The sequence below is a fragment of the Prunus persica genome, chromosome G2, assembly GCF_000346465.2.
Source record: "Prunus persica cultivar Lovell chromosome G2, Prunus_persica_NCBIv2, whole genome shotgun sequence".
Classification (NCBI taxonomy): Eukaryota; Viridiplantae; Streptophyta; class Magnoliopsida; order Rosales; family Rosaceae; genus Prunus; species Prunus persica.
This window is the reverse complement of record NC_034010.1, coordinates 15,367,163-15,489,058: the sequence shown is the minus strand read 5'-3', so window position 1 is coordinate 15,489,058 and position 121,896 is coordinate 15,367,163. Positions and strand designations below refer to the sequence as shown.

At 35.5% G+C, this 121,896-nt stretch overlaps 7 protein-coding genes, 1 long non-coding RNA gene and 1 pseudogene across 19 annotated transcripts; all 9 read left to right on the top strand.

Annotated features, from left to right (window-relative positions):
* Nucleotides 2,490-9,292, top strand: LOC18787657 (nuclear pore complex protein NUP96). Of its 2 annotated transcripts, none has more exons than XM_007220221.2 (6): nucleotides 2,490-2,707; nucleotides 3,335-5,939; nucleotides 7,106-7,229; nucleotides 7,578-7,726; nucleotides 8,464-8,561; nucleotides 8,751-9,292. In XM_007220221.2, exons 2-6 carry the CDS (start codon nucleotides 3,378-3,380, stop codon nucleotides 8,944-8,946), a joined length of 3,129 nt encoding a protein of 1,042 aa, XP_007220283.1. In that variant the 5' UTR covers nucleotides 2,490-2,707; nucleotides 3,335-3,377; the 3' UTR covers nucleotides 8,947-9,292. The 2 variants fall into 2 exon arrangements, with proteins under 2 accessions (XP_007220283.1, XP_020412584.1); XM_020556995.1 differs by having other exon boundaries at nucleotides 2,490-2,742; nucleotides 8,751-9,120.
* LOC18784795 lies at nucleotides 16,355-32,031 on the top strand. Of its 8 annotated transcripts, none has more exons than XM_007218759.2 (20): nucleotides 16,361-16,952; nucleotides 17,524-17,710; nucleotides 18,657-18,732; nucleotides 18,820-18,900; nucleotides 19,012-19,071; nucleotides 19,188-19,292; nucleotides 22,004-22,114; nucleotides 22,673-22,714; nucleotides 24,794-24,907; nucleotides 25,038-25,180; nucleotides 25,816-25,934; nucleotides 26,014-26,120; nucleotides 26,204-26,246; nucleotides 26,368-26,459; nucleotides 27,690-27,738; nucleotides 28,789-28,859; nucleotides 29,792-29,911; nucleotides 30,442-30,527; nucleotides 30,929-30,969; nucleotides 31,731-32,031. In XM_007218759.2, the coding sequence occupies exons 2-20, from the start codon at nucleotides 17,634-17,636 to the stop codon at nucleotides 31,739-31,741; spliced, it is 1,548 nt and encodes a 515-aa protein (XP_007218821.2). In that variant the 5' UTR covers nucleotides 16,361-16,952; nucleotides 17,524-17,633; the 3' UTR covers nucleotides 31,742-32,031. The 8 variants fall into 8 exon arrangements, 7 of the variants coding, with proteins under 7 accessions (XP_007218821.2, XP_020413313.1, XP_020413310.1 ...); XM_020557724.1 differs by having other exon boundaries at nucleotides 16,366-16,952; nucleotides 24,797-24,907; nucleotides 30,929-30,974; XM_020557721.1 differs by having other exon boundaries at nucleotides 16,366-16,952; nucleotides 30,929-30,974.
* On the top strand, nucleotides 34,423-36,323 carry LOC18785567 (RING-H2 finger protein ATL52). The gene has a single exon (XM_020558628.1). The coding sequence runs from the start codon at nucleotides 34,946-34,948 to the stop codon at nucleotides 36,065-36,067; it is 1,122 nt and encodes a 373-aa protein (XP_020414217.1). The 5' UTR covers nucleotides 34,423-34,945; the 3' UTR covers nucleotides 36,068-36,323.
* Nucleotides 39,991-40,792, top strand: LOC109947020. 2 transcript variants are annotated; one of them, XR_002270030.1, is made up of 2 exons: nucleotides 39,991-40,119; nucleotides 40,229-40,792. It is a non-coding gene; the product is annotated as an uncharacterized LOC109947020 (long non-coding RNA). The 2 variants fall into 2 exon arrangements; XR_002270031.1 differs by having other exon boundaries at nucleotides 39,999-40,119; nucleotides 40,232-40,792.
* Nucleotides 49,601-53,664, top strand: LOC18785570 (non-specific phospholipase C3). 2 transcript variants are annotated; one of them, XM_020558030.1, is made up of 5 exons: nucleotides 49,601-49,743; nucleotides 49,853-50,458; nucleotides 51,623-52,032; nucleotides 52,196-52,366; nucleotides 52,932-53,664. In XM_020558030.1, the coding sequence occupies exons 1-5, from the start codon at nucleotides 49,646-49,648 to the stop codon at nucleotides 53,264-53,266; spliced, it is 1,620 nt and encodes a 539-aa protein (XP_020413619.1). In that variant the 5' UTR covers nucleotides 49,601-49,645; the 3' UTR covers nucleotides 53,267-53,664. The 2 variants fall into 2 exon arrangements, with proteins under 2 accessions (XP_020413619.1, XP_007219017.1); XM_007218955.2 differs by having other exon boundaries at nucleotides 49,605-50,458.
* On the top strand, nucleotides 58,493-62,374 carry LOC18786551 (non-specific phospholipase C3). The gene is made up of 4 exons (XM_007218958.2): nucleotides 58,493-59,225; nucleotides 61,013-61,422; nucleotides 61,600-61,770; nucleotides 61,908-62,374. The coding sequence occupies exons 1-4, from the start codon at nucleotides 58,597-58,599 to the stop codon at nucleotides 62,240-62,242; spliced, it is 1,545 nt and encodes a 514-aa protein (XP_007219020.1). The 5' UTR covers nucleotides 58,493-58,596; the 3' UTR covers nucleotides 62,243-62,374.
* Nucleotides 82,980-85,324, top strand: LOC18787386 (tyrosine-sulfated glycopeptide receptor 1). 2 transcript variants are annotated; one of them, XM_020556511.1, is made up of 2 exons: nucleotides 83,070-83,217; nucleotides 83,334-85,324. In XM_020556511.1, the coding sequence occupies exons 1-2, from the start codon at nucleotides 83,170-83,172 to the stop codon at nucleotides 85,218-85,220; spliced, it is 1,935 nt and encodes a 644-aa protein (XP_020412100.1). In that variant the 5' UTR covers nucleotides 83,070-83,169; the 3' UTR covers nucleotides 85,221-85,324. The 2 variants fall into 2 exon arrangements, with proteins under 2 accessions (XP_020412099.1, XP_020412100.1); XM_020556510.1 differs by having other exon boundaries at nucleotides 82,980-85,324.
* On the top strand, nucleotides 95,984-98,276 carry LOC18787686 (annotated as a pseudogene).
* LOC18786613 (tyrosine-sulfated glycopeptide receptor 1) lies at nucleotides 113,707-116,090 on the top strand. Its single transcript, XM_020556442.1, has one exon. It carries the CDS (start codon nucleotides 113,736-113,738, stop codon nucleotides 115,962-115,964), a length of 2,229 nt encoding a protein of 742 aa, XP_020412031.1. The 5' UTR covers nucleotides 113,707-113,735; the 3' UTR covers nucleotides 115,965-116,090.

Below are 121,896 nucleotides of genomic sequence, written 5' to 3'. Positions count from 1 at the left end.
GGTTGTGTCTGACTATTGCATACTGATCTGGGGTATAGTCTTTGGCTTCTTACATGACGGTCTTGTAACAACATTGTCAGTCGAGTGTACACTATCTTGACCAAATAAGACAACCTCAAAAGCATAAGGCAAACGTCGAGTAGATGTGTCAACTTTTGGACGATCTTTTGTTTTAATCTTCACCTAGGGTTGTGTAAGCATGGTAGATGCGGGATTCATAATCTCTTGTAACTTCATACTAACATGTCTCTTTGTCCCAGAACTACAACTTTGAAACCACTTCACAAATAATTCTAACTGTGGATTTTCTGGAGGATTGTTCAATGTAGCAGTAGGTCGAGGCTCTAAAAAATACAATCAAGTGGAATAGGCTGTCCGTTTGAACTCTTGCATCTCATGTGCACATGGCAATCCGTGTGTGTGTTTTATTATGCAACCACATTATATAGGATCAACCCTAACATGAGGACGTCTCCAGAGGCAACATAATCCAAAAGTGAAGTAGAGTCTCTCCAAAACAAGTTAGCAAGCCTATTCTCCTCATCTACACTGAACTTACAAAAAAAAATCAAGATCCACTGACGCTTTCGCTTCAAGTAGGCGAGTTTATCTTCAGTGTCGCTGTCTAACAATATTCCCCTATGTGATGCATCCAACTTCTTCTTTAAGGATCAAAGTCCTCAGCTCATGCATTGATGGAGGCTTAAATCCTACACCATATGCGGCAATCCCTTCCACCATATGTAGCCAAAATGGATCATTTAAAATATTAAATGGGAGTGCTCTAGAGAAGAAAAAACAACCAATCTTTCGACAAACTTCCTTTCTTTCTTCTTGTTTGTATGCTGAATTTAATGTATTTTGCCGAGCTTCTAAAGTGACAAATCTATTCGTTGGTTCTTTTGATTTAGGTTATGCTCTAAGAGCCTCATCAACTGCAACATTTCTAGTGTGCCATCCCCAATCTCTCTAAGCATTTCATTTTTCTTTCTTTTTTCAAGTTGAAAATTTTTCAAAGTTGCGGCACACTTTTTTTTTCATATGCTCAGGAACTTTCTTAATGGTTGCATACTATGATGAATTTGACCCAAATGATGCTTAAGTCTAGAAATTTCTCCACCGCATCTTTGATCACAAAATGTGCATCTCAAGTTTTTCCCCCCTCTATTTCTTTTGCATACTTCCACGCAAGATCTTTTCGATTCATAGCTATAAAACAACATCATTAATATTTCTAAGATATAAGTATGATGCATGTACGTCAAATTTCTATTATATCACATAAATAAATAAAATAACTAATATATTGAAAAAAAAAATTATACAGAACCTCAAATTACAGTTGCGAAGAATTAGAGAGAAAAATAAAATGGCTTACTTGCAATCGAAAGATGAAGAGAATTTTTGAAATTAATGGAGATTATCTGGTAAGGGTAGACATTAGGGTTGTACTATATATATATACTAGCTCCTTGGCACATGCTCATGCATGTGCCAATTGGTTTTTTTTAGTATTAAGAAAAGAGAACATGGGTAGTTATTATCTGATTTTGTTTTTATTTTTTAATTTTTTAATATAAAAATGTGAATTTACCATATTATCCTTATTTAATTAATAATTTCAATTCTTAATGTTTGAATTAACCAAGGACTTTTTTTGGTATTTTGAATGTTTTACCATTTTTTAAAAAAAAATTAAAATGTTTCACTATTCTTTTGTCTTTGCTTTATATATATAGATAATTCCATGCATTAATATATTAATTTGAAAAAGAAAAAAAAAAGATAAGTAGAATAAAGCTACAGCCGGCTGGATTTAGAAAAGGCAATGAAGATATTAATTCTCCTTGTGTTATAAAATGAACTGGTATATGTGCGAATATTGAGCTGCACGTAAAGTAGATGAGACACAGTATTTAACGAGATTCGGCTATGCCTACATCCCCGGAGAGCAGCAGCAGTAACTTTTCCACTATGTAAAATAATAGGGCTACAACTTTGTGTTTACAATATGTATGGCTCACTCAATTTTCTCTCTTGGAGAATTTCTCTCTTGCTCTCTTTCCTCTCAACTCACTCACCCTCATTCTTCCTTCTCTTCCTCTTCTATATGTGTAAACTTCTCTTGATGAAGGTATCTATTTATAGGCCTAAGACATTGATTGTTCACCTCACAATATAATTGGTAGACAACATCATTAATATTCTTCAATCAATTGGGTAGTGGTTTGGTTTGGTGGGTGTGTGGTTAGGTTTAATGGATGTTAGTTGGCTATGTGGGCTTCACCTATTCTTCTTTACTTATTCTTCTTTACAACACCTTGCCTTAAGTTTATTACAATAAAGGTAAGAAAAAAAAAAAAAAAAAACAGAAACTCGCCTATTTTTAAAATCAAAACACTCCAAGTGAAACGACGTCGTTTCATTTAGAATTTTTTTTTTAAAACACTACAATCGAAACGACGTCGTTTCATTACATTAAACCTAAAAAGAAAACACGCGAGTTGTCTTCCTCGCAGAGTTGCAGCCAATTTGCGTACTCGCAAAATTTCTTCAGGTTCAGAAGTGTCCAGATCTGGCACTCCTCGCTCCGCCTGGCCACGCCTTGCGACACCTCCTTACACCTTCCCCGCGCTAAACGTGCAACTCGTGAAACAGCCGACCACCTCTGGAGATTTCCTGCCGCCTCGCTCCGACGCGCCCGAAGGCATGCCTTTAAAAACACTGATTTCATTTGTACAAGTAATTTGCTCATGCATTGCATTATTCTTTCTGTTGGGTAATACGTTGTATTTATTATTGCTTGAATCATGCTTTAGCTGTTTTTTAATTTTAAAATTTAAATTTTCCCATCAGTGAAAGGACTATTCTTCCATAATTCTCAATTTATCTGTATTAACGACCCATGTATTTTTCTCACTTTTGCCTCAGGGTTTGACACCTTTTTTTTACCAGTTCTTAGTAACTATGGGCAGCTGTCCAGCACCATTTGTGAGCCTGATGTTTCTCTTTTGTTATTTTATTCTTTCGTTTCTCAGGAGTTTCATAGAGTTGGGTTCAGTTTAAATCATTTGAATCTTCTTTTGGGCAAGCTGGTCACAGGTTTATGGTTTCTTAGGAAATGGCTGTTCGTACCTGAAATCCAAAGTAGTTTTCTTAAATGAGTTTATGTTGTATTTGATTTTTGGAATATTTTTGACGATTTTATACTGCAAGTATTGTGTAGCTTGACGTTTTTAGAGTATTTCGATGGATGCTGTGCTATTGAAAGCACTATTTTTTGTTTATTTATAATGATTATGATTAAACTTTGTCTTTTATTTCACATTTTTAGGAACGTTTTCTGAACTTTATGATACAAGAAGTGAACCTATAGAATGGGCATTGATTCTGGAACTTGTAATGCACTAATTGTGTGCCAACACAAAAAAAGAAGGATATCTTCGAACACTGGCATTTCGTTGTGTGAGACATTTAGTCCTCTTGAAGGTTCCTTACCCTATTTACCAACTTTAGAAGAAGCTGATTACTACACGCAGCCCTCTTTGAAGGAATTGGCTGCTCGAGAATATACAGATCCTGGTTTTTCTAGTCGAGTTTTGGACTTTACAGTTGGAAGATTCGGTTATGGATCCATCAAATATCTTGGGAAGACTGACATTAGGAGATTGGAATTAGATAAAATTGTGAAGTTCCGCAGACATGAGGTTATTGTATATGAAGATGAAACTGCCAAACCTTTGGTTGGACAAGGCCTTAACAAGCCTGCTGAAGTAACTTTAGTGCTACAAACAAGACCATCAAATATGGATAAGAGACAGAAAGATAATAGTGTGAAAAAATTGAGGCAGATTGTGGAGGGACAAGGAGCTCAGTTTATTTCGTTTAATCCAGAAAACGGGGAATGGAAATTTTTTGTTCACCATTTCAGCAGATTTGGATTGAGTGAAGATGATGAAGAAGACATCATGATGGAAGATGCTGCTGCAGCTCAAGATCTTGTGGAAATGAACCATGGTGAGATTTCTGATGCTGATGAAGAAACCCAAATGGATCCCACTGGAATTGTGCTTTCGCATTCTCTTCCTGCTCATCTTGGGCTTGACCCTGTAAAGATGAAGGAAATGAGAATGTTGATGTTTCCTGATGGGGAAGAGGAAGCTGAGGAGTTGAATCAAGTACCTGCACATTATAATCCATCCTTTGGTAGAGAATACATAAGACCTCCTTTACAAAATACGTCTCAGAGGATGAGTGATAGATCTACTCCACCACCTGTTCGAAAAACCCCATTGGCATTGCTCGAGTATAAGCATGGTAGTTTTGACTCAAACTCTCCTGGGGCCATTCTAATGGCCCAAGAAAATAAGGTCATACCTACAAAGATACTAAAAGAAGGTTTTAAGCTTGATCTCAAGCATGAAACACCAGTGACTAAAAGACATTGTCGCAACATAGTTGATGCAGGTCTGTTGATGGGTAGGTCATTTCGAGTAGGATGGGGTCCAAATGGAACCCTAGTCCATGCTGGAACACCTGTAGGGAGTACTGGTTCTCAAATGATGTTATCATCCACAATCAATTTAGAGAAGGTTGCTATTGACAATGTTGTTAGGGATGAAAATAACAAAGTTAGAGAGGAACTTATTGACACGGCTATTGATTCTCCACTAGATTTTCACATGGGATTACTTCATCAGACAGAAGAGATTGAAGTTGGATCCTTCAACCTAAGGCTGCAGAAGGTTGTCTCTAATCGCTTGATGCTTTCAGAGATTTGCAGGAGCTATGTAGATATTATTGAGAAGCAGCTGGAAGTTCCTAGGCTATCTTCCTCTGCTCGTTTGGGTTTGACACACCAAATAATGATTTGGGAACTGATAAAAGTTCTTTTTTCTGATAGGGAAAATGGTGGGAAAATGAAATCTTTGGGTGCTGATAATGAGGAAGAAATGGTGCAGGATGTGAAGGAAGCTTCTCAAGAAGTCGACGTGGAAGCATTACCTCTTATTCGGAGGGCAGAGTTTAGTTATTGGTTGCAAGAGAATGTATGCCATCGAGTACAAGAAAGAATGAGCTCCTTGAATGAGTCCAGTTATCTGGAATACATATTATTACTTCTGAGTGGGCGCCAATTGGATGCTGCTGTGGAACTGGCTGCTTCTCGGGGAGATGTGAGATTGGCATGTTTGTTAAGTCAGGCTGGAGGGTCCATAGTCAATCGTTCTGACATGGCTCAACAGCTTGATCGTTGGAGGAGCAATGGGCTGGATTTCAGTTTCATTGAGAAAGACAGGATAAGGCTTTATGAGTTGCTTGCTGGTAATATCGACGATGCTTTTCATGATGTTAAAGTTGATTGGAAGAGGTTTCTAGGGTTATTGATGTGGTATCAATTAGCACCTAGCACCTCATTGCCCACTGTTTTTCGCACTTATCGACATCTTCTTGACGAGGGTAAGGCTCCATACCCTGTTCCGATTTACATTGATGAAGGACTGGTAGAAGAGTCTGAGAATTTTAATGCGGTAAAACGTTATGACCTATCATATTATCTTATGCTGCTTCATGCCAGTGAAGAAAGTGAAGTTGGCTTTCTAAAGAGCATGCTCAGTGCCTTTTCATCAACACATGATCCGCTTGATTACCATATGATCTGGCATCAGCGTGCAGTGTTGGAAGCAGTTGGGGCTATCAGCTCTAAAGATCTTCATGTTCTTGACATGGGATTTGTTTCCCAGCTGTTGTGTTTTGGGAAATGTCATTGGGCCATCTATGTGGTCCTTCACATGCCCCATTGTGAAGATTTTCCATATGTCCATGCTAATCTTATTCGGGAAATCTTGTTCCAATATTGTGAATCCTGGAGTTCTCAAGAATCACAACGCCAAGCCATTGAGAACTTGGGTATTCCTAAGGCATGGCTTCATGAGGCTATGGTATGTCATATTTTTTTCATCTTTCTGATTCAATTTATGCCAAACTCGATTGTGGCTCCCTCTATCATCTTATCATACTTAGAACGTAAATCTTGTTTATAAAAAATGATGAGCTTGGTAGCTTGTTGGCAATGGTTGACTCTATGTTCAGTTTGAAACCCTTATCCGAGTTTAAAATGGTTTGTTATTACAATTACTCTTACTTTAAAACTCCTTTAAGTTTTCAGTCTTTTCATCTTATTTTGAAATTTTATAAGGGTCCATTTGGATGGAAGGATTTTAAATGAGATATTTGGATATGACTTGTCAATGCAAATTGCTTTATTGGATTTTCAAATATTAATATCTTATGCTTATAAAATCCTTACATAAATTTGATTATTTTATAAAATTGAGGGATTTCAAATATCATTTTTTCCCTGTCTTGAATAATCAAATTTATATTTGGATTTAACTAATGATCCAAACGAAAAACTCAAATTTAAATCCCTCATTTAAAGTCTTCCATCCAAATAGACCCTAAATTTGCGAACCAAAGATTATGAAACAAGATTTTGAAATCCTATGCTTCATATTTTTCTTTTCTATTTCCGGGGAGTTGGGAGTCTTTCATTGAGAAAAAATCTGTTGGCTGCCAGTCTGCTGCCTATGACTTTTATTTTCTTCAGGTTCACAAGTCATGTAACATGGTAAGACAAAACATCGGTGAATTGTTCAGGGATATTGTTTATCTAAACCTCCCTTTTCAACTTGTATGCACTAGGTGAAACTTAATATATCATGCGATAACAAATGTTCTGAATTGCTGATAGAGGCAATTGGATGTCTGCCCATTCTCATCACCAATTCTAACATACAAATCATGGAATGTTCTGAATTGCTGATATAGGCAATAAGATTATCATTGTCATAGATACAACCCATACGAGGCTAGAACTTATCAATTTCCAGTTTTCGAATCCCAGGATTTGGGGTTCCCTGTGATGATTCTCATCAAAAGATCGCAGTTTAAGCTTCCTAGCTAAAAATTTGATGTCTGATGTTCTCGATTAATTTATCTGTGGCTGCTTATACGAAAGTCTTGGAAATGGAATTGGAATTCTGTCTTCCAACTTATGGAGCATATTATTCTGTTGGTGAATGACTAATATTTTCCTGGATTGCAGGCTGTTTATTTCAATTACTATGGGGATCTTGCAAAGGCCCTTGAACACTTTCTTCAATGTGCAAATTGGCAGAAAGCACACACTATTTTCGTAACTTCTGTTGCCCACAAATTATTCTTGTCTGGTATGGATTAATAATTTCTATGTTCCATTTAGTGTCATTATGTATTTTCTTAAGTTTCTGGACATACTTTGATGGAATCACAATGAGGAATCTGTTATAGAAAAATATACTTTTCATTCCGTTTCTAAGTGTATGCATATAGCTTGAACAGTTTATAATCGTTAGCATTCAACATGATAATTGAGTATCATTGGACCCAGTGAATCTATAAGCAGGTAGTTGATTTGTTTAGGGAAAATGTACCTTTAACTGACTTGATTTACAAAGTTAATATTTTAACTAATCACGCACTCGATCTGGACCACAGTTGCTTCAGTTGATATTAATGTATAATTTTTTTTCATGCAGCCGAACACTCAGAGATATGGAGGCTTGCAACTTCCATGGAGGACTACAAATCAGAAATTGAAAATTGGGACCTGGGAGCTGGGATTTATATTTCATTCTATCTAATTAGAAGTTCATTGCAGGAAGCGGACAATACCATGAACGAACTGGTATGGCAGATTATTCTATATGATATGGCTGTTATTTTAAATATTGGGTAGATCTGCATCAATAGGCAACCTGCAATATATTAACTAGCAATTGCATTGTTTTAAACACCAAAGCTTGGTTTGCTCTATTGCTAGGTTTCCGTTTCTCATAATTTAAGGCTTAAGCTGGAACACATTGTGCCTAACAGTTTTACTTAAGTTTGACTGATTGGCTTGGCTTAGGCTGTCTAAATGTGGCTCAGAGTCAGATAATAAAGTAATTGAATATACAACATCTGTCCAAAATGAAAATATATAGCATCTGTGCATGGTATGCCTGCTTTGATAGAGTGGGTCTTTACTAGTAATATTTGGCCAGATGCTGATGCACTTCTTGCTCTTCCGATTGTACTTATCTTGGTAGCAGGAGGCTAACAAGATGAGCATGAATGAAGATAAGGAAATAGCTTAAAGCCCTATTACTAAATTGATATATAGCCCCATTTTTTGCTACTGTACTAAAAAGAACTTGATTGTTATTGCTAAATCTTTGTGTAATTTACTCCATGCTACAAGATCTTTTTCATGTCGGAAAGGATTTGAACAAGTGATGATATTTTTATCCTGTGAAATACAATGGAAAATGACAAACTCAAACCAGACCCAACTTGATGCCATATTCTCAAATATAAATTGTGATTGTCATTTGGTCTTTCTTTTTCGAATGAGTGCTGAGCACTCTGTAATGTTTACTGCAGGATTCTCTTGAAAGCAAAAATTCTGCATGTAGAGAGTTTCTTGGTCAGTTAAAGCGATCTTTGGCTGTTTGGGGTGTCCTGCTACCCGTTGACGTGAGGTATGCTCAACAAGCCTTGACTCGGATGTTTGGTTTTATTCAGACACTTTTAACTTATGTTTGTTAGTGATATGATACATTTAACTTTTGTTTTTATAATTGTTGAGACCTCTCCACATGACGCCTATTTATTTTAAGGTGGTATAGCTCTACGGTTATGAAATTTATGTATTTACCAATGTGTTACAGGGTAGTTTATTCAAAGATGGCAGATGAGATATGCAATTTGCTTTTATCTGATATTGGAGATTGCCCAACACGAGATGTTCAATTAAGTTGTTTTGACACCGTTTTTCGTGCTCCCATTCCTGAAGACCTTCGCGCAAGTCATTTGCAAGATGCAGTGTCTCTCTTTACATGCTTTCTTTCAGAGGTTGCTACATAGGTTTTCCCCTTTTTGCAAGGCAGTTTGTTCCAGTTGAAATTATAAAATTATCGCAAGTTCCTAATTTTGCTTCAACAGCTGTCTCTACTGAGTTGTGCTGTTCTGGAGATGCATAGTTCATGTATGTAATTTTACAGAAAAGCTAGAACTGATGCTGACCAGTGGTTTCGAACCCCAAAAAAAAAAAAAATGCTGGGCAGGGGGCCTTGCAGGGTGTAACCTGCTCGTGTGATTGCACAGGGTTCTTTTATTTTATGGTTCTTTTCAGGCCTGGGAGCGGGTCGGTTCAGAACGGTAGATGGCTCTTCTTGTTAAATAACCCGCACACTAGATCTTGTTCTTTAATATAACCAACGGCAATAGACTAAACTAGCAAATATTGGAAAACTTAGAAACACACAAGAACTATATTGGTTCTGCAAAATTTTTGCTTACGTCCAGTTGTGATTTCTTTAAGTAGAGAAATCACCGCGCATTTGATTAATAATAGAGATTACATAACTTTTGCAACTCTAGAGTTTGATTACATGTCCCAAGGCTGATTGAATTCCTAATTCTAAGTGGATTATGAAATTACACTTATTCAAATCTAAATTGAATAAGGAGAATTGAAATTCTTTCCTAATCCCTCTAGGACAAGAATCGGTATACTTCTAATTTTCCTATAACAATTTTAAATCAACTAGAACATGTTTGACGAGCCAAAATCCTAACACTTCTGTTAACCAAACCAAAGACTTTGATAGACCATTTTCTCTTCTGTTAACTAAACCAAAGACTCCGGTAGGCTTCGGATTGGTTAACCTAATATTTGGTTTGGATTAGTTTGTACATCGGTAGTACTGTAATAAAAACATACTAATAAAAATACAATTTATAATACTTTCCATTACATAAGTTCTTGAACAAATACACCAAATTATCCTTGTAAAATATAAAAATTCAATAGTCTAATTCATTCAAGTATGAAATTAAATAACTTGGGCTCGTTTGGGAGTGCTTTTGGAGCGGCGAAAAGCGCTTCTAAATGAGTGAAAGCGTTTCTGTCTTTTAAAAATGGTGTTTGGCAAAAGTTGCAAAAGTGCTTTGGGTGATATCGAAAAGCACTTGGAGTGGTTTTGGAAGAAGCACTTGAGAGGTGCTTCTTAAAACCATTGTAGGACAAAAACACGGTGTCTTGCTTAGATGCATCTTCTGGATGCTGTAAAAAAAATCCTCATATTCGTCATTGTTCGGTAAACACGCTTTAGCCTAAACCAAAAAAAAAAAAAAATCAGAATCAAAATCAAAATTAATACCTCATTTGATGATTCCCTCGAAATGTATGAAGCATCTATTCCAAAATTTCAAACCCAATTTGCAAATCTGCATAAATTCAAAAGTACAAAAAGAGGCTTTGAAATTCCTTAGGATAGGAATTCAAATACATAAATAAATAAATAAGCAATTCAAATGGCTCATTACTTTACAATGGAAAGGCTAATGAGGGCAATAATTCCTGAGCTATCACTCAGGCCACCGCGAAAGCGAAAATTTCACCATATGAGGACGAAATAGAATTTAATAATCAATTAACTAATTTATATGAAGTTCTGTCATGAAACAATAAACTAAAATAAAATTTCACCATGTATACAAGCTTATATGCAAAATTAAAGACTAATTGGATTCTAAAGTACAGAACATATTGAAACCTTGTTATTTACTCACATCAAGAAACAGCAAGGCTACTTTAAGCTGTCCAATCAATATGCAAAACTAGTTGACATTGACAACAGCCAAGTTAAAAGCACCCTTCTAAAAGTTGTCCAACGTCGAGTAGATGTGTCACCGAACTAAAGGCTGCTTTTTAAGTTGTCCAATCCAAGTTGCCAAGATTCAAGAAATAGTTCCGAGAAGAAAGAAGAAAGGCTTCATTTGCTCCAAGCCCCACTAGAGCATAAGGAACTTCATATCAGAAGAGGAATCAGCATCACAAGAAAGAAGAAGAAACCCCAAAAAGTCACTCTGACTCACGGATCACAAAGATGGGCACCAAGCAATCTCTTGATTAGGGTTGAATATGGTTAGTAGGGTGTACTTATTAAAATTATATTTGTTTCACAATTCCATATATCCTTTTTGATCATTTTATATTAGGGTAAATCAGTAATTCAATAAATACTTTTGTAGTAGGGTGTACTAAATGAATTTTAGGGTTCATTTAGCAGCACTTTTCCGTCAATAGAGTCTAGCCAAATGAAAAACGAGTTTAAATGGTCTCTATCTTCTTGTAATTTAAACTATCGTTTGCATTAAAAATGACATTCGAACTTGGTATTTTTTCCAATGTTCTATAATCACGGTCTCTCATCTTTAATGCATAAAAAAGTGTGGCATTAAAATGTGAAAAAAATAACAAATATGTCTAGATTTGGTAGATACGGTTGAACTTGTGACTTGTAATATCTTCCAATCTTCCAATATTTGAACTTAGGACAACCTTCGTGAGCTGCCTCTCCTCTTTCCCCAATCACTCTAATGTTTGCTAATTTGCTGAAGCAGCTAAACCTTAGAGCACCTACACTCCAAAGGGCAAGGGTAAGGCAAAGGCAAGACAATGTTTGTCACTACTCACATGAATAGTGGCAGCCTTGTCTTTTTTATTTCCACCCTAAAGGGCAATGGCAAATACAATTACTATTCACTTTAATTGATTTTCTATTTTTTATACTTAAACTATTAATTTTGATAATATTTTCGGTTGCCACATGTCACTATTTATTATAAAATTCTCATATCAAATTTCAGATTAAATTTTAGGATTAAATTTTTGAATTAGATTTTCAATTGCCATGTGTCCATATTTATTATAAAATTCACATCTCACTCATCATACAATCGAAATACCTACTCACTCATCATACAATCCAAATACCTACTCACTCATCATACAATTGAAATACTCCCGGTCCTCATAGTTTTACACAATCGAGAACAAGGACGACTCAATCATTGGGGGAGGCGGTTCCACCGGATCAGGACGTGGGGGAGTATTTTCCTTCAGACGACGTAATAGTGCAATTATTTTCGACACGGAACGCACCACTGGAACCAACTACAAGCATTGTTCACTTGAGGAGCCATGTGTAATGGTTTTCCTCTTTTTTGTTTTGCCTTGAATAATCTATTAAAAAAAATGAAATTAAAAATGCAAGAAATATGTAATTAAAAAATTGACATTAAATTGAACAAAACGGCAATTTTTTTTTTTGTTTTTTACCTCGTCGCCAAGATTTTGATTGCTTCGAACGTTTGTCCATGATCCTCCAGCTTCGATGGAAGAGACTATTCGTATTTTTGCACAAATGGAATATTGTAGTAGAAAATTTGGTGTGGAAAGTGAAAAATATTGGAAGGAGATGATTTTGTATAAAGATTTGGTGTGGAGAGTGAATAATATTGGTAGGTATGTATAGAAAAAAATTCAAGAATTTCTTGATATTTTTTACAATTTTTTTCGATTTTTTTAAGCCAAAAATTGGATAGTCGTTGGATTGGATAAGATTTTTGGATTGGAAGCTCCAAGAAAAGCCACGTGACTTATAGCCGTTGGTTTATGGTAGCTATGGGTCAGCACTGACGTCAACGGCTAATGTTAGCAGCCTTCAGGTAACAGCTCACTCGATCCTTGCTCGTGGACTTGCCTGGGCTGGTGGGTCCCATCGCTTGCCCGGGTTAGAACTTGCACACTAGAGGGGGGTTTGGGGCGGGGGCTGCCTTTTGTCTTAGCCAAACCCATGCATTGGAGGTGCCCTTAACCAAATAAATATGAGAAAAATATATTACTCTTCCAATTTCGAGATATCCAATACTCTCTCTTAGAGCGATTCCAGCAACAACACTCAGCCCTAGCAGGACAGGGCCAGAGTCCAAAAAGCAGCTTCCAGTGGGCTTGTGAAGCCCAGGCAGGCCATGGGTCCCCAAGACTGGGCCAGCTTGCAGGCAAAACCAGCCCGAGGCTGAGCCCGAAGGCTTCTGAAGTCAGCTCAGTAATTCAAATTTTTTCTGCCAAGTGGCGCGTTCTGGTGCGCCGATGCTTTTTTTTTTTTTTTTCAAATCCAACAGCTGGGCTTTTTTTGGGCAAAAAAATGTGAAAAAAATTTAAAATTTTTTAAAAAATTTTAAATTTTTTTTTCTATAAATACCTACCATTTTTCTTCACTTTCAACACAAAATCCTCATATAATTTTTTCTCCTTCTATTATTTTTTATTTTTTATACAAAATTTTCAACACATTCCATACATCAAACAAAATATAATTAAAAGAAAAAACCACAACCAAAGCATAACTAAAAATAAAACATAAACAAAGCATAAATAAAAATATTCTCCAAGTTAATTGTGTAGGTTTAAAAAAAAAAAAAACAAAAGTGAATTGTATTTGCCCCTTGCCATGGCAATGGGTGGAAACACACATTACTTTTGGCAAGGGCAGCCACTATTCACATGAATAGTGTCCGCCCTTTGCCATGGCAACTAGGTGGAATCGCTCTCATTTGAGGGCCTAAAGGAACTATAAGATTATATTGGAAAAAGGGTTTTCTCTCTCTCCCTTTCGAAATGAGAGCTACTGTACCTGGTGGCTGCTAGGTTCTACGTCTTTCCTATGTGGTTCTTCACAAGATCTGGTCTTCTCTTGTGTTTTTCACAAGATCTAATCTTAGTTTTTTAACTAGGGACAACCCAAGGTGCAGAATCAATCTTTGATCCTCCAAGGTGGGAAACTCAAGGTTTCAGAAATAGGAGCAATTTCAAATGGAGGAAGTTCAAACAAGTTTTGACAAAATTCTTACGTTGACAGCAAAGGAAGCCGATCCATTGGTGATTGAAGAAGAATATAATGGTGTAGCTCAAGATATCCTAGAGAGAAGTTTAGTGGCAAAGATTTACTCACCAAAACCAATTCACAAGAAGTCTTTTAAGAATAGGATGTTGGAGATTTGGGACCTAGTTGGTGAAGTAAACATTAAAGAACTCCTAGGTAACCACTTCTTATTTACTTTTGGACGTACAGAGGATAAAGAAAGTATTTTAAAGTTTGCCCCTTGAAAATTTGATAAAAAACTTGTTTTGTTAGAGGAGCCAGATGGTACTGTGGCACCCTCTAAGACGAATTTAAAATTTGTTGATTTCTGGGTTCAAATTCGGAATGTTCCCCTCTTAAAAATGACTGAGAAGCTTGCTAGGTCAATTAGAGATAGAATTGGCAAATGCATAGATACATCTCGAAGTGAAGGGGGTGAGCTGGTGGGAGGATTTATGAGGATTAGAGTTCAAATAGATACTACTAAACCTCTATGGAGAGGACTGAGGATAACCTTCCCTAGGGGTAGTACTGATCTAGTTGCATTTGTCTATGAAAAATTACCCAAATTATGCTTTGGATGTGGAAAAATTGGGCATATATTCCAGGATTGCAATTATGTGCCAGAGCAACAGAAAAGGGCTACATATCAGCCATATGGAAGATTCCTTACCCTAAGAGGCTATGGTCATGCCCAATCCTCAAATAGCCAGTCTTATGATTCCATTTCAGAAGAGGAGGAAGAAAATAGAGGAAATAAAAGAAATTCTGATGCCGGAAAGCAGAAAAATGTCCCAAGAGAGTTTTCAGATGCTGTTAGCTCTCCAACAAAGAAAAAACAGACGAGTAGTCTTGAAGTCAGTAACAAGATTCAAGCTGTTTCTTCACAATTATAGTCAATGAATGCAAGAAAGTTACAAGTGAAAGAATCATCCAGAGAAGGGTCCAAAGGAAAAAAAAAAAAAAAGGACGCTCGACTTCAAACTCATTGAGTTCCCAACGAATTTCCAGAGGGTCAGAACAAAGGGACGGAAATTGGAAAAACAAGGAGGAAAATGGAAACATTGTTGAGTTTCATGAGAAATATTTGGGACTACCAACTATGATTGGTAGGAAAAAGAAGGATTGTTTTAATGGAATAAAAGAAAGATTGAGAAAGAAGCTTAATGGCTGGAAAGAGAAATTGCTTTCAAAAGCAGGAAAGGCTATCCTTATCAAAGCGGTGGCTCAGAATATTCCAAATTATGCTATGGGAGTCTTTAAACTTCCTATAACATTTTGCGCAGATTTGAATTCAATGATCTCTAAATTTTGGTGGAAGAATTCAGAGTATTGCAAAGGTATTAGCTAAGTAAAGTGGGAGCATCTGTGTTTTGCAAAGGATGAAGGTGGAATGGGGTTTAGAGATCTGGAGGTTTTTAACAAAGTGCTTGTGGTTGAGCAATGTTGGAGACTTCTTACCAATGAATAGTTCAGGATTCACAAGGTGTTAAAAGCTCGATATTTTCCAAACTGTAATTTCTTGGCAGTTGGTAAAGGAAGAGCTTCTTCATATGTTTGGAGGTCTTTGATTTGGGGCCGTGAATTGCTCTTGAGTGGGTTAAGGAAGAGGATTGGAGATGGGCAAGATACTCTAGTCTATGGAGATGCTTGGAATCCTAGACCTAATTCTTTCTACTCTTGAGTGGGATGAAATTTGCTCGGGATGCTGGCTTTTCTTCTATACTAATTGAGTCTGATTCACAAGGAGTGGTAAATGATGTAAAGAAAGATGAGGAAGAGTCGTGGGTATCAGATGGGCATCTCATTAATGATATTAAAAGGAGTTTGCAACAATTTGATGATGTTATTGTTTCTTTTAGTCCAAGGGGGTGCAATCAAGTAGCTCATTTTCTAGCTAGGCATGCACTTAATTGTAATACTATAGTAACTTGGATTGAAGAGGTTCCCTCTGTCTGGAGCCAATTGTACAAAATGATATTGTTGTATCCTCTTAATTGTTATCAACGAATTTCTCTTTCGCAAAAAAAAGAAGAATATATTGGAAAATTGCTTTCTTATTCATTTGTCTAAATTACAAGTTCAAAGCATTGAGGTTTCGCCCAATAAATTGAAGTTGAAATTTACAAGTCTTAAACTTCATGGTCATCACAATCCCTAGTGTAGCAGCAACCAAAAAAATTGTGTCGATTGCTGGTTATAGAATTATGCAAAAGGAAATAAAGAAAAGTACTTATGCAAAATAAAATCTCACAAAAACAAAAGAGTAAAATAACAACGTTTTAAGAGTGACCATGAAATTGTTATGAGAGGAATTATTATTTAAAATATCTGAAAACTTGTGTTGTGTGCTTATTTGACTATGTTTCGTTTGCATGTCTTTTGAGAGAAGCTAACTTCATGGTTGATTGATGCTCCAGCTGCCCCAGGACTTCGGCTTAATCACCGCCATGTTTAGATTTGCTCTCTTTCAACGAATCGTGCTCGTACTTATCAATGAGTTGTCTTTAGATGTTTTTCGTCGTAATTATTTATTTATTATGTGAATGGGGGCCAAGATTAAATGCAAGTGACTAGTTGATAAATACACTCTCGTCTTCGTCCGCCATTTGGTGATGTTAACATTTGCTGTCCATCTCATAAACATCACCATAGAACAACCTGGAAGCCAGTCTAGTCGCCAAAGAATCCCACTTCCAAACGGCACCGTTTAAGTCTCAAATCTTCTTCTTTATCTATAAATATAAAAAAAAATATAAAAAAAAATTCCATTCAAATTCCAATTTTTCAATCAGCCAATGACCCATAAGTCCCATTTTTCACATTTGACTATGACACTCACAAAACTCAAAACCTTCATCCACAGTGATTAGCTTGGCTTAATCCAATCTTTCCATTATTGTTGCTGCGATGATTAATAATGGTACGTGGAAAAAACTTCGACGACTCTAATGCCCATTGACTTGGGGATGAAGAACAAGCAAAGCACACACCTTTCAGCTTTCAAACACATCTCTCTCTCTTTCTACTCTTACTAATACTGTTAGGCAGGCAGAGTATTAGATCTGTGCCCTGCAAGTACATAGAATTCAACTGGGTCTTGTAGCTTGCTTCTTTTTATAGCTTCCTCGGGTATCTCTGCCTCTGCAAAACGAACAGGTACACAATTTTTTTACGTGTTTTAATCGTAATCTTTGTTTCATTATTGTTCTGGTACACGCCCAGTTTTACTTTTTATGGTAGCTTTCTGTTTGTGGGAAGTCTTTTTCACATTGCTAGGCAGGTAGTGTTGTTGCTGAAGTTATTACTTTACATGTTTTGTTGGTGGATTAAATTTTTTGGGGTTTGAGAATTTTGGTTAAAGAGTTGAGATTTAGGTTCGACAGTGATTGTGGCTCACTGGGTTTCAGTCATTTTTCCTTTTTCAGAGGGGGCTCTGGTTTTTCAGAATTGTAAAATGTGGATAGAAAACCATCTTTTAATGGAAAAAGCAATTGAAATTAAGACAAAGTTTGGTTTTTTAATGGATTATTGATTTTTGTTTGAATGTTATGTTTACTAGTTGAGGCTCCAGTTGATGGTATTTGTATTTCTATATTTGGGTAGTGGGTTTTGCCTATTAAATGCAATAGTGGCCTAATTTTGCCTATTAAATGCAATAGTGGCCTAATTTTCATTGTTTTGATATTTCTTTACGTCTGATGATTTCTTTATAACTTATTAATTGTAGGGAGCTTCTTGAATCAGAGTAAAATGCAAGATTTAGTTAGTAATAATGGGAACAATCAATTATCACGCTATCGGAGGTTGTCTTGAAGCGAAGCTTGAACTGCCAATGAGATGTCTTCGAGTAAGAGGGCATCTCAACAGTTGAAGGATGGTAGGATGCAGAATCAAAGCAATGATGTCTTGAACAGGTCATACCCACAACCAACTTATTATAAAGAGTGTTTATTCACCAGTGTTTTGTTTCCAGGTTGATTGATTCAACATTTCCCTCCTACTGATAGTTGATTGATGTAAAAATTTTGTGCACTTGTTAATAAATTTCAAGCAAGCATAGACCTAGAGTGCAAATGAGGTTGGGTAACCTATGGGGTTTATTTCTCAATGATGCTAACCCTTACAGTTAGAGTTTAGTGCCTCTTAAAATGATGGACATGGAAGTTTGTTTCTGTGTGACATTGCTTGTGCAAAAAGGTTTTTGTAACTATACTTAGCGGAAATCTTTTGAGATTTACCAACTACCAAGTTACCTTAAAATTTCAAAAATTGAGCTTGAGTCGTGTTTTGTATGGGTCATGTTTTGGGAGGAGGTATGGCTTCTGGATTTGGCTATTGGTTGATGTGATTAATAAATTTTTTAGACAATGAAGATATTAATAAAGAAAAAGAAGAAAAGATTAAGAAGAATGATACTTTCTTTTTGTCAGTTGAAAAGGTTGAGAGTAAGAAACCTTGGAGTCACAATAAAGCCTTTCAAAACTAGAAGTCTTATCTGGAAGATGTTTAATGAATCTCATTATAAAACTTTTTTTTATTTGGTGTGGAAAAGCTAAAGAGAATGAGAAGAAAACTAGCGGAGTACTATTTCAAGGAAACTTCAAAATAGAACTCATTTATAACTTAATTGGTGCACCGTGCACAAAAGCTCATAATTTTCCTTCTTATAAAATTTAGATATTCAACCAAAAAATGAAATTTAGATAAATTTATATTGAAGTTTTCGTTTTGGTATTAATCGTTTCCTTCATTGATTTACTTGTACTACTGATCCTCATCTATATGGAAATATACAAGTTAAGTGGTCTGTTTTATCTTCATGTTCTTAAGTATCTTTGTTTTCCCCCATCCATTTTGTAGGCGTAGCTCTGAAGCACAGCTTGCTCCAAAGAATTTAAAAGATGATAGTGTTCATTTTAAAGATCGAGAATCTATGGTACTGGTACTTCATTAGTTTATACATAAAATGTATGTTAACAAGCAGGAACTTTATTTGATATTTTACACTATGTATGTTAACAAGCAGGAACTTTATTCTCGAGCCAGAGCACAGGAAGAGGAGATCCAATTTCTCCGTGGGCAAATTACTGTTGCTTGTGTGAAGGTATAGCAATTCTTAACTTGCCATTTGTCACATGCATTTGCATTATCCTTATAGTTGGTTCAATTTTGGATATGTAAATGCTTGAGAATTAAGTGGTCTTCATTGTATCAGGAATTGCGCCTGCTAAATGAGAAATATGCATTGGAGAGGAAATTTGCTGACTTACGGATGGTTTGTCCATCGCTTGAGAATCAATATGGTTTTTTCTTGGAATGCACTGATTCCTTTAAAAAAAAAAAGAAATTGGAAGATGCTAAAGTATAAAATAATATTATGTTGATTGATAGGTGATTGATGAGAAGCAGAATGAAGCCACTACTTCTGCGTTAAATGAATTGGCACGCAGAAAAGGCGATCTTGAGGAAAATCTAAAATTAACTCATGATTTGAAGGTACACTAATATTTAAAGATGGTGCTAGCTTTAGAATATTATGGTAGTTTGTAGCTGGGAGGCCTATTCTTTGTTGTCTGTTGAAAATAATAGCAATAACCTGGTGCCCAAGTATCTTATATTTTATTGATTTATTGCATTGCATGAAGACAATGGAAAAATGGTTTTATATAAAAGAATTTATCACAGTTTTCTCTATTTCATGACAATAAACACCTTTTGACTGGTTTTCTCTTAAGAATTCTATGACATTATGTAATGAAAGTAATTCTTTTAGCTATAGGCTGAAGAAAAGGAAAGCTAGTGATATTAATGGTTTTGCAAAAAATCTAAAATGGTTGATGAGAAATTAAGCTCATTAATAGATCTGTTGTGTTTGTCAGACAATTCCTCCTCTTTTAAATATGGTTGAAGGTTGAGTTTGAGTTGAGCTCCAGGATCCAATCTGGTGGTTCCTTGGTGTGATTTACCTAGTAAGATAGTGAAAAAATTGGAGAATATTGTGCATAATCTATCTGGTGGCCAAGATTAAGTGCCATTTTAATTTATTGTACATGATCTATCTGTTTGAGGTATAGTGTTTTATTGGTTTACAGAATCTACTTAGAAAAGCATAAACTCTTGAGCTTTAACCATATGGGCAGGGAAATTTTGTTCTTTATTGAAATTTCTTAGTTGGTTTTGTGTTTGATGCCATGTAAGATTTCACCACGTGTTTATAAGCTCAGAAGAATTGATGTAGCACATAATTAGTTCAGGGTAAAGTTTCCAATGTTTTCAAAAAGGAAAAAAATGTTTCAATATCAGCTGACACTAATTTCCTGCTAGTCAGGAAATTTTTTATTATGTTTACACTATTTCTATCCTTTGCAAAGGTTTGCAAGTCATACTTCTAACAGAAAAAAAATAAAAATAAAAAACAGATGTACCTAATGAGCGTACATCCCTATTCTAAAATTAATCCATGTAACTATTTTCAATTAGATGATAAGGGTTCTCATAAAAAATTACTCTACCTGATTAAGAATAATTTGTTGGTACTCTACCCTGTGACGCACAGATACTACACAATACAAATATTGCAGGCATGGGCGGAGCCACACTAAGGGCTACAGTGGGCTGTAGCCCAGTGTGGTTTTTTAAGAAAAAAAATAATATAAAACCTATATATTTAACTTATCTTCAATATTAGCCCAGTCAGTGGCGCTGTATAGATTACCTTATTTCCATTTTCAACATTTAAGTAAATGGAGTAATATTACTTAAGTTTACAATGTAAATAAGGAAGTACCCCCCATTTGGATTCAAATAAAAATACTAGAAAATCAAATTCCCACCAAATCAAAATATGAAAAATCGGTTTTAGTGCAAAATACGATTTAGGCTAAAAATGATGGCTCATTAAGTCAATATATACTTCATACTAAAATCCCATAAAATCAAGTTTTCTTATTTGATGTGTGAGGAATAAAAGCTGCCAAAAATTATCTTGAGAAAATGATTAGTCTGAAAACCCATTTTTCATACTTAGTCAAATATTTTTACATAAAACAATTTTTCATGTGTGATATGAATGCATGAAGGAACCTAAGGTCAATCTAGGTAAAAAGCCTTAGATGTTCAATCTACTATGGTGTTCAACCCTATTTGGTTTATGTTAAAACTTATTGAAAATTAGTCTATGGAGCTATGAACTAGCTTGGTTTATACGATTTAATGTTTACTTTTATTTCTAGAAAGAATATAGAAATTGTAAGTACCAAAGAAAAATAATCATTAAATTTTAAGCTAATAACTTTAGTTAGCCCACCCGTTGAAAAATTCATGGTTCCGCCCTTGATTGCAGGTATAGAGTATCTGATTTTGATATGGCCCTGATATGCCCTGATTCATATTGAATACGAATTCGGAGAAACTGGTTGACTTTTTGTGTTTGACTTTTGGATATGTTATGTATAGGGTGCGATACGTGTTGAATACAAATTAGGATAAAAGAGAGGTTGTTTCACAATTTTTTTAAAAAGATTTTTAGAAAGGGATGTGATGGTAACTTAGAAAAGTTTTGAAGTATTTTAAAAATAAGTGGGCCTGAGTAGTATTTCCAAATGCTAAGAGTTAATGCAAAAGGAAAAAAGAAGAATGATGAAATGAAATTAATGGATATGCATTTTACTTGTTTTTCTTTTATGCTCTATTTCTATCTACGACCTTCTATAATTGAGTTATGTTCTTACATTTTTAGTGTTGTTGATGATTATTGAATATAATTTTATTTTTATTTTGTTGCATGCCCTTTTGTTTTACTGTCCTAGTTTTTGGAGTTCTGCTAACTTTATCACATCGTTTCCGGTATTCTGTTTCCCCACAGCCTAGACCGAACTTTAATATCCAGATAACCATATGATCAAATGCCAAAAGTCCACATTAGTTAGTTTATAGGGTATTCGTACACACTTAATCAGATTTGGATTATGTTTTAGCTTGAGAACATTTGTGAATACTATGATCTTGATATTCAAGATGTCCACATATTTAGCTCAATATAAATGCGTTGATGTTTCAATAGGCTGGTTAAACCTCTCTTAAACTGATGTATGAATCGGACTTGATAACTTTAGATCTATCGTCTTTTTTTTTCTTGCACATTATTGTTTTTGCTCTTAGGCTTTTTCTGTTATATTGCGGTTATTAATAGTTTATGTATTTGGTAGGCTGCAGATGATGAGAGATATATCTTCATGTCGTCTATGCTGGGGCTATTGGCTGAATATGGTATTTTGCCCCATGCTATTAATGCTTCTGCAATATCCAGCAGTTTAAAGGTATCAATCATGTAGCACATAGATAACATATATTACATGTAAAAAGTATCCTGGCATATGGGTGATGTCATATTCTTTTGTACAAAGTTTCTTTCTGCTCTGGCTTCATTCAGGCACTACTTTTCTAATTTTGGGGGTTTTATTTTTTTCAAATCACGTTCATTTTCCAATTCCTTGGAAATGAGCTGTCTCAGATGATTAAAAAGAAAAGAAAAATCCGGTGACATCCGATTGATGCTGAGTTAAGGTGACATGTTTTGGCAATGATAATTGTTCAGAATAGTCAAGGATGAGCAGGTGTTATGTTAGATTTATAATGAAAAGGCCAAGTAAAATGAAACTAATTGAGTGCCAACCTCTGAATCTTAGCACAAGAAATTTATTCTCTTTTCTTTTCCTGCATTTTATGGAGAGCAATATTCTTTGGGTATATGTGGGGAGAAAAAACTGCCCATATTTTATTTGGGTCTATCAAAATTGGCAATCTGTTTTCTGTCTATCAGTCTAGCAAAGAGTTTTCTTAAGTCAGCCTTGATCTTTGTTTTCTTGAACCTGCAGAGACTACATGATCAGTTGCAGTGGAAGATTAGAACTTCACATGTAAGCAAGCACTCTTGTTACTTCATGCTGTTGTCACTGATGATTCTTTGTTTCTATACTGTAGAGTGCATTGTTTTACCCATTATTATGTATAAAAATTGTTTCTCTCCACCACCCATTCTTTGCTACTTAGTCTTTTAATCAGTATTATACTTTTTGCTCATACACGTATGCGCTGAAAATATCTTATCCTTATATGATAAATAATATAATGCAGGCATATTCTTTCCAGAGTGACCTTTTTTTCTTTCTTTTATATTTTAAAAGTTTCCAAATATTCTTCTCCCTGCAGACATATGTAAGCAGATAACTTACAAATTGTAGCTGAGACACTGCATATCCCTGTTTTGATTTGTTTTGAATTGCAATATTTTAGTTCGATGAACACCCATAGCTCTAAAAGAGGATAAACATTGGGCCTGTTTTAGAAAAGTTAAATAATTGGAAATAGGGCTAATTATTTGGCTTTTGGGTGTATTTTTACCTTACTGCTAGCTGAAAACACAGCATATGGTGGGTAATAGGCTGACGAATATGAAATGTAAGAATTGGTGAAGACTTGAGAGAACACCTACTGTTTTGGGTATCACACCCAAGAAAAAAATGCATCACATTTTGTGCACAGCTTCTGGAATTTTGATATTTCTTCATTAGAAGTAAACATCCATACTTAGCTTTCGTAAGCTACAAATGCATATTTGGTGGGCTTAGGTTTTAGAAACTTGTATTTTTAAAGGTTTGGGTTGGTGATGGAGAATCTTAGGGTTTGTAGATGAATTTCAGGCACAAAAATTGATATTTTATGGCATAAAGTTGACATAAACTGAGAAGTATGCTTACTCTAATATCTTGGGATTTTGAAGGTCTATTTGTGACTCTGGGGTCGTAAGGATTTAGTTAGGCAGAAAGCGGCTAGGTTTTTGGATTAAGGGAGGGACAGAGAGAGATAAAAAACATGCATGTGGAATTGCTTCATAACTAAAACACACCATTAATTAATCAATGCTCTCTCTTGGATTACAGGATTACTTATGGTCCTCTTTCCTTATATTACAAATAAGATTAGTAATCTAATGCCAACTCCTAATAGGACTAGTAAATCAAAGGGCGCATATAAAGGCCGATTAACTATATTGGAATTAGATACTAATAAAATAAAAATAAAAACCGCAACTAGGGACCAAAACTGGCAAACATGGAAATTATTACACTAGTCGTGGCTATAAATAGTTGAAAGAAAACCTAATTATAAGATTTCGATGGCCTCATTAACTATCATGAAGCCTTACTGCTGAAAAACAAATCTTATGAATGGATGTTAAATCTTCTCTAATCATGCCATGGCTTCTCTATTCCTTTCCTCTTTGAAAATCTTGAGATGATAAATCTGGCAGCTGCTAAAGAATTCATGTGTTGCATAAGGACCCACCTATTTCTTAAACTTTGTGCTGACACTGAGAAGCATTTTGAATTGTCCTGACCCATAAAGAATCCACTCATATTTAAGCTTCTTGTCATTTGGACGACACAAGAGAATATGACAAGGCTTAGAGGGAGGATCAAGTTGCATGATATCAGCCAACTCACTAATAGAATAGGTCAACGAAATTAGTGTTGTTAGTGTTGTTCACCAAAGCCACATTGTAAGAATTCAGCTGGGGTTTTGCCTTTGAGGCTTCATTTAAGGTTGAGACTTGAGTGAAACTGAAGCTTGTTGCCTGGTTTACTTGATAACATTATCTCTTTTCTCATTCTCCTCCTTTTTCGAATCTTGATATTACTATAAGTTTGTTTTTAAATGCTCATATATGCTTATATGCATGTTTGTTAATGAATATGGGAGACACAAATATGCATACTTGTGCAGGTGCCCAAACCTTTCAAAGAAAAAAACTAGAAAAGTTTTACTTCTTGCCTTTGAGTGAATACATTTAATTTTAATTTTAATTTTTGCTATTCCCTAGTTGTAACGAGCAGAAGCTTCTTTTCTTGAATTAACATTTGTTAGGAATATTATACGGCTCTTTTTTATCACAGTTGTAAGTTAAAGACAATTGCAATAAGGCATCTTCTTTATAGCAGGATAAAATTAGACAATTAACGTCTGGCGTGGAAAATGATGCTGAAAGTGAATCTCATGGTAAAGATAGCCGTGGTCCTGGCATTTTGAATGGCCAATTTCCTCATATCTTGGTATTTAATCTACTCATATATTATGCTGTGTTGGTCTACGGACTTGGACGAGTATTGTTTTCTTTCATTGTTCACATCACTGAAAACTCTCTCTCTCTCTCTCTCTCTCGCCTGGTCTTTCATAATGCAGGAACAACAAGGCTTTGATCATTATACTGATCGACAACATCTGGAGCCAACTGATAAATTGCCGAAATATGTGGCTCACATTGCTGACATGAAAATGCTAATTAATAATGAAGTTCCACATGAGTTCGCATCCAATACAGAGAGGTTGGCAAAATTCATCTGTGTTCAGGAAAAAGCTTTCTTTTTTCCATCTATTATTAAGCATGTATATGTTGAAAGAACAAAGCTTTCTATATTGTTATCGTGCTAAAATTTTATTTATCTGTGAACAAAAATAGTTAAGGACACCTGTATTTGCAGAGCCATGTTTGATCATTGAAACAGTTTCTTTATAGTATAGAGGTCTTTTGAAATTTCATATGTTGGCCTGTACCTGTGCTTTGGTTATATTATTTGTTGAAGATTGATATTTCGTGAGTGACTCTGCCATATGAACGAAGTCGTCTATATGGTGCCATTTGAAATCAATCTCAATTACATTTAGATGTCTTTATCGATTTCTTTGATGTGATTCATATCAAGTTCTTGAAAGCTACAAGTATCACAAATTGTTCCTTCATATAGACTATTGGTGGTGTTTTATAGCTTCCTATCACTGATTCATTAATACATTTGGATTGACTCTTAAACTGAGGGAAGTTCCAAAATGGAAGGGTTTATTCACAATTCAACTATAACATTATAGAATTATTTTCTGTATACCTATATTTCGGTGAGGAGCTTTTTACATGACACCTTTTCCCCTTGCTTATGTTTACTGTGAATCAAATGGCTCATAGGGAGATGGCTGGATTTACTAATAAAGATGACGCGAATGCGAGAGCTGGGAGAATGACCAATGGCACCTTATTTTCTCCTCACACCACACATGATGAGATTGCTTCCTCCGCTCCTCAAGGTGATTGATGTTTTTATCTTTGAAACAGGGAGTTTCTTGCTTGACCTTTTGATATCTAATATGTTTCTTTTGCATTTAGAAGGTCCTACAATAGAGAATTTTCAGATTATTGGTGATGCTGTTCCGGGAGGCAGACTTCTTGGATGTGGATATCCAATACGTGGAACCTCACTTTGTATGTTTCAGGTGAAATTCCTTGAACATTCTTCATGTGTGAACTTCCATATATGTTATGATATACTTATATGTCATCGTTGTTTGCATATCAGTGGGTTCGTCATCTTCAGGATGGCACTAGAGAGTTCATTGAAGGTAGACAGTTAAATGAATTTTGACTTTCTTGATTTTTCTCTTGTATATTAGATCCTGTTAATCTTTATCTACGAATATATTGTTTTATTAATGTCTTTATGTTTTCTTTTCCTTCAATCAGGAGCCACAAACCCAGAATATATTGTCACAGCTGATGATGTTGATAAAATAATTGCTGTTGACTGCATACCAATGGATGACCAAGGCCGTCAGGTTTCTTTTACCTTGTATATACATGCACTTGTATATGTTGATACAGTCTCTATATTTTTGTGTATGCACGATTGCAAAAATGTGGAACTGTCTGTATGTTGATTATTTGAGTAGGTGAAATTTCTTTTATTCCTGCCATTATGCTTTTAGTCAATGTATAGGAAAAATATGTTGTGTTATTTTCTTTTCGAAAATTTTATTTATGAAAGTACCATAGTCTTTCTGAATCTTCTTGGGGATAGTATTACAAAGTGCAAGTAATTTTGACTAGATTATCACACCCTTTTTTGAATGGTTGTGCACTTTGATAATCTTTTGTTTGAGACTTTGAAAATATGTTTTCTCATTAGTTCAAAATGATGATGATTTGATCTGCATATCTTTTAAGTTAGTTTTAATATATCAGTTGAAGTTTGGGGAGAATTAGTGAAGGAGAAAATAATATAATAATGTTCCCGTATGAGGCTCAAAAAAGCTGCTGCCCATAAATTGATTATGTGTACGCTGTATCATCCAAGCAATGCAATTTAACTAGCAAAGCATTAAGTCAAAATTGATTGATATTGGATAATCCTCTCTCGCCAAAGTTCTCAAGGCACTTTAGTCAGAGGTGGGTGGGTATGAATATCATTGCCTAGAATGCGTGCTTTCATATGATGCTGCTACGCATTCGCACCACTGCACATAACTAGCTAGACTTATGAAATCCTAAGTCCATTTGAGGAATAATTGAACCATGAGTTGTGGCAGCTAGCTTTATGTCAGATCATTCAATACATCCATACCTACCCCTCTGAACTTTTAGCAGGCAAAGAACCAATGTTATAGTACTAAGACTAATCTTTCATTAAAACCTCAGTTCTCTGTCTCTCTGTGTCTCTCTCTCTGTGAGCTTATGCTTTGGGAAATATTATTAATGATAACTGGGTGTAACCTTTTTTAATGATTTATCTTGCTTATTTGCATTTGCAAAGTCCACATTTGGTTTCGAGTTGTTTGGTGGGATTACCTGAGGGGATTGTTGATGTTTGTTATTTTGATTATATTGCATGGCAGATTTTCCCATTAACTTTTGTTATTAGTTCCAGTATTCTCTGACAAAAGGAGATTTTGTATGGTTTTCATGGAATTTATTAAATCACCCGGGTCATAAGTAATGCCATTTTATATACTTGTCGTACATGAGATTTTTTTTTTTTTTTTCCTAATAAATTTGTTTTTCATTATCAGGGGGAACTGGTGAGGCTTTTCGCTAATGATCAGAACAAAATCAGATGTGGTATGTCCATTTATATTAGGCTTATTATCACAAAATGTTCCTAAGGTTTACGAAACTATCAAATTGCATCCTTAATGTTTTTTTTGGTCATTCGTGGTCCTCAAGGTTAGTATGCATGATCACAAATGGTCCCTGCCGTTAGGTTCTGTCAAAAACTCCGTTAGTTTGCTGACGTGGCATATATGTATATCACAAAACATCCTTGAGGTTCACACACCTATCACAAATGGTCCTTATGAAATTTTTTAATTTTTTATGAATTATAATTATTTTAAAATATATATTAAATTTTAAATACATGTGACAGTATATTATTGTAGATGTTGGCTCCATATATATGCCACATCAAAAAACTAATGAAGTTTTAAAAAAATAATTTAAAATTCATAAAATTTAAAAATGAAAAAAACTAAAGGTTTAGGGTTCATAAATGGTCCTCAAGATTAAAATCCTTCTATAAATGATTTTTTCATTTATAAATAATTTTAAAAAGAAAACCAAAATTTAATGAATTTTAAATTTTAAAAAAAAAAATTCATAGGGACCATTTGTGATAAGTGTGTAAACCTCAGGGATGTTTTGTGATATATATGTATGCCACGTCAGCAAACTAACAGAGTTTTTGACAAAACCTAACGGCAGGGACCATTTGTGATTGCACATACTAACCTTGAGGACCATAAGTGACACAAAAAAACATTAAGGATGCAATCTGATAGTTTCATAAACCTTAGGGACGTTTTGTGATAATAAGCCTTTATATTATTGATGAGTTTGGCATAAACATGCCTTATATGAATGACTTTTTTTATAGTTGTTTTATGTATAATGGATTCCTTGTATATGTCTTTTTTTTTTTCTTTCTAAAAGTCTGATAATAAGTTAGTTTCTTGCTTTCCAGTTGTCAGTGTGTTTTTGCATCTAATTGTCAGTGTGTTTTTCCCTCTAATCCCTTTCTGCCAACAACATTAATTATTTAAAAAGACAAAAGGATAGTCGACTGTACTCTTAAATTTTTCTTTCATTGTATTTTCATGAGGTACTTTCTAGACCCGGAGATGCAAATGGAGATTGACGAACATATTTCTAGAGGACAGGCCACTTTTAGTGTTCAGCTACTGGTAAGTTTAATTTTTGCATCTTTCTATTTTCTTGTTGCATATCTAATTCATCAGTCTGTTTAATGTAGATTGATAAACCCATCTCCTGACAATAATCTAAAATACTAGTTTATAGGAAACTTAGTGCTTGGTGAAATTCAAATATAATGATCGAGTTTGTGTATGGACGGGAATCATTTAGGAGAAAACTCCAATATAGGTACTTTTATTAATAATGTTTTACCAATTGTGCCAATTTTTGTTTAAACTCATTGTTAAAATTTCTTTTGCATTTTATTTCATCCTCTTGCTTTTAGTATATTGTATGAATATGGATGAAACGTGGGCACCTAAATTGAATTATTTGTTGCATAATTAATAAGAATATAGTAAATATTTTAAATTACGATGGAAAGAACAAAAGAAAAGATTAAGTGAAACACCCCATGTGATTTATACATGTATTGCAAGTTTGATGCACATATAAATTGCCATGATGATCTCAACCTGATTTTATATGAAATGGGTTGAAAATATGGTATAAATGGGCAATTATTTGAATCAATTGAGAACTCAGAAAGCTATTTCCCTGCAACTTTTTTTTTCCCCTGGAGGATGGGTACTAAACTCCCCTGCTTAGTTAAAATGCCTGGCTTATAGGGCAAGATTGGGAAATTGTTCCATATCGGGTGATATGCCTCATCTACTGTATAATAAATTACTGGCATATATGCTTATTTTAACAGTGCCTGGCTCCCAGGCTCTTCGTTTTGTTTGTTTGTTTTTGTGGGGTGAGTGTGGTTGACTTTATATTGTCAAAATGATATAAATTTGTACCTTATTGATCCTTATATTCATAAATTTGTAGCTATATGGTTTTGTCATTCTGCTAAATCTGTTCCTTATATCATATCACATGAAAAACTTTTGCCATATAATCTTGTTAAAAACAGATGGACTCTTCTGAGAATTGGGAGCCAGCAGCTTTAATTCTGAGACGGTCAAGCTATCAGATCAAGATCAATAGTACAGAAGCTGTTGTAATTGCAGAGAAATTCTCAAAGGAATTATCAGTATGTTCTTAACTTGGTGATACTTCGTTTGAGAAATTAGGTTTTTATGTCATGAGATGTTCTCCAAGTTACTTGTTGAAGTATTGGATGAATTTAAATCATAATGAATAAGTTTTATACAACTGTATCAAGTTGGTCTAGAAAAGGTTATAATAAAAAATTTTGTATCTACAGTTTCGCGTGATGAAAGTGAATTCCTTATCAAAATATGTATCCATCATACAGAACTAAAAGCAATCATGCTTTCTTATAAGCCCTACAGTGTTTGACAAAATCTGCAAGAATCCGCACTGTTGAAAGATTCCTAAAGGCAGAATAGAGTTTAATTCATATAATGGATATTTTTTTACCAGACGTTGTTAGTTACAGTTTCTGTCACTAGTCATTTGTAAGTAATCAGAACCTACAATGCAAAACAACATATAATTCAGTGGATTAAGTCAAACTCAAAACAATATATAAAATGTATTATATTATATTTTCTAAACATAAGACAATCCATATAAACTTCCATAATTTGTTGGTTGCAGATCAAAGTTCCTTGTGGCCTCTCAACACAATTTGTGTTGACATGTTCTGATGGATCTTCTCATCCTTGTACCACGTCCAATGTTCGGTAATACATTAATTTTAATTTTATGTTTCATTTTAATTTTGGTCAATAACTTTTGTTGTATACTTGTATATTTAAATTAAAGCGTTCTTGATATTGTAGTGCTGCATTGGATCATTTTTTGGAGATTTTATGGTTTATCAGACTTGTATTTTATGTCCATTTTCTGATATGAGAATAGTACAAAAAAGTTGCTGTTACCATTAGGATCTATACGAGAATCACATATAAGGTTACTCAGTGAATAATATGTTAGAATTGTGATGATTAAGCCTATAACTGAGGAAATCAGCTGGAGCTAATCTTGGAGGAGATAGTGGCTGTAATAAAGTGAATCACACTAAACATTCTTGTTTTTGTCAACAATATCCCATCTGATATGACATATTAAATTTCTTTTGCAGGACGCGCGATACTCTTGTGTTGACCATGAGAATACTCCAAGGCAAGGTATTTCTTTACTTCAGATTGTGCCCCAACATCTTCATGTATTAGTTCTTTTATGTGTTTTCATGCAAGATCTGGGGCAAAAGTTTTATGGTTAACAAAAGAATGGGGGATATTTTTAACTCCTCGTCATCAATTCTTTAATATGATTCCTTATTAAGCAGTACAAATTCAATTGATCCTTTTTAAGCCTCAAGTACAAAGAGATGCTATGAAACATATTTGGTCCGACTCTGATGTTAGTTTAACTATAACAGAATATGTGGATTACAGTAAAACTCAGGAGGCGAAGCACAGAAGTATTTTTTGTTTTTGTTAAAGAAGCATGGAAATGTTTTGAAACAAACAATCATTTTCTGATATTTAGTAATCTATCTAGATTATCCTCTAACAGTGGAGCAAAGTGGGGCTTCCATATCACATTCTTTAGAACTTTGAGAAATGAATGTAAGAGAAAATGTAAAGGGCATTTCTATTATACACACACAACACATGGTCTTGCAGTGTAAGAAGTTATATTTCTAGACTGCTAGTTGAGATTCTTGATTAGGTGGCATCACTTCTAGATGTGTAGTAGACCTAGTGGTGCCTATTTGATCAAAAATTGTGATTGCTAGCCCCACAAGGGGCCAATCTGTAGGGTTAGGTTCGGGGGACACACATATTTTCATTAGTTTCTTGGTGATGCACTCCATTAGTAATTCCTAATCTTCAAACTTGGAAATTTATTGTCCTTTTGTTTTGTGTTTTCTGGTGCAGGCACTGGATGACAAAAGGAAAGGAAGAGTATAGCCATAATTTGAGCATAATGTTTATAGCCATCATTCATTCATAGTAAAAAGCGACAAATAATTAATTAAACAGAGATCTAAATTACCAGCATGAGTAAGTTAAAGATAAAAGCTTTTGTAGTTTCTTCCATTGTATTATGATTCATAGTCAATGCTTATCTCTGAACCACGGATCACACAGCCATTCTGTATAGACAAGCATGAATAAAATAGATGTATTTTTCGTGTATTACCTTATCGATTAATTTTGGCTAAATACTCTTTACATAGATTGAGTTGTGTGTAGAAACCGAAAATGATGTTACAACTATCAATTAATTAAGGCTAAAAAAACACTCTTTTCTTTTATTGAAGTATTAGTTAGTTTAAGTTGTAATTCCATATGGCCTATGACTTATTCATCAAAAGAGTTATTTATACTTACACCCTCTGAGTTTTCTTGTGTTTTCACAAAACTCCGCAAATCTCAAAGATTACACGTGTGTTGAGGTTTCAGTTTGTTTTCACAAAATCCCTTTTTGTTGATTGTCCAAAAATTGATGATTTCATTGAAAAAAAAACTTATGCAAATGACAAAATTAACCTCAATGAAGTATATGCAATTTAATCTAAAATGTCAACTTTGTCATTTGGAGAATTTGTAAATTATCAATCTTTGAATGAAAAATCAATGAAAATGAGTTTTGTAAAAATAATTTAAAACGTTAAGGAGTATTCGTGAAATTTCTAAAACCTCAAGGGCTTTTGTAAAAAAGTAAAAAACTGTGGAAGTATTAGTGTAAATAACTCTTCATCAAAATAGTCTGTCATATTATGGAATTCTTACTTTATCAAATATGTCGTGCAACTAGATGTATATATATTTTTTTTTGTCTCTATCTTCACGTGATAAAAGATATATTACATGAGGAGAGAGAAGCATGGATAGGAAGATCTAAAGTAGGATTAGTTGGTAACATGGATAAGAAAAACATATAGTGCACTGTACAATAATGTTCATTAAAAAGTTTGTTTTTCTTTCTCTGCATGTTTTTTTGTTCTCGGAAAAGCAATAATTTATTTTAAGGATAAATGTACATCGAGGAATAATACAGATTTTATATATTCTAATTGAAAATAAAATGTAATAGTTAAAATTCTAAAACCAAAAAAACATAAAACATTTTCAGTTAAGACTTATAATGTTCACATCTCAGTTTACGATTTTAATGTGTACTTAAAATGTGTGTCGCGAATGAACATTGACTTAATTCTTTAAGAACGTGTCATTATTAGGTCAATCCGTTCTTAATCCAACTTGATAAGATGAATCCAAACCATTATTGTTGTATTTATAGATGCATATTCTTTACAAATTTTGTCATGCGTGCGTACAAATATAATTTATAAACTTGTGGTTTCCATATACAATTTTAGTACATGTTTCATTGTAATTTTAAATTTGAGATTTCAGTTCAGTGGCTGGGAATACTCTCTTTTCCTTGGAGCCAAAAGATCAAGTTTGAAGCCTATAATTATTTTTTTAGACGGCACAAAATTGGAAGGGTACTATTGGGTGATGTTATATTCATTAATTTTTTTTAATCCTACCTTGGAATTGCAGAAGGGTCAAATTTTCCATCTGCTTGCAAAGCCTTTCATTTAACATGACAAATTACTTATTTTTCTTTTTCTATATATTTTTTTGGTGAAATTGTTTTTTTTTTTTGTTTTTTTTTTTTTGGTGGTTGTTCTTTTTCTGGTCAAAACATCCTAAGTTCACTTAAGCCAACCAATAAGATCTCAGTAATTGCATAGAACTCACATGGCTGCACGTGTTTAGCTCACATCGCAAGCACATTTCTGTAAAGTAAAGAAAAATTATTCTTTGGGTTTAAATATTTTATTATTTTTATTATGATTAATATTTATTTATTACTATACTAACTTTTGTAGTAATTTTACATAGGATTATTCATTGTTTGTGGAAACAATAATGATTGTGTTGTATGTAACGCCGGCCTCCTTAGGCCTGCGCCTACGTAGAATAAAACATCCCACACTCATTTGAGAGAACCGCAACTCGAATAACTTTATTTTAGGGAGACAAATCTTTTTAAATTAGGAATCTCAACACCTATTAAGGTTTGTTTTGTTCAACAACATCACAAGTATGAAAGACACATTGAGGAAAGGTTGTTTGTATTGTAACGTCTACATGTGGTTTTTAATACACGTATTATAATATAAATATATACGTATTATAATATAAATAAACGACAAATTTATACTATAAAGGTGTAATATTAATAAATATAATGGAGTTCTAACACGGTTGATATATACACCATGTAACGATATCCTGTTTAACCTAAAACTTACTTCATTGATGCATCAACGTCCACTAACTTTAGTAAATTCTTCTTTGTTTCTGTAGGTGAACTATTGTCAAACAAGTTTTCGAACGAGTGGAGATATATAAATGTTCCTAGATTAAATGGTGATTGAGAACCATTACCAAAACATAATACATGTTTATAATTAACTATCAAGAAATAAAATACAAGATCATGGCGAGTTTCACTAAGTTGTCGTGGTACTTAACTAGACATAAAATATTAAATTAACCAATAACACTAAAATGTTTGTACATATTAAATTAATTTAAAATGATTACTCCTTTTTGAAGATGGCAAGGAAGCTGAGGTTGAGTTAGTTGGAAGTGTGGTGTGCTTGCATAGAAAATGCAAAGAGTCCACTCTCTCACCTAGATTCACCGACTAGAGACTTGGATGGTTTCTTAAGCTTTAGATTAGTCACTTGGATCACAAACTCAACTACCAATCATCTACTTACAAATAGACTAGAAAAGAAACCATCACCTCCTATAAATAATGCCAAAGAAAAAGAAAAAGAAAAAGAAGGAGAGAGATAAAGAAAACAAATGAAAGAAAACAAACGAAAGAAAAAGTAGAATATAAGGGAGACACACATCAATAATCCATCTCCTCTTCTACTTTGCTTCACTTTCCATCTAAGCCCCTCATTTTTCTCCTTTTTCTTGAACACTTGCCTACCTCTCCCTCTCTCTCTCTCTCTCTCTCCCTCTCCTCCTTCTTTGGCATATATCAAGCAAAGCAAAGTGACCAAATTAAGAAAAGAGGCCAAGATCTGGTAGTGTGTGCCATTGAGGTTTTTGGTCATATGGGCTCTTCAGGGAACCAAAATCCTTGGGCACCATATGACAATTACAAAGATTGTTCTCAAGGAATTTGCAGCATCTACTGTCCACAATGGTGCTACATCCTTGGCCCTCCTCCCCCTCCTTTTGATTTTGCAGAAGCTGATGACAGCAAAGACTCTGCTACAGATTTCTCTCCTCTCATTATAGCAGTCATTGGCATCTTTGCAAGTGCTTTCATTTTAGTCACTTACTACACCATCATATCGAAATATTGCCGGCGAAGAGATAACGATGGCGGCCGAGACATAGACATGGAGAATTCGAATCCAAACCAAATTAGTGAATCATGGCAAGGCTCAACAACTGGCCTTGATGAGTCTCTGATCAAGTCAATCAAAGTTCACAAGTATAAGAGAGGTGACAGCCTTGTAGAAGGCACAGACTGCTCTGTTTGCCTAAGTGAGTTCGAAGAAAATGAGAGCCTGAGATTATTGCCAAAGTGCAGCCATGCTTTCCATGTTCCTTGCATTGATACTTGGTTCAAATCTCACTCTAGTTGCCCGCTGTGCCGGTCGAATATTGCTGCTCCTGCCATAGCTTTGGTGCCTCATCATCATCAACAAGTGCTGTCTCCAGTTCAAGAGAATCCACAGCAGGAGCAAAATGTGACTGCTTCAGAATACCAGCACAGAAGCCATGCAAGTGTTTTGGTTGTCCAAGATTTGGAAGAGGTTGTAAGTCTTGCAAATGATCATGTTGTTCCAAAGACCACAACTCAAGATATTGTTAGAGAAAGGGCTCATTTGGAGAATACAGTGAACAGTTGTGAGATTGAACAAGATGGGATCCAGCAATTGAGGAGATCAGCTTCTTTGAATTGTGTTTCCATTGCTGATGTGTTGCATTTACATGACTGTGAAGATGATGAGGACTTGGAGAACCAGATGGAAAATGTCCAATTTTCCATGGGAATTGGATCCTCAAATAGAGTAGCAGAGGAACAGAATTCCAAATCCGACAACCATAGAAGTGGAGTTTTCAGCTTGGTGAAGGGTCCTCTTGTGTTGAAGAGATCAACTTCAACAGGGAGATTTGTGTTCACAAGGTATGGAAAGGAAAAGAATTCTATAACTCCTAATTAAAACCATTTGTTTCCCCTTTCCAAAATTAATCTGTAAAACCACAATTTCTTCTTCTTTTGTCCTTGTACCATATTTTTATACACAAAAAGAGAGACCCTGCATACAAATATGAGACTAATTGACTTTCAAATCCTATATGGTTATGTCCATAAGCGCTTGGTCTAGTGCTATTTAATCTCTAATTTGTTTGTTTGAGGAGGTCTTGAATTTAAATCTCATGAACCGACGTGGTTGAATAAAATTATTCATTAACTCCTATGTGGTTATTTCACTTGAAAAAGTATAAAGAAAGCTTTCATGAAAAAAAAAAAAATACCAGAATTGTTAGTCTCCACTCCAATTATAATTTGGTTTGCATCTCCTAAAAATAATGTGCTCCCCTCTGCACAATTAGTACTTAATAGTGAAAACTGAGAATATTAGCTGGCGAGCTATCTAGTGCTTTAATGACAGGAGTTCGAAACCAGTTAGAAGTACTTTGTGATTAGGAACAAACCGAATCCTAAGCAGAGATTAATCCCACCCTTCAAATGTGGGGACTTTGTGATATTTACCAAAAAACTGAGAATCTTAGAGGAAGGTACGACACAAGTGCTTGTGGGAATAAGATTTGTTCCCATATGATTAATTGCCTTTGTTCAGGAATCTTTTTTATTCTGTGCTAGCTACACGCCGTTAGAAAAGTCCAAAAAGTAGAAAATTATGGGAAATTACTCCAAATTGGTACTACATTATTAGGCCAGCTCAAATCCCATATCCATGTTCTCATATTTGGGTTCAAAACTGGTGGGCCTTAAGATTTATGAATTTTTTTTTTTTGCTCCAATGCACATAATTAATAGTTAACGGGATTTTGATATTGACTTAACAAATTAGATACTAAATATAGACCTGTGGACCTGTGGACCTGTGGATTTGTTCGACTATTAACTAAATAGTTGACCACAGGTCTAGTTAACAGGTCTTAAAATTTACTAAAATGATATTGACTTGTAGATTTAGGTCTTAAGTTTGAACTTCCATAAAATTTTAGTAGTATGTGTGAAAATCTCCCTCCTCCCCTTTTCTAAATTTGTCAAAACAAAAACAAAAAACACATGATTAATATGGGCTTGAGTTTTGGGTAAATGTTAAGTTCAAGTTTTGAGTTTCTAATGCACGACTCTAACTTATAATTTGACCCAAAAATTAAGATGAGATTCGTGTCTTAGATGATCTAGAAAGTGATTTGGAGGGTGACATCTGGGGCAAGTGCTAGAGATATAACCCAAAACCTAAGCTCCTTAGAACTGAAGACTCGGTGGGTGACCTTAAATTGGCCCACCATTTTGGAAGGTAGTGGAGCTTAAATTTCCAACCAACTTTGACAATAACAGATCAAGTCACATCCAAAGGGTAAGTGGTGCCTTAAGCAATGCGTGAAGCTTTGAGTAGGAGCACAGTTGTGAACTTGTGAATCACCCAACAACCACACAATCGTATTCATCACTGTTTTTTTTTTTTTTTTTTGGTTAACTTCTATTTTGATAAGATTCAACCATGGGTTAAATTGAATCCATAGATTTAAAGTTGAAGGAAATGAAGAATCTAGACTCTAAATATTATATTAAAGTGTGAAAGAATACAAAATGAAAATACATTGGGAACAAAATGATACATCAGACTTTGAACAATTGATATGGACAGGGCATCTGTCCTTGCTCTTTTTCAAATAATTTATCAATCTTTTATTTTTATTTTTTTATAAAAAATCAAATAGAAACTTCATTAAATAAAGCTCAATGATACAATCAAAAACATCAACAAGACATCCAAAATACCAATTTCAAGAGGGCAACAAACTAACATGTTAAATGCAAAATTAATGCGAACATAAAAGCCACACTAAAACTACTAACCCAAATTACCACAATTTATCAATCTCTTTAAATATCTATATGCATAAACAAACAAGTAGATTTTTAAAAAATTCAACTAAAAATAATGTAGGAACATCTTTGCATAAACTTTACTATAAATATATATATATATATATTTTTAAAATTTTGTATTTGCTTTAAGCTTCATGAAATTAGAAGCCGGATGAGGGGACATGGCCCTGCATTTTTCAGTCCTATATATTTGCCTAGTTGTTCATATTTTTTAGATTTTCTGTATTGCAATAACTTCTTTGGAGACTCTGTTCTTCCTGTTTGTATCTTGTATTTTGTTATGTTTATCAATGAATCTTATTGTTTCAACCAAAAAGAAAAACAAAATCACTGAATTTTTTTTTTGGGTTGGAAGTGAAGTAATGTAGATTAAAGATCACATGTAAACAACCTCCGCCGCTGCTCTAGATATATTGGTATATGGTCATTAATTCTTTTTCACATGCATGTGAGAGGCGTTATGCATTCATAACTTTACAAGGATACTCCAGCACTAGCGGATCCAGAAATTTTTTAGCGGAGGTGTAATATTGACTAAGTATGAAAAATAGTTTTTTGGAATAATTATTTTCTCAAGATAATTTTTGGCGGCTTTTAATCCTTACACATCAAATAAGAAAACTTGATTTTATGGGATCTTATTATGAAGTATATATAGACTTAATGAGCCATCATTGTTAGCATAAATCGTATTTTGCACTAAAACCGAATTTTCATATTTTGATTTGGTGGGAATTTAATTTTTTAGGGGGATACTTCCTTATTTACATTGTAAACTTAAGTAAATGGAGTAATATAAAAATAAATAAAAGTAAAAGGACAAAGACATTTACTTAAATGTTGAAAATGGAAATAAGGTAATCTGTACTCCAGTTGAGCAAAAGGGCAATTTGAAGCACCAACAATGGTTTTTCCGGTGATAGAAGGTGCAACTGCACCTCTTTGCTCCTTAATAGGTCCACCACTGTACTTCAGTGACTTCGACTGTTGAGTGTTTTTCTTTTCCTCCTTTTGCACTACTTACTTGGGAAGCCATTTTTCTTCTGAATACAAATTGACCCCAAAATTTGTTAATGTTCAAAAAATCGGGAGGTCAGCAAGTTTATAACTTCTAATAGTATTACAGTAGTAATCTTAGGCCGTTTCTAAGATTTGAAAGGATGTGTGCGAGACGGGGATACACAAATTTTTATACTAAAATACCGTATATGCCATAAACAAATGATCATCATCATTTAACATGAAATTCCAAAATTACTCACAAATGAAGCAAATAGAGAAACCATTTCAATTATTTCATATATGGCAAGTTAAAAAAGAAAGTGGCAATTTATATGCAACCTAATGATCTGTTGGAGACACCCATTGTAAAAGTTGAGTTTTGATGGCGCTCACTGACCAATGGATAATTCAGCAAGTTGAGAATTGAGGTTACTCCTAATCCACCAAGTTTATTAGAGTTTGAGTCCCAGCAATTGCATATTTATCCTTCAAATAGAATATGTTGGTCTCTAGATGATGTGAATTTGAATTTCGTTCTTCTATCCATTAAATTGAAAAAACAAAAATCAATTTATAGACATTGATAAAATTCATAATTTGCGTAAGTAACATAAAAAAAATCCATAATTTGGACAATCAAAGAAATGCAATCACCATAAAAGTCAGTTCCTATTCTTTTTTTCTTTTGTTACTATACAATTTCTATCCTAATTTAAAACGAAAAACAATTCGAAACTAGAGACCTTATGTTATCTTTTTGGGTTTTGTAGAGAATGTGGTACCAACCTTCGAACCCAAGACTACTAGGAGTTAGTGCAAGCACTTAACCTTATGTTCTCTTGAACCTTTTTAATTCGAACTCAAGAGCCTAGCCCTTTTTCGACGAACAATTATGTTAATGAACCGACTTAATAGGCCCCGCATAGCCACTATTATAGCCCAAAATAGACCTCGGAAGCCCATAACCCTAAATAGGGTTTCAGAGGAACCACTATAAATGGTAATCCGTAGCCTCTCTATCTTTCACAGACTTCACTCTCAGCAGAGAGTAGACCTCTCTAGGATGCGGCACTGTTGCGAAGGCATCATATTATGAGTAACGGTTCTTCTGCTCCACGGGTAAATCTATCAACCTCTTTTTAACTTTTTTAATCTTTGAGTGGTTGGAGGTAGCAGCAGCAGTAGCATATGTGATCTAATGGGTTACGCTCTTTTCTTGAATTTGAAGAAGACTTGGTTCAGATCAGGTGCCATTAAACCGGGTGAAGCATTCGGTTACTTCAATTTACATGTTGGTTGGTCTTTGTACGGCTCGACCGTGATTTCTTTGTATAAACAAATGAGTTAATTGTTATTGTCATTTGAATAAGGGTGGACTTGGGTTTCATTTGAGTTTACATCCTTATTCGAATTACATAAATGGAAGATTTACTATATGTGTTAGTTAGAATATCACTCTTTGAAGTGATATCGGATTTGGAAATTGAAGATTTTGACTAGAATAATAAAAATCTATCTTCGAAGGAAAAATTGTGTTAGTACGATGGAGTAGAATATGTGTTGGGATGGTACTGTTTTGAGGATGAAGGCTTATCTGGTTTTGGATAATACTTGATTACCTGGATACAAGTTACCTTGCGATACAATAGATTTGTGACTTGGATTTGTGACTTAAAGATCCAAGGATGTATAACTTGGAGGGTATAATGTTTGTACCAAATTGTATTTAGATGAAATTTGTACCAAAATAATAAAAGGTGTACATCGAATTGTTAGCTTGTGTCTTGCTTTAGATTATGCGTTTTTATGTTTAAACAAAACTTAAAATAATGTGAGAGAAAAATAATACTAAGGCTCCATCCCCATCCCCAGCCACTCTCCCACATCCCTTCCACACCCGGAAGCTCACCGCTACCACCTTCTACAACAACAGCTCCAAGATCTTGAGTTGCCGAGTTGTAAATGCGAACAACGTTGCGATGTGCATGTTGGACAAAGCATGGTCTACAAGTTTAAAATAAAAAATAAAAAAAATCCTATTATGCTGAATAGGGTGACCAAACAAGTCAATTGGAATATCGTACATTAAGTCTCATGGATTTGCAATTTCCTAATGCAAATACACTTAGTTTAATTAAGGCGTGTCGGCGTGAGGAGGTACCTCCATTGCTAAACAATTTTCCATGGGAATTGGATCCTCAAATAGAGTAGCTGAGGAACAGAATTCCAAATCCGACAACCATAGAAGTGGAGTTTTCAGCTTGGTGAAGGGTCCTCTTGTGTTGAAGAGATCAACTTCAACAGGGAGATTTGTGTTCACAAGGTATGGAAAGGAAAAGAATTCTATAACTCCTAATTAAAACCATTTGTTTCCCCTTTCCAAAATTAATCTGTAAAACCACCATTTCTTCTTCTTTTGTCTTTGTACCATATTTTTATACACAAAAAGAGAGACCCTGCATACAAATATGAGACTAATTGACTTTCAAATCCTATATGGTTATGTCCATAAGCGCTTGGTCTAATGCTATTTAGTCTCTAATTTGTTTGTTTGAGGAGGTCCTGAGTTCAAATTTCATGAACCAATGTGGTTAAATAAAATTATTCATCAACACCTATATAGTTATTTTATTTGAAAATATATAAAGAAAGCTTTCATGAAAAAAATTACCAGAATTGCTAGTCTCCGCTCCAATTATAATTTGCTTTGCATCTCCTCAAAATAATGTGCCCCCCTCTGCACAATTAGTACTTAATAGTGAAAACCTGAGAATATTGGAGGAAGGTACAGCACAAGTGCTTGTGAGAATAAGAATTTTCCCCGTATTATTAATTGCCTTTGTTCAGGAATCTTTTTTGTTCTGTGCTAGCTACACACTGTTAGAAAAGTCCAAAAAGTAGAAAATTCTGGGAAATTGCTCCAAATTGGTGCTATATTATTAGGCCAGCTCAAATCCCATATCCATGTTCTCATATTTGCGTTCAAAACTGGTGGGGCTTAAGATTTATAATTTTTTTTGTTGTTTCTCCAATGCACATAATTAATAGTCAACGGTTTGTGAAAATTGATATTGACTTATAGACCTGTGACTTCAAGTTGAAATTGTTATAGCACCTTAATAATGTATGTGAAAATCACCCATTTTTTTCTTTTTAATTTTGTAATAATAAAAAAATAAAAATAAAAACACATAGATTAATATGGGTTTGAGTTTGGGGTAAATGTTAACTTTAAGTTTTGAATTTCTATGCATGACTCTTAACTTATAATTTGACCTCAAATTTAAGATGAGATTTGTGTCTTGGATGATCTAGAAAGTGATTCGGAGGGTGACATTTGGGCCAAGTGCTAGAGATATAACTCAAAACTTAAGGGCCTGTTTGATAACTATTTTAATTTTAATTTTAATTTTAATTTTTTATTTTTTATGCTAGAGTATTGAGGAAAATGAGAGTGAGAATGAGAGTGAGGATGAGATTGAGAGAGATGATGAGAGGGAGGAGTAACAAAAGTGAAAACAATTTCAAATAGATTTCAATTTTTAGTTTTTGTTTTTCCTTTTGTTACTTCTACCTTCCATCCTTTCCTCTCATCTTCCCTTTCAATCTCACTCATAAATGAGAGGTTAAAATTAAAATGGTTATGAAACGAGCTCTAACCTCCTTAGAACTGAAGGCTTGGTGGGTTACCTTAACTTGGCCCACCATCTTAGGAGGTAGTGGATCTTAAATTTCCAACCAATTTTGACAATAACAGATAAAGTCTCGTTCAAAAAGTCACATTCAAAGAGTAAGTGGTGCCTTAAGCAATGCGTGAAGCTCTGAGTAAGAGCAGATTTGTGAATCACCAACAACCACTCAATCATATTCATCACTGTCTTTTTTTTTGGGTTAATTTCTATTTTGATAAGATTCATCAATGGGTTAAATTGAAACCATAGAATTAAAGTCCAAGGAAATGAAGCATCTAGACTCTAAATATTATATTAAAGTGTAAAAGAATACAAAATGAAAATATATTGGGAATTCCCAACGATACATCAGACTCTGAACAACTGATATGAACATGGCATTTGTCCTTAATTTTTTTTAAAATAATTTATCAATCTCTTTAAATATCTATATATAAGAACAACCAAGTAGATTTTTTTAAATTCAATTAAAAATAATGTTGGACCATCTTTGCATAAACCTTACTATAAATATATATTTTTTTAAAATTTTATATTTGCTTTAAGCTGATTAGAAGCACGACGGGACATAGCCCCTCATTTTTCAGCCCTATATATAAATGAAAGAAAATTTATTTTTAAAAATCACTGACCACTGTCTTGCAATGTATGTGCTTAGTTGTTCATTTTTTAAGATTTTCTGTATTGCAATAATTTTTTTTGGTGTTGTGTTCTTCCTGTTTGTATTTTGTGTTTTGTTCTGTTTATCGATGAATTTGACTGTTTCAACCAAAAAGAAAAACAAAATCACTGACCAGTGAAGTAATGTAGATTTTTTTTTGGTTGGAAGTGAAGTAATGTGGATTAAAGATCACATGTGAACAACCTCGGCCGCTGCTCTAGATATATTGGTATATGGTCATTAATTATTTTTCACATGCATGTGAGAGGCATTATGTATTCATAACTTTACAAGGATACTCCAATGACTTCGATTGTTGAGTGTTTTTCTTTTCCTCCTTTTGCACTACTTACTTAGGAAGCCATTTTTCTTCTGAATACAAATTGACCCCAAAATGTTCAGAAAATCAGGAGTAATACAGTAGTAATCTTATTAGGCTGTTTCTAAGATTTTAAAGGATGTGTGCGAGAAAGGGACACACAAATTTTTATACTAAAATACCGATGTGCTATAAACAAATGTTATACTAAAAATCATCATCATTTGACATGAAATTCCAAAATTACTCACAAACAAAATAAATAGACAAACCATTTCAATTATTTCATATATGGCAAGTTAAAAAAGAAAGTGACAATTTATATGCAACCCAATGATCTGCTGGACACACCTATTGTAAAAATTGAGTTTTGATGACGCTCACTAACTAATGAATAATTCAGCAAGTTGAGAATTGGGGTTTGGGGTTACTCATAATCCACCAAGTTTATTAGAGTTTGAGTCCCGGCAATTGCATGTGTCCTTCAAATAGAATATGTTGGTCTTTAGCAGGTGTGAGTTCAACTTTCATTCTTCTCTCTTTTATATTGCCAAAAAAAAAAATTTGTAGACATTGATGAGATCCATAATTCGCGTAAGTAACATAAGAAATCCATAATTTGGACAATCAAAGAAACGCAATCACCATATAAGTGCAATTCCTATTCTTTTTTTTATTTTGTTACAATACAATTTCTATCCTAATTTGGATGGAGATGGAGCAAAAGAATTTCTGTCTAAAAGGACCCAAAAAAAAAAAAAAAAAAAAACAACCGAAACTAGTGACGTATGTCCTCTTGAACCTTTGTAATTCGAACTGAAGAGCCTAGCCCTTTTTCTACAAACCATTATGTTCATGAAACCGGCTTAATAGGCCCGGCATAGCCAATATTATAGCCCAAAATAGACCTGAGAAGCCCACAACCCTAGATAGGGTTTCAGAGGAACCACTACTATAAATAGTAAACGTGCACAGACTTCAATATCCGCAGAGAGTAGACCTCCCTAGGCTGCGGCAATGGTGCGAAGGCATCATATTATGAGTGACAGTTATTCTGCCCCACGGGTAAATCTATCAAGCTCTTTTTCGCTCTTTTAATCTTTGAGACCACGATCTTTGAGTAGTTGGAGGTAGCAGTAGCAGTAGCATGTGTGATCTAATTGGTTACGCTCTTTTCTTGAGTTTGAAGAAGACTTGGTTCAGATCAGGAGCCATTAGAGCAGGTGAAGCATTCGGTTACTTCAATTACATGTTGGTTGGTCTTTGTACGGTTCGACCGTGATTTCTTTGTATAAACAAATGAGTTAATTGTTGTTGTCATTTGAACGAGGGTGGACTTGGGTTTCATTCGAGTTTACATCCTTATTCGAATTACATAAATTGAAGATTTACTATATGTGTTAATTAGAATATCACTCTTTGAAGTGACGTTAAATCTTGGATATCGAATTTAGAAATTGAAGATTTTGGATAAATTAATAAAAATCTATCTACGAATGAAAATTGTATTAGCATTTATTATTGTAATGGATGTGTAGTAGAATATTTATTGGGCTTAGTGACACAATCTTAAAGATGATACTCGGCTACCCTGGAAAAGAAGCATTTTCTGTATTTTCTGTTCTTATGTATGGACGGTATAATATTTGTACTAAATTGTATTTAAATGAAATCTGTAAATTTAGCTTGTGTCTTGCTTTAGATTATGCGTCTGCAAATCTTTACATTTAAGATGCTTGATGATGGTATGGCCCTGTATGCTGATGTTTTCTCTTTTCTCACCTAAATCATAGTTTTGGTGGGAACTCTTTTGTTGAACATTTGTTTTTCTTAATCGTGGAGAATTAGTTTAGCTTCAGCGTGTGTTCCGCTCTCCCTTTACATCAAGTATAGGGAAGACTCTAATATTTATAAATTAACAGAAACTAAGAACTGAATTCTATACTTCGCCCCTCACCCAACTTGTTCCATAACTCCACTTTGCATGGTCAATTTTACCCTTGAGAAATCCTATACTAACTGAAAGATGTTAGCAAGTTGATTAGAATTTTCGTCCAAAGTGATGGCGTGGCACTTTAGAAATCCTTTGGTTTCCTACGTGTATGCCACTTGTACATCAAGTCTCATGTATTTGCAATTTCCTAATGCAAATACACTTAGTTTAATTAAGGCGTGTTGGCTTGAGGAGGTGCCTCCATGGCTAAAACATTAGATTAGTGACGTGATGGATGTACTTCATTGTTGTTTTTAATTAAGCAAAATAAAAAACTTAAGATCGATTTGATAATCATTTCATTTTTAAGCTTCAATTTACAATTTTTTTGTTAGAAATAGGGGGAAACACAGAATGAGGGATGAAAGAATAGTGGAGGAAGGGTGATAGGATGAAGGCTAGAGATATGAAAACATTTTATATATAATTAATAATTTTATTATGGGAACAGTTGAACTCAATCGGAAATGTGCCAACTAGGATGTCGGCCTCCAAGGGTGGTGGATTGTGACTACTAAGAGTGGTGTCACAATCCCAAATCACTTGGTGTACATTTCTTCCACATCATCTTTTCTTGCACCATTTTTAAGGGTAATCACATAATTAAAAACGAAATGTTTACTAGACGAGTTTTTTAATTTTTACTGTGAAATCATTAAAAATAGAGATATTTAGTGATATACTCATTTCTAACACTAATATTATAAATAAACCCTACACAATTGAATTTATATAAACAAACCCAAAAAAACCCAAAAAATAATAGCTGGCCTTATTGAATTTAATATTGATTATTAAATTACTTTAATGCCCTATTGAGTGTTTTAGGTATTTTTATAAGATTTTGGAGTTGGGCTTGTTTTAAGAAATTGATGGCAATTTTGTAATTTATAAGAAGTTAAAAGCGTTTTTGTTATGTTGTAAATGGGCTTTGGGTGTGTTTTTAAAGTCTATTTCATATATGATATTTTTATAATTTGACCCTCATATTGGGTATAATAATAAATCTCCCTTAAAAATACTGATAAAGTTGAACAGAATTTCGTTTCTCGTTGACCTCGAGATTGCTTTCGCCATTACAACTCCGTGTGCCAATTTACACGCATAGCATATTCTTTGTTCGTTCGCATGACTTGGTAAACCCAAATTTCATACCTACTACAATTATCCATACACAGTTGACCACGGAAAATAAAAAGAAAAAGAAGAAAAAATCCTATACAATATACTTTTGGCAGCCTATAAATAAGAAATTTCTTTTTGTGGTGCCTTGTGGGCTTCTGCTTAATATGCTAATCACGTACTTTGAGATCGCATTGCAAGTCATCAACTCAACTACCACCCCATGATATATAGTTATACACGCATCTTTTTATGTGGTCCCCTCTTTATTAGAATAATTATTCAATTGAGGGAAGACTCTAATATTTGTAAATTATTTATAGAGATGGTTTTCATTTTGAATTCTAGTTCGAGTCTCTCTCTTTGTAATTTAGAATATATTAAAATAGAATATTTTTTACTTAATATGATTATTTTTATAATTTACAATATATAATTCTTTACGTTATTATAAAAAATTTACTCTATTAGAGTTAAATATCGATGTACTGTAAAGTGATGCTTATTACCATAAAAACTCAAGAGAATGAGAGTGGTAGCGATACTCTTGCTAGCATATAATGGTTCCGTTATTGTTGATGGTAGAAGCAGGTTTATCTTAGGTTAGACTTTGTTCACAGGAATGATACTTTTGGTATGAGTATGAAATTAATTCGTTTATTCCGACCAAAACAGGTCATTTATCATGTTTGATAATTGCAAACATGTATGAGAAAGTGAGTGTGGTTTTCCCATTTCCATATGGGCATCCAAAGAAAGGGACGGGCTTCCTGTTGTAATGATAATGACAATTATACCTTATACTTCACTTCATGAAAAGAAAATTCCAACAATATCTTGTTAACACCATTTTTATGTCCGTCCCTTTGCATCTAAGTTCGAGTCCCTCTTCTCATATATTAGATTAATTTAAAGTAGAATAGACTATCACTTTTATTCAAAAAAAAAGAAGAAAAAAGAAGTAAGAAAGTGAACACACAGATAAACTTCTTATTACAACCAGTTAAAAGAATTCTACAATAATAGAATACTACTCTTGTGAAACTCTACGCTTTTTCGCAAAATAGAAAATCAATCATATATTTTCCTCTTTATTAATAGTGTATTTACTAATCAGGAATTGAATTCCACCTATGGAGGATTCTTGTATTTACTTCACATCAAGAAATTAAAAAGTAAGTGGGGTCCACACAAAATTAGGAATTGAATTTCTGATTTAGGAGGAATTCAATTCTTGGATGGGTGGTGGTATTCTAATTCCTAGAGAACTAACCCATTAGGAATTCATCTTTTTTACTCATCCTCACACAATTTTTAAAAATTCAAATTTGTCATCCACTTTAACCCAACAACGAGGACATTTTAGTAATTAGGACTACTCCTACCCCAATTCCATATGGTTTAGTAAACAACTCAATAGGAATCTGGAATCTAACCCCCTTCAATCCATATGGTTTAGTAAACAACTTCAATAGGAGTCCGAAATCTAATTCTCCTCAATCCAACTCCTTCTAAATTTAATTCCTCCTAATTCAATTACAGATTAATAAACATGCCATAAGAATAATTATTCAATTCAGGGGAAGACTCAAATATTTAGAAATTATCTTTACAACATATGATTCTTGACATCACTATAAGAAATTTGCTCGTTTACAGTTAAATACCAACACGCTTGCTAGCATATAATGGTTCTGTTATTGATGGTAGACGTAAGTTTATCTTAGGTTAGCCTTTGTTAAAAAGAATGATTCTTTTGGTATGAGTATGAAATTAATTCATTTATTCCGACCAAAACAAGTCATTTATCATGTTTGATTTGCAAACATGCATGGGAAAGAGAGGGTGGGTTTTCCCATTTCCTTGGGCAATCAAAGAAAGAGAGACGGGCTTCCAGTTCTAATGATGATGATAATTATACTTTATATATTTCATGAAAAGAAAATTCCAACAGTATCTTTTCAATCTCGCAGAACCGATGAAATCGGGCTATTTAAACCATAATTATCAGTTTGATTTAATTTTAATTAAGAAAAAGTTAAACGGTTTGAAAATCGAACCGGATCATATATGATTTGATTTGATTTTGTTGTAAACTGGCCTAAACCAAACTGAACTGTTTATGTGTATATTTATTTATATTATATTTTACATGTATAATACTCTAATTAGATAATACTATATATGGATATTTGAATTGAGCTATATTAGTTATTGAAATTTCAAGTTTTATGGCTTGTTGAACTTTAGGATGGTTTCATGCTTTAGCAAATGATTTAAGTATGGAGCAAGTTGAGAATTTGTTGGTTGTAATTGGGCCAATAAGGTTGAAAAAATGCAAAAGGAACGAGAATTGGCTTAGATCCAAACCGGCCGAACTAAAAAGAATCAAACTGTCTTAAATTGGTTTGGTTTGGTTTTCTTCATGGCTTTTGTCAAAAACCGAATCGAAATAAACCTTTATATTGTAATTCCGGCCATGATTTTAAGGTGAAATAGATCCAATTCAAACAGTGTCCACCCCTACTTGTTAAGATCATTTTTATTCTCAGGATAGTGAGTCCGTCTCCTTACACTTAAGTTCAAGTCCCCCTTATCGTAGATATTAGATTAATTAATTTTTTCTAATGATAAGAGATAGAATATTATTGATGTTAAAAGCTAATACAAGGAGTCTGAACTCGGATCAAAGGCAAATGAGATTAGATTAATTTAAAATAGATTAGAGTATAGCTTTTATTCCCCCCAAAAAAATATATATATGTACTCTAAGAAAGTGAACAACCAGACGATAATATAATACTACTCTTGTGAAACTCTACCCTTTTTAGCAAAATAGAAAATCAATCATACTCATAATGTCCAATCTTCTTCTCCAAAGTCCAACCAAAACTTGTTCAACATCATCTCTCTCTCTCTCTCTCTCTCTCTCTCTCTCTCTCAATAACCATATATAGCCACACACACAACGTCGACCAGCTCAACAACATTTTACACAACTTTCAAAATCCCCAAGCCACCAAACCACCACCAAAAATGGCTTCGGAGTCAAGCAGCAGCAGCAGCAGCAGCCCCATCAAAACGGTGGTCGTTTTGGTGCAAGAAAACCGCTCCTTCGACCACATGCTGGGGTGGATGAAGTCCCTAAACCCAGAGATTAACGGCGTTACCGGATCCGAATCCAACCTCATTTCCACCTCCGACCCGAACTCCACCCAAGTCTTCTTTGGCGACAGCGCCGCCTACGTCGACCCAGACCCGGGCCACTCCATCCAAGCCATCTACGAGCAAGTGTTCGGCGAGCCGTGGACGGAGGCCTCCGCTTCCAAAACGCTACCTCCGAAAATGAACGGTTTTGCCCAAAACGCTGAAAAGACACAGACTGGTCTTGCTGAGACGGTGATGAATGGTTTTAAGCCGGAAAACGTAGCCGTTTCAGCGGAGCTGGTGAGGGAGTTTGCGGTATGTGACAGGTGGTTCGCTTCGATTCCTTCTTCGACGCAGCCGAACCGGCAGTTCGTGCACTCGGCGACGTCTCATGGGCTGACGAGCAACGACACGCAGAAGCTGGTCGAAGGGTTGCCTCAGAAGACAATATTTCAGTCGTTGGAAGAAGAAGACTTATCTTTTGGGATTTACTTTCAGTCCTTTCCTTCCACCCTTCTCTACAGGTAATAAAAACAATTTAAACAGTTTATCATTTTACTTTAATTACTTTTTTTTCACACACGTTCAAAATATAATAGGATTCGAATATAAGAACTTTGATTTGCAAATCAAGACTTTTTTTAACCGGACTAAACCCCACTGACGAATACTAATCATTCTCTAAACTCATTAAAGAGTTCTATCTTCTTTTTTTTATTAGTTCTTCATGCTTTAGAAATATATCCCATTGAAAAATGCACTAATCGCCTTGAATAATACTCGGGCCCTTTAAGTAGTGCTTGACCTCCAATCGAGTGAATTCTTACTTTCAACATTTCCCATCGTTTTTAATCAAATTTACATGCATTTTCTAGTGCCTTTTTTTCTTGGCAACTTCTCAGTTTTACGATTGGTTAAGGATTTTTAATCTCAATCATTTATTAGATGTGCTTGTTAATTAAATATTTTTTTAATATGTACCACAGCAATTCCCTCTTTCTAAAAAGAATCTAAAGGCTCTGATTAACAAATAATTTATAAGTGTTATCCTTTATAAGTGTTAAAAGTCATAGGGAAAAGGTTTCTGAGGATTATTCAAGTGGCCAAGTAGCATAATTTCTAAGACGTCAGGTTGGAGCTTTGGATTCTGCCAGAGCATATTGCTAAGACTCACCTAAATTTAGATGGTTAGCCGCCATTAGTTTTTGTTCTATCTTGGCGAAACTAATTATTATATAGCCGTCATTAATACCTAATTTTCAATTCTGAACAAAAGAAATCAAAGAGAAATGAATTGTTAGACCTCCAAATAATTGGTCAACTCTGATCTCTAATCCCAGCATGCCACGTGGATACCGCACCTACTTGATTAGCATGCCCCCATTTGCTATTCAAAATCCCAAATTTGTCCTCCTTCCTACCCAAATTGGCTTTGTTTTTATTCTTCCTAGCCAGTGGTTTATCTTGTCATTAGTTGGAAGCCATAACTAATAATATTCAAATGGACATTCAACGGTGTTTGATGACACATTACCTTTTCTCTTGTCGTATTAGTTGTGGTGTCAAGCTCGCTAATCAATGCTTTGGTTGAGCTTGAAGTCATTAGCCTGTCCTCATGTGCAATGATAAAGGATAACATTTTTATTTACTTTAATATTCACAAAAGAAGTACACACCACTCATGACAGGAGCTTGAGAAAATTGAAGTACATCGACAATTTCCATGCATTTGATCTGCAATTCAAGAAACATTGCGAGGAGGGAAAGTTACCAAACTATGTGGTTGTGGAGCAAAGGTTCTTTGATGTGTTATCATTTCCTGCAAATGATGATCACCCGTCCCACGACGTCTCCGAAGGCCAGAAGTTCATAAAAGAAGTGTATGAAGCACTAAGAGCAAGCCCCCAATGGAATGAAATGTTGTTTGTGATAATATACGACGAGCATGGCGGTTTCTATGATCATGTTCCAACACCTGTGACGGATGTTCCTAGTCCGGATGATATCGTTGGTCCCGAGCCATACAATTTTAAATTTGATCGTCTTGGTGTTCGGGTTCCAGCCATTTTAATATCTCCATGGATTGAACGCGAAACAGGTAACTCAAACAATAAAATTATCTATACTAATTATGTTTCTTATCAAAAAAGAAAATATTTACTAATTATACTGTTGATTAGATAGGTCTTATTAGTTACTAAAATTATTACAAGTGGGAACAACTTGCACGAATTAATCTTTTGTAATAATTAAAAATGCAGTGTTGCATGGGCCTTCAGGGCCGTATCCCTCATCAGAGTTCGAGCACTCCTCAATCCCAGCAACAGTTAAGAAGATTTTCAATCTGAAAGAGTTCTTGACAAAGCGTGACGCTTGGGCGGGAACCTTTGAGGGTGTCCTGAGCAGAACTAGCCCAAGAACGGATTGTCCAGGTAAGCCTTGCCGACTCTTACCTATGCGTACATAATAATATCTCTGTGGTGTCACTTGCCAACTAACTCATACTACCAAATTGAACACGAACGTGACATTCTAGTACAAATCGACTTGATTAATGAGTCAGATTCACAATTTAACAACATATATATTTTAAGTTGCTGCATTGTTTGAGAAGGGAACATTTTTCATCATTAATTTATATTAGTTGATTGTTGCAACCATTATAATTTGCTTATATGACGGGTGCATGTCATCTCACAATGTGTAGAGTGATTGTTGGTGGGTAGCATGCATATTACATGAAAATGTTAGAGAAATCACATTTATGTACTCGTTTTCTAATAAAAGTGAGACTCATTGTATGAGTGTGCTCCACTTTTATTAAAGCGGCTGTACGCAATGTAATACATAAATGTAATCTTCATAGCATACTCCGCCGCATGGTATAATAGCGCAAAGAATAAACGAGGAAGAAAATGTTTCGTATTGTCGGGAAAGTCAATATTTGATTATGGATATGATATACATGTGTTTGATTTGTTGATTAATTAATTGCAGTCACTTTGGGTGAACCTACGAAACTACGAGAGACTGCATCTAAAGAGGGGGCCCACTTAAGTGATTTCCAAGAAGAACTAGTGCAATTGGCAGCGGCTTTGAACGGAGACCATAGAAAGGATATATATCCAAACAAATTGGTGGAGAACATATCTGTTGTAGAAGCTCTCAAATATGTGGAAGCAGCATTTGAGAAGTTTTCAGATGCATGTGAGAAAGCCAGGGAAAGTGGGGCAGATGAATCTGAGATTGTCGTCTGTGAAACCTCCCCTTCACCACCATATCACAAGTCGTTTGCTCAAAGGATATTTTCTTGTTTGGTTTGTGATAACTGATGACTCAATTTGTTTGGAGCACCTAAATTTCTTGGGTTTTACATCTCAATCATTCATGAAAAATCATTTAGACCAACAACGTTACGGGTCATTATTTTATTTTATTTTTTAAAATAAGTAATTTTTATTGTTAAATAAAACAAAAGTACAAGACAATTATGTTGCGGGTCATTATTTGCTTGTGTTGTAAATTGTCTTTTTATGTCTCTTCATTGGACTGTAAATTCCTAAAGAAAAAAACAAGTAAGTTTTATTGTTAAATAAAACAGAAGTACAAGACAATTATGTTGCGGGTCATTATTTGCTTGTGTTGTAAATTGTCTTTTCATGTCTCTTCATTGGACTGTAAATTCCTAAAGAAAAAAACGTTGTATATGGACGCGTTTCTTTTTCGGTTCCCTTTTCTTTTTGTGTGATTAACAACTTTTTGTTTGCACTAATGATCGATTTATGTGTATTGATGATAGTCCAAATCATAAAGTTCATTTGAATTTGGCTTTTTGTGTTTTATAATGTTTTGGCCTATGCTAATCATGGTGTTTAAAAAACAATCAATGGTATTTTTTCGTGCTTGTTCTTTCTACCCTCACGTTCAAAATCAAATAGAGCAAAGTTAGCTATTTTCCCCTCTTGTCTTTCTCATTTATTTTGTGTCACGCGTATTTTATTTACACCTAAATTTATGTATTTAATGTGTTTAAAAAACTTATAGATTAACTTTACAAGCAAACTATTAGGGGGTTTGAATTGAGACCACTAGTCTGAAAATCAAGGTCATTTTTAATTGGGTTAGACCCCATTGTCTCTAAAAATCCATATTTTAAGATTCAGAAACTTATTTGGTATGCAACTTAAAAACTATTACTAGAAAAAAAAAATTTCTACCAATTTATTTTTTTCTTTCTATTTTCAAGTATTTGGATACTTTTTTGAGCTATTTTTTAGTTTGGATTTTCAAAACTTGACCTACCAAACATAATATTTGAATTTTGAAGTCATATTTTGTTTTGAATTTAAAAAATTCGAATTCAAATAGAATACCAAACATGACCTTAATATTTTGCACTAAATATATAGATTTATGTGTAAGTGGAATACACGTGACACAAAATGAATAAAAACGACAAAAGAAAAAAGGTAGCTAGCATTTCTTAATAAGATATAGTTGTTAAACCATAATTTTTCTCTCTCAATCACATCTCAAGATGATGACCTACTATGAAATATGGTAAATATCATCATTGTCTATCATCGAGAGAATCCAAGTTTTAACAATGATGAAATTACTTAAAACGCACCTAGTAACTAAAAAGGAAAGTGTTAAGAAGGCCAATATTTCAATGTAACTTAAAAATCATACAGGCTATGTACTTTTGAAAAAGTGTGTCATATGCAAATGAGGGAATAAATATTTTCATGGACTTAGAGCATCTCCAGGAGAGTCTTCAAATTTTAATCAAATTCTAGTTAAAATAGCAAACTACTTCAAAGGTGTTTCTTTCAGCAATGTTCTTTATTTTGGCTAATTTGAAATATTTTATTATTATTTTCTATTTATCTTTCTCCCTCTTTCTCTTGCAAATCAAATATATTAAAAAGAAAAGTAGAAACCCAACCCCCCTAACCTCCCACATGTCTCTATCTCTCTTCCCCTTTTTCAATCTCTTTCTCTTTCTCTTCAATTTGGCAAGCCTCCATTTCTCTCTCCTCCTTGTTAGATGTAGAAAGTCAAAAGTTGGTTCTCCAAAATAGAGAGCCAAGTAAGGAGTCTGCTAGAAGGAGGATTTTCCTTCTTTTTAGCCAAAGTAGCTAGAGATGAGAGGATAGGAAGTCTGCTGGAGATGCTCTTAGCTAGGGATACCAATGGTCATGTGACTCTTGTTTCCTCCATTGCTGGTGGGAACTGAAAAAGTGGTGCGTCTACCGAAGTGCAAGTAGTCACACGTAGTAATAATCTTGGAAGTCCAACCATCGTATCCTCAAGGAGTAGGTAGGCAAATGTCTACACACAAAGAAATAATTAAACGTACCACAATAAAAGTGACAAGCAAAATGGAAAAGTAATTTGATTTCATTGTTGTAGAAATTGAGTTTAAAATGAAATATCAATAATGGAAATGCCAAGGCATCAAGGTTCAATTCTTTAAGCAAAATATGTTTCATGCTCTTTAATCCAAAATTATAACTCTATTAAAATTATCATTGAGAAACTTTAACCGGAAGATAAAGAAATTAAAATCAATTTAATTTTTCAATATTATCTTGTATTAATGATTGTTCAGAAAATGAAATTGCTTTATATCTACCCTTTTAATTTAAAAGCATGCGAAGTCAGTTCTTAACAATGAGAAAAATATAATTGAACTCATCAAAAGACAGTAGCACTTAACATCAATCAAAATAAAAGGATATGAAAATATTGAACAACAAAAAATAAAAGAATTTAGCAATTCACACTGTATATTGGATTAAAGAACAATTCACAAACTTACTCAAAGGACATTCCCTTTAGCCTTAGCTAGAGTTCTAGCAACTTATTACAAAGGAAAACATAACTAAATTTTGAATGAAATGGATAAAGAAATCTGTCGTAGTGGTCCCCTTGTCAAATGAGTTGATGGGTTATTTATAGTAATCAATGAGGTGATGGAAAGTTAATACATTCATGGTGGGTAATGAAGGGTTTAAGTGAGGGATTAATTGGATTAAACATGTGTTGATGGTGGAGAGTCAGTGGAAAAGAAATAACGGTGAGTGGCCGTTAAATGACTATGAATGACATGAAATAGGCTCTTTAGCTTCAACAGTTTTGTCTTCTCTTCTCCCTCTTTACTTCTCTTTATAATCACAATAATCCCACAATCAATTCTTCAATAAAATCCGCCAGCAATTCTCTTCACATTTGGCTTGAACTTGGGCAAATATATATCTTCATCTTTTGGCTTTCCAACTTCCTACAAAATAAATTCACCTAATAAGTTCACCAAATTAATACAGAAAATTCAGAAATCCAATTGGTGAGAATAAAATGTAACAACAAGTGAAATTATATTTATTAAGCCAAAATTATATCATAAAGTCTCCAAAATAATATTAAAAAGATGTAATTTGAGACTTTCATCAAAAAGCACGTTTGTGTAACTGAAAAGGAAAATGTGAAGAAGGCTAAGAGTTCAATTCCTCTTTGTGTAACTTCAAAATCATAGAGGCTAGGCACCTTTGAAAAGGAGTCATATGCATATGAGGGAAAAAAATATTACCATGGACTTTAGAGGTGTCAAAAGGATTGGATCGGTTCGAACACAGCACTAGCACAGTTTGCTTAAGTAAGGCCTGACACGGCACGATCCATATCTTTGGGCCATGCTGGGATGTGGTAATTAAGTCCAAATGGCCAAGTGGCCCGTGGTTTGTTGCGGGTTGTGTCGATCTAAAATTCAACGGGCCAGCCTGTTTAAAGCCTATTTATTAAATTATACTTGTTTTAGAGAAAAATAATATATAATATTATTACATATATATATCTTAAATTCAAGTCTATTTCTTTTCTATAATAATATATATTAAAAATGAATGTTTCCTTTATATATAAAATAATAATTTTATTTTCCAAGTTTCAATTTTTAAAACCCAAACAATAATTTAGCAATTTTCTATTTAAATGTACTTTAAATAAATTTTTTGATCTCTTTTTTTTAATAAATAACTAGCCTTTCTGCATGCGTTTCCGCGCTTGCAAGAGGTTTTTTTTAAAAAAATAAGTAAATTTATTTTAGAATTAAAAAAGATAATGGGTAGTTGTGTTCCATAAAAATAGGATCCATTATCTGATTTTTCTTTTTCTTTTAATTTTTTTAAATATGAAAAAGTATGAATTTACCATATTATCCTCATTTAATTAATAATTTGAATTCTTAATGTTTGCATTAACCAAGGGTATTTTCTGGTATTTTGAATGTTTCACCATTCTCTGCCTTTTGCTTTATATATATAGATAAAGCTTATTCGTATACACATAATTGTACAAAATATTTAAATGAAGTTGTAAAAAAATGCAATACATAAGTCAAATTTGGTGTGGGCACATATCGGCCCGTTTAGTGGCCTAACATGAGTACAGTTCGAGCCCATATGAGTTTGGGCCATGGACTCAGTCCAGGATTGATGATTTTCCTAAATAGACGGGTCCGACATAGTTCGTTTATTAAATGGGTTGATTCTACACGAGTCGGGCCGCCCGTTACGGATAGCTAGTCTTTGAATACACTGGTGTGGTGTGAGACAAAGAACCTCTGATGCCTAAATCAATTTGCCTATCCGGAGAGAAAAAATAGGGTTTCTTAGCTCAAGGAATAGTTACTTTCTCCAAAAGGCGAAGGTTGGTTTATATTAAGCTTTTTGGAGGCTAATTTATGACCGCAAGAGGCTATGTATTCGACTTTTATTGGAGGAGTGACAATCCGTTGATATGGACGTCTGAGATATTTACGCAAAGTAGGTGAGCATGATATCCTCAAATCACCATGTCTGAGGAATCCCTTAAGCAATAATGCCAACTGCCCAATGCCCATAACTAATGCGTGATAAGATGTTTCACATCTTCTGTCGCCCTTAATCAAGGGCAATTTGATCCTTGTGGTCGCCCTTTAATCTATGTGGCGTCTTACCATTAACGTGAGATTATTTTCTCCCACACAAACCATTACCAATATTGAACCTTCACCATTCTTTATTCTACTACAAGAGGCCCTTCTGAAAACTATTCTTATACCTTGAAACCAAATGTAATGGCACCTTTGTGAACTAGCACAATCATTTTAGAAGAACAACGAAAATTTACACTACCGCTTAAATGCACATGGAAATTGGGCACAAGAGATTTCAACTCATTTTCGAAGAGGGGCAACAAGTGTTTTGGGTAGGAGAGAAGGTTATTTATTTATTTAATATTATGTTTTATATTGAAATTACATTCTCAAAATTATTAATCTTTTAAACAATTTAATTTTAATCTATGCGACACACATTTGTCATCCACATAACTAAAAAGAAGTATCCCATAATTCTCCAATAAATATTGAGAGCATGGTATAATTGTGTTACATGAGGTAAATCAAATAATAGTAAACTGTAATTAGCCCCTAAAATGAATCACGTGTTTTTTTTTCTCCAATATCATCTCTCTCTCTCTCTCTCTCTCTCTCTCTCTATAAATACCCATTATCAAAATATCCAAAACGTAAGCTGAACAACATTTACACAATACTCATATTCCGACACCACCAAAACACCATTAATTGCCACTGCCGCTGCCGCCGCCACCACCAACAATGGTTACAGAGTCAAGCAGCAGAAGCAGCCCCATCAAAACTGTGGTCGTTTTGGTCCAAGAGAACCGCTCCTTCGACCACATGCTAGGGTGGATGAAGTCCCTAAACCCAGAGATCAACGGCGTCACCGGATCCGAATCCAACCCCATTTCCACCTCCGACCCGAACTCCGCCCTAGTCTTCTTCGGCGACAACTCCGCCTACGTGGACCCGGACCCAGGCCACTCCATCCAAGCCGTCTACGAGCAAGTCTTCGGCGAGCCATGGACGGAGGCCTCCGCCACCAAAACCCTTGCTCCCACAATGAAGGGTTTCGCCCAAAACGCAGAGAAAACACAGACTGGTCTTGCCGAGACGGTCATGAACGGTTTCAGGCCCGAAAACGTCGCCGTTCACAGGGAGCTGGTGAAGGAGTTTGCGGTGTGTGACCAATGGTTTGCTTCGGTTCCGGCTGCAACGCAGCCGAACCGGCAGTACATCCACTCTGCGACGTCGCATGGGCTGACGGGGAATGATACTAAGACGCTGGTCGAAGGGTTGCCTCAAAAGACTATATTTCAGTCGTTGGATGAAGAAGACTTTTCTTTCGGGATTTACTTTCAGACCTTCCCTTCCACTCTTCTGTACAGGTAAACAAAAATTCAAATAATTCTCTTTCAACAAGTTTCAGCATTTGTAACTTCCTCTTTTTTTTTTTTTCGTCTCTCTAAAAATATTGATTAATTTTTATACCAACAAAAATATAAATATTTGATGAACAGAGAGATACAAGTGAATTTTGAGTGATAATTTTTTGAAAACTTGGAATTTATAACAAGCAATTTTAAAATTAATATATTAGAAACTTTTATGTTCTTTTTTTTTTTTTTTTGTTCTTCGGACTTGAATTTAGATATATAGCTTACATAATTCCATAATCTATATATATAGAGCAAAAGGCAGAGAATGATAAAACATTCAAAATACTAAAAAATACCCTTGATTAATTTTAACGTTAAGAATTGAAATTATTAATTAAATGAGGATAATATGGTAAATTCACACTTTTTCATATATACTTAAAATTAAAACAAAAATCAGATAATAGATTCTATTTTTATGGAACACAATTACCCATTATTTTTTTAATTCTAAAATAAATTATTTTAAAACAAAAAACAAAAAAAGCCTCTCATAAGCGCGGAAGCGCATACAAAAAGACTAGTTTCTAATTAAATATTTAAATGCAAGTTTTTAGAGTAATAACTTCTTCATCATGCTAACAGAAACACATAATAAAATATTGTCTTTTTATTTCCTTGTTTTTGGTGCTTAATTTCTTCTCTAAAAAAATGAATTCAATTGGTCATAGACAATGCGAACTAAAAATAAAAATAGCAGTTGAAGCCAACAAGTTCTATCTAGCACAGTAGAAGGGCATTCACTTTCATATAAGAGATTTTAGATTCGAATTACATAGTATCCGTGAGAAAAAAATGCAGTACAAAATCTCTATTTCGAAAGGCTATGTTGCAAAATTCCTAGAACGCCAGGTTGGAATTTTGGAGACTGCCAGTTGAATCCTGCTAAGACTTCACCTAACTTTAAATGGTTAAACAAACGAGAGAAGTATTATACAAAAGAAATCAAAGAGAAAATGAACTGCTCGACCTCCGTCCTTAAATTAATGGCATGCGGATATTGGGTCAACTTTCTTTAGCTTCAGCATGATTAATATATATATAAAAGAACATGCATGCCATGTGAAAATCCACCTAAATGATTCCATTTGCCATTCAAATCCAAAGTTGTCCCCTTATTACATAACTATTGCTTTTTCTCTTCTCTTCCTACCCATTTAATTTATCAAGTCATTAGCATGAAACCCATCATTACTTCAAAGTTATTTTAAAACACATGTTACTTTTTCTTTTGCCATTATTTAAATAGACCAATTGCGCTATTAAAAACAAAAACAAAAGAAAAAATTGAAACGTCCAATCTTGCAATTGGATGACCAGTTGTTATATATATATTATATGTCACATGGATTATTAATATTAATATAATTAATGTTTTTAGACTAGATATTTGTGTTGGAGTGTGAATCCCATATCATTGCTAATTGATTTTAAGTTGGATGCTTGAGAATAATTTGAAAATATTTGGATACATAAAAGATGAGAGGGAAAAGAAATCATGATAACACATAAAAAAGGACAATCGTTCTAGGTTATAATTTTAATTTTACAAAAGCAACTATATATTGTCTTTCCTCACATGTATCACCTCTTGTTTTCTTAAACCTTCTATTATCTTATTCCTTCTCTATCTTTTGTGGGCAAACCATTTATGGTAGAAATTCATTAATTTATTCTAATTAACAAAGAAGTAAAAAGCGCTCATGTTTCGTTTTGAATTTTAATTTACATGGCAGGAACCTAAGAAAATTGAAGTACATTAAGAATTTCCATCAGTTTGATCTGCAATTCAAGAAGCACTGCGAGGAGGGGAAGTTACCAAACTATGTGGTGGTGGAGCAAAGGTTCTTTGACGTGTTATCATTTCCTGCAAATGATGATCACCCGTCCCACGATGTCTCTGAAGGCCAGAAGTTCATAAAAGAAGTGTATGAAGCACTAAGAGCAAGTCCCCAATGGAATGAAATGTTGTTTGTAATAATATATGACGAGCATGGCGGTTTCTATGATCATGTTCCAACACCTGTGACGGATGTTCCTAGTCCAGATGATATCGCCGGTCCCGAGCCATACAACTTCAAATTCGATCGTCTTGGTGTTCGGGTTCCAGCTATCTTAATCTCTCCATGGATTGAACGTGGAACAGGTAACTCAAACAACAAAACTATTTGAATCGTATTTACTAATTATAAAAGTATCACTCAAGGGTAACCCCTTGCATAAATTTCCCATACATGGATGGAGAAAAAAAAAAGTAGTCATTACAAGTCAGACACAAAAAATTACTGGTTACTAATTAATTTTTTTTATAACAAAAATGCAGTGTTGCATGGCCCTTCAGGGCCGTATCCCTCATCAGAATTCGAGCACTCCTCAATCCCAGCAACTGTGAAGAAGATTTTCAACCTGAAAGAGTTTCTTACAAAGCGTGATGCTTGGGCGGGAACCTTTGAGGGTGTCCTAAGTAGATCAACCCCAAGAACTGACTGTCCAGGTGAACCTAAATTTAAAGATTTTTTGTTCTCATACATAAGTATCGATCTTTTTTATGCCTACAAATTTGTGGTGTTGTTGAATCACCGTTTGAGAGTTCTTGAGTGTTTCATTGTTTGACGTCTCTGCCTTTCGCAGTGACTTTGCCCGAACCTGTGAAACTACGAGAGACTACATCCAAAGACGGGGCCAAAATGAGTGATTTTCAAGAAGAAGTAGTGCAATTGGCAGCGGCCATAAATGGGGACCATAGAAAGGATATTTATCCCAACAAACTGGTGGAGAAGATGTCTGTTTCCAAGGCTGTCAGTTATGTGGAAGCATCGTTTAAGAAATTTTCAGATGAATGTGAGAAAGCCAGGGAAAGTGGAGCAGACGAATATGAGATTGTGGTCTGCGCAACCTCACTTGGATCGCCATCTCCCAAGTCGTTTGCTAAAAAGATGTTTTCTTGCTTGGTTTGTGATCATTGATGATGACTCAAATTTCATTTTCATTTTTTGTTTTTTGAATTGATTCCTAAGATTTGGTTTGTGATCACAACATACTTTATTTGCATTTCTTGTAATAATTAATTTTTTTAAAAAAATATTTCCTTTTTTTTTTTTCTTTTTTCTTTTTTCTGTTGGTTCACTTTTCTTTCTTTCGAATGTAAACCATAGTCTAAACTATAAGGAGTAGGCTTTTCACATACACACTACCATCATAGGATTACAGACCTAAAACCACTAGTATGCATAACAATACTATTTTCCACTAAATTCATCAAAACAAAAATTGTGAAAGAGTTTTTTCTATAAAGAACACAACATTAACAAAGAGCAAATATATTCTTCCAACCGCACAAGTAACTTATCCCTGCTGTCAATAAAGAATTCTCTAGTACAACAGTCTCATTATTCAAGTTTCTAGAGGTTAAAAACGAAGTCAGCCAGTTTCTATAGCTCAAGTGATCAAGCTCTTTCACTTTTATCAAGGTCTTAAATACCGATAGTTTCGGAAATATCAGTGGTTCAAAAACACGAAAATATCAATGGAAATATCGGAAAAATATCGATGTCGATAAAAATTGGATAAAAACCACGAAAATTATGATAAATACATGAAAATTTTTAATGAAACTTTAGAAGAAGTTTATTTAGTCAATCATCTATTATTTTGACACAAAATATTAGAAGGAAATGCATTGTATAGTGGGTTTGTGTGATTTAAGTTGATTATATTGCGACCTGACAAACTCTGTGACTTAAAAAATCTGAAGTAATTAATGAAAGAGAATTAAACACCCCTTAGTAATTTATTTATCATTTTTTAGTACAATATTTTACACTTTATAAATTGCATGATAAGATACATGAGTAACCTTATTTCACGTTATTCATTGGACATGGTACACGTTGTTATATCTATTAATTTATCAAAAATTGAAAAATAATTAAAGATGTAAACCAACTTGATTTGTCATGAAAATTAGGCACTTTACCATGCATAAAAAATAGTAGTGAAGATTGAAATTAACTAAGAACATAAATAAATTTATCCAATGAAGAATTAAATAGGAAATAAAGAAAATGATTATAGAAATTTAAGTAATTAAGCAACAATTTATTTCACGTTATTCATTGGACATAGTACACGTTCTTATATTTATTTTTTATCAAAAATTGAAAAATAATTAAAGATGTAAAATAATTTGATTTTTCATGAAAATTATTCACTTTACCATGCTTAAAAAATAATAGTGAAGATTGAAAATTAACTAAGAACATAAATAAATTTATCCAAGGAAGAATTAAATAGCAAATAATGAAAATGATTATAGAGATTTAAGTAATTAAGCAACAATTTGAACGAGAATTTAGTAATGTAAGTACTTATAATGAATAAAAAAATAATCAGTAACATTAAATGGATTAAATAGAAAATAAATAAATTATATAAAGTAATTAAGTCACATTTCCCACTTCCCAAGTACTTTCACAATTCCCTGCCTCCCTCTCCCACTTCCCAAGGTTTTTTTTCCCTTCTTTTTGTCTGAACTTCCCAAGGTTGCAGATACACACAACTTGCCTTCTCTATCTCTTTTGGGCATTCACCCATCTCTCCCTTTTTATTTTATTTATTTATTCCTCTTCTGTTTCACACACACACACTCTCTCTCTCTCTATCTCTCCCTTTCTTCTTCTATCTCTCCATCTCTCTCCCTCTCTTTCTCTTCTTCCTCTTCCCTCATCTCTCTCCTCCATCACAATCCAAAACAGTAAAACATAAAGACCCACTCCATACCTTTTTTTCCCTCTTCTTTCCTTCTCTCTCTCACTCTCCTCTATATGCTTTTTTTTTCTTTTCTTTCTTCTTCTATCTCTCCGTCTCTTTCCCTGCTTCCTCTTCCCTCTTCTCTCTCGCTTCATCACAATCCACTGTTCTTCCTCCCCTCTCCTCTCTCCCCTCTTCTCTTCCTCCATCTCTTTTCCCCTCATTTTCAGAGACAAAAGGTTTTCCCTATTTGTCTTTGTTTTGTTATGATTTTCCTCCAACCATCACATGCGACTATGTCTCGGCGTCGTATCTCCACATGCGTTTTGGCGTCGGATCTCCATCACCATCCTTTTTGCAGTTTTTTTATGTTTGGAATAAGTCACAGAGACTCTTTGGGTTCTTTGTGTAGTTTTCACCTCTCCTTGATGGGAGTTTTTCATATCTCTTTTGTAAGAGTTTTATTTGTATTGTTATGGCTTGGTTTTTTCAAGCTTGATATCTTTTTGATTATTTTGAGTTTGCAATCTTAGTTGGGATGTCTATGCCAGAGTTTCTTCGATCATGCGTGATCGCATAGTCATATTATTATTTTTATTTCAATAATAATTGGAAACACATTGCTCATCTACTCTTACCTTAAATAAAGACCTACATATCAAAATGCTCAAATGTTTGAACCACATTGAATTAATTAATGTGGGGTTTAACATTGTAATTGAGAACCACAGCCCCGATCTCTTGAACCACAGGGGTCCAAGAGAATGTGGTCACCCACCGTTGGATGTAACATCCAACAGTTCAAAAAAATTTCTTAAAAGGAGTGTAAGAGTGAGTGAACCGTTGAATTTACATCCAACTGTGAGTGACCACAAATCTCTTGGATCCTGTGGTCTAAGAGATCAGGACTGTTGAGAACCATATGACTAATGTATATGTGCGTTCAATGAATAATTTACTCAATGAATGACATTATTTACCCAACAAACAAGCCCTTTGTCATTTACTTGGTAAATTATTTCGTTCGCTATGTAATTTACCCAATGAACGATCTCCTTAGTATTCCTTGTGTAAATTATTTCGTTCGCTATGTAATTTACCCAATGAACGATCTCCTTAGTATTCCTTGTGTAAATTATTATGTTCGCTTGGTAACAAGTCTAAATGCCCATTACCCACCGAACATCAATTTTCACCCAACGAACGTTGAGGGAGTCGTTTGTTGAGTAAATCATGGTGTTTGTTGAGTATTTTACTCAACGAACGACCTTATTTACCCAACGAACGAACCCTTTATTGTTTACTAGGCAAATTATTCCGTTTGTTATGTAATTTACCTAACGAACGACATTATTTACCTAATGAACGAGCCCCTTAGTGTTCGTTGTGTAAATTATTTTGTTTGCTTGGTAACGAGTCAAAATTCCTATAACCCATTGAACGTCAATGTTACCTAACGAACGTTGAATGAGACGTTTATTGAGTAAATCATGGTGTTCATTGAGTAATTTACTCAACGAACAATATTGTTTACCTAAAAAAAGAGCCCTTTTTCGTTTACCATGTAAATTATTTCGTTCGTTAAGTGATTTATTTTTTTGTCAAGGTGTTTGTTAAGTGATTTATCCAACGAACGACATAATTTACCCAATGAACACTGAGGGCCTCGTTCATTGAGTAAATCATGGCATTCGTTTGGTAATTTGGTCAAGGGACGACATCATTTACGTGACGAACGAGTCGCTTAGCGTTTGTTAGGTAGGTTTGTCTAAATAAATTATTCAATAGAACTTTTGTGATTTACTACTAAATGGAACCACAATGAACTAATGGAAAGAAAATTGAACTTTGTTGATTATCACCAATGTTACTATATTTTGTTAATTAACACACAAACAAATCAATAATATCAAACATATTATTGTTGATACAAATATGAATTTAAAAACTTTCAACAAAAAGAATTACTAAATGGTCGAATGATTGAACCACATTGAATTAATGAAAAATAAAATTGAACCACTACATTTGATAGCGCATATGTGCAACTCTCAGTTTACAATATGCAATTGCATATACCTGTATTCAATTTCATAGTTTCTGGGTGCAATTGTTAGTTTACAATATGCAATTGCATAAACCTGTATGCAATTTCTTAGCGTTAGCGTGCAATTGTTAGTTTACAATATGCATAAATTGATATTGTTAAATTAGTGTAGTCATGCATGTACTTGATTGGAAAATCTCATTTATGTAGGTTATGGCTCCCTAAAGTGCATCACCCTGGGATATTGAAGAAGGGAAAGACCTGCATCAACAAGAATTAATGTACTGAGTACTGAGGAGAGAGCAAGCAACCAAGAAAAGAAGAGATTAGGAAATAAGCATACTGCAACATACATCCATTATATCAATCCCCATTGTGCAAAATAACTTCACAGTTAAGGGTCTGCAGTTATACTTCAATTTTATCAGTTTTAGTTAGACAGAAGTTTTCCTGAAGTTGAGAAGAGCACATTTCAAGATGAGATGCAGTTTGCAAATGCTGACAGCAGTTCAAACACAGTGAAATTATGCCCGCCTATACTCATTTTGCCCAAGAAACAGTGAATCACTCATTTTTCAACTATGCGTCAAAAAATGTCTAGCTATGAAGACTACGATAGATGAGGCATGTGAGTCACCCTGGAAAAGGATGATTCAACCTCTCATCTAAGAAATTTGCCAAAGCACCCCTAAATAGTTTTGTGAAGAAAAAAAAAAGGAAGGAGTTTTCATGAACATAAAATGCATACGAACAAGGTTTTTTGTGATTGGAATTCAAACTAATTCATTCCAATTAAGCTTATCACTATCATTTAATCTAAGGCAACTAAGTCAAGAAGAAACTAGGACCCCATATTTCCTAAAACAACTAGAAAAAGATAACGAAATGTTCATGAATTATGAACAATAAGGAACAAAATTCATCATGCCCAAGAACAAATCAAACTAAATATCTCTCAATTGGGTGAGCATTAGATGAAATGGAAGCCCGTTAAGGAAGGTAGAGCCTAATTGAGTGAGGTTTTGCCTATGAACTGTAGCTTTCTACAGATGGGTTTTGGGGAAGTGGCCAGAGAAGAGCCGGCAATACTGAAGAAGATGAGAAGAAGCATCAGCGATGAAGAGAGAATAGGTGGAGTCAAATATAAGGATATATGGTGAATTTCTGATATATTATTCTTCTCTCAAAGGAGGTGTATATATAGTGTACAATATCTTTTTACCCAAGGAAAAGATAAAAGCTAATCCTAATAGAACAAGTAATACAATATTTACAAGAATCTTTATATTAATTTCCTATCTAAAATAGGACTCACGCCAACACTCCCCCTCAAGTTGGTGCGTAGATGTCACCAATGCCCAACTTGTCAAGTGAGTCACTAAATACATGGCTAGACACTGCTTTAGTCAAAATATCTGCAAGTTGTTCCTCTGATTTCACATATGGTACACTAATCACATTGCTTTCCAATTTTTCATTAATAAAATGTCTATCAATCTCCACATGTTTAGTACGATCATGTTGGACTGGATTATTAGCTATGTCGATTGCAGCTTGATTATCACAATACAATTTCATGGCATCTTTAGCCACGAAGCCCAATTCCTTTAATAATTTCCGAATCCACAACATCTCACATACACCATGAACCATGCTTCGATACTCAGCTTCTGCATTGGACAAAGAACAAACCTTCTGTTTCTTGCTTCGCCAAGTAATAAGGTTACCACCCACAAATGTAAAATAACCTGATGTTGAACGCCTATCAGTTCGATTTCCTGCCCAATCGGCATCTGTAAAACCTTCAATTTCCAAATGTCCATGTTTTGAGAACATCAGCCCTTTGCCAGGTGCAGACTTTAGATACTGTAAAATTCGCATAACTGCTTCCATATGAACTTCACTAGGCGAATGCATAAATTGACTCACAACACTAACAACATAAGCAATATCTGGCCTGGTGTGAGATAAATAAATAAGTCTTCCAACTAACCTCTGATACCTGTCTTTATTAGTTGGAACTTGATCTGGAAGAATCTCAAGATTATGGTTCTGCACAATAGGAGTATCAGCAGGTTTACACCCAAGCATCCCAGTTTCATTCAATAAATCTAACACATATTTTCTTTGTGACAAGAAAATACCATGTTGAGATCTAGCCACTTCAATTCCCAAAAAATATTTCAACCCTCCAAGATCCTTCATCTCAAACTCAGTTGATAAATAATGTTTCAATTTATCAATCTCTTCTGTATCATCACCTATTATTATCATATCATCAACATATATAATTAAAACAGTGATCTTCCCTTTCCTCCTCTTCAGAAATAAAGTATGATCTGCATTGCTTTGACGATAACCGTATTTCTTCATGGCATAACTGAATTTGCCATACCAAGCTCTAGGAGACTGCTTCAACCCATAGAGTGACTTCCTCAACTTGCACACCAAATTTGGATTTTCAGATAGATCAAATCCTAGAGGTAGGCTCATATAAACTTCTTCCTTCAATTCTCCATGTAGGAAAGCATTTTTCACATCAAATTGTTGGAGTGGCCAATCTAAATTTGCTGCAAGCGATATTAGAACACGAACTGTGTTTATTTTTGCAACTGGTGCAAAAGTTTCCTGATAATCAACACCATATGTCTGAGTATATCCTTTGGCAACCAATCTCGCCTTGTATCTATCAATGGTACCATCTACCTTGTGTTTAATTGTGAAAATCCATCTGCATCCAACTGGTCGTTTTCCTTGTGGCAATGAAACTAAATCCCAAGTTTGATTTTTTTTCAAAGCCAACATCTCTTCATCCATAGCTTTCTTCCATTGAGGAGCAGCCAAAGCATCTTGCACTTTAGATGGAATAAATTCAGTTGTCATATGATTAGCAAAAACTGCACGTACTTCAGATAATCGATGAGTAGAGACATAGTTTGCAATTGGGTAGTTCGACTTCTTTAAATTTTCAGGTGAAAAACGATCTGGTGGAATTCCTCTATTACGTATGGGAGGCAATTGATACCTTGTTTCTGCAACACTATCAACATCATTTGTAATTAAATTGTTAGTATTAATCAAATTTGGTTCTGTACTTACCTCAGGGTTATCCGAAGCCTCAGGAATTTGGACAGGTACTGTTGGTGTAGAAGAGGGAGAACAATTATGTGGGATATGTGGAGTTGCATGGAACAAAGTGAGGTTAGCAACATGTGACGCCAGGTCCTCAACTGATGTGACTGCATTTTCATTTTCATTGCAGATCACTTCTTCTCTTTCTATGGTAATATCAGGTAACATAATTGTCCAATTCCAATTCTGCTCTTCAATATTCTCCTTCTCCCCCTGAAGAGGAGAGTTGGATTCATGATGAAAATACATGGACAACTCTGAGAAAGTGACATCCATTGTGACATACGTACGCTTTGTCGGAAGATGGTAGCATCGATATCCTTTGGAATATGGGGAGAAACCCACAAACACACATTTAAGAGCACATGGATCCAATTTAGACCGTAGGTGTTTAAGGATGTGAACGTAGGCTATACAACCAAAAATACGGGGATGGAGAGTCAGGACTAACGGTAGGGGATGTGTCGAAGTCAAAACATCCAGTGGTGTCTTGTATCCATGGACAGAAGAGGGCATAGGATTTAATAAATACACTGCATATAATATAGCATCACTCCAAAACATCTTAGGCATATGAGCTTCTATCAAAATACTCCTGGCCGTCTCAAGAATATGACGATTTTTCCTTTCAGCAACCCCATTTTGTTGAGGGGTATAGGGACATGTAGTTTCATGGAGAAGACCGTTATCCTGAAAGAAAGACACAAAATCATGATTCACATATTCACCTCCATTATCTGATCGCAGAAACTGAATTTTTTTGGAGAATTGTGTCTGAACCATCTGATAAAATTGCTTGAAGAGACCAAAAACCTCACTTTTATTTTTCATAAAATATATCCATGTCATTCTCGTATAATCATCAACGAAAGTCACAAACCATCTAATGCCAGAGATTGTAGAGACTGGGGAAGGACCCCATACATCAGAATGAATAAGAGCAAAAGGTTTATCATTCTTATTGAAACTAATAGGGTATGAAACACGGTGACTCTTGGCAAGAATACAAGTTTCACACTGAAGACTAGAAATATCCAAATCCAAAAATAAAGCTAGAAATAAATGTTTTAAATAACCAAAAGAAGCATGTCCTAAACGCCAATGCCATAACCAAATTTGTTTCTTCTTGTCTGCAGCTGAGTCATGAGCAATAAGGGCCTTTCCCTTGCAAACATTATCCACATAATATAGTCCTCCTCTCTTAGTACCACGCCCAATTATTTCCTGGGTTCGAATATCCTGAAGAAGGCAAAACAAGGGATAGATTAATACAAAACAATTTAATTGTTCAGTCACTTGTCCAACAGATAATAAATTCTGAGATAAAGAAGGAACAAGAAGAACATGTTCCAAAGTTAAATTTGGAGAAAGATCAACTGTGCCTGCCCCAGTCACAGGGTAGGATTGGCCATTCGCATTCGCCATACTAGTAAGGCTAGGAGTAGTACGAGTCTTCAAATTTGTCGGGTCAAATGTCATGTGATTTGAAGCACCTGAATCAATAATCTAACCAGAACCAATACCTAATCCAGTATCAGCAGCAAAAGCACTACCTGAGGTATTAGAAGAAGTGCCCGAATCACCTGTAGGGAGGGCGGCAAAACCTGGAGGAACAATGGAGGAGGAGACAGATGGCATATGGGAAGCTTGTGGGACAGAAGGGTCGGGAGATCTTATGCAGAGTGCGACCTTGCCTTGTGCATATCGTTCAGCGGCTACTTTGGCCTTGTTACGCTCCTTGACTTCATCCCACCATTCTGGATAGCCATGTAATTTAAAACAATCAGTTACAAAGTGATTCATGCTATTGCAATGAGTACACCTTTCGCCATTTTGAGGTTTAACTCGTTGTGGACTATTGGGTCTTGTAGAACCTGTAGGTCCGTTAGCTGTAGAACCTGCAGGTTTGTAGGAAGAGGCAGGCATAGAGTGCCTTGTAGGTCCATTAATTGTAGAATCAGCAGGTTTGTAGGAAGAGGCAGGCCTGGAGTTCCTTGCTACCATAGCAACTCCAGTGTTCACCGGGGTTGGTGGTACCATCATGGTGGATCGCCGCTGGTCTTCTAGTCTGATACATGAAAAAGCTTTCTCCAAATTCGGAAACGGATCCATGCGAAGAATATCGCTACGAACTCTGTCAAACACATCATCTAATCCAGCTAAAAATACATAAACCCTCTCAATTTCAATCTCCTGTTGACGAAGCAAAATATCTGATGAATTAGTAAATTTATTTGGTCGTCGATAATCAATCTCATGCCAAATACTTTGCAATTCTGCATAGTATGTGACAAGTTGTCGTCCAGACTGTTTCGCCTTGAATGCCCGACAAGTTAGCTCATAAATCTGTGACTGATCTTGGCCATCATAGTATGTTTTTTTAACATTCTCCCATACATCTTTGGCAGTTTTGTAGGGAACGAAAATTTGCATAATATCAGGCTCCATAGACTAAATCAGCCATCCCTTCACAATTGCGCTTTCAGCATACCACTTATTGTAATTAGAGTCTGCCAGAGCTGGTGCAGCAGAAGCGCCTGTCAGATACCCATATTTTCCCTTCCCAGCAACATGTAACTCAAGCAGTTGGGACCATACTGAATAATTTGTTCCATCCAATTTGACAATTGTAGGAGCAGCGGAAGAATCATGATGAACATTGACAATTGACAGAGGCTGACCAGAACCCCCTGAGGTAATTTGTGGTACCTCATTGGATTGGCCATCTTCATTAAACAAATCCTACATATCCCCTATGGAGCCAAATAACACGGCAAGAATTAAAACAAAATAATAGGCAAAAAGGAAAAAATCTGTAGCAGTAAGGGAGGTATGCTATTCTAAGGCAAATATAACCTGGCTCTGATACCAAGTCAAATATAAGGATATATGGTGAATTTCTGATATATTATTCTTCTCTCAAAGGAGGTGTACATATAGTGTACAATGTCTTTTTACCCAAGGAAAAGATAAAAGCTAATCCTAATAGAACAAGTAATACAATATTTACAAGAATCTTTATATTAATTTCCTATCTAAAATAGGACTCACGCCAACAGTTGGAGGACCTTGCTTGGGATTGGCTGCAGACAGTTGGCGATGAAGTCTTGGCAGCGTATTGGGTTTTCTCGTGGAAGACCTCCTGCGCATGAGTCTGGATCTCTTTTTCTTTCTCTCAGTCACATATGACTTATGTGTTAGAAATCAATGTTTTCAGCATTTTGGATGTTTTCGGAAGAAGGAAGAGATCACAGAGAGAGTATGAGGAAGAGAATGTTGCTCTTAGAAAAATAGAAAAGCTTCAGATTGTTGTTCATCATATTCCACTATTTATGTATATTGGTATGAGAGAGAGAACTGAGCTACTTCTCTAACTGATTTACAAGGGAATTAAATCCTAGTGATAACTCATATATTTATACATTTATACCATCAATTTCTAGTATATTTGTGATGTTTTTGAGTTAAACTTGTTGCGTTTTATCCTATTTTGTGTTAGTATGCAGTTGCATATACTTTAGGATCAAGTTGAAGGCAAAAGAAATGAAAACATGCCATTTTTGGAGCTGACCCTTATTCAAACATGGAAACAAGTTTCGTGACCTGTTTAGAAGTCCAAATAAAGAATGCAAGCGAACCTGGCTTGTTTGAAGACTAAGAGCGGAATGGGAAAGCAATGGAGATTTTTAGCTTGATTTGGAGGTGCCAAATAAGGCAAAAACGTGCAAAATAAAGGTTGATTCGTTAGGATATCTTTGGAACATCTTGCAGCCTTGTTTACCCCATAAAAACTTGCCTTTTAGCCACTTTTAAAACCCCTATTTATTTTGGACGAATTTCACAACCCTAGATCTGACTTCTTGGTTATTCTCGCCTTTCATGCACACTAAAACCCTAGCCGTCCATATATTTCCACCATCAGGACTCAGCGCAAGAGGTGGTTCTTAGAGAAGTTCAACATCAGAATTGGTTCAAGGGTTTCCTCTCATGAATTTATTTTCACTCATGTTGTTTATTTTTGTTTTAATCTCTTTGAACATGATGTGTAACTAAATTCATAGCTAGGGATTTCGATGTAGCCTTGCAACATTGATCCATGTTTCTAAGTTAAAGTATTCAGTTCATCAATCTGTTTCTTGTTTCATTCACTGAATCTATTGTTCAATTTGTTTGTCAATTTTAATGTTTGATCACCATTAGAGTCGCCTACAGATTATCTAGACAAGGTTATAGTAAACATCATGCTTAATCTTGTTAGACATGTGAATGAATGAAGAGAATGCTATGCAAACATCATGCTGTGTATTTTCTTTGGTTCTTTAACGTTTTCTTGCATGCTAATGACTCTTAACTTGGAACCAAAGTTGAACATCCCAACTAGGTTGTAGATTAGGAGAATTTGATCAAAACCACACATCATATGGCTGATCATATATATGTAAAACGAACTCTGGAAACAGGTTGGTAGTTGAGTACGATTTAATTTTATAAACATGGAATTAGTTTTGCAATGGTGAATTCGAAATCCCTGGTCTTTTCCCTATTCTTTCTACATCAATATATTATTCACTACTACATTCTTTTTGCATTTGAAATTATTTTTCATTTACAACACAAAAACTACTTTCAAATTGTCACTTTCATGTTTAGTTAGGGTTCTTTCGAAACTAGTAATTTATAGAGGTCCAATCGGTCCCTGTGGTTCGACACCCTTACTTGTACCATTATACTAACCATATATTGGCACTTGGAAGGAACACAACACCTAGCCTTTGATCCTATCATCCAATGAGATGATCCCACTTGTCATAATCTGACACTTAGATCCTAGGAAAGATAAGAGACCACTTGGACTATGATCCAATGGCTAAAATTACATCAGAAAAAAAAAAAACTTATAAAATGAAATTAGAAGAGACTTTGTGACTTTGGCTCCAAGGCATTCAGCTTAAGGGTTACACATCAACACTCCCTTCTAACCCTTTAGCTGATTGCACACCAAGTAGGTCTCTTAGATACACAAATCGCTCCTTAGATAGGGCCTTGGTTAATATATCTGCAATCTGATCTTCTGTTTTGCAGTAGATAAGTTCAATCTTCTTTGCTTGAATAGCTTCTCTAATGAAGTGAAACTTTCGACTGATATGTCTGGTTTTCTGGTGGTGAACGAGATTCTTTGCCATTGCTATGGCTAATGTGTTATCACACATGATTTGAGTTCCTTCAACTTGTTCTTCTCCAAAATTCTCAAGTACAAACCTCAGCCATTTTGCTTGGGAAGTAGCTTTAGCAGCACTGACATATTCTGCTTCTGCAGTGGATAGTGCCACTGTGTTTTGCTTAATCGATGCCCATGAAAACATACCAGATCCTAGTGTGAATGCATATCCTGAAGTACTTCTTCTATCATCTTCACTGCCTGCCCAGTCACTGTCACAATACCCTATTAAGGTAGTTGTCTTCCCTTTTATAAACTCAATTCCAAAATCAAGTGTTCCTTGAATGTATCTCAACACTCTCTTTGCTGTCCCCAAGTGTTTCTTGGTAGGATTATGCATGAACCTTGCCAAGAGACTTGCTGCAAACATCACATCAGGTCTAGTTGCTGTCAAATAGAGCAAGCTGCCCACAATCTGTCTGTATTCTCCTTCATTTGCAGTTTCACTTCCATCAATCTTGCTCAATCTCTCATTCATTGCAAGTAGAGTAGCCACTGCTTTGCAATCTTTTTATCCAAACTTCTTAATCAACTTCTGTGCATACTTCTTTTGGTGTATAAAAATACTCTTCTCAGTTTGTAGTATTCCCATTCCAAGAAAATGGTGTAACAATCCCAAATCTGTTATCTCATAGTGCTTCATCATGTCTTTTCTAAATTCTTCAAGCATTTGTGGACTATTACCAGTGTATACAATATCATCTACATATAGGGAGACAATGATCATACTTGAATTCTCACTTGTTTTAACATACAAAGTGGCTTCACTTGAACTTTTCTTGAAACCAACATTGTTGAAATATGCATCAATTTCATCATACCAAGCCCTTGGTGCTTGTTTCAATCCATACAGTGCCTTGTGTAGTTTGTACACCATTATTTCTTCATTTTCTTTCACAAAACCTTGTAGTTGTTCAACATACACTTCTTCTTTCAATACTCCATTGAGAAACGCAGACTTAACATCCAACTGATACAAGTTCCATCTCTTCTGTGCAGCAAGAGCAATCAAGGTTCTAATGGTGTCTAACCTTGCCACTGGGGGCAAAGGTTTCATTGTAATCGATTCCAGGCTTTTGTGAGTAGCCCTTAGCCACCAATCGAGCCTTATGTTTCTGCACAGTACCATCTAGATTAAGTTTGGTCTTATAGACCCACTTGACACCAATGACAGGTTTATTAAATAGTCTCTCAACAAGCTGCCAAGTGTTATTCTTCTCTATCATTTCCAACTCAGCTTCCATTGCCTTTCTCCATGACTCATCTAGATCAGCCTCTTCAAAATTCTTAGGTTCCATTATGCACATATTACACTAAGCCATGATTTCATTAACACTTTTCCATTTCTTTGGTGTATGTCAATGGCTTGAGAACTGTCACTTATTCCTTCATCTTGCAGGGTGATACCTTCATCCATCTGAGGTGTATCCAAGCTTTGACTTGGTTCATTTTGTAGTGTGATACCTTCATCCATTTGAGGTGTATCCAAGCTTTGACTTGGTTCATTTTGATTCTCAGTAGGCACAGGGACTGTCATTTCTCCTGCACTTGCATTCTCCCACTTCCATGAACCATTCTCATCAAACTGCACATCTCTGGACAAAATAATCTTTCTAGTACTTGGATCAAATAGTCTGTACCCCTTTTCACAGAGTCCATAACCCACAAAGATACACTTGTGGCTATTTTCTTCAAGTTTATGCCTTAATGCTGAAGGGATGAGTACATGACAAAGAGATCCAAAAATCTTTAAGTGTGCAATTCCTAGTTTTCTGCTAGTATAAGCTTCAAATGGTGTTATCTTCTTGAGCGACTTGGTAGGACATCTATTTAGTAGATAGATTGCAGTATTTACAGCTTCTGCCCAAAAGTCATAAGAAATGCCCTTCTCATGCAGCATAGATTTTGCCATTTCCACTACTGTCCTGTTCTTTCTCTCAGCAACTCCATTTTGCTGAGGAGAGTATGCTATAGTTAGCTGCCTTTGAATTCCAAATTCATCACAAAACTTGTTAAATTCACTGGATAAAAATTCTCCACCCCTGTCACACCTCAAACATTTTATCTTATATCCACTTTGCAGCTCAGTCATACCCTTGAACTTTTTAAAACATTCGAGTGCACTTGACTTGTTTCTGATGAAATATACCCATGAAATTCTAGTGCAATCGTCTGTAAATAGTAAGAAATACCTATTTCCAGAGATGGATTCAGTCTTCATTGGTCCATAGATATCTGTGTGAACCAATTCCAAGGGACTTGTAGCTCTCCAAGTGGACTCCAAAGGGAAAGAATCTCTGTGTTGCTTTCCTAGCATGCAGCCTTCACATACTACTGAAATCTGTTCCAAATGAGGTAAGCCATGAACCATGCCTTAATTCTCAAGCAGTTTTATGCTTTTTTTGTTAAGTGCCCCAATCTCTTATGCCATGTCTGCAAGCAGTGTGTAACACTTGCCTTTAAGGCCAAATCACTTGCATGCATCATTGTAAGTGGAAAGCATCTGTTATTGGTCATTTGAACCCTCACAATCAGATTTCTCAGTGATTGATCATCATAAACATTCACCATATTCTCTCCAAACACAAGATAGTACCCATGCTCCATCATTTGCCCAACACTAAGAAGATTTTCTTCCAGACCAGGTATAAGCATTACTTCCTGAATGTGCTTCTTACCCAACTTGATTTTTATCACAAGAGTCCCTTTTCCTGCAACTGGAACTATTTCTCCAGTACCCATCTTTACTTTAGAAGTCAAATTTGTTTGAAAATTGACTAACAGACTCTCATCACCTGTCATGTGGTTACTACAACCACTGTCAATTCACCAAGTGTGATTTTCCTTCACATTTGTCACAGCATTGCATGCATAGAACAAGATTCCAGTTTCTTCAACTTGATTTGCATAGTTCAATTTATGTACATTTTTATTTCCATGACACTCTCTGAGCATATGTCCAAATTTCCCACACCCTTTGCATTTAGGCTTTCCTTCAAACCAACATTTGCCAAAATGCAATTTCTCACAGTGTTTACAAGCTGTTTTATTCCCATCATTAGATTTCCAATTCTTCTGAGGTTTTTGATCTCCAGAAGAAGCTCCACTCTTAGGATTTTTTTTCTTCAATATTCAGACTAGTAAAAGCCCTTTCTGTAGAGTTCTCATTGTGTCGATCCAATCTGAGCTCAAAGATCTTCAGAGAAGCAACCACCTCTTGAATTTCAAGAGTCTCAAGATCCTTAGAATGTTCAATCACAGAGCAGATGGAATCATATGATTTTGACAAACTAAATAGTAATTTCTGCACAACTCTCTCCCTAGATAGTTCCTCACCATAACTCTTCATGTGATTCAATATATCAAACAATCTAGCAAGATATACAGATAGGGATTCACTGTCTTTCATGCGAGTATATTCAAATTCTCTACGCAATCCTTGCAATTTTACATTTCGTACCTATTTATCTCCTCTGAATTCTAGCTTCAGAATATCCCAAGCACCCTTTGAGGTTTCCTCGTTCACAGTTCTGGGGAAAAGCTGATCTGAGACAGCATTTTAGATCAATCCAAGTGCACAAGCATCCTTCATTAGAAGCTCAGCCATCGTAGACTTCTCAGCAACCTTAGCCTCTTCAATCTCCTTCTCCTTCTTTGGATCTGAAGCATCGAAGCCATGTTTAACCAGATCCCACAATCCATGAGATTTCAGTATTGTTTTCATCTGAATGCTCCAGAACTCATAGTTTTCTCCATTGAAAACTGGTGTACGAAGCTCAGTAATGCCCGATCCTACCATATTAGACATTGGATTCAAGAAATCTCAGCTACAAACGATGAATGAGCTCAGACCAATTCCAACTCCCTGTTCACAGATTCACGCCCAGCTCAAGCAATCGAACCTGGCTCTGAGGCCATGTTAGAAATCAATGTTTTCAGCATTTTGGATGTTTTGGGAAGAAGGAAGAGATCACAGAGAGAGTATGAGGAAGAGAATGTTGCTCTTAGAAAAATAGAAAAGCTTCAGATTGCTGTTCATCATATTCCACTATTTATGTATATTGGTATGAGTGAGAGAAGTGAGCTACTTCTCTAACTGATTTACAAGGGAATTAAATCCTTGCCTTTGATCCTATCATCCTATGAGATGATCCCACTTGTCATAATCTGACACTTAGATCCTAGGCAAGATAAGAGACCACTTGGACTATGATCCAATGGCTCAAATTACATTAGAAAAAAATAAAACTTATAAAATGAAATTAGAAGAGACTTTGTGACTTTGGCTCCAAGGCGTTCAGCTTAAGGGTTACACATCAACATCATGTGATGTTCAATAAGAAATTGTTGAACAAGTCATCAGGTGACTGCAATGAGAAATTGTTCAACTCTTGATTTTTAAGATGCAATTTTGTCCTTTGGATCAGTGACTGCACCTGTACCACCGAATTTTCGCCATTGTTGTACTAAAAATCAACAATGAAATGTTTGTTGTAAATGCATGAGTTGGTGGATGACCACCATACCTCTTAATATTCCACCGTTGGATTTTATGTAACCTATGCACTAAGTATTTGTAATTAGTGCTTGTAATCTATAGGTATATTGTAAATGATGGTATTCAATCTCCTATCTAGTAAGCCTATAAATAGGTGGTTCTACCAAAGATTAAGAGATGAATAAACATGGTGAAACTTTGTCTTTAGCATATCACTTCTCTCTACATTTTCTCCCTCTAGTTTTATAACACGTTATCAGCACGACATTGCTCTTGGTATGTTTTCTTTCTCTGAATTTTCTTTCTTCTTATATGAGCTAGAGTCATCACATGGTATAGAGTTTCTTTGTACTCACCATCAGACTTCATCATGCTTGTTTAAGAAAAAAAATTCTTATTCTTATTACACATGAATATAATGCCATGTTTTTGTTTTTATTTGTTTGTTTATTTAATTTTAAGTATGATCTTAATTATTATGATGAGTTTGAATTATACAAAAGATCAGGGGCCCGAAGTTCCGTGATCCTCATCATATAACTAGATTAGGATATAGAGTCCTTTTGATTGAATCAGAACCTGAAGTTCTTTGATTCCAAATAATTGAGGGCGTGAAGTTCCGCGAATTTAAAGAGCACATAAGGACATAAAACTCCTCGATTTTGTATTAATCAAAATCAGAATTCCATGAGGCCTACATATGTCAAGAACTTGAACCAGAAGTTTCGAGTGCATATACATCGATTTGAGTATGAAGTTCAAAGCACAACTATTAATTCAATTTATTTAGATCTACGTATTCGTACCTGAAGTTTCGAATATATATTGATATGAACCTGAAGTTCATAGTTTTTCATGGATCTTAATACTATATATGAACTTGAAGTTCATTACTTATTTGTGCCTATATGAACCTGAATTGGTTGGAAATCCAATTCTTAAACTTGTAGTTTTATCTACATATTGAATCCACATTAATATTGGATTATCTTGGAATTTCATAATCTTTAATTGATTTATTTTATTCCTTGTTTATACCACTTTACTTATTTTATTATATTATATTTTATTTATGTTAGGTTATTAATTAATTTCGTTTTACAATGGTAATGTTTTGTATTACCGCCCGAATATTGATAGCCAGAGGCGTCTATTGGAGAAACTTCCTACTTTCTTTTGTGGGTAGGAAGTTTATGATGTTATGAACCAAAAGTTCTTGAGGCCCCAATATTACACAACTATTATAGTTGAAGATTATGATGTCATGAACTAGAAGTTCATTGACCGAATAACTTTTATGTTGTGACATGACTATCTTGGCAATCCATGTCCCACAATGATGCATAAGATTTTTATAAATTTGTAAGGACATCGTTTAAAGACTCAAATTATTGTCTTGTCCAACAATATCATTACAAAGAACGCTCACAAATAAAAGCTGTCATAAGATCATCTCAGTCAAAAATTGACTTTGAGCCATCTTTCCTGAAATAATTCAAGGGGATATTTGTGAGCCTATACAACATCTAATTATGGATCACTTCACCAGTTTTACTGAATGTGCCTACTAAAATGGTCACATATTTGATAACGACTGTGAGTTTATTTTCCTACATTTTGAGACAATTTTCCCGCCGTTAGGGGGAGAAATGACAATTCCTAAAGAACGTCGTGAAATAGTGTTGAATCAATCCGCTTTTGTCTCATCAAGATAATGCATATATAAGTTGTACATATGCTAACATGGATTGATATTCTCGTATCACAATCCATTAACATGGTGACTATATATATAATGCATGCCTGAAGCATGTCAGAAATATAGGTTCTAAAGACTTAACTCCTCAGAAATGGAGATTATTTGAAAAATTCAAGCCCTATAAAAAATAACGCTCTATAGGAGGTTATGATCCACATATTCTAAATAATTCATTGTAAAAGAGATGTTTGTCCCATAAGTGACAACATAAGCCCCTGAAGAGGCATTGGTACCCTAAAGTAATGAGATGCTTATAAATTATGCATGCGCATGCACATGAGAATTGTGGGATCACAAATTGATGATACATTTGGTTTATTAGTAGCTACTATAATCATCAAGGGCTATGATTATATTAAATCACGTTTCATGAATGTCGACAAGTTAAGTGATTGGCCAAAAATGGAAATAGGCAATTCCATTTATCACTAAATAAGAAGAGTTGGATATTGAACCTATAACTCAAACACCAAATTACAAATGTTCAGTATGAAGGTTACGAATTGGTGTTTGTGAAGTGAAATAAGATCACTAATATGACATAAGGTTTCCTGGGAGAGACATGTGGTTTTAGTCTCCAATCTCATCGTAAATGCATCCACATTTCTATAAGTGCGGTTGTTACTTTAACGCAAAACTTATAGTATGTGTTAAATGCATATTTATTAAGACTATATGGTACATGGAAATCCTCAAAGCTCATGAAATATTTGAGATATATCGGATGAAGCAACCTCTTGAAGGATATAAAGTACCACAATATTCTTAATTAAGAGTTAACACTAAGAGTTTGAGTATTTTGAATTCAAATTTGATATTGTTGTAACATATTCTAACTACTAAATTAGTTGTTGATACTCCTAAAGATTTCAATCATTTGAAAAGTAAAAAGCAGGTTGAATAGTGTGATAGATGATCATGTATGAAGACAATGTTGCTTGTATTGCTCAAATCAGAGAAGGAGAGATATTAATCAGGGGGAGATATCAATCAGGGGGAGCATCCCAATTCTACTACATTCAAGGCAGATGTGCGTTGTACTCTTTTTCCCTTCGACTAGGTTTTTGTCCCACTGGGTTTTTCCTAGCAAGGTTTTAACGAGGCAATATAAGCTCATCCAACACCATATCAATGATTCAGAAGAAAGTTTCACTCTTTTTCCCTTCGCTTTGGTTTTGTCCCACTGGGTTTTCCAAGCAAGGTTTTTAATGAGGAAACAATGTCATTGTATGGTGGACATCCAAGGGGGAGTGTTGTAAATGCATGAGTTGGTGGATGACCACCATACCTCTTAATATTCCACCGTTGGATTTTATGTAACCTATGCACTAAGTATTTGTAATTAGTGCTTGTAACCTATAGGTATATTGTAAATGATGGTATTCAATCTCCTATCTTGTAAGCCTATAAATAGGTGATTCTACCAAAGATTAAGAGATGAATAAACATAGTGAAACTTTGTCTTTAGCATATCACTTCTCTCTACATTTTCTCCCTCTAATTTTATAACAATGTTGAGAATATAGGAAGTGACTTGTGACTTGTGAATATAGGACGTCACGCCAATGAAATGTTGAGATCAGGCTTGACTAGCAATGTAACGTTCCAAATTTCCAAGAAAAATTATCAACAAAACATAAACTGAGTCCTTTGAATTAAGTAGCAAAGTCCTCTCTGGTAGCCCCCACTTAAGACCCAATGAGATCTTCTCTTTGAATATGAATAATTTGCTTCATGCGGTTGTTGTTTGCTGACTTCTCAATTTCAGGTGGTCTCCCAGTTGCTTCATGCGGACGTCTGTTTGGCGATTTAGAGCATTTATAATAAGCTACTTAAACAATTTTTTTAGATAAATTTTAAGAAAATCTTTATCAACCTCTTTAAATAGGGAGATCTCTAAGAGCTCCTAAATCTAAGGAGAGGAAAAAGACTCCTAGTGGTTTCTTATAATTTAATATTATTTTATTTTATGATTATTTTATACTTTTAATTAATGTTAACTAAATTTTATAAAGAGCTTTTAAAATAGCTTATATATATTTTTAGTTAAATTTTAATTAAAATAGAGAGTATGATTGTGGATGCTCTTACATAACATGTCGAAGCATCGTTGCTCTTATATATATATGTGATGATAATACTTCTGCCAGCTGTATTTGATTTATTCACAGGGGCGGCGGCAAACTTCCTTACTCTAACAAGTAACCTAGAAAACTTCCTTATGATAAAGGCTTCCAAAGGATATATATATACACAAACCTGTGAGCAACGACACATACACAAAGCAACGTTAAGTGCAGCCTTGTAACTTAATGGCTCATGGCTTCTTTCTCTTCCTCTTATTCTCTTATTTTATATCTCTAAATACTCATGCCTGCAACCAAATTGAACGCTGCTCCCTCCTGTCCTTTGCCTCCACTCTCTCTTCTCCTCCTTTAAATTGGACATCCCTTGATTGTTGTCACTGGAAGGGCATCACTTGTGATCAAGATGGTTGGGTCACCCATTTGCTCTTACCTTCCAAAGGGCTCAAAGGAGGTATCTCTCCCTCTTCACTTAGAAATTTCACACATCTCACCCACTTGAACCTTTCCCACAACTCACTATATGGTTCACTTGAGACTCAATTCTTGTTGTCTTTGAATCGTCTCAAGATCCTTGATTTGAGCTATAACCATCTTTATGGGGAGCTACCACTTTCTCTACCATCCAGCAAAATTCGGAAAGTCGATTTGTCGAGCAATCACTTCTTTGGTGCAATTCCATCTTCATTCTTCCAACAAGCAAGCAACTTGATTAGTTTCAATGTCAGCAACAATACCTTCACAGGGTATGTCCCATCCTCTATTTGTCTCCATTATTCACCCTTTGTTAGGCTATTGGACTTTTCTTCCAATCAATTCAGTGGCAACCTTGCTCTTGGGCTAGGGGAGTGTTCTGAACTGCAGGTTTTTCGTGCTGGTCACAATAACCTTTCAGGGTTACTTCCAGAAGATATCTATAATGCTACCAAACTTAAAGAAATTGCATTACCTATCAATTCACTACGTGGAGCCATTAGTGATAAAATTGTCAACCTCACCAACCTTAAAATCCTTGACCTCAACCTTAATCAATTGAGCGGCAAGCTTCCTCTAAATTTGGGGAAGCTCTCCAAGTTGAAGTTTTTGACTGTTGATTTCAACAATTTAGAAGGAACTATTCCCACATCTTTGATGAATTGCACAAACCTTGTAGAACTATGTTTGGGAATCAACAACTTTGAAGGAGATATCTCCATGCTTAATTTCTCCAGATTTAGTCAACTTACAAAACTTGACCTAAGGTACAATAACTTTACTGGTATGTTTCCAGTAAGCCTTTACTCATGTAGGTACCTAAAAGCCATTGCATTGACTGGAAATCATATAGAGGGACAAATACAAATTGAGATTCTTTCATTGAAATCCTTGTCCTTCCTCACCCTTGGTTCCAACCGATTCACCAACCTCACAGGCACAATGAAGATATTGATGAGTTGCAAAAGTCTTCAGACACTCTCGCTTGTTGGTTCCTTTGTAGGTGAGGGAATGCCATTTGATGATGACATGGTTGATTTTGATGGATTCCAAAATCTTCGGGCATTGAATATGGCTGGTACTAACCTCACTGGTGAAATACCTGTGTGGTTATCAAAGCTCAAGAATTTAGAGATCTTGATTCTAGCTTTTAATCAAATCACCGGGCCAATTCCAAGTTGGTTGGGGAATCTTCCTAGACTGTTTTTTATCAACTTGTCATATAACCGAATTTCAGGTGAATTTCCAAAGCAACTCTGTAGACTACCAAGGTTGGTTTATGAACCTATTGCATCTCAAGTAGACCAATATGAATTTGAATTGCCTGTCTACAGCAGCTTAACTACAAATCGAAATTTTCAACCGTATAAATTCTCTCTTTTTCCAACAATGATAGACTTATCTAACAATAACATTGTTGGTGATATACCTACTGAGATCGGACAATTGCACCTTCTCCGTCAGTTGGCTCTTTACTCCAACAACTTCTCCGGCGTCATTCCAGACCAAATATCTAACCTACAAAATTTAGAGGTTTTGGATCTCTCCATGAATCATTTGTCTGGAAGAATTCCATTGTCAATGGCGAGCCTTACTTTCTTGAAAAAATTTAATGTCTCATACAATAATCTTGGAGGACCAATTCCAACAAGCACTCAGATCCAAACTTTCAACACTTCTGCCTTTGAGGGGAATCCAAAACTTTGTGGTGCCCCACTTCCAAATAAGTGTGGATCAAATAAGGGCATTGATGAAGATGACACAAACAACGAAGACTTGGACAATGAGCCTCATCAACTTCTATGGTTTTATATTTTCACTGCGTTGGGATTCATAGTAGGATTTTGGGGAGTATGTGGTTCTTTAGTTGTTAACAAGACATGGAGATACATATATTTTCAATTCATCGACAATATACAAGATAGGTTATATGTGATGATAATAATGCGCATCAACACGATGAAAAGAAGGCTTAGAGGCTAGTCATATATTATTGTAGTTTTTGTTTTACATTTTTTGTTTGCTTTTCTTTTTTTCTTTCTTTTCTTTTGTGTTCCCAATGTAATAAGTCACAGTTTCTTCTTATAGTTATGTCTTCTTTTTCGGATATGATTTCCTCATGCTAGCTTTTGCAAGCAACAAAAACGACAGGTTGTGGCTTTGAAAAATCATGAATACCAAATCAACTGAATACAAAAATGGGTATAAAGATTAATGCAACACAGGTCCGCAGGCTTATGAAAGCAAAACAAGCAACAAATACAAACTTCCTCTACATATTGTTCTTTACACTGGCAAAACCGACACATTTGGCTATCCAAGTCACTCCAATTATATTTTTATGCATGCAAAGAATTGAGTGAAACGATCTTAATTTGACAGGAGGACAATGCAATAATCTTCTTTGAAATTAAACTTTCGGCAAGGTTCCATTCGAATGCCATTTGAGTTATTAAGGGCTTGTTTGGGAGTGTTTTTGGAACAGCAAAAAGCACTTTTAAATGGATGAAAGCGCTTCTGTCTTTTAAAAATAGTGTTTGGCAAAAATTGCAAAAGTGCTTTGGGTAAGATCCAAAAGCACTTGGAGTGGTTTTGGAAGAAGCACTTGAGAGGTGCTTCTTCCTAAAAGCGCAGCAGGACAAAAACAAGGGAAGCACTTGGCTTCCTTTAATGAAACTTTTAAAATGTCAAAAATACCCACATTTAATTTTTTTTAAATGCCAAAATACCCTTTCTTTATTTTTTATTTTTTTATTTTTTATTTTTTATAAATACAAAGAGCTGTTTGTGTGCATCTCTTGGCAGTCATGGATGATCGTTTTGTAAATTCACTCGTTTGTTAACTGTGTTTCAGCCATGGATGATCGTTTTGTAATTATAGATTCCATCTACAAACCGATGGAATCTATAATTATCCTTGATAACAATTTCTTGTTGGCGTGACTTGTGGATATTGACTTACTTTCCTTACACACCAAGAATTCTTATTATAATTGTAATTGATTTACTTTAATTTCTAATTTCCTACTGTAAATAGATTTATGAATTTATTATTTACTTGCCCATTCAGGTTTCGTTGTATTATAAATATGACCTCATACAAGGAGAAGAATACACAGAAAATTCCCACAAACAAATATTCTCTCATAGTTTTCATATTTTAGCATGGTATCAGAGCAGCGATCTTGGAATTGCTGACTCTAGTTTCAAACCCCCGCCGCCACTATGGGGGTTAATTTTTTCAACCCTCATGGAGGTAGCACCACCGACTCCTTCTCTCATTCTCAAGCAAACATAGCTGAGTTGAGTGCCCAGATGGCTCAGCTCCTACAGATGCAGATGTTGGCCCCGAATCTAATCCTGAATCAGGATCCTATTTTGATGACCCCAAACCCGATCCGGAATCAAGATTCAATTTTGACGACCCCGACCCCGACCCCGACTATGACGACGACAACCCCGACCCCGACTCTGTCGATGACCCCGACCCCTACTCCGATGATGACCCCGACCCCGACCACGAATTTGTCTCTAATTCAGACCCCGATCCCGACTTCGACTCCGACTCCAGTCCCGACTCAGGCTCAGATCCAGATTCGAGTTCCTACTAAACTGTATCCTATGCATCTTCTGCTGCACAGATTATGACTTCTCGACTCACGACCCCGACACATGGATTAGATTGCGCATATTGAGGTGATCCGAGACACACTCTTGAGATTTGTTTTAAATTGCATGGCTACCCCGATTGGTGGGCTACTCTTAAAGATCAAGGACAATGCAATACGACCAGTAATGGTACTGGTGATGGATTTCATAGTTCCGATAAGACTAATTATAGGAGTTAGATAATCGATTCCGGTGCAACTGCTCATATGACGTTTGATCCTGATGATTTTCTGAATATTACACAACCTCGACGAACTTGTATTGCAAATGTCAATGGAGTTACTTATCCTGTGACAGGGGCTGGCACTGTTGCACTCTCATCCTCTCTCTCACTGTCTAATACTTTACTTGTTCCATCTTTATTCAATAAATTGTTGTCAGCAAGTCAGCTTACTGAACAATTGAATTGTTGTGTACTCATTTACCCGAGTTTTTGTTTGCTTCAAGATATTCACTCTAAGGAGATTCTTAGTCGTGGTACTAAGAGAGGGGGGCTATAGTATGTCAATGACTTCAGTCTCGGCATGGCTAACAGTGTGGCACATCTCTTTGATAGCAAACAAAAGCAAATCTGGTTGTGGCACCGTCAATTGGGACATCCGTCTTTTAGTTATATGAAGCATCTTATACCAAATTTATTCTCAGGTTTCAAGGACTCCGACCTCACAAGAGTCACTGTATGCCCTACCCGTTGAGTACGAACAAGTGTACTACTCCATTTACGTTAATTCACTCTAATGTCTGGGGACCTTCACCTATCACTGCTTCTTCTGGTGTTCGATGGTTTGTCACATTCATCGATGATTGTTCACAGATGACATGGCTTTATTTGCTGAAGAATAAAAACGAAGTGTTTTCCCGTTTTCAGTCCTTCCACAAACAGATGAAAACTCAGTTTAATGCTCAAATCCAGATTCTTCGCTTAGACAATGGTGAAGAATTTGTCAATCATGACTTTCAGACTTACTTCCAACAACATGGAATTATCCATGAGACAACTTGTCCTCAGACACCGCAACAAAATGGTGTTGCTGAATGAAAGAATCGATATCTTCTTGAAACAGCCTGAGCACTTCTGATTGGCGCTCATGTTCCTCGCCATCACTGGAATGATGCTATTGTCACATAGTTCACCTGATCAACTGCATGCCTTCTTGTGTATTGACCTTTAAAACTCCTTTACCGGTGCTTGCGCAACACAGACCTCTACCCTCTGTTTTGGTACTCACACCCCGAATCTTTGGATGTGTGGCTTTCGTTCATCTCCACAAAAATTAACGTAGCAAACTTGATCCCTGTGTGCTTCGTTGTGTTTTTGTGGGTTATGTCACTCATCAGAAAGGATACTGCTGTTATCACCCTCCTACCCAACGAGCCTATGTCACTTTAGATGTGACATTTCTGGAATCTGAGCTGTTCTTCCATGACCCATCATCCAATTCTACGCTTCAGGGGGAGATATAAAGTGAAGAGCAGAATTGGAGCAACTTGGAAAACAAAAAAATTCTCCTTTGTACAGAAATGATTGATCATCCCGAGTCTGGAGCATGAGATTACTCTCTGTGGAAAAGCGACCAATCGCCCATTCATTGCGATCAATTGCCTGACCCACCTGATCCATGGGAAGATATTTCTGATCCGAGTCTCACACCTACAGACAATACAGAACAACAAGATGAAGACCCCCCTCTAACTCAACAGTACCAACAGAACAATCTCCTGAGCATATCCTTAAGGTAACTACTCCTACTAGACTTGTGCATTTAGATGATAAAACTATTGGATATCAATTACCTTTCAGGCAAAATCGTGGGAAGCCACCAAACTGTTATTCACCTGATATTGGCAAGACATCGAAGTATCCAATTGCAAATCATGTATCCACTGAGAAGCTGTCTGAACCACTCAAGGCTTTTGTTCATCAGTTGTCTGCTATCCATATTCCAACCAAGGTCTTTGAAGCATTGAAAGATCCTAAGTGGGTCCAAGCTATAAAACAGGAGATGAAAGCTCTTGAGAAAAATCAGACTTGGACATTGGAGACTATACCACGAGAAAAAAAGACTATCGGATGTAGATAGGTGTTTACTATAAAACACAATGCATATGGATCTATCGAGTGATACAAGGCAAGGCTTGTGGCAAAAAGGTACACACAGACCTATTGTATAGACTATGAAGAAACCTTTGCTCCAGTTGCAAAGTTAAACACCGTCAGAGTCTTATTGTCCCTTGCAGCTAATTTGGATTGGCCACTACACCAGTTTGATGTAAAGAATGCTTTTCTACATGGCGAACTCACGGAGGAGGTGTACATGGACATTCCTCTTGGATATAAGACTGGAACAGTTTGCAGGTTACGAAAAGCATTGTATGGATTGAAACAATCATCACGTGCATGTTTGGACGGTTCACCATGATAATAAAGAAAAATGGTTTCAAACAATGCAACTCAGATCATACTCTGTTCTTGAAACATCGAAAAGGGAAGGTAACAGCATTAATAATCTATGCTGATGATATGATTATTACTGGGAATGATAAATAGGACATATCACAGCTACAAGACTATCTGGCTACGGAGTTTGAGATGAAGGATCTAGGTGGACTCAAGTATTTCTTGGGAATTGAGGTGGCTCGATCGCAGCAAGGCATATTTCTCTCTCAAAGGAAATATGTCTTGGACTTGTTGACAGACACAGGAATGCTAGATTATAAACATGCGGACACTCCTATTATTCAGAATCATCATCCTGGAGAATATCCGGATCAAGTTCCAACTAACAAAGAAAGATACCAAAGGTTAGTGGGAAGATTGATCTGTTTGTCACATACTCGACCAGACATTGCTTATGTGGTGAACGTTGTCAGTCAATTTATGCACTCTCCAAGTGAAGACCACATGAATGCAACTCTGCAGATACTTAGATATTTGAAGTCTGCACCTGGAAAAGGACTTATGTTCTCAAAGCATGATCATCTAAATATTGATGGTTATTCAGATGCAGATTGGGCAGGTTAATGTAACAGATAGAAAATCCACATCGGGTTACTTCACATTTATGGGAGGTAATTTGGTGACATGGAGGAGTAAGAAACAGAATGTAGTAGCTTTATCCAATGTAGAAGCCGAGTTCAGAGGCATGACTAAAGGGATTTGTGAACTTCTTTGGTTAAGAAAGTTGCTTACTGAACTTGGGTATACACCTACATCCACAATGAATCTCTTTTGTGACAACAAAGCTGCTATAGCCATTGCACAGAATCTGGTTCAGCATGATTGTACTAAACATGTTGAGATGGATCGACACTTCATCAAACAGAAGCTTGAGGCTAAAGTGTTTCAGTTTCCTTTTGTGAAATCCGAGGATCAATTAGCGGATATTTTGACAAAGACGATTTCCAATAAAGTATTCCACAATTCACTGGATCAGTTGGGCATTGGCGACATCTATGCACCAACGTGAGGGGGAGTGTTGGCGTGACTTGTGGATATTGACTTACTTTCTTTACATACCAAGAATTCCTATTAGAATTGTAATTGATTTACTTTAATTCATGATTTCTTACTGTAAATAGATTTAGGAATTTATTATTTACTTGTCCATTCAGGTTTCGTTGTATTATAAATATGACCTCCTCCAAGGAGAAAAATACACAGAAAATTCTCACAAATAAATATTCTCTCATAGTTTTCATATTTTAGCAAATAAGACTTGTAGACAACCGAAGACTAACCAAACACACTAAGACTTATGAGGAACTAGTTTCCAGAGGATAGATTGTACTTTATATTTTACAGTTCCAATTGTGTTTCCTTACGTAGCAGTTTGTTCTCATAATATGTCTTCTTTTTATTTCATGCTATATATTCCTCAAGGTTTTCTATGAGAGTTGAGCCATGCAAAATGAATAGTATAGCAAATAATGTTGAGATTAGGCATGGATTTTGTCAATCCGACGCATATGCCGTGTGCGACAAGCCTTTAGCGATAGTTGGAAGAAGAAAAGAACGGTAACAATCTTTCCCACTTTTTCAACGCGGTTACTTGTGCTGGCAGCTGGGGCAAAGTGCTTCGATTGATCGCAAGCTTTGAAATAAGGAGGTCCTCTCACCGTGGAGGCCACCTCTTTAGACCTAATAATTTGACAATTTATTCAGATTGTTCAGACTCAAAGAGAAGACCTCATTGGGTCTCGAGTGGGGGCCACCAGAGAGGACTTTGCTACTTAATTCAAAGGACTCATAGTTTCTGTTGTGTTGATGCGATTCCAAGCCATCTACGATCAAAAAGTCAACTCTAAATTACTAGAAAACTCTAAGGATAGGGTTGTCCCTTGTTTTAAAAATTAGGAAATTAAGTAAATTATTTGGGTGTGGGATATGTATTTTTGCTCACCACCTTAACCTTAGGTGTATCATCACCACCTCTTTCAAAAGTTGACACATGTTTATGGGTTTAACTATAGTTAATTTTTTATTTTTTATTTATTTGATAACATTATTATGAGAGAGAAACAATACTTTGATAAGATTTTTCCTAAGTTACCCTAATTAACCTAGCAAACTTTCCACTTTTTAAAATTAATTAACAACTACTCAAATAACTCATTGGCAATTGGCTTTATGTCTTGTGCTTTAATATGAATCTCAATTCACAAGCTTCAATGCCAAAAAACATTTAGCCCACCCCTGTAAAAAAATCGTGGGTCTGCCATTGTAACCAAGGTGAATATATGTCTACAGGCTTCCTAATCCTAAAGCCTAAAATTGGTGATAACAAGAAAGCATCTGAGGATGCTAAAGTGAACAGTAGGAAAACAACAGCATCTCGAACCCAGCAACGGGTTCCAAAAGCTGTGTTACTTCTAGTACAACTAGCAAGTCCAAGAATAATACTGAGAGAGGTGAGGCCAAAAGAGGCGATCCCACACCACAGATGAAATTACTGCAACCAATATTTGTCAGAATGAAATTACCGCAACCAATGGCGCCACAGATGTTGGGGTCTCCAACTTTGACAACTACTCCGCCCAAGGAAAAATCTTATTAAAGTATTGTTTTTCTCTTATAATAATGCTATTAAATAAATAAAAAATAATAAATTAACTATAGTTAAACCCATGAATATGTGTCAACTTTTGAAAGAGGTGGTAAGGGTACACCTAAGGTTAAGGTGGTGAGTAAAAATGCACTCATATTATACAGAGACTCTTTGGGTTCTTTGTGTAGTTTTCACCCCTCCTTGATGGGAGCTTTTCATCTCTCTTTTGTAAGAGTTTTATTTGTATTGTTATGGCTTGGTTTTATTTGTATTGTTATTTGTATTGATGCGATTTCAAGCTTTATATCTTTTTGATTATTTTGAGTTTGCAATCTTAATTGGAATACCTATACTAGAATTTATTTGATCATGCGTGATCGTATAGTCATTTATTATTTTTATTTCAATACTAATTGAAAACACATTGCTCATCTACTATTACCTTAAATAAAGACCTACATATCAAAATGCTCAAATGTTAACCACATTGAATTAATTAATGTAGGATTTAACATTGTAATTACGAACCATATAACTAATGTATATGTGCGTTCAATGAATAATTTACTCAATGAATGAAATTATTTACCCAACGAACGAGTCTTTTATCGTTTATTTGGTAAATTATTTCGTTCGTTATGTAATTTACCCAATGAACGATCCCCTTAGTGTTCCTTGTGTAAATTATTATGTTCGCTTGGTAACAAGTCTAAATGCCCGTTACCCACCGAACATCAATTTTTACCCAGCGAACGTTGAGGGAGTCGTTCGTTACTCAACGAATTACATTATTTACCCAACGAAAGAAACCCTTTATCATTTACCAGGTAAATTATTCCATTTGTTATGCAATTTACCCTACGAACGACATAATTTACCCAATGAACGAGCCCCTTAGCGTTCGTTGTGTAAATTATTTTGTTTTCTTAGTAACGAGTCCAAATGCCTATAACCCATCGAACGTCAATGTTACCTAAACGAACGTTGAATGAGACGTTCATTGAGTAATTTACTCAACGAACAATATTGTTTACCTAACAAACGAGCCCTTTTTCGTTTACCAGGTAAATTATTTCGTTCGTTAAGTGATTTATTTTTTGTCAAGGTGTTTGTTACGTGATTTATCCAACGAACGACATAATTTACCCAATGAACGCTGAGGGACTCGTTCATTGAGTAAATCATGACATTCGTTGGGTAATTTGGTCAAGGGATGACATCATGAACTAATGGAAAGAAAATTGAACTTTGTTGATTATCACCAATTGTTACTATATATTTTTAATTAACAAAAAAAAAAAATCAATAATATCAAACATATTATTGTTGATACAAATATGGATTTAAAAACTTTCAACAAAAAGAATTACTAAATGGTCGAATGATTGAACCACATTGAATTAATGAAAAATAAAATTGAACCACATTTGATAGCGCATATGTGCAACTCTCAGTTTACAATATGCAATTGCATAAATTGATGTTGTTAAATTAGTGTAGTCATGCATGTACTTGATTGGAAAATCTCATTTATGTAGGTTATGGCTCCCTAAAGTGCATCACCCCGGGATATTGAAGAAGGGAAAGACCTGCATCAACAAGAATTAATGTATTGAGTACTGAGGAGAGAGCAAGCAACCAAGAAAAGAAGAGATTAGGAAATAAGCATACTGCAACATATATCCATTATATCAATCCCCATTGTGCAAAATAACTTCAATTATATCAGTTTTAGTTAGACAGAAGTTTTCTAAAGTTGAGAAGAGCACATTTCAAGATGAGATGCAGTTTACAAATGCTGACAGCAGTTCAAACACAGTGAAATTATGCCTGCCTATATTCATTTTGCCCAAGAAACAGTGAATCACTAATTTTTCAACTATACGTCAACCAATGTCTAGCTATGAAGACTACGATCAGCTACCTCAATATAGATGAGGCATGTGAGTCACCCTGGAAAAGGATGATTCAACCTCTCATCTAAGAAATTTGCCAAAGCACCCCTAAATAGTTTTGTGAAGAAAAAAAAAAAGGAAGGAGTTTTCATGAACATAAAATGCATACGAACAAGGTTTTTTGAGATTGGAATTCAAACTAATTCATTCCAATTAAGCTTATCACTATCATTTAATCTAAGGCAACTAAGTCAAGAAGAAACTAGGACACCATATTTCCTAAAACAACTAGAAAAAGATAACGAAATGTTCATGAATTATGAACAATACGGATTGCAATGCTTTCTAAAAATTCACATTTTGTCCTCAACCGCTATCATTTGAATCATCAAGTTTATTATTTTCCTATGCTGATGCAAACTAACAAGGTCAATCTCAAATTTCCTTGAAGAAAGAAAAAACAAGGCTGAGAAGTCTTGGCTACAGACAGAAGGCGATGAAGTCTTGGCAGCGTATTGGGTTTTCTTGTGAAAGACCTCCAGCGCATGAGTCTGGATCTCTTTTCCTTTCTATTAGTCACATATGACTCACGTGAGTTCAATAAGAAATGGCTGACCAAGTCATCAGGTCATTCAATCTCATTAGTTGAGAATATAGGACATGACTTGTGACTTGTGAACATAGGACGTCACGCCAATGAAATGTTGAGATCAGGCTTGACTAGCAATGTGATGTTCCAAATTTCCAAGAAAAATTATCAACACAACAGAAACTGAGTCCTTTGAATAAAGTAGCAAAGTCCTCTCTGGTGGCCCCCACTTAAGACCCAATGAGGTCTTCTCTTTGAATATGAATAATTTGCTTCATGCGGTTGTTATTTGCTGACTTCTCAATTTCCAGTGGTCTCCCAGTGAGCCTCCCTATTTGCTTCATGCAGTTGTCTATTTGGCAACTTAGAGCATCTATAATGAGCTCTTTAAATTATGTGTTAAGATAAATTTTAGGGAGGAATTTCTATCAACCTCCTAAAATAGGAAAACCTCTAGGTCTTGTTTGGTTCACGGAATGAATTTGAGGGGAAATTATTTCCCATGTCATTTCCCAAGGGATGGAAAATGGAAGATTCATTTCCCATGTTTAGTAATAATGGGAAAATAACTAAGAGATATCACTTTATTTCCTTTCCCATGTTTGTTTTGAGTAGGAATGGAAAACAAAGTTTGTATAAATTTTCAATTATACTCATATTAAATCAAATAAAAAAAAATGCACTTAATGATTTATTGTAATTCTAAATTGTTAATGAGGACACGGTTCATATCCAGATCTAAACCCAACCTTCCTCCTCCTTACGTCAATCTTCCTTATTGGGTATTTGATTTTGCTATGTGGGTTGGGTTCGTTGTTTCTTGTTATGGAGGAAAATGGTGTTTGGACTTTGATGTTATTTCAAAGGAAAAAAAAGAAGATTGAAGAGAGAAAAAATGAAAGTCATGGAAGAAGAAGAAGATGTCGTTAGAGAGGATGTTGATGCTTTTAGGAAGATGTGAAAACATAAATGAGGAGAGAGAAAATTTAATAGCAAAGTTAATTAAATTAAATTATAATTAAAAAATTAGTTTGTTTAATCTCGGCCATTTATTGTAGTCTAATCTCGGATGTTGATGCTTCTGTTGAGGGATCTTTAAAATAAATTATTTGAGGGACGCCCTTTAGGGTACTCTACATTTTTTTTTTCCTAATGATCCAAACCATTCATTTTTTAGGTCTTCATTCATAGATCATCCATATAAAAATTAGACAAATCGGAAACCATTTCAACATCCAATTGTGTTCTACAAAATCAATGATCATGGTGCTTCAAAAAAGTACTAAAATTTCAATAACTCAATTGAGTGGTCAAATGATATCGGATTCAAGTGATTTTTTGTAGAAATGATCTTTGAATTAGTATCTACAAAATAGAGAATTTGAATTTTTGAAATATAACATAGAGTGGGCCCTACAAGGGTGTCTCTCAAATAAGCTTATTTGAGGAATCCCTGAATTAAAGCTATATATATATATATATATATATATATATATATATACAAACCTGTGAGCAACGACACATACACAAAGCCACGTTGCTAACTTAATGGCTCATGGCTTCCTTCTCTTCCTCTTATTCTCTTACATTATATCTATAAATATTCATGCCTGCAACCAAATTGAACGCTGCTCCCTCCTGTCCTTTGCCACCACTCTCTCTTCTCCTCCTTTAAATTGGAAATCACTTGATTGCTGTCACTGGAAGGGCATCACTTGTGATCAAGATGATTGGGTCACCCATTTGCTCTTACCTTCCAAAGGGCTTAAAGGAGGTATCTCTCCCTCTTCACTTAGAAATCTCACACATCTCACCCACTTGAACCTTTCCCACAACTCACTATATGGTTCACTTGAGACTCAATTCTTGTTGTCTTTGAATCGTCTTGAAATCCTTGATTTGAGCTACAACCTTCTTTATGGGGAGCTACCACTTTTTCTACCATCCAGCAAAATTCGGATAGTCGATTTGTCGAGCAATCACTTCTTTGGTGCAATTCCATCTTCATTCTTCCAACAAGCAAGCAACTTGATTAGTTTCAATGTCAGCAACAATACCTTCACAGGGTATGTCCCATCCTCTATTTGTCTCCATTATTCTCCCTTTATTAGGCTATTGGACTTTTCTTCCAATCAATTCAGTGGCAACCTTGCTCTTGGACTAGGGGAGTGTTCTACACTGCAGGTTTTTCGTGCTGGTCACAATAACCTTTCAGGGTTACTTCCAGAAGATATCTATAATGCTACCAAACTTGAAGAAATTGCATTATCTATCAATTCACTACGTGGAGCCATTAGTGATAAAATTGTCAACCTCACCAACCTTAAAATCCTTGACCTCAGCCTTAATCAATTGAGCAGCGAGCTTCCTCTAAATTTGGGGAAGCTCTCCAAGTTGAAATTTTTGACTGTTGATTTCAACAATTTAGAAGGTACTATTCCCACATCTTTGATGAATTGCACAAACCTTGTAGAACTATGTTTGGGAATCAACAACTTTGAAGGAGATATCTCCATGCTTAATTTCTCCAGACTTAGTCAACTTACAAAACTTGACCTGAGGTACAATAACTTTACTGGTATGTTTCCAGTAAGTCTTTACTCATGTAGGTACCTAAAAGCCATTGCATTGACTAGAAATCATCTAGAGGGACAAATACAAATTGAGATTCTTTCATTGAAATCCTTGTCCTTCCTCACCCTTGGTTACAACCAATTCACCAACCTCACAGGCACAATGAAGATATTGATGAGTTGCAAGAGCCTTCACACACTCTCGCTTGTTGGTTCCTTTGTGGGTGAGGGAATGCCATTTGATGATGGCATGGTTGATTTTGACGGATTCCAAAATCTTCGGGCATTGAATATGGCTGGTACTAACCTCACTGGTGAAATACCTGTGTGGTTATCAAAGCTCAAGAATCTAGAGATCTTGATTCTAGCTCATAATCAAATCACCGGGCCAATTCCAAGTTGGTTGGGGAATCTTCCTAGACTGTTTTTTATCAACTTGTCAAATAACCGAATTTCAGGTGAATTTCCAAAGCAACTTTGTAGACTACCAAGGTTGGTTTACGAACCTATTGCATCTCAAGTAGACCGATATGAATTTGAATTGACTGTCTTCGGCAGCGTAACTACAAATATAAATTTTCAACCGTATAAATTGTCCTTTTTCCCAGCAACGATAGACTTATCTAACAATAACATTGTTGGTGATATACCTACTGAGATCGGACAATTGCACCTTCTCTACCAGTTGGCTCTTTACTCCAACAACTTCTCTGGTGTCATTCCAGACCAAATATCTAACCTACAAAATTTAGAAGTTTTGGATCTCTCTATGAATCATTTTTCTGGAAGAATTCCATCATCATTGGCGAGCCTTACTTTCTTGAGAAAATTTAATGTCTCGTACAATAATCTTGGAGGACCAATTCCAACAAGTACTCAGATCCAAACCTTCAACACTTCTGCTTTTGAGGGGAATCTAAAACTTTGTGGTGCCCCACTTCCAAATAAGTGCGGATCAAATAGGGGCATTGATGAAGATGACACAAACAACAAAGACTTGGACAATGAACCTCATCAACTTCCATGGTTTTATATTTTCACTGCGTTGGGGTTCATAGTGGGATTTTGGGGGAGTGTGTGGTTCTTTAGTTGTTAACAAGACATGGAGATATGTATATTTTTTATTCATCGATAATGTACAAGATATGTTATATGTAATGGTAACAATGCGCATCAACACGATGAAAAGAAGACTTAAAGACTAGACATATATTATTGTAGTTTTTATTTTACATTTTTTGTTTGCTTTTCTTTTTTTCACTACTACAAAAAGTGAAAAAGACGACCAGAAAACAACGACGGTCTAAGTGAAAACCGTCGTGGTTTATAAAAAGACGACGGTTCTAAAAACACCGTCGTGTAATACAACCTTAGACAACTAAAAAATGGAGTTTCAAATGGCTGTTCAAAAACAACGACGTACATAATTAAACAACCGACGTCTATTTGAAACAGATTTCCTCAGTGTAAAATCAATGCCAACAAAGAACGGCAGAAGTTATGAATCGACCGACGTAGAAAGTAAAGACGACGATTTCAATAAAAACTGCCGTTTTTACTCATAAAATAACACGACGAGGTTTTCGTATAAGACGCCGTATAATTACAAACAAATCCACGGCTTTAAAATACAAAATATCGCCGTATTAAATTAATTTACAACGACGGAAAATATAAATATATCGACGTCATTCTCGTATAGTTCTACTACGTTATCTTTAAATCGTACAATAAAATTTATCGTCGTATTTATTCATTTTATACGTCGTACCTTTAATTTTAACGGTCGTCTTAATAAGAATTTTTGTTAACAATTTTTTTCTTTGATTTTCTTATCCTACGTCGGTAGATCTACTTAATGACAAGAATTGAAATAACCACGACGGTTTATATAGAACACCGCCGACATAATCAGTTTTGTCTGAGATCCCAAGGGTTACGAAATCTTACCAGATGGAACTCTGTTCCACATCATAATCTTAACAGATGACACAGATTTGCAAATATTGCGTCGTGTTAGTTTACAAATTCTAGAACATTAATTTCCCTCATTTTAAATTTCCTCGGGAAAGAAAAATCTATTTATCACGCTTTGGAATTGAAAACTAAAACTGAAAGAATACGGGAAAAAAAACTCCATTTATAATTTAAAATTAAAATCCACGTCGGTTGTAGTACACTTAACGACGTTTAACAAAATAATCTACGTCGGTAATTATAAATCTACCGCCATCGTAACTTAATATAGACGACGAGAAAAGACGACGGTAGAACAGAAAACCGCCGTTGTTTCAGTTTCTTTAACATATCTTTCTGCAGGACTTGTGTAGTTCAAAGCATTGACAATGTCTTCATCATATCTCCCAGAAACTACTGATTCAATTGCTCATGCTTTAGAGGCCATCTGAAGCCATTTCTATTCTTTATCGCATTCTTGAAACCCATCTTCTTCTTCTGAAGCTCTACGGATAAAGGAAGAGGCTATCACAATAAATCCGACGGATCTTCTTAGGCAAGAAAATCAAGCAGAGGATCAGGCACATCTGATCTTCAGATTTCCCTGAGAAGCGAACTTTCCTTCGACAGCGAGTGGAGGCCAGGCTTGCATCTCTTTTGATGGAAAGCAAGGAGTATTCAGAAGCACTAAGTGTCCTATCAGGCTTGATCAAGGAAGTGAGAAGGCTAGTTGACAAGCTTCTTCTTGTGGACATATATTTGATGCGAGTAAGCTCAATTTCTCTTTGAGAAAACATCCAAATTATTATCTTTGAGACATGAGAGACTGAGAGAGGAAGAACTTGGAACCTTAAATGTAAACCGAAAATGAATGAAAGCGACAAATTTATAGAATAAATTTTTAAAACCAACGGCGGTCCTTACAAACAAACCGCCGTTTAAATTGTAAAATCAACGTCGGTATGATCGACGTATATTACAGAAATCCACGTCGGTAAATTAATAAAAACGACGTGTTAAATAATATACCATGACGCGAGTTATTACTTATGTACTTTAATTTTTGAGTTTACTACGACGGTACCTACAAACTACTGTCGTATTTATTTACCACGTCCGAAGTTAAATGTACCGTCGTATTTTGTAATTTATACGTCGTATTTTGTAATTTATACGTCGTAGTTATATGTAACCGCCATATTATTTTTTTGAAATGGTTTTATATGTAAGCAACTTTTCGTCTACTTGACTTACACATTTGTTGTTTTTATATTCTTATTTTATTTAAATCTGTCATCCAAAAAAGAAACTTTACATATTGCAGAATATTAATTTCCTTCGTTTTAAATTTCCTCCGGAAAAAAAACTCTATTTATAACGCACTGTAATTGAAAAATAAACTGAAAGGTCACGGGAAAAAAAATTCTATTCATAATTTAAAAATTAAAATCCACGTCGGTTATATTAAACCTAACGACGTTAAATGAAATGATTCCACGTCGAATGAAAAATATTGCGTCGTTTTAGTTAAAAACGACGTAGTTAAATGTAACCGCCGTATTATTTTTTTGAAATGGTTTTATATGTAAGCAACTTTTCGACTTACACATGCACTGTTTCCAAACCCGATTAAAAATTTCAATCTCCCAGAGAAACCTTTTCGTCTTTTTTCCTTGTCAGAGCATTGTCAGAGTTTCTCATCGTCTTCCTCTCGTCTTCTTCGTCGTCTCTGAACTTAAACATCGATCATCTTCCTCTTGCTTTCATTGCACGCAAAAGGTAAGCTTTCATTTTCACTATTTTGGTTACTGTTTTGCATGCTCATACGTTTTTTGTTTGAAAAATCTTTTTACCTTTTTTCTGGCCAAAATCATTTTACTTCTTTCCAAGTTTGATAAAATATACAGACAAAGAGAGAAAGTTTCCAACTTTGAAGACAACTACATCAACTAAATAAGACGACGGTAGACCACGACGGTTCGTCAGTTGTTCTAGCGTCGTCTGAAAATTGACAACTTTGAAGACAACTACATCAACTAAATAAGACGACGGTAGACCACGACGGTTCGTCAGTTGTTCTAGCGTCGTCTGAAAATTGACAAAGTTGTTTTTAAAATAATAGTCTTTTTTTATATGCTTGTTTAACGATAAAATATAAATAATAGTTTACCACGACGGTGTATTACTATTGACGTCGTGTGAACATAAAAAGAAACTAGGGTTGGTATCTAATATAGACGATAAAATATAAATAATAGTTTACCACGACGGTGTATTACTATTGACGTCGTGTGAACATATATACCACGACGTTATATAAATAATGGTTTTAAACATTTATTACGTCTGAGATTATTTCATTGCGTCGTCTAAAATCATATCATACGTCGTATTTTTTTAATACCGTCGTTTGTGTTCTTAATGTTTTCCTGAAATATTTTCACTTGCAGTTTTGTCTGTTAAAATGGTTTCTCAACAACAAACTAAGGATTCTGGCTCCAAGAAGCTTGGAATGGTAGCTCCTCAAGATAAGTCTTCGAAGGAGATGAAGTCTTCGAAGAAGATGAAGTTTGCTTCATCATCTGCTGAGACAGAACAAACCAGCCAGACAACAATCTCAGATGATTCAAAGACTGGTCGAGGTATGAGCACAATGCCTCGTGTTGTGAAGAGAAAGCTTCAGAAACTGAGGCCAATTGTTGAGTACAATAAAAGGGGGAAAGGTGTTGGCCAAGCACATATTGAGATGCAGTCGTATATTGGTGTGTTGGCACGCTCCAGGATCCCACTTGTGGACAAGAAATGGTCCCAAATCCCCAAGGATATAAAGGAGCAGATTTGGGAAGCAGTTGACATGGCTTTTGTCGTAGGCCAAGGGGGCAAGACCTCTGTTTTAGCTTCTGCTTCCAAAAAATGGAAGGATTTCAAGTCTACACTAACGAGGCATTATATCCTTCCATACACCAATGACAGGGAGAAATTAAGCCAACCCCCTGAAACATATAAATTCATAGAGAAAGCACAATGGGATGCCTTTGTAGCTTCAAGGCTATCCAAAGATTTTCAGTCTGTGCATTCTCAACATTCACAGATTAGGGAAAAACTCGAGTACAATCATCGATTGTCTCGAAAAGGATATGCTGGATTGGAGGATCAATTGGAGGAAACCATGCCTGGGGTAGAAATTGATCGATCTACCTTATGGAAGAGAGCTAGACAGGACAAACATGGTAACATCCCTGATCCAAAGGTGGCAGAGAAAGCAAAATTAATTGTAAGCCTACTATCACTCTGTTTTAAATTTTTATTAAACTGTGAATTATTCTTATTACGTCGTATGTTATATTTTTCGTCGTGTGAATGATATTACCACGTCGAAAAGTTTTTAAAAACGTCGTTAAAGGTCTAAATAGGAATCACTACTATGTTTTCTGTAATTACAGCATAAGACGTCGGTGGTTCATTTTCGCGTCGTGTGAATGATATTACCACGTCGAAAATTTTTTAAAAACGTCGTTAACGGTCTAAATAGGAATCACTACTCTGTTATCTTTAATTATAGCATAAGACGTCGGTTGTTTATTCATTTCGTCGTTTTAAATAAATAACCACGTCGGTATAACTACCGTCGTGATAAGTTATAATAACGTCGGTTTATACGTTATTGCGTCGTGTGAAATTATATAATACGTCGTTTGTACATAAATAACCGTCGTGTGTTTTTTTGTTTATCTTTTTTTAGGATGAATTGCAGAAACAAGTCTCGGAAGGCAAAGTCAGAGTAGATGGCAGCAATGATGTGCTGACCATGGCTTTGGGCCCCGAGCATCCAGGCAGACTGAGGGGAGTTGGTGCTGGTGTTTCCCCAAGGCAATATTTCAATTTGCCCAAACCACAGAGGGTGAGCTTTGACGACCGTTTGAAGGACAGTTTAAGAGTTCTCCTTCAAGAAGAGACTAAAAAGATGGAGGCTAAGGCAAGGGAAGAGGCCTTAAGGATGGAGGCTAGGACAAAACAATTGGTAGAGGCTGAGAGGGAGCATTTCCTGAGTCAGCTTTCCCAATTAATTCCCAATTTTGATCCAAGCATGCTTAAACCAAGAATTAGCCAAAGCTCCAAAAATCCAATGTCTGACAAAGCTAGCTGCTCTGGAGGTGATGTGAGATCCCTACATTTGGAGGATGATACTGCCAAAATGGGGAAACATCAGCCAGATGAAGAGAAGGAAGAAGAAAAAAGAGATGAAGAGAAGGAAGAAGAAAAGGAGAAAGAAGATGAAGAAAAGCATGACGACAAGGTATGTTCACATAACTTTGCCTTTTTTATTTGTTTTTCAAAATTTCAGACGTCGATATTTTTATTTAATCCGTCGTTTGTTTAAAACTTAGACGGCGGAATTTTTTTAAGACGTAATAAAATATTTAAACGACGGTTTTTGCACCGTCGTTTAAATGGTTTCAGACGACGCTTTATTCATAAAACCGTCGTCTTTATTGAATTACCACGACAGTTTTTTCACCGTCGTTTAAATACTTTTAAGACGACGTTTTATTACTTAAACCGTCGTCTTTATTGAATTACCACGTCATTTTTTTTATTTCTTTAAACAGGTTATTGAAGTTGGTGCTTATTCAAATATGGAGGCGCCATCTTCTTTAAAAACCCTTTGTCGTTTTGTGGAAACGACACTCCTGCCTGAGGATAAGACACTCCAATTTACAATTGATAAGGAGGTGTTTGGTGGTGAGCGCGATACCTTCCTCCTGCCTGAAGATATTACACAATTTGCAGGCATGGAAGAAATTGGAGCTACTGTATTGGCTGTATATATGAGGTTTGTACTTCTAAAATAATACCTCGTTGGTTTATATATTGCGTCGTCTTAACTAACTAACCACGTCGTCTTAACTAACAACCGTCGTGATAAATATATTATAACGTCCTCATCTATTTCAGTACGTCGTGTGAAATATTATAATACGTCGTTTTTTTATACATAACCGTCGTGTTTGTTTGTGCTGACTTGTTTATATTATTTTATGTATTTAGGTACTTACACGATGTTTTGAAACAAGCCAATATGTGCAGCATGGTTGGCTTTATTGACCCTGCTACAGTTAGTGCCAACTCTGGCACAATAACTGAAAGATCACGACTGGTAGCAGCTCGACTTCAGAAGACAGACGGTGAACAGCTTTTCATGATGCCTTACAATCCAGGGTTAGTCTCCTTAGGATTTTGTTTTTATGATTTTCAATAAATGACAGCTTATAAACTAACCACGTCGGTGTTTTATTTTATTTAGTCGTTTGAAACTACTAACCACGTCGGTATTTATTTGTCGTCGTGATAAATATATAATGTCGTCGTTATCTACTTTATTTCGTCGTGTGAAATACTATAATACGTCGTTTTTGTAAATAACCGTCGTTTTTATATGAATTTTGTGCAGCCGTCATTGGATCCTGCTGATTGTAAGAGCAAAGAAGGAGACCGTCTATTTTCTGGATCCTCTGCCAGGTCATCGTGTGGTCGACGAAGAGGCGAAAAACATCGTGAACAGTGCTTTAAAAATATATAATACCCACATAGGCCGAGCAGGACGTAAAAATGTAATTTGGAAAACTCTCTCAGGCACACCAAAGCAACCCAGCAATGTCGAATGCGGGTATTATGTGATGCGCTTCATGAGGGACATCATCATGGATCCTTCCTTGGGGTTTGAGAATAAGGTAAGAAGAAATTACCTTCATACATTTCACGTCGTTTTTTGTATTATCAACGACGGTCATGTAAAATTAACGTCGTTGAATGGATATACTACGTCGGTTATGAAAAATATCGTCGTCTGTGATTGAATTTCTTTTTATTTATAAACCCTAATAGTCATTGTTTATGCAGTATGCCAAGGGAAACCAGGAAGCTTCATACCCCCAAGAAGCCATTGATGAAGTCCGGAATGAATGGGCAGAGTTTGTTTTCCAAATTATTAAACAGGGCAATTATTGAACACTTGATATTTATGTATAATGTACAAATTTTCTCTATAATATGTAATGTAAAAATTTGTTGAGGTTTTCTTAAATTAAAAAAAAAACAAACATACAAATTGCTTAACCGACGTGTAATACTTTTCCAACGACCTAATAAAGTCACAAACCGTCGTATTTTGTTGTTTCGTGTTTTAAACAATTACGACGTAAAAATATAGTTAGACGACGTTCTTTGAACAATTGAGTCGTTTATGGTTTACAACATCTTCAATTTCTTAAGGGTTCAGGGTATCATCGACGACGTTTATGTAACGACAACGGTTAAGTCGTTGATATATATATTTTACGTCGTATAGTTAAATAGCCGCCATGGTTTCTCATTTTAACGACGTCATTTTAACGACTTAGTAGTCTATTACAATTTACAACGTCTACAATTTATTAACACCGACGTGGTTTGTTGTTGTGGTAAGAATATTTTATTATTTTTATATCAAAATATTCAAAATAAATTTAAAATAAATCAGAAAATTGAAAAGTCAACTCCTATGAAGTCATTGATATATTTTCTTCCACATAAACCTTGAAAAAATTCATTTTGAATAACAAAAATTTAAAATGACCATCCAAAACAAAATTGTTTTGATGAGTCATAAAATCACTTCTAGTTTTATGGTTTAGGGTTTAGAGTCTAGGGTTTAGAGATTAGGGTTGTTATTTATTGGGGTTTATTTTTAAAGTATAATTTTTGGGTAGTCTAGGGTATATGTTAGGCTTTAAAACCATAAAACCTTTTATAAACTTAATTTTTTAAATTGTATAATTTAATTTTATGGGTTTAGTGTATTAATTTTTAACGACGGTGGTTGGGTCGTGGAATACATATTTTACGTCGTACAGTAAAACATACGACATGGTTTACGCTTTAAACGACGTTATTTTAATATGTAAGTCGGTTTATATAATTTACAACGTCTTTAATTTCTTAACACCGACGTGGTTTTTCAGTCGTCGTTATATAAAAAATTCAAAATAAATTTAAAATTAATCCGAAAAATGAACGGCCTTACGTTCTTAATCCGAAAAATGAAGTTTCCGTCGTGGAATATTAAATTTACGTCGGTACTTGTAGAACTTTCGCCTTGGTTTTTCTTTCGACGTTTTATAACGCGCGCGCTCTAAAAATTTTCGCGCGACCTAAATTTTTTTAGATTTGGCTCTTAGTCTTATACTTTGATCCCTGAAACCTAAAATTTCAGATTTCACGCGACATAACATTTCGCTCTCTCACTTCTGCTCTAATTAAAAGTTGCACTCTCCAGGCTCGTCGAATCTGTGAGCTCGTCCAACCTGTAAGTACAAACCCTATCTTCCCCTTGTAAATTCATTGAATGATATTAGGTTGTTTTGTTAAAGGGTTTTAGGTATATGCTTTGCGATCTGTTAATAATGTGCTTATAGGTATGGGTTCATGGATTTTCTGTTTAATGGGTTCATGACAAGATCAAATAAAGGTGTACTTTTGCTGGAAATCAACACAAAAAGACACATCACCAACTTCCAAATGATTTCCAGCAAAAGGACACCTTTATTTGATCTTGTCATTTTCCGCTCTGGAGAAGGTGCAAAGTGCACCAATGCTTATAGGTATGGGTTCATGGATTTTCTGTTTAATGGGTTCATGGATTACATTATCTGTTATGTTGAATTGGGAATGGATTTAATTTTGTCGTATCTTTTAATCACCCTATGTTATGTTGAATTGGGAATGGATTTATTGTTTTCATGCTTGGTTTCATGTATATGTTGGTTTCTTGCTTGGTTTCATATATATGTTGTGTTCTTAATGGGTTTTGTGTTCTTGAAAATAAACTGAGACACGACGAATTTTAAGGCGTACGACGACGATTACACGACGGTGTTTTTAAACTACCGTCGTTGTATTACTTATACACGACGGTTTTTTCATAAACCGTCGTTTGTATTACGTATAATAGACGACGTCTGTTGAAAATCCGTCGTCTATATATGCCAAATACGTCAGTTTTTGATTAAAACCCGTCGTCTCTGTTGTTTATTACTTGCGATTAGATCATTGTATAATCTGCTATAGTGATGGTCATTGCCTGTATTTTCACTTTATTATAGATAATAGGTTATAGTGTCGGAGATGGATAAGTCATGGATGCACTCGGATAGAAGATCGAAGGCATATGAGTTTGGGGTGGAAGCATTTTTGAACTTTGCTGTAGAAAATCTTCTAACTACAACACATATCCGTTGTCCATGTGTTAAATGTGTTAATTTGAAGTTGTTTGGGGTTGGAATTATAAGGGATCACTTATACTTTAATGGAATTGACCAAAGCTATAAGAATTGGACATTTCACGGAGAACCTTGGGAAGCAACTACTAATGCTAGCAGAAATGTTGAAGAAGATGATGGCCATAGTAGGTACAGTTTTGTGTCTGAAGAAATTGATATGGATGATAATGATTTTGGTGATTTTGGTTCGGATCCGTATGAGTTTGCCAATGTGATTGGGGATGGAGATCAACCAGTGTACCCTGGTTGTAGAAAGTACACGAAGTTATCGGCATTAGTGAAGTTGTATAATTTGAAGGCAAAACATGGGATGAGTGATGTCTGTTTTACAGAATTATTGATACTTCAAGGCGATTTGCTTCCAGAAGGAAATACAATACCAACCTCCATGTATGAGGCTAAAAAGACTTTGTGTGCATTGGGGCTGAGTTATGAGAAAATGCACGCATGCCCCAATGATTGCATCTTGTATAGGAAGGAGTATGAGGATTCAACTAATTGTCCTACTTGTGGTATCTCAAGGTGGAAGGAAGGCAAAGATGCAATCTTGAAAGAGGGTGTGCCAGCGAAGGTGGTGTGGTATTTTCCCCCAATTCCAAGGTTTAAAAGGATGTTTCAATCACATGAGACAGCTAAGAGTTTGACTTGGTGGCATGTTGCTAGAAAATCAATTGACGGTCAGATGTCTCATCCGGCGGATTCCCCGTCTTGGAAACTTCTTGATGATAAATGGCCTGAGTTTGGTAATGAGCCGAGAAACTTGAGATTGGCTCTTTCATCTGATGGATTCAATCCCCACAGTTCTCTAAGTAGCAGATATAGTTGTTGGCCGGTTATCTTAGTTACATATAATCTCCCTCCATGGCTGTGCATGAAACGAAAGTTCATGATGTTAACCTTATTGATTTCCGGTCCTAAACAACCCGGAAATGATATAGACGTCTACTTGGAGCCTTTGATTGATGATTTAAAATCCTTGTGGGTTGGGATTAGAGGAGTGTATGATGCACATAATGGAGAATACTTTACACTCAGAGCTGCATTAATGTGGACAATTAATGATTTCCCCGCCTATGGAAACTTATCTGGTTGTGTTGTTAAAGGATATAAAGCTTGTCCAATATGCGGCGATGATACACCTAGTCACAGGTTGAAAAATGGCCACAAAATTTGTTACATTGGGCATAGAAAATGGTTACCAATCAATCATCCATATAGGAGGCAACGTGCAGCTTTTAATGGGAAACCTGAATATGGCATACCTCCAGAGCCATTAACCGGAGAAGAAGTGCTGCATATGGTTGAAAATGGTGACAGAGTTTGTTGGAAGAAGAAATCAATATTCTTTGATCTCGAGTATTGGAAATACCTTCCTGTGAGGCATGCCCTAGATGTTATGCACATTGAGAAGAATGTTTGCGATAGTATCATTGGTACATTGCTGGAGATCCCTGGAAAAAATAAAGATGGGATTGCTGCTCGATTAGATTTATTGAACATGGGGGTCAAAACTGATTTGCAACCCGAGTATGGAGAAAGACGTACTCGTTTGCCTCCTGGGCCTTGGAATTTGTCAAGAGCAGAGAAGAGAGAGGTTTGCAATTCTTTCTATGGTATGAAGGTCCCTGAAGGTTATTCTTCAAATATTAAAAATCTTGTATCTGTACAAGATTCAAGACTTCTTGGCCTTAAATCACATGATTGTCATACCTTAATGCAACAATTGCTCCCTGTGGCAATTCGTTCTGTTTTGGAGAAGCCTGCAAGGTATGCAATAACTCGTTTGTGCTTCTTCTTCAATGCTATATGTGCAAAGACTGTTGATGTTTCCAAGCTAGATAAGTTGGAAGAAGATGTAGTAGTTACTCTGTGTTTGCTTGAGAAGTACTTTCCCCCTTCATTCTTTGATATCATGGTTCATCTAGTAGTACATCTTGTCAGAGAAGTTCGTCTATGTGGGCCAGTATATTTTAGGTGGATGTATCCGTTTGAAAGATATATGAAAGTGCTGAAGGGGTATGTTCAGAATCGTACTCGTCCCGAAGGTTGCATTGCTGAGCGGTATATAGCTGAAGAAGCGGTAGAGTTTTGTACTCAGCATTTATCTGATGTTAGTACAGTTGGAGTGCCTTCAAGCCAAAAGATGGGAGTTTCAAAGCCATTATCAGGTTGCACAGTGAGCGTAGTTGATCAGGACCTGTTGAATCAAGCACATCTATATGTCTTGGAGAATACGGAGGAAGTCCTACCTTATATCGAGTACGTATGAGTTTTATTCTTTAAGTTTCCATTTAAAATTATTTCTTATGTTTATCTTATATATTTGGGACCGTAATGCTTGAATTTTTCGTGTCATGTAGGCAACATATGATCCACATCAAGACTGCTTATCCAAAATTTAGAAAGAGAACAAAGTGGCTGCAGGATAAGCACAATAGCACTTTCATTCAATGGCTACGCTTCAAGGTATATGTTGTTGAATAACGTATTTCTCTTTTAATTTTCTTCTTATTTATATGTTAGGATGAATTAAGATATGATTAATTTGCAGGTTCAAAGTGAAGTTGAGGAAGACAATCATGGCGTATCAGAAAATTTAAGGTGGCTAGCAGCTGGTCCAAACATGTCAGTGCCATTATATAGGAGCTATCTTATTAAAGGTATTAAATTCAATATCAAGGCACAAGATGATGTGCGGACAACTCAAAATAGTGGAGTTTATTTACTTGCACATACCATGCAAGTTGCTAGTGCCAAGGATAAAAACCCAATTCTCTCAAATATGGGTTTCTATGGTGTCATTCAAGAAATTTGGGACCTTGACTACCAAAAGTTTACAATCCCAGTCTTTAGGTGTGATTGGATAGATAGTTCTGGTCTTGTAGTCGACGAACTTGGATTTACCCTTGTAGATTTGAGTAAAATTGGACATAGGAATGACCAATTTGTTTTGGCTTCTCAAGTCAAACAAATATTTTTTGTTGACGACCCGATGCATCGTGGTTGGTCGGTAGTGTTATCAATGCCTAGTAGAGAATATAATGATGTTATTGGTGATGAAGTATTAGGTGATGTGATAATTGAGTGTGAGCCATTTACTAGAGGGATGCCAAATGTTGACACATTTGATGAACTGGTAGGTGAGTTAGGCGGTCAAAATATTCGAGATGGGTGTGAAGATATATGGATTGAATGATGCTTATGTAATTGGCAGTGTATGACATTAATTTTGTAATATATTGTAATGTGATTTCTTCACTTTCTACGTTCAAATAAAACATGACGTTATTGTGAATCAGTTATTCAGCATATTTACCGACGTCTTAAAGCAACGTAACAATGAAGAACCACGACGCTATTGTGAAGCAATTATTCAGGATATCACGTCGGTGAAGGATAAAGAACCGCCATGTAATTCAAAATAACACGACTCCAATCCCATAATACCGACGTCTAAAAAACGAGATATGTAATCTGAACGTTAAAAAATACGACGTCATCATACATTTTCCACGTCGCAAGTTCTTTTATAAACGAAGAGGAACGAAATTAATTCCGACGGAAATTCATTATAACCGCCGTCTAATAACAATTAAACGACGTTATTTGTAATACGGCTCCCATCATAATCTACGCCGTCTATATGTTCTGTAATACGGCTCTCATTTATTTGGAACCGACGTTGTTTAGACGTTCAACGTCGTCTATATTATTAAGTGCGTCGTGAGTAATGAATACATATAAATACAACGTCGACTATATAAATGTATACGTCGTAAATAATGACACTGACAACTATTTCCACGTCATCTTTTTTAGATAAAATCGAAGTGGAAAATTTATTTCACGACGGTTTTTTGTAAATAAGAGACGTTGTAGAACTTTAGCAGACTAAACACGTCTGTTTTTATTGTTTTCCGACGTTGTTGTATTTAACAACGTCTAATATTTATGGTCGTTGTTTGTTTCTGAAAATAGGACGTATAAATTTTTTAATACGACTCTCATATATTTGTAACTGACGTTGTTTAGTTTTTCAACGTCTACTATAGAAACACATACGTCGTAAATAATGACACTGACAACTATTTCCACGTCATCTTTTATCAAAAAATCGAAGTGGAAAATTAATTGTACGACGGTTGTGTTTATATGTGCGACGTAGTAGGTATCAATAACGTCGTCTTCTAATGTATTTAAAGACGTCATATTTTTTATTGTCGTGAAAATTATATTTAACGTCGGCGTATTTTTATTGTCGTCGTTGTATGTCTATCTTGCGGCCTTGTTCTCTTAATATGTGTCATATTTTCCCTTTTTAACGACGGTCTTTTTAGAGAATTGGTCGTCTATTATCATCATCGATTGCTTTTTTTAGATCTTTTTGCAGTACAAAGACGTCGTTTTGTATTTTTTGATGACGTTGTATTGTTTAACAACGACGGTTATTTAGCGTCGTGGTTTATGAGGGAAAAGATGACGGTGGATTCCACGACCATTGAAAAACCAAATACACGACGGTGATTTACCGTCGTCTTTTTGCTTTTTTGTAGTAGTGTTTTCTTTCTTTTCTTTTGTGTTCCGAATGTAATAAGGCACAATTTGTTCTAATAGTTATGTCTTCTTTTTCGGATACGATTTCCGCACGCTGGCTTTTGCAAGCAACAAAAACGACAGGTTGTGGCTTTGAAATCATGAATACCAATCAACTGAATGCAAAAATGGGTATAAAAGATTAATGCAACACAGGTCAGTCCGCAGGCTTATGAAAGCAATGCAAGCAACAAACTTCCGCTACATATTTGTCTATCCAAGTCACTCAAAATATATTTTTATGGATGCAAAGAATTAAGTGAAACGAACTTAATTTGACAGGACGACAATACAATAATCTTCTTTGAAATTAAACTTTCGGCAAGGTTCCATCCGAATGCTATTTGAGATATTAAATCTTGGTGATTCTAATGTGAATGTGATTTCGTATCTTATTTTATTTGTACAAGTGCAAGGCTATGGCTATATGAAAGAAAGTTAATGCTCCCTCAGAACAGGTGTGCAAAGGAACTATGCAAATAACCAAACACACTAAGTAGAACAAGAACAGTCAAGAAAATCTAGAAGCTAATGTTTCCGAGGAACTAGTTTCCAGAAGCTAGGTTGTACTTTATATTTTACAGTTCCAGTTGTGTAAAAGCCATTTGCGACAGTTGGAAGAAGAAAAGGACATCGTAACAATCTTTCCAACTTTTTCAACGCGGTTACTTGTGCTGGCAGCTGGGGCAAAGTGCTTCGATTGATCGCAAGCTTTGAAATAAGGAGGTCCTCTCACCGTGGAGGCCCCCCTCTTTAGACCTAATAATTTGACTATTCCCTATGCTTGATCCTTTTTTGTTTTTCTCAACAAGGGGAAGTAGAAGTTTTTTTAACAGCACCAAGAAAAAAAAAACAAAAAAAACCCACAGAGATCAACCTCCCTCCTTCTTACGTCAATCTTCCTTATTGGGTATTTGATTTTGCTAAATGGGTTGGGTTTGTTGTTTCTTGTTATGGAGGAAAATGGTATTTGGACTTTGATGTTATTTCAAAGGAAAAAAAGAAAGATTGAAGAGAAAAAAAATGGAAAGTGATGGAAGAAGAAGAAGATGTCGTTAGAGAGAATGTTGATGCTTTTAGGAAGATGTGAAAATATAAATGAGGAGAGAGAAAATTGAAAAGCAAAGTTAATTAAATTAAATTTTAATTAAAGAAATAGTTTGTTTAATTTTAGCCATTTATTGTAGTCTAATCTAATGGTTCAAAATTTGTGTCAAAAATATGGTGCCACAGATCCGTCTCTATATATATGAAAATGCTAGGAAGACCAACTTTAGATACCAACTTGTGTATCATTTTTCTAATAGAACGTGGGATCTATTGTAATAGTGGACTCCACCTATATTAGAGAGATGATACATAAGTTGGTATTTAAAGTTGGTCTCCCTAGCATGACCCATATATATATATCAGTCTCCTTTTATTGAGGGATCCTTCAAATAAATTATTTGAGGAAAGCCCTTTAGGGCACTCTACATTTTTTTTTTCCCTAATGATCCAAACCATCCATTTTTTAGGTCATCATTCATAGATCATCCATACAAAAAATTCGACAAATCAGAAACCGTTTTGACATCCAATTGTGTCTAACAAAATCAATGAACACGGTGTTTCAAAAAAGTACTAAAATTTCAATACTTAATTGAGTGGTCAAATAATATCGGATTTAAATAATTTTTTGTAGAGATGATCTTTGAATTAGCATCTGCAAAATAAACGGTTTAAATTATTAAAATATAATTTGGAGTGGACCCTATTAGGGGTATCCCTAAAATGATATATATATATATATATATACACACACATGTATATATAAACCTGTGAGCAACGACACACACACAAAGCAACGTTGCTAACTTAATGGCTCATGGCTTCCTTTTCTTCCTCTTATTCTCTTACATTATATCTATAAATATTCATGCCTGCAACCAAATTGAACGCTACTCCCTCCTGTCCTTTGCCTCCACTCTCTCTTCTCCTCCTTTAAATTGGACATCACTTGATTGCTGTCACTGGAAGGGCATCACTTGTGATCAAGATGATTGGGTCACCCATTTGGTCTTACCTTCCAAAGGGCTCAAAGGAGGTATCTCTCCCTCTTCCCTTAGAAATCTCACACATCTCACCTACTTGAATCTTTCCCACAACTCACTATATGGTTCACTTGAGACTCAATTTTTGTTGTCTTTGAATCGTCTTGAGATCCTTGATTTGAGCTATAACCATCTTTATGGGGAGCTACCACTTTCTCTACCATCCAACAAAATTCGGACAGTCGATTTGTCGAGCAATCACTTCTTTGGTGCAATTCCATCTTCATTCTTCCAACAAGCAAGGAACTTGATTAGCTTCAATGTCAGCAACAATACCTTCACAGGGTATGTCCCATCCTCTATTTGTCTCCATTATTCTCCCTTTATTAGGCTATTGGACTTTTCTTCCAATCAATTCAGTGGCAACCTTGCTCTTAGGCTAGGGGAGTGTTCTAAACTGCAGGTTTTTCGTGCTGGTCACAATAACCTTTCAGGGTTACTTCCAGAAGATATCTATAATGCTACCAAACTTGAAGAAATTTCATTACCTATCAATTCAATACGTGGAGCCATTAGTGATAAAATTGTCAACCTAACCAACCTTAAAATCCTTGACCTCAGCCATAATCAATTGAGCGGCGAGCTTCCTCTAAATTTGGGGAAGCTCTCCAAGTTGAAGTTTTTGACTGTTGATTTCAACAATTTAGAAGGAACTATTCCCACATCTTTGATGAATTGCACAAACCTAGTAGAACTATGTTTGGGAATCAACAACCTTGAAGGAGATATCTCCATGCTTAATTTCTCCAGACTTAGTCAACTTACAAAACTTGACCTCAGGTACAATAACTTTACTGGTATGTTTCCAGTAAGCCTTTACTCATGTAGGTACCTAAAAGCCATTGCATTGACTAGAAATCATCTAGAGGGACAAATACAAACTGAGATTCTTTCATTGAAATCCTTGTCCTTCCTCACCCTTGGTTACAACCAATTCACCAACCTCACAGGCACAATGAAGATATTGATGAGCTGCAAAAGCCTTCATACACTCTCGCTTGATGGTTCCTTTGTGGATGAGGGAATGCCATTTGATGATGGCATGGTTGATTTTGACGGATTCCAAAATCTTCGGGTATTGAATATGGCTGGTACTAATCTTACTGGTGAAATACCTGTGTGGTTATCGAAGCTCAAGAATCTAGAGATCTTGATTCTAGCTTTTAATCAAATCACTGGGCCAATTCCAAGTTGGTTGGGGAATCTTCCTAGACTGTTTTTTATCAACTTGTCAAATAACCGAATTTCAGGTGAATTTCCAAAGCAACTTTGTAGACTACCCAGGTTGGTTTATGAACCTATTGCATCTCAAGTAGACCGATATGAATTTGAATTGAATGTCTTCGGCAGCATAACTACAAATCTAAATTTTCAACCGTCTAAATTGTCTTGTTTCCCCGCAACGATAGACTTATCTAACAATAACATTGTTGGTGATATACCTGCTGAGATCGGACAATTGCACCTTCTCCGCCAGTTGGCTCTTTACTCCAACAACTTCTCCGGTGTCATTCCAGACCAAATATCTAACCTACAAAATTTAGAGGTTTTGGATCTCTCCATGAATCATTTTTCTGGAAGAATTCCATCGTCATTGGCGAGCCTTACTTTCTTGAGAAAATTTAATGTCTCGTACAATAATCTTGGAGGACCAATTCCAACAAGCACTCAGATCCAAACCTTCACCACTTCTGCTTTTGAGGGGAATCTAAAACTTTGTGGTGCCCCACTTCCAAATAAGTGCGGATCAAATACGGGCATTGATGAAGATGACACAAACAGCAAAGACTTGGACAATGAACCTCGTCAACTTCCATGGTTTTATATTTTCACTGCATTGGGGTTCGTAGTGGGATTTTGGGGAGTGTGTGGTTCTTTAGTTGTTAACAAGACATGGAGATATGTATATTTTCGATTCATCGATAATGTACAAGATAGGTTGTATGTAATGGTAACAATGCTCATCAACACGATGAAAAGAAGGCTTAGAGGCTAGACATATATTATTGTAGTTTTTATTTTACATTTTTTTTGTTTACTTTTCTTTTTTTCTTTCTTTGCTTTTGTGTTCCCAATGTAATAAGGCACAGTTTGTTCTTATAGTTATGTCTTCTTTTTCGGATACGATTTCCTCACGCTTGCTTTTGCAAGCAACAAAAACAACAGGTTGTGGCTTTGAAATCATGAATACCAAATCAACTGAATACAAAAATGGGTATAAAAGATTAATGCAACACAGGTCAGTCCGCAGGCTTATGAAAGCAAAGCAAGCAACAAACTTCCGCTACATATTTGTCTATCCAAGTCACTCAAAATATATTTTTATGGATGCAAAGAATTAAGTGAAACGAACTTAATTTGACAGGACGACAATACAATAATCTTCTTTGAAATTAAACTTTCGGCAAGGTTCCATCCGAATGCTATTTGAGATATTAAATCTTGGTGATTCTAATGTGAATGTGATTTCGTATCTTATTTTATTTGTACAAGTGCAAGGCTATGGCTATATGAAAGAAAGTTAATGTTCCCTCAGAACAGGTGTGCAAAGGAACTATGCAAATAACCAAACACACTAAGTAGAGAGTCCTTCTGTACTCAACCCTTGGATAAGTGGCTGTACAGATACAGCCAAGGCACCACAGAATTTTCCCTAAGGAGAACAAGAACAGTCAAGAAAATCTAGAAGCTAATGTTTCCAAGGAACTAGTTTCCAGAGGCTAGGTTGTACTTTATATTTTACAGTTCCAGTTGTGTAAAAGCCATTTGCGACAGGTGGAAGAAGAAAAGGACATCGTAACAATCTTTCCAACTTTTTCAACGCGGTTACTTGTGCTGGCAGCTGGGGCAAAGTGCTTCGATTGATCGGAAGCTTTGAAATAAGGAGGTCCTCTCACCGTGGAAGCCTCCTTTTTAGACCTAATAATGTGGTCTACAATTATGGTTGTTTGACAATTTCTAAGTCTTAAAAGTGATGTTTTGCGGCTTTAATAATGCATTGTTTTCAAGCTAAAAGAAAGAGAAAGTCTGCTGCCACGCATTGACAATTTCTGAGTAGGCCCTACGAGGATGTTCTAGCACATAACAGCAAGCTCGGGCAAGGCGTGGAGCCCATCAACCCGGGCAAGCGCTCGGGCAGTGGCTGAGCCATGAATTGAAACACAAGGGGTCTTAGTGTAAAAGTCCCCAAAAAAAAATTTAGGATAGAATCAACATATATATTCTACATATGCAAAAAAAATGAAAATAAAAACTCACATTGTTACTGAAAATTAGTGCAACAAACATCTCTAAGAATCTCATACTTCACTTACGCACTAAACACATAAACTTGAGACATCATTTTATTCGAGATCACATAAAAAAGGGAGGGAGGAAAGAGAGAGGAGAGAGGAGATTATGTAGTTACCCTAAATTCCTTAATTAAACTGCTGCCTAAGTTGTAATTTAAAAAAAAAAAAAAAAAAAAATTAGAATGGCATGCACAGGCTGAGGCGCAAGAGTGGCAGAAGTTGCAGCTTCAGATGGATATTAAAAAAGTAAACTTTGTTATTACTAGGGGCAAGAATGCTTTGTGATGGTCCAGAGGCCAATAGATAGCAATTTGCCATTTTGCTTTGACTTCAATTGTAGTGTCTCACAGGCTGAAGAGCAAAGTCTTCTGTGTGGCCAAGAATATGTAAAATGCATTTGAACTTTGGCTTAAGGACAGATTCCGTCAAGTTGTGTTTGTGAAGAAGTAGTGGCTGGAGAGGATACGCTAGTCTTTTTCTTTTTTTTTTTCAAACTTGGCCCAAAACGACGTCGTTTTGGCCAGGTTATTTTAAAAAAAAAACTGGCACGTGCTAGCCTTCTTCTTCAGCTTGCAACCCATCGTTCTTTCAGACATTTCATCGACCACTTGGTGTGCAGCTCCAAGAGGTCGCACCAGCAGCTCCAATGGACCTGTAAGCCTATTTCCATGGCTTCCAAGAGGTCGTGCAACCCCAATGACCCCACTGTGGCTCTGCCACTGCGCACGGGGAGAAATGGCCCGAGCTGCTGTCTTCGGGCAGCTTACGTCATCGCTGACGCCACGCAGGCCTCAACACCCAACGGCTCTAAGCCACGTGGCTACTCCCAGAGGGTTCGATCTAGGGTTTGTGCTCCAATCCAATGGCCAAAAAATTGAAAAAATTTGTAAAAAAAAATACCAAAAAATTTCTAAATTTTTTTATTCTATAAATAGCTACCAATATTATTCACTTTCCACACCAAATCTTCATATAAATTCTTCTCCTTCCAATATTATTCATTTTCCCCACCAAATTTTCTATTACTCAATTTCATTTGTGTAAAAATACAAATGGCCTCTTCCATTGAAGCCGAAGGGTCGTGGACAAACGTTCAAAGCAGTCAAAATCTTGGCGATGAGGTAAAAAAAATTATAATTGTTGTTTTATTCAATTTAATGTTTTTTGTTGTTGTTATTTTCTTACATTTTCAATTTAATTTTTTTAATAATTATTCAAGGCTCCTCAAGTAAACAATGCCCGCAGTCGATTCCCATGGTGCGTTCCGTGTCGAAAATAATGTGCCTATTACGTCCTCCAAAAGAAAATACTCCCCCATGTCTTGATTTGGTGGAACCGTCTGTGCCAATGATTGAGTCGTCCATGTACTCGATTGTGTCAGACTATGAGGACCGGGAGTATTTCAATTATATGATGAGTGAGATGTGAATTTTATAATAAATACGGACACGTGGCAATCGAAAATCTTATCCGAAAATTTTATCTGAAATTTGAGATGTGAATTTTATAATAAATATGGACATGTGGCAACCAAAAATTTTATCCGAAGTATGAGATGAGAATTTTATAATAAAAATTGACACGTGACAACCAAAAATTTTATTCAAATTAATCGTTTAAGTATAAAAAATAAAAATTAAGTTACAGTGAATCGTAATTGCCCTTTACCATGGCAATGGGTGGAATACACCTTGCCTTTTGCAAGGGCTGACACTATTCACATGAATAGTATCTGCCCTTGCCTCCCCTTGACCATAACAAATAAGTGGAAGTACTCTTAGAGTGATGTTTTGGCTGCGTCATCGGAGACAATATCAAAATGTGTGCCCGTGATATACTATATGTTCTTCCTAGCATTTTTCTTTTTGTGCTACGCTACATTTTTAATGTCTTCATGTGGGGCAAGGAACTTGGAAATATATCTACAACAAAACAACTTGTAACTTGGACTTTAATTCACAGGAAAGATGCACATATCCGCCCTCTCTCTCTCTCTCTCTCTCTCTCTCTCTCTCTCTCTCTCTCATTTGAAGAGATTTTCCCAATAGTGCTGGTTTAAAAAAGAAAGTAACATTCTTTAAAATAGTTTGAAATATTATGTTGTCAAACGTTTAATCTGACCATGTATTCAAATATGATTCTGTCCAATCAACAACCTTGATTGACAGTTCGACAAACAAATGTTTCTAGGCAAAAAGAAACATAAAATCAAAGTCCCTCAAGGCCAAATAGCATCAAAAGACGCGATTCGGAAGCCTAGCTAGTGAAGAGCACAGCACAAAAAAAAGAAAAAAAAAGGGGCAACAACCACGGTCGCGCAGCCACCATTCCGTCGCTCCAACCTCAGCATCACAACGACAACTGGCCAACTAAGGTCTGCCGGTCCTCACCGAGAAGAGCATAAATAATCACGGCAACTGTTGCTAGCTGTTGCTAGCTGCCGTCGTCGCACCCGATCATGACAACAACTAGCCGGGACCACACTAGCTGGTCCTCACCTTGAAAAAAAAAAATTAGATAAACATAAAAATCTAAGCGTGACCTATTTTGGTGTGCACAAATACTCCTCTCCTTGATAAATAGTGCACTCCTCTAAGATTTCTCTTACAAGTTATAAAGTAGAGGAAATCAAGTTTGCAATTTGAAGAGGAGCGAAGAGAAACCTTGTATTTATAAAGGTTGGGCATCTCAAGTCAATAAGTTGTCTCAAGCCTATTCCAATTAGGAGCCCAACTCCAAGAAGAAGTCAAAAGCCTACTCCAATTAGGAGCCCAACTCATGAAAAGTACTCAACTCACAGAAGGAAGCTGAGATGCAGTTGGAAAGCTCGATAAATATTTCTCATCTCCTCCAAGCCTCACAAGCACCATGCAGAAGCTAGAGGGCATTTGTGGGAATGCATATTTTGGCGACCAATAAGAAGGTGACACGTGGAAAAATGAATATTTCTTAGGTCAAATAATCCTATTTAATTACGAAATTATCCTTGATTTAATATAGGAAGGATAAATTACTTAAATTGTCCTCAAACTTGTACTCGATTTACATTTTGATCCCTCAATTAAATTATTCGTTCAAATGGTCCATTAACTATATATTAATTTCTCCACACTACTACGTTTTTCTATTTGCGTGACGAATCAAAATTCGTCGCGCAAAATGCAATAAAGCGACGATAAAAAATTTTCGTCGCGCAAAAAAGTGAAAACTTGCGCGACCAAAATTTTCGAAGCGCAAACTCTCTTAGCGCTACAGATATACACCTTCGTCGCGCAAAGTGAGCGAAAAAACACCCGGGTTTTTTTTTGGTGCCAAACACTTGCGCGGCGAGAGCAATCGTCGCGTAAGAAAACCTAGCGCGACGATCTGAAACTTCGTCGCGTAAAGGTTAGGCGCCAAAAGAAATGGAGGGGGATATTTTTGTTTGCGTGACGAATTAGATTTTATCGCGTAAAGCAGATGTCGGTACATTTTTGCGCGACGAAACGTAATGTTACGCGACGGAATATTGTTTTTGCACAATGATATCTAGAATTTGAACGACGAATGTTTTTGCGACGAAAATTTATGGCGTCGCGCAAAAGTTTTTTTGTCGGCAAGTTTTTGCGCGACGGAAAAACACGTTTTGTGCGACGGAAAAATGGTTTTTCGCGACGGTATTTTGCGCGACGAAATTTATGTTTCGTCGCGCAAAGTCATTCTTCTTCATATCAGAATTCTGCCTCTGCGTCTCTCTCAACCTCTCTGTTGCTGCCTCTGCTGGAAATTCAGTACGTTGATTGGGTAAGTATTTTTTATCGTTAATTTATAAGTATTAATGTAAATTCGTACTAACGCTATTAATTTTGTTCTCGTTAGGGATATTTGTAATTAGCGATTTGTGGAGAACGATTGATAAGGTATTTTATTCATTTTATATATTAAAAATGTTAAAGTTAATTTGTTATGTGTATATTTTTTTTGTGAAGTTATATTTATATTATGTTGTTAAATTGTGCGTGACGTAGCACAATGTGTTGTGATGTACGAAGTTAATTGAAATTAACTTCGTATTTTTATTTGTATGTTTTGTAACATTTAGTTTCCCGTTCGAGATTAGTTGCATTTCGTACATGGATGCGTAAAGCATGACTGCGGTCCAATTAATTCTTGAATTGTCCCACTATTTGGACAGTTTGGTAATGCATAGTGTTGTCACGTAATCTACGGCTACAGGATTAGGTTTCGATTATGGAGATTTCGGTGTCACCTCGGTACGTTCTTCGGGTGGTACGTAGGTATTTATACCTATGCCCACCTCAAGAACTGTATCGAGATGCTGCCGAAATTCATCCATGTCGAAATCTAATCTCATGTAGCCGTAGGTTACGTGACAGGACTATGCATTTTCGAATGGGATAGGGCCCTTACAGGAGTCATAAGGTGACATTATAACTTCGTATGAAGTTGTTGTGATTGTTATGTTGTGATTGTGGTTTCAGGAATTATGAGCAGAAGGTGGATACAGAACCCGAATAGATGTGCACACGAATACTTGGATGGGATCGAGGATTTTATTGAGTTTGCACGTAGACACAACCCGGGTGCAACTAGAATCCGATGTCCTTGTAGGAGGTGTAATAACACGTTGTGGGA

Coding starts and splice junctions, on each gene's coding strand:
- LOC18787657 (XM_007220221.2), top strand. CDS start 3,378: ATGGGCATTGATTCTGGAACTTGTAATGCACTAATTGTGTGCCAACAC. Junction 5,940..7,105: donor CATGGCTTCATGAGGCTATG/GTATGTCATATT, acceptor CCTGGATTGCAG/GCTGTTTATTTCAATTACTA. Junction 8,562..8,750: donor CTGCTACCCGTTGACGTGAG/GTATGCTCAACA, acceptor AATGTGTTACAG/GGTAGTTTATTCAAAGATGG.
- LOC18784795 (XM_020557721.1), top strand. CDS start 17,634: ATGTCTTCGAGTAAGAGGGCATCTCAACAGTTGAAGGATGGTAGGATG. Junction 24,908..25,037: donor GCCAATTTCCTCATATCTTG/GTATTTAATCTA, acceptor TTCATAATGCAG/GAACAACAAGGCTTTGATCA. Junction 30,528..30,928: donor TGTACCACGTCCAATGTTCG/GTAATACATTAA, acceptor TTTCTTTTGCAG/GACGCGCGATACTCTTGTGT.
- LOC18785567 (XM_020558628.1), top strand. CDS start 34,946: ATGGGCTCTTCAGGGAACCAAAATCCTTGGGCACCATATGACAATTAC.
- LOC18785570 (XM_020558030.1), top strand. CDS start 49,646: ATGTCCAATCTTCTTCTCCAAAGTCCAACCAAAACTTGTTCAACATCA. Junction 49,744..49,852: donor TCTCTCAATAACCATATATA/GCCACACACACA, acceptor CAGCAGCAGCAG/CAGCAGCCCCATCAAAACGG. Junction 52,367..52,931: donor CCCAAGAACGGATTGTCCAG/GTAAGCCTTGCC, acceptor AATTAATTGCAG/TCACTTTGGGTGAACCTACG.
- LOC18786551 (XM_007218958.2), top strand. CDS start 58,597: ATGGTTACAGAGTCAAGCAGCAGAAGCAGCCCCATCAAAACTGTGGTC. Junction 59,226..61,012: donor CCTTCCACTCTTCTGTACAG/GTAAACAAAAAT, acceptor TTTACATGGCAG/GAACCTAAGAAAATTGAAGT. Junction 61,423..61,599: donor ATGGATTGAACGTGGAACAG/GTAACTCAAACA, acceptor ACAAAAATGCAG/TGTTGCATGGCCCTTCAGGG.
- LOC18787386 (XM_020556510.1), top strand. CDS start 82,992: ATGGCTCATGGCTTCTTTCTCTTCCTCTTATTCTCTTATTTTATATCT.
- LOC18786613 (XM_020556442.1), top strand. CDS start 113,736: ATGGCTCATGGCTTCCTTTTCTTCCTCTTATTCTCTTACATTATATCT.